The 110,350-nt window shown below is 44.5% G+C and overlaps 1 protein-coding gene across 5 annotated transcripts; it reads right to left on the reverse strand.

The window, feature by feature from the left end:
* Nucleotides 1–8,544: 8,544 nt before the first annotated feature.
* usp19 (ubiquitin specific peptidase 19) lies at nucleotides 8,545–107,240 on the reverse strand. 5 transcript variants are annotated; one of them, XM_055647912.1, is made up of 26 exons: nucleotides 106,328–106,451; nucleotides 99,437–99,733; nucleotides 90,014–90,142; nucleotides 87,369–87,505; nucleotides 81,866–82,369; nucleotides 79,062–79,422; nucleotides 76,121–76,277; nucleotides 73,299–73,370; nucleotides 69,245–69,360; nucleotides 66,724–66,938; nucleotides 64,271–64,469; nucleotides 62,853–62,986; nucleotides 57,503–57,661; nucleotides 56,820–56,930; nucleotides 51,275–51,385; nucleotides 49,871–49,972; nucleotides 46,968–47,108; nucleotides 45,201–45,316; nucleotides 39,278–39,415; nucleotides 37,200–37,564; nucleotides 33,981–34,091; nucleotides 29,262–29,478; nucleotides 26,692–26,844; nucleotides 25,949–26,112; nucleotides 17,557–17,735; nucleotides 8,545–10,292 (listed from the first exon to the last, which is right to left on the reverse strand). In XM_055647912.1, exons 2-26 carry the CDS (start codon nucleotides 99,570–99,572, stop codon nucleotides 10,149–10,151), a joined length of 4,371 nt encoding a protein of 1,456 aa, XP_055503887.1. In that variant the 5' UTR covers nucleotides 99,573–99,733; nucleotides 106,328–106,451; the 3' UTR covers nucleotides 8,545–10,148. The 5 variants fall into 5 exon arrangements, with proteins under 5 accessions (XP_055503887.1, XP_055503885.1, XP_055503886.1 ...); XM_055647910.1 differs by lacking the exons at nucleotides 8,545–10,292; nucleotides 106,328–106,451 and adding exons at nucleotides 10,313–11,938; nucleotides 107,118–107,240; XM_055647911.1 differs by lacking the exon at nucleotides 8,545–10,292 and adding an exon at nucleotides 10,313–11,938 and having other exon boundaries at nucleotides 66,724–66,932.
* Nucleotides 107,241–110,350: the final 3,110 nt, after the last annotated feature.

Consider the following 110,350-nt stretch of genomic DNA (forward strand, 5'->3'; position numbering starts at 1 on the left):
GAGGAGATTGGTTCTAGCATCCAGTTCGATACATTGGGGGGGGGGGGGGAGTGGCTCTAACCACCCTTCAACTCAAATTGGTCGATGCTCCCCCCCACTGGACAGCCTTGGAGCTGCAAATCAAAAGCAGACCAAGTGCTGGAATAACTCAGCGGATCAGGCAATATCTCTGGACAACATGGATGGGTGACATTTCGGATCAAGACCCTTAGAAACATAGAAAATAGGTGCAGGAGGAGGCCATTCGGCCCTTCGAGCCAGCACCGCCATTCATTGTGACCATGGCTGATCGTCTCAAATCAATAACCCGTGTCTGCCTTCTCCCCATATCCTTTGATTCCACTAGCCCCTAGAGTTCTATCTAACTCTCTCTTAAATCCATCCATCAAGTTACAAACCCCAGATAACCTTTGCAGGCAATCGGGGCGATAATCAAATACTGCAGATGCTGGAAACCCGAAATAAAGAGTGCCGGAGAGAGGCACCACAGGCCAGCAAGCATATGTGGAGAGGTTCAAGTAGACACAATATGCTGGAGTAACTCAGCAGATCAGGCAGCGTCTCTGGAGAAAATGAATGGGTGACGTTTCAGGTCAGGACTCTTCTTCAGACCACCTCGACCCAAATAAAAACGTCGCCCATCCTTTTCGTCTAGAGATTCTGCCCGACTCGTTGAGTTACTCCAGCACTGTGTCTATCGTTGGTACAGACGTCTGAAGAAGGGTTTCGGCCCGATACGTTGCCTATTTCCTTCGCTCCATAGATGCTGCCTGACTCGCTGAGTTTCTCCAGCATTTTTATCTACCTTCGATTTTCCAGCATCTGCAGTTCCTTCTTAAACATGTATAGTTCTTTGTTTCTACGGTCAACAGTTGTGCTGAAAGGCTCATGGATGTAAAGCGCCGACTCTGCATTTACCTCCACAGATGCTGCCCATCTTTGGATGAACTGTTGAACTCGTTCTGATCCCCACGACCCACCCCCCCCCCCCCCCCCCATCTCCCCTTCATTTCGCAACCCATGGTACCACTCGCTAGCTCAGAAACTCCGGAGGCTGGGCTGTTCACACCGGGTTAGATATCTTCCCAGAGATTAAACGGAGCTCAAGAGTTCACATTCCTGATCTATCTGGGGACGTGTGGGAGCGAAGCGTGGAACAATGCTCGGTTGCATTGTAAAGAGTCAGGACAGTACAACCTTTCATGGTTATCTATGCCTGATAGTTTTTAGACACTTCTATCAACTCTCGACTGAAACTCCAATGCTCCAGAGAAAACAACCCAAGTTTGTCCAAACTCTCCTTGTAGCTAATACCCTCTAACCCAGGCAGCATCCTGGTAATCCACCTCTGCACCCTCTCCAGAGACTCCACATCCTCCTTGTAATGGGGGCGACCAGAACTGCACACCATCTACAAATGCAACCTGACAAGTCCTATAAAACTGCATCATGACTTCCTGGCTCTTATACTCAACGCCCTGACCAATGAAGCAAGCATACCATACCATGCGCCTTCTTTACCACTGTTTTGTCACTTTCAGGGAGTTATGGAATTCGACCCCAAGATCCCTGTGTACAAGGGTCTTGCATTAACTATATACTTTCACCTTACATTCAACCTCACAAAGTGCAACACCTCACACTTGCTCGATTGTCAAAATTACTAACCAAAGATGTTATAAATACGTAAGGGGGGAAAAGAGTAACTAGAGTAGAGGGAGAGTGAGAACTCTCAGGAATCAAAGCGGTCACCTCTGTATGGAGCCACAGGAGATGGGCAAGGTACTAAATGAGTATTTCTCCTCTGTATTTACAGAGGAGAAAGACAGTAGGACGGAGGAAATTGGAGCAGTCACTGGAAGTGTCATGAGAGCACAGGGTTACTGTCGAAGAAGTACTGAAGGTACTGTCGTGTTTGAAGGTAGACAAATCTCCAGGGCTTGAACAGATATATCCGAGGACATTTGGCAAAACTAGATTGGAAATTGGGGGAGCCCTGGTTGAAATTTACAAAGTCGTCCTTACATACAGGAGAGGTGCCGGAGGACTGGAGGGTTGCAAATGTTGTTCCTCCTCTCAAGAAGGGCTGCAGGAAATATGCTGCAAACTATTAGCTGGTGAGCTTAACATCTGTAGTTGGTTAGTTACTGGAGAGTATTCTGAGGGATAGCTTATACAGGCACTTGGATGGACAAGGGCTGATTAGGGATATTCAACATGGTTTTGTACGTGGAAGGTCGTGTCTCACAAATCTGATTGATTTTTTTGAAAACATGACCAAAAAAATTGATGAGGGCAGAGCTGTAGATGTTGTGTACATGGATTTCAGAAAGGCATTCAACAAGGCTCCGCATGGTAGATTGCTCTGGAAGGTTAGATTACATGGGATCCAAGGAGAGATAGCTGAATGGATAGCAAATTGGCTCCATGGAAGAAAGCAGAGGGTGATTGTGGAAAGTTGCTTCTCAGACTGGAGGCCTGTGATTAGTGGTGTGCCTCAGGGTTCGGTGTTGGGCCCGTTACTGTTTTTCAGCTACATCAATGATTTGGATGAGAACATACAGGGCAAGATTGGCAAGTTTGCTGATGATACAAAAGTTAGTGGTTTTGCAGATAGTGAAGGTTGTGAACGATTGCAGCAGGATCTGGATCGATTGGCCAGGTGGGTGGAGGAATGGTTGATGGAATTTAATACAGAAAGGTGTGAGGTGTTGCATTTTGGGACGTCGAACAAGGGCAGGATCTACACAGTAAATGGTAGGCCTCTGGGTAGTGTTGTAGAGCAGAGGGATCTAGGAGTACAGGTGCATGGTTCCTTGAAGGTCGAGTCACAGGTAGATAAGGTGGTCAAAAAGACTTTTGGCACTTTGGCCTTCATCAGTCAGAGTATTGAGTATAGAAGTTGGGAAGTCATGTTGCAGTTGAATAAGACGTTGGTGAGACCGCATTTAGAATATTGTGTTCAGTTTTGGGCACCATGTTATAGGAAAGATATTGTCAAGCTTGAAAGGGTTCAGAAAAGATTTACAAGGATGTTGCCAGGACTAGAGTGTGTGAGCTATAGGGAGAGGTTGAGTAGGCTGGGTCTCTATTCCATGGAGCGCAGGAGGATGAGGGGAGATCTTATAGAGGTGTCCAAAATCATGAGAGGAATATATCAAGGTAGATGGAGTCTTTTGCCCAGAGTTGGGGAATCGAGGACCAGAGGATATAGGTTCAAAATGAAGGGGAAAAGATTTAATTGGAATCCAAGGGGTATCTTTTCCACACAGTGGGTGCATGGAACAAGCTGCCAGAGGAGGTAGTTGAGGCTGGGACTATCTCATCGTTTAAGAAATAGTTAGACAGGTACATGGATAGGACAGGTTAGGAGGGATGTGAACCAAGCGCAGGTAAGTAGGACTAGTGTAGCTGGGACATTGTTGGCAATGGGGGTGAGTTGGACTGAAGGGCCTGTTTCCACACTGTATCACTATGACTCTAACCCATTTACATTTATAACCAAGTTACTTTTATATATCACAACTGGCACAGATCACCGCTGGTCACAGAACTCCAGCCAGAACAACACCCTTCCACCACAACCCTGTCTTCTATCAGAAAATCACCACTGTGGATCCCATGCATCTTCTCCCTCCCACCCTCCTGCCTTAGAGGGGCAAATTTTGGGCACAATTTGTTGAATATCCCCAAAACCTTACATGGGCGGCTGCTGCAGAGCCCCGCACTGATGGGAGCTGCAACACCAGATGGATCTCAACGGGAGCAATGTCTGTTCCTCATGAAGGACGGACACCGAGACCTGTGCCGTGCATCAGACTGGGCAGTAGTGAAGCCACAGGAGGTCTCGAGCTGGGAAAACATGGGCAGTGCCTGTCTATCCATGTTGATCAATGCTGCACCCTCTCTGTGGGGGAAAACAAACCCTCAATCCCCCCCAACACACTCCAGCCAATCAAATATTAATTACAGTAACAAGGAACTGCAGATGCGGGTTTTCAAAGGCAAGACAAATGGTGAAGTAACTCAGCAGGTCAGGCAGTGGAGAAGTGATGAAGATGAATATCCATGTGCTCCAGCGATATTGCCTGACCTGCTGAGTTACACCAGCACTTTGTGTCCTTTTTGAAAAATATTCATATGGCAACTGAGGAAAGTGACTGTCCTGGACAGACCACAGAGCCATACAGCATGGGAACAGGCCCTTCATCCCACTTGTCCATGCCAACCAAGAGCACCCATCCAAGCTAGTCCCACCTGCCCATGTTTGGCCCATACCCCTCTAACCCTTTCCTATCCATGTACCCGTCCAAGTGCCTTTTAAATGCAGTTATAGTCCCTGCCAGAATTACCTCCTCTGACAGATGACGGTCATTGTGGGCCAGCTGGGAGCAGTTTCACTGAGTTGTGGGGTTTCACACAGCATTCCAGACAGCCGAGGATGTTATCCAGACCCAGACTACAGTGCAATGCAGCGGGTCACATAGCAGAAAGTTTAATTCTTTTTCTTCACAGACGATGCATCCTAGAGTGTTTAAACAGGCCCTTTGGCCCACCTTGTCCATGCTGACATACTGCATTGTGTCCAAATGCATTTCGTTGTCTCTGTACAATGCATTTCGTTGTCTCTGTACTGTACACTGACAATGACAATAAATTGAATCATTTCATTTCAAATATCTCTAGATTCATCCTATCCTTATATCTGTCCAAATGTCCTTTGAATGTTGTAATTGTATCTGTTTCTACAGCTTCCCCTGGCAGTTCATTCCAGATACTGACTTGCCCTCTGTCACCCCGAGAACTCTCTTAATCCATGCTTTAGCCTGTGGCCCCTAGTTTTAGAATCCTCTACACTAGGAAAAATACTGCGAGCTTTCACTTTATCTGTGCCCCTCGTGGTCTTGTAAACCTCAATAAGGCCACCCCTTAGCCTCCTACACTCCAAGGAAAAAGTGCCAGTTTATCTCACCTCTTCCTATCTCAAGCCCGCAAGCCCAGGCAACAACCTGGTGAATCTCTTCTGCACCCTCAATGACATCCTTCCTGTAGCTGGGTGACCAGAACTACAGACAGTTTCACCAAGTGTCAAGTGTGGTCTCACCAGCGACTTGTACAGGTGCATCACTGTTGTACAAGTCTGACCAAACTGTAGAATAGACCAGTATTGCCTTGTTCTATAAAATTATATAAAGGTCATAACCAGTAGCCAACCACTTACTTTTGTAGTGTCTTGTGATGAAGATCCATGTATTTTTGTTGATCTTTGGCACCTTCAATGAGACTCCAGAATCAGACAGATCTGTTGTCTTCACTGGCCATTCCATCGCAACTCCCTGCTCTGCTGTCTCCATCACCAATTCTCCCAATGATGCACCTGACACGTACTCTTATCTTCTCAAACTACCGGACAATTCTTTAATTTACGGCTTATCCCCATGGCAACCCTAACGTTTGAATGATATTCCCTTTGTTTTATACATTCCTCTCACCACCTTCTCCGCGACAAAACGTACCTGTTTCCCCCCAGTTCCAATAAAGTCTTAAATTTACTCTTTCTCATTCCACAGATAGTGCCTGGCTTGCTGAGTGTTTCCAAGCATTTACTGTTTTATCTCTTTTAGCTCTCTGGAGACTTCACTAGGATATTACCAGGACTGGTGAGCTGGAAGGGACAGGCTGGATAGGCTAAGACGTTTCAGTTTGGATTGTAGGAGTCTATGAGGTGAAGAAACTGTAAGAAAGAGCAGAGAACATAAGAGCACAGGAACTGGCCCTTCAGACCACGTCATGGTCAAACATGTGGACAAATTGAACTTGTCTCTCCTGTCTCCATGACCCATAGCCCTCCATTTCTACGTGCTTATCTAAGAGCCTCTTGGAGGAGATGCTGGAATCTTAAGCAAAACACAAAGTGCTGGAGGAACTCAGAGGGTCAGGCAGCATCTGTGGAGGGAAATGGACAGACAATGTTTTGGGTTGGGACCTTTCTTCAGACTGCAGTAGAGGGGAGAGAAAGCTGGAAAAGATAGGATAGGATTTGCACCGGATTTCAAGAGGTCTATGTCATGGAGAGTACTTCTACAAAAGTGTACAGCTCCTAAAGTGCGCTGTTAAGGAATTACAGAGAAATTTGCTTATTCTTATCTGTTCTATGGCAAAAAGCAAGTGAAAACCTTGAGAAATGGGAAACTAATGCAGGGGTTCTTTAAATTGATCCCAGCATGGGATACACTCATGCCGAGGAAGCAACGGATACTCTAGTGGTTGTATGAAGGTGTGTGGGTGGGCAAGACATAAGGAGGGGGTAAACAGCAGCTGGAACACACTGAGGCTTGTGCAACATCATTAAAGGTAGGGGTTATAAGATGGACAGGAATTGCAGCAAGTAACAATGTTTTTAAAAAAAAGGGTTAAATTAAATGGAAGGAATATATATCAAAGTAAACCAATCCAGAGATTAACAATGCGATATAAAGAACGACAGATTCTGGTTTACAAAAGACACAGAGTGTTGGAATAACTCAGCGGGTCAGGCAGGAACATGGATTGGCGATACTTCAAGTTGGGAGCCTCCTTGACTCAAGGAGGGTCTCAGCCTGAAATGTCACTTAACCATATTCTCCAGAGATGCTACCTGACCCGCTGAGTTACGCCAGCACTTTTGTCTACTTTTGTAAACCAGCATCTGTAATTCCTTGTTTCTCTCAGAATTTTTAATTCCTTACTCCAACAGTCCTTTTTCCAAAGATTAACAATGTAAAGTATTTAATCAAGGGTAAGAAAAGAATTCAACTACATTACAGTAAATAGCAAAGAATACTTATCAAAAGATTCAAGGATTCATGCTTTGGATCAAATTTGATATGATTGTAAAAACATTAGGATTTCAGATAACTAGAAATACCTTTGGTCCATCTATGCATGAAATAGGGGCATTTTTTGAATAAATATATGAAAGAAACCACAGGTAGACATAAAATGTTGAAGTAAATCCACAGGACGGGCAGAATCTCTGGAGAGAAGGAATGGGTGAAGTTTTGGGTCGAGACCCTTCTTCAGTCAAATAAACCACTCCAGTTTACCCATGTGGCATCCCTCTGTGAGCCCCCCTTCTCCCCCCCCCTCTAACAGCTCATGAGGCGGGGCATCAACCAGGGTCAAACACCCAGGTGGGAACATGCGATTGAATCTGTGCCCTCAGATAGGCAAAACAGATTTTTATTAAAATCCTTGCAAAGTGCAGCATGAAATGAACAGAAGTCAATAAGACAAGGGCAAAACTATTTGTTTAATCAAGGAGAAATTAACAAACTGAAGTGCAAACAATTAATTTACACAACATTTTGTAAGACAGTGACTGCGACCACATACCTACAAAGTCAGGGCTGCAAGGAGAGGATAAAGAGCAACTCAAAATCAACCAACGGGTCCGGGGGGGGAAATCGGAGGGGGAGGGAAAGCTCCTGAAGGGACAAGAGCAGGAGGAGGGGGGGGGAGCAGGAGACAGGGGGGAAGGAACAGGAGGAAGGGGAAGTGGGGCAAGAATGAGGGGAGTCATGCAGGAGGGAGGGGGAGTGGAGCAGGAGGCAAAGGGGAAGAGAGAAAACAAGAGGAGGTGGAGGAAGTGACCATGAAGGGTGGGGGGGGCAAGAGAGAAAATGGAAGTAGCAGTGATGGGAGAGATCAAGAAAGTAGGGGGAAGGGGAAGATGGAGGAAGTGGATGGGAGAGAGTGAAGGGTGTTGATGAAGAGTTTGTGAGAGAACATACAAAAAAGACAAACTAAAATCACACTTTTCATTGTTAAAACAGCCGCAGAAAGTTACCAATGCTCTTATTCAAAAGAACTTTAGAATCATTTCCCCAGTTGTACTATTTTTCATAGTCTCTGGTACACATCAGGAAGCTGGTGGCAGTGCCCAGGAATTCTGTGCCAGCGTGCCAATCCCCATGGAGCGTGGGTGTCCCTGGCCTCCAGCGTGTGTCCCTCCACCTCGAGTCTGTGCCTCGCAACATTTGACACCACAGACGAAAGCCACCGGAAGGAACGGAAATTTGCATTGAGCCCTTTTGCTCACTTCCCCAACACGTCGCCTTGTGGCTTTGTCAGCCATCTTTCCACAGAGATCTCAGATGCTCCCCAGCTGATTATTCCAGAAGGCTCTCAATCACCAAGAGTGGGGCCGTCACACCAGAATCCCCTCCAGTCCTCATTGGCCACATGACCTGTAGATATTAGGAACACAATCTCAACCGTCCATCCCAAGCTGGAGATGGCGGTCTAGATCCTGAAGTTCCCAACCCACAGTGGAGAACCTTCACCAAACGGGCCGAGTGATCTGGGAAGAAGCCGTGCCCCATAAGAGCCATGCGGCTCCCACATCTCCAGAGCAGGGCTGGGGCCGGATAGACGTTCCACACACACCCTTTCTCTGTGCACATACCCACAGGGACAAGCAAAGAGTCTCAGATCCACAGGCCAGGGACACCAGGAGGGAATGCATGCAGCTTCAGAGACAAATAATGAGACAGGAGCCAAGCCTGCTGGAGTTTAGTTTTTAGTAAATTATAGCAAATACATTTTGATAATAAAATAGGAAAACAATTCAGTAAAAGGTAAATGGTCTTCGGAAAATTATATCGGAAAGGAAAACAAAATAGAATCAGCTTGTGATTCAGCAACCACTTCAGAAACACAAATTCTCCCGCCCCGCCAACCCAAGCCTGGAGGTGCAAATGGAGATACAGCAACGCAGGAATTGGGCAGCTACCTGTGATTGAGACTCCCCTCTGTCTTCCTTCTGAAGGCAGCTTGCAACTGCATCAAGACACGACATAGGGCTCGACACCATGTTGCGATGGCAGCTTTCACTCAGGTACAGATAACCTGAAGCAACTGAGAGGCAGCTAGGTAAAAGGACCAGGCAGAAATCCTTCAAATGTTGCTCATTATAGTTGCATTCTACTTTTGTGTGGGCAAACAAACTTCAAGGAAAGCCTAAAGGATCCAATTAGTCTGATTTTCTGAGCTCCACTGCCCACCCAGCAAGATGTGCAGAAGTTGTAGGGATAGACCCCAGCCTGTTGCAAGGACATTCCGTTTCCCTTCCAGTTGTATAAATCGACACATCACGACTGCAAAAGGAACACACATTCATGCACGCACACACAAATACAGACATCCCAACATCACTGACAGATGCCAAATTAGATAGGTGAGTGGAGACCATTTTCATCAGTTTTGGACACCAATTCCCCAGGGGCCCCATGTGAGGGAGGGGGGTGGTGGGAGTATAGCTTCCATGCAAAGATAACACCAGTTATAAGAGCACGCAGAGGTCAGGAAATCACTCCAATCCACACTCATCCAGCAGACAGTCTGATTAATACAACCCCTCCTTGTCCCATTGCCTTCTGCGTCAGGGTTACACCTCCTCTCAGCCCAGCTCTCTCTCTCTACCTCTCGCTCTCGCGGTGCCCCCAACCGCTCCGTCCAATGTGAGCCACATCCCAATGAGCAGTGGGGAACTGGCAAAAGGCTCAGCCCCCCAATGTTGGCCCGTTTAACTTGCAAACTTACAAACAAAAACAATTTTATTTTGCTTTTCGTTCCTCCAATGATTCAGGAAACATTATACAAATCAAAAAAGACCCTTTTTTGTTTATTTTATATAAAGCAGATGTAAAGAGAGATTTTTTAAAAAAGTAGCTGAAACAACGAATGCAAACAGGTGATCCCAGATAGATGCTGCTGGCAGAACAAACAGCACACCAGGCTGCAGAATGTCTCCATTAATATGCACGTTGGTGACAGAATCGTTGTCTAAATACATTCCATTGCATCACCCTAAAAACACAATGCAGCAGCATCCTCGCACCACAATGGCATCAATGATACGAAGACACCACCACAAATTCTTCCCAACCGTCTCATACCTAGTGCCTCCGAGTCAGGCCCAGAAAAAGGGGTGGGAGTGGAGGCTGGGATGGAGGGGGAGGGAAGGTGGGGGTAAAGAAGGTGAGGAGGGGAGGGGATGGAGGGAAATAAATTAGTTTTATGAATTGAGGGGTTGTATTTTTTTGTCCAAAGTGCCAGGTCTCTTGCTGTGACATGCAGTTTATACAGAGTGCCCGTGAGCGGGACATTCAGTCTACCTCCTCCACGTTTCCATAGGCTGGGGCGCAGTGCTCCGTGGCGGGACGCGAGAACAGACCAGACACCGAGTCTGGCGTCAGCTGGGGAGCATCTTCGGGGTCCACACCTGCCCCCCGTGCTGCCTGACTAGAAGCCTGCAAATATATCAATCCCAAGATTTAGGACAAAAAGAGAGTACAACAGTGCTGTGCAACTCAAAATCGGCTGAAAAAGTCCAATGTATTACTTTTGATTTTTGCATTTGACTGCACCAGTATATTTTATGAATCATATTTAAACCTCAAGTGCCAATTAGTTATGTTCACTGACACTTGAGTGCAAGTACTGAAAATTGCAAATGAGATTTAAACTCTGCAGTTTTACAAGTTTAAAACACATTAACATTACAATATGGAAAAAAAATAATTAAATATACATTTAGCGGTGAGGCACCAATGTAACATCTAATGTTACACAATCCAAAGACAAAAAACACCACACACATTTGCGCACACATACACATGTCTACACTCGTACACACACGTTCGCTCACACACACACACGTTCGCTCACACATACATATGTCCACACACACTCGTGTACACACACACACACACACACACAGTAAGCCGCCTTTGCATGCAACATTTGAGATACAATGTTAGAAAAATCTTAAAAAGCAACAGGCCATGAATGTACAACAGTTTATAATCCTAATCAAGCATTAGATTTGCAACATCCTGCAAAGATACAATCAACATATTTCATTGTTGGGGGATAACGTTGCTTGATAAAAGTTAGGCAGCCTCAGGCTGCACAACTGTGCATTTTTAATTAGTTCATTGATGCTTGGGTCATCAGAGATGGGTACTTCACTCTCATACCCCCACCCTGCCCCACTGCTCATTGCCTTGGCCTGGGAGGGGGGGGGAGGGAAGGGAGATGGCCCTGATCTGCTGCAGCAGTGGCCCACAAGCAGCAGACCGAGTCAGATTCACCCGCACCATTCTCTCCCCCCCCCCATCCTATGTACATCGGTGTCTTCAGCTGTGTCGATACAGTTCGGGTTGTGAGGGAGTTTTGTGTCCTGATGCAGTGGTAGTAAAACCATAACAATTCACTGCTCAAAAATCAGTGTGCTTCAGAGAGAAAAATCACGTTGCTTTCAAGGGTTTATTAACTAATTCTTAAAATGTAAACTATCCATAATTAAAGCAATAAGATCAAACAATAGGCAGAGGTCAAAGACTACCAGTATTAAATTTTTATTTGTATTTTAAGAACCACAATAAAACTAGTTGTAATGAGTAGTAAAGATGCCATCACTATGTCTCATCGTCCGACATTGACTGGCTCAAGACGGAACATGTAGTCTGAAGCAATGCCCTTTTAAAAAAAATAACAACTTGTGGGAAAATCAGGCAGCAGAGATAAAGCAAGCCCGTGACGCAGGGCAAGACCATCACGGGTATGGGAAGGGGAATGGCTTGACCAAGGGTGTAAGAGAGACAGAGTGAGGGGCTGGTGTGCAGTTGTGACCAACTACTGCCGCCCCCTGCTGCAGGTCCTAAACGAGCAATGGGTACAGGACATTTACAAAGAGAGCTAGTATTGCAGCGAAAGTGCTGAGGACAAAATATCGGATGCAGTCTTGGTCTGAGTAGTCTGTGAGCAGAGTTCCTGAGAGGTCCTCGTTCTTGCGAGACTGCAGGGGCCTAAGTCCCTGATAATGCCTGTTTGCTGTGCGTGGTGCCTCTTCCCCAGTATCTTCTGCCTCCAACTCCTGCCATATGAGAGACGCCTGCGATTTGTGGAAACTCCCGTCAGCCTCTCAAAAGAACATCGTAATACAGGCCTTCTCTAACTCAAGTCCCCCAAAACAACAACATAGCCACCTTTGGGCACAGTAAACCAGGAATGTGCAAGAGTTCTGTGGCAAGCCTGATGGGAAAGCACGGGGTACAAAGGCAGGCCCTGCACTTGGCTGGGGAGAATTAACGTTAGAGATAAACAGAGAGAAAAAAAGACTTAGAAAGGAACAGTTTTTCCTTTACGAGGGAGAAACAAACACCTAATGTAATAGGGCAACAGATAAATGGGTCCAAGGTTTCAGACCCAGTTAGAGAACAGCTCTAAGCCAGAGTGGGTCATCGATCAGGAGCAGAAAAGTAGATTTATGCACCATTTCGTTGTAATTCAGCACACCACAGGAGGGAGTGGATAGCAGTGAAGTATGTGTGCTGTTCCACAGGTTAAAAATCACCCGCCATTTCTGTTCCCAACCACTGTCCGCGTGCTGGTGAATGGTTACTCCAGTGTTGGCCGAGTCCTGGACTGGTCAGAGTTTATGGGTCCGTTATAACCAGTGAGGGGGTGTGGGTCAGAGCAAGGGATGAAATTTCCCATAAAGGCACTAGTTTCCAACATGTTATATTGACTACAATCAAATGGGGTGGGGGTGGGGGCACTCTTTTTTTAAAGACCCGTCAGTTGCAATAGAACGTTTTGCACATTCCAAGAGGCCAGTGATAACCCAGGTTAATATCGTAGTACAGGCTCGCCTGAGGGTAAGTGGAGTTAAAGCACCCATTAGTTTGGACATCCTGCACTCTGGCCATGCAGGATGGCATTTGCAACAATTCAATTTGATATTTTAACCCTCAACCCACCTACAACTTTAAACCAGCACAACTCTCAGGTTAGCCTGCCTTATGTTATCAGACTGCAACAAATAAGGGTGTAAACATAACTAGAATGTTATTAAATATACACAATCTCGTTTCAATAAAACTAACACAAACCATGTAAAGCATTCAGCCTGTGTTTAAAACATTGTTGCGGGATGTTCTGTTTATCTTCTAATCTCAGAGATACATTGGAAAAGGCAACAAGGGTGGTCAGATTATCACAGGGTGGTAACATGTAGAAGGGGGAAAATTGTGCCCCATTAATGTTCTCCATGGGGAAACTGTGCAGGAGAACTCTTGGTGAGGAGGGAATGGACACTGAATGTGATGCTGCCTTGTTCAATAACTATCCAACGTTGGAGAAAAGTACAAAGCTGGATACGGTGCTGGAAATCACCCTTGGGATTTCCCCGAACTTCTCGCCACCTCCATGGAGAGAGGAAAAGAGGAGGAAAAATATCCCACACAGGGAATAGGCAGGATGGAGAGCAGCAAGAGCAGACAGATGGAGCAGTGCTACAGGGAGATTTGAGAAACAAACCCACTGAAAGCAACCGACAGCAGGAGGCCTGCAGGGACCGAGGCTAAATTAAGAAAGGTCACCTTTGAGCTCTTAATCTTACTAAGGCCATGAACATGAAGGTCTCCAGGAGACTGTTACACAAAACAATTGTTTAAATATTTTGCTTTAAAAGGAACAGGCTTACAGATGCAGATATTCACGGGATAAAACTAAAGGCTTCAGTGAACTGATTAGTAAAACCCATGAGTTTCCCCCAATATGCAGAGACTAGAACAAGCAGAGGTCTCTGGCCCACCACAACAGCAGGCACTAAGTGAGAGAAAGGGCTCCAAACACCAAGTGCAAAGCAATGGGATCCGTTTGCTTTTGGCCCACTGATCACTGGGAGACAAAGTGATTCCTTCGGCTTTACTAATCTGACCAAGAGCAGAGCAATCTCCGAAATGCTCCCAGTTCACTGGAAAACAGTGACAGCGTGGGCCCACTTCAGCCAAGTGCCACTCCTTCACAAGCAGCCTGCCTGCCCGCCCTGAATCACAGCTCAGGAACCACAGTACCATCATTGGCATCAGGGAGGGCAGCACCATTTGCAATACTTGTTCTACCCAATTTCCGTCACCCCATATCCAAAAAGCCCCTTGGCACTACTCCCTGTTTTTTTAGCCAAATGATTAGACATGTGTCTGTAGCTGTTTTATTCCATGGATTTCTCTCTATGTGGCACATCACCAAATAGCCTTTGGAACTTCATCAATCCTCTTCAAACTCCATCAATCTACTTCAAACAAACTCATTCATTTGACAGACTCGCCTTTAACAACATGCTGGATGCCTCCACAGTTGACCAAGTGACTGCTTTCTCTGCTTCTCGGACCTTCTACACCAGAGGTTTGAGAGTCAAGAGTGTTTTATTGTCATATGTCCCAAACAGAACAAAGACATTATTACTTGCAGCAGCACAACAGAATATGTAAACTGACAGGTCTGAAGGTCATGAGATTATTCCAACCCTGATGCTTGAACAGCTTGCAACATTTGCAGGTTTCTAATTCTTATTTGTGGGTCATTCCCCTGAACTCAAACCCTGTTTGGAAAATTATGGCCAGGGCCTCTGCAATTTCTTTCTACATCTCCCTTAGCAATCGAGGCTCATTCCATCCAGCTCCTGGACAAAGGACCAGGAGCTTTATCCATTTGAAGTACAACCAGGTTTTCCACTTCCAACTCTACACATCCCTTTGTGAAGACTACATTCAATGCCTCAACGGCAACTTCCCTCTTGCTCTTGCTCCCCCACTTCTCCTACAACCTACTTCACCATTTTGTACCCGTGGAATATTTTTGGATTCTCTTTTACGTTTTACTGCGACTATCTCTCTCTCGTCCTTTTCCACATCTCCTCTGACCATTCTACAATAATGAGACAAGGTCTTCCTCAGCTACCAAGGATAATGAGTCAACAAGGAAATACCATTGCCTGCTGCTTGTGGCCACCACGCCAATGGCCTCTTTCAGCCTCTGCAAATTCATCGTAGCTGTGCGTGAAAATCAAAATTCCCAAGAAACCTTTAAGCCCTGCTAAGGATCTGTACCATGGGTCCTAATCCAGTCATGGCCTGTGTGTATTCAGGTAGTGTTGCTGCCTCACTGCACCAACAAACTGGGTGCTGTGTGTATGAAGTACACACGCTCTCTTGCGTCTGTGCGTTTCCCCCGGATACTCTAGTTTCCACACACATTCCAAAGATGTGCGAGTTATTAGGTTAATTGCTGCCGTAAACTATCCCTTGTGTAGAAAAATTAAGGGGGAGCCAGAAGAGAGAATAAGTCACAGGGAAATGGGAGAGTTGAGGCCAACACAAGTCATCCATGATTATACCGAATAGCAAAGCGGGATCAAGGTCCTGGCGTTCCACTCCTGCTCCTATATTTTGTGTACAAATGGGGGAAAGGAATTCAAGGGATTGCTCCAAGAGCCAGCATAGACCCGATGGGCAGAGTGGCCCTTCCGTGCCATGAAACAATGGGTGATGAGATAAAGCTAGAATTTGCACAGAGCTGGTGCTAGGAGTAGACACAATGTCCACGGTTGAGGCGGGACATCAAGATGTGATGCAGCTAGAACTTCAGAACAGGAGATAGCTGCTCAGCTGGGAGGCTGGCCAAGTTTCCGTACAAAATCTTTAAGTTTGATTTTTGTTTGTAACGACTCAAGGACAAGGTCATATAGGGGGTTTTATTCAGGGATATTCAAAGTAACAAGTGTTGAATCTAAGGAGGCAAAAAGTAAAGAAAATCACGAAAATGAAACAATTTCTGCGCACGTGATACCCAAGTTCAAGTTTCAATCTGTTACATTTTCTGATCTGCAACACATTTGGAAATATGACTTTTTAATCAGCTCTGCTAAACTGGCAAAATTGACTTGTGATCTGAGAATAATGTTGCTTATTTACACATTCCTCTCCTAAATAAACTGTACAATCAATAGGCTGTATTGTTCAACAATACTCCTGCTTGGCACAGCTAGTTGGTGAATTAAAATAGCAATTGCAACCACAGAATCCTGTTCAATTTACTTTTAAAAACCCTCAAACAATCATGGAAAATGATTCAAATAGTGAAAATTTACTTCAATGCACTAAAAAGGGTAACTATTTCACACTCATACACCACAGAAACAGGCCTTAAATGACAACGTCCGTGCCAAACAAGATGCCCCATCTAAGCCCATTACATATCCCTCAAAACTGTTGCAATCCATGCACCCGTCCAAACTTATTTTAAATGTTGTTATAGTTCCTGCATCAACTACTTCTGACAGCTCGTCCCATAGACCCACCACCCTGAGTGGAAAAAGTAGCCTCTCAGTATCCTATTAAATCTTTCCCCTTTCCCCTCTCGCCTTAAACCTATGTCCACTGGTTCTTGATTCATTTACTCGTGGTTAAAGACTCTGTGCATTCACCCACTCTATTCCCCTCATCATCCTAAACCTCCAAGATCATCCCTCAGCGCTCCAGGGAGTAAAGCCCTAGCCTGCCCAACCTCTCCATATAGTTCAGGCCCTTGAGTTCTAGCAACATGTTTTTAAGTCTTCTCATCACTCTTTCCAGTTTAATTGCACCTTTCCTATATCTGGGTGACCAAAACTGAGCACAGTACTCCAAGTGCGGCCTCACCAACATCTTGTATAACATTTCCGGACCCATCAGAAATGTAATGGCTAAATAGTGTCTCCACCAGACAATCCTAGCTCATTGCGAAGTTTATCACGTGGCTAAACCAAGCGCGAGAGAGAAAAGCAAAGCAGCCACAGTGGTTAGGCTAGCTGAAGTGCTGGTGAAAGTCGGTCTAGCCCACCCCCCCATGTGCTCAGGAAACAAAATAGCTTTATCCACCAATCTACCAAAATAGCTGACCATCAATCACCCGTTCATACTAGTTCAATGTTATCTCATTTTCACATACAGGAGAACATTTTACAGCACCCGATTAACCTACAAACCCACAAGTCTTTGGGATGTGGGAGGGAACCCTCGCAGTCTCAGGGAGAACGTGCAAACTCCACGCCGAAGGTTACGATTGAACCCGGATCGGTGGCTCTGCAAGGCACAAGCTCTACCAGCTGAACCACTGCACCTTGATCTAGGAATTTGTGCTCAGTATGCATGTGTGGGCACGGAATGAGAAAGACCAGGGTGGCAGCATCTGCCATCTTGTTACATCTGTGAACAGCCATGCCATCTGAGGATACCACAGGAGGATGAGGGATAAGTACATTGAGATTGCAACTCTCAAGCAAGGTGACACCAGCAAGAAATACAGTACGTTTCTTCAGAACAATGTGTTCATGGTGACAAATCTAGCTGACTTGGCAGCTTCAGAAGCAGAGCAAGTAACCTTGAACAAAGAGACGTGACAGAGCAACACATCCCAATCAACTTTTACTGCACAGAGTGGCCAAGGAGGAAAGTTTATTGCAGCACGCGGTTTAAGGAGATTTATTGTTCAGTGGCCTGTGTAGTACATAACATTAACTAGTAAGTCTATGGAAAGGGCAAATCAGAGGGCTGCACTTTCCTGTATATGCCAGAGAGAGGGTGGTAAGATTTGTCAGCCTCGGGTTAGGCAACAAAAGCAATACATAGCATCAGTCACAACAGACTGCAGAGCAGGGGAGAGGGACATCCCGGCCCTTCTACAAACCTGCGAGGCCGCTCCATCCGCTTCGGCCGTGCACTCCGCTCCACGTGCTGCACCTCTTGTCCGCGACGGTCTCACCACAGGAGAGTTTCGGCGGCGGTAAAAAAGCACGTATGCGTGCCGTGCAACCACATGGCTCTCATCGACCGTTGTAACGGTGCTGTCGTCAAAGAGACGCCAACCTGCGTGGGAAGAGCGGAAAAGCAAAGCACAAACTTAGCTCACAGCTTGGAAGCTACATGGACCAAGATACAGTGAACAACTTTCTTTTGAATGCTCTCCTAACAAATCAGATGTACAATACATAGATACAACCAGGTCAAATTCAAGTACAACAGGGAGAGCAATGATCAGAGTGCAGTTTATTGTCCTCGGCAATATCATTTTCCCAATCCACATAGCTAGAGCCAAAACACGGAGGAAATAGAGGGAGATGCTGTGCATGTGGTGGAGATTCTTCTGCCATTACTCAATACAGTTTTGGAAATGAGATTAAGCAATAGCTGACTCAGCATACTGAAATGAACTACTCCAAATGAGATTCCCATTTCACTCAGAGTAGCAAGCTGAGGAAAGTTGCAACTCACACACACAGAGAGGTGAATTCTTACCCAGGGACATTTTGCACAAGGGAATAAATGTACTAGAAAACAGCATCACACTAGTGCATCTGTTGTTACTAAATTAATACTCAGAAGTCTGGACAATTGATCCACAAGTTAAGTTCCACTCTAATAGCAAAATCTGGGTAGTTAAATGAAACTGCAATGTATACTGTATATACAGTGCCCTCCATAAGGTTTGGGACAAACAGATAGCACAATGGGCTAAGAGTTCGGCTGGCGACCGGAAGGTAGCCGGTTCAAATCCCGCTTAGTGCATACTGTGTTATGTCCACTTCAATTTGAGATTTGCAACCGCGACGCCCTGTGTCTCCCTTTCAAGGGAGATGCTAAAAATGCATTTCGTTGTCTCTGTACTGTACACTGACAATGACAATTAATTGAATCATTTCATTTTTTTTTTTTATTTCAAAGGGCATTTATTTATTAACTGTATTTTTGGATTTTCTCCATGTAGTTAAAGTGCATACAGCAGGGTACATTTTGGTTTCTCCATGTAGAAATTACAGCAGTGTTTGCACAGTCTCCCCATTTCAGGGCACCATAATGTTTGGGACACAGCAATGTCATGTAAATGAAAGTAGTCATGTTTAGTATTTTGTTGCATATCCTTTGCATGCAATGACTGCTTGAAGTCTGCGATTCATGGACATCACCAGTTGCCGGGTATCTTCTCTGGTGATGCTTTGCAGGCCTGTATTGCAGCCATCAGTAACTTATGTTTAAGAATTAACTGCCGATGCTGGAAAATCAAAGGTAGATAAAAGTGCTGGAGAAACTCAGCGGGCGTGGCAGCATCTATGGAGCGAAGGAAATAGGCAACGTTTCGGGCCGAAACCCTTCTTCATACCATCTTCTTCAGCATCTTTAGCTTATGCTTGTTTTGGGGGCTAGTCCTCTTCAGTTTTCTCTTCAGCATATAGAAGGCATGCTCAATTGGGTTCGGATCGGGTGATTTACTTGGCCACTCAAGAATTGGCCATTTTTTAGCTTTGAAAAATGCCTTTTTTTCTTTAGCAGTATGTTTGGGATCAATGTCTTATAGAATTATAGAATGAACTGCTGGCCAATGAGTTTTGAGGCATTTGTTTGAACTTGAGCAGATAGAATGTGGCTATACACTTCAGAATTCATTATGCTACTATTATTAGCAGTTGTATCACCATTGAAGATAAGTGAGCCAGTACCTTCAGCAGCCATACATGCCCAGGCCATAACACCCCCACCACTGTGTTTCACAGATGAGGTGCTATGCTTTGGATCTTGGGCAGTTCCTTCTCTCCTCCATACTTTGCTCTTGTCATCACTCTGATATGTTAATCTACGTCTCATCTGTCCACAAGAATTTTTTCCAGAACTGTGGTTGCTCTTTTAAGTACTTCTTGGCAAACTGTAACCTGGCCATCATATTTTTGCGGCTAACCAGTGGTTTGCATCTTGCAGTGTAGCCTCTATTTCTGTTCATGAAGTCTTCTACGGACAGTGCTCATTGACAAATCCACACCCGACTCCTGAAGAGTGTTTTTGATCTGTCAGACAGGTGTTTGGGGATTTTTCTTTATTATAGAGAAAATTCTTCTGTCATCAGCTGTGGAGGTCTTCCTTGGACTGCCAGTCCCTTTGCGATTACTAAGCTCACCAGTGCTCTCTTTCATCTTAATGATGTTCCAAACAGTTGATTTTGGTAAGCCTAAGGTTTGGCTGATGTCTCTAACAGTTTTATTCTTATTTCTCAGTCTCATAATGGCATTGTTGACTTTCATTGGCACAACTTTGGTCTTCATGTTGATAAACAGCAATAAAAGTTTCCAAAGGTGATAGAAAGACTGGTGGAAAGACTAGATGCTGAGAGCTCTCTGATCCCTGCATTGAGGCAATTAAATCCACCTGAAAAATGACAAATGCCTGTGAAGTCACGTGTCCCAAACATTATGGTGCCTTAAAATGGGGGGGGGGGGGGTCTATGTATAATCACTGCTGTAATTTCTACATGGTGAAACCAAAATGTATAAAAATACCCTTTAATAAAATCTGACAATCTGCACTTTAACCACATGTGATTTTTTTCTATTACAAATCTCAAATTGTGGAGTACAGAGGCAAATAAATAAATGATGGGTCTTTGTCCCAAAGTATTGCACTGTATACACATTCTATAAAACAATATTATTGGCAACTAGACACCGTAGATTGCTGCAACATCCATCTGGTTTGTTACTCATCCTTAAGTGATGGAAAACCATTGCTCCATGCATCCAAGCCAACATGGGACTCGATGTATGGTTAACTCTTGACTGCCTCTGACACTGCCGAGTGAGCATCGTAATTCACGGGACAATTAGGGACAAACAACTAGTGATGGCTTTCCCAGCGACAGCCAGATCCACCAATGAATGAAACAAATGTGCTCTAGGTTTAAAAAAACTCATGGGAAATGAAGAGAAACCGGCTCCTTTCATTTTCAACCACTGTTTCTCTGGACCTTGTTGGGTAAAGCTCAGAGACAAGGGGTATCCAGTTCTGTGATTGCACTAGAATTTCCAGTGATTCTGTCCCAGGAAGTGTGGGGACAATTACTGAGACCACTAGTCCCACCAACATACACACAATAACAAAATTAATAAGCTGCTGGGACAACTCTGCAGGTGTGCGAAATGAAACGCACAATATTTTGTCCATTTGCTCCACAGACCCGCTGAGTTCCTCCATCAATTTGCTCTGTACTTAAGATTCCTGCATCTGCAGCCTTTTGTCGACATAACACCAAAGACTTGGAATAACCGTGTGCCTCAGTGGGTAATGGAGGCCAGTACTTCCACAACATGGAGCACTAGCAAGGTGTAGGCGGTTACAGACCAAGAGTTGGTAAATGGAGTTATTATAGCGAGACATAGGCCGCCTGTTCTCAGAGTCTCACAGCGTGGAAACAGGCCCTTCACCCCAACTTGCCCATGACGACCAAGATGCCCCATCTATACTAGTCCTAACTGCCATATCCCTCTAAACCGTTCATATCCATGCACCTGTCCAAATGCCTCAGCTATCTCCTCTGGCAGCACGTTCCAAATACCCACCACCCTCTATGTCAGAAAGTTGCCCCTCAGGTTCCTATTAAATCTTTCCCCTCTCACCTTAAACCTTTGTCATTTGGTTCCTGATTCCCGTACTGTGGGTAAAAGACTGTGCATTTACCCAATCTATTCCCCTCATGATCTTATACATGATCACCTCTCGGCCTCCTGCGCTCCGAGAAATAAAGCCCTAGCCTGCCCAACCCTTTCCCATAGCTCAGGCCCGAGAGTCTTGGCAACATCCTCACAGATGTCTGTCTGTGTTGATTTTATCCATTTGCTGGAAAATACATAAAATCACTGTTCACGTTTACCATGCCTCCACTATTGTTCTGAACAACATTAACATGAACATCTATTGGCCTCCCCTGCCTAGTTACAATGCTACAGAATCAGGATGTCACTCGCCCAACGCTGGTTGGGGTAGGTATGAAGTGTCACCTAGACGTTGCATTGTTAAATGGAGGATGGTTGTACAAGTGTCCATATAATCAGTGGCTTGTCAATTTGCAAAGCAACTCTGAGTGATCTCCTGTGGTGATACCAACAGCCCATGTTCTTAGAAACAGTGGTGTCCGATTACAGCAGAGAGGAAACATGGAAACAGGTTTTTAATCCACGACTGGTTCTTATTTGAATTGAACAATATTTATGGGAGCCGGATTGTATTTATGGAGTGTTCAAAAGTTTGTAACCCGGGAGAGGGCCTGTACCAAAAAAACAAAAAGAAAAATGCTAGAAGGCAAATCCATTTCTGCATTGACCGAGGCTGTTCCGGGCATGCCGGCATGTACAGCACCAGGAGAGAGAGAGCAATTCAACTTCTCGCTACAAGTCTCTCTTTAATTACTGGAGCCTAATCTTCAAACATTTGCATGAACCAAGTGAGTCATCCTTAGGTTTGTCACAAGCCCATTTGTAAATCTGCAGATACTGGAAATGGAATATAAATAAAATTAAAACCAGGAAAAGTTGGAGATAAAATACATTTCATGCAAAACCTAGATCTGTTTCGTCTTCAACATTCAGTCCTGAAGAAAGGCGATTGGCATGAAACGATAGCTCTACCTCTGTCGCCAGGTTAGTTCCCTCAGGGAGTTTCACCGTAGAGGGGGCAACTGCGAGGAGCAGTAGGAGATTTAAAAAGCGGCCGTCAGTGTCTGGGAGTGACTGCTCATGGTGGCAGGTAGGCAGCAGCATGGTGGGAGAGGATCTTCTCCGAGGTCCAAGTGGTCCAAATGCTGTGGCTTTGGTGAGGAGTCCGAGCACAGGGTGTTGTGAAAAGGCCCTACTACTCTAAATCTGCTGTTCCTTACCCTGAACCCGTGTCCTTTGATTATGGACACTCTTGGAGCAACGTGGCTGCCCTTTGCACCAGAGTCCTCTCATTAAATGTCTATAATTAAAGGAGTTTCGTGCAGACTGCAGTCACGTTGCTCCAAGAGTGAGACACCAGGCGTCCTAACCAATAGGTTATAACATCGTACCATAACATCCCTGTGCCTGTGCTCTGGCCTGCATGCTGTATGCTTCCTGTAAGCCTTCTTCCTCAACTCAAGTTGCCACCTACAGGGATCGTCGGGTGTGGACCAAGGGCCAGGTGTTCCCCAATGCTCTCTTTGGCCATTCATTGAGGATGTTCCAGCAGTACTAGTCAATAGACAATAGGTACAGGAGTAGGCCATTCGGCCCTTCGAGCCAGCACCTCCATTCAATGTGATCATGGTTGATCATCCCTAATCAGTACCCCGTTCCTGCCTTCTCCCCATATCTCCTGACTCCACTATCTTTAAGAGCCCTCTTGAAAGTATCCAGAGAACCGGCCTCCACCCTCTGAGGCAGATAATTCCACAGACTCACAACTCTCTGTGTGAAGAAGTGTTTCCTCGTCTCCGTTCTAAATAGCTTACCCATTATTCTTAAACTGTGGCCCCTGGTTCTGGTCTCCCCCAACATCGGGAAAATGTCTCCTGCCTCTAGAGTATCCAAACACCTTAATAATCTTATATGTTTCAATAAGATTCCCTCTCATCCTTCTAAACTCCAGAGTATACAAGCCCAGCCTCTCCATTATCTCAGCATATGACAGTCCTGCCATCCCGGGAATTAACCTGTAAACCTACGCTGCACTCCCTCAATAGCGAGAATGTCCTTCCTCAAATTAGGGGACTGAAACTGTACACAATACATAGAAACATAGAAATTAGGTGCAGGAGTAGGCCATTCGGCCCTTCGAGCCTGCACCGCCATTCAATATGATCATGGCTGATCATCCAACTCAGTATCCCGTACCTGCCTTCTCTCCATACCCCCTGATCCCCTTAGCCACAAGGGCCACATCTAACTCCCTCTTAAATATAGCCAATGAACTGGCCTCAACTACCCTCTGTGGCAGAGAGTTCCAGAGATTCACCACTCTCTGTGTGAAAAAAGTTCTTCTCATCTCGGTTTTAAAGGATTTCCCCCTTATCCTTAAGCTGTGACCCCTTGTCCTGGACTTCCCTAACATCGGGAACAATCTTCCTGCATCTAGCCTGTCCAACCCCTTAAGAATTTTGTAAGTTTCTATAAGATCCCCTCTCAATCTTCTAAATTCTAGAGAGTATAAACCAAGTCTATCCAGTCTTTCTTCATAAGACAGTCCTGACATCCCAGGAATCAGTCTGGTGAACCGTCTCTGCACTCCCTCTATGGCAATAATGTCCTTCCTCAGATTTGGAGACCAAAACTGTACGCAATACTCCAGGTGTGGTCTCACCAAGACCCTGTACAACTGCAGTAGAACCTCCCTGCTCCTATACTCAAATCCTTTTGCAATGAAAGCTAACATACCATTTGCTTTCTTTACTGCCTGCTGCACCTGCATGCCTACCTTCAATGACTGGTGTACCATGACACCTAGGTCTCGCTGCATCTCCCCCTTTCCCAATCGGCCACCATTTAGATAATAGTCTGCTTTCCTGTTTTTGCCACCAAAATGGATAACCTCACATTTATAATACTCCAGGTAAGGTCTCACTAGGGCCCTATACAACTGCAGAAGGACTTCTTTGTTCCTATACTAAACTCCTCTTGTAATGAAGGCCAACATGCCATTCGCTTTCTTCACTGCCTGCTGTACCTGCATGCTTACTTTCATTGACTGATGAACAAGGACCCCCAGATCCCAATGTACTTCTGCTTTTCCCAACTTGACACCATTTAGATAATAATCTGCCTTCCTGTTTTTGCTGCCAAAGTGGATAATCAAAGTCACATTAAACTGCATCGGCCCACTCACCCAACCTGTCCAAGTCACCCTGCATCGTCATAACATCTTCCTCACAGTTCACACTGCCACCCAGCTTTGTGTCATCTGCAAATTTGCTAATGTTACTTTGAATCGCTTCATCTCAATCATTGATATATATTGTAAATAACTGCGGTCCCAGCACCGAGCCTTGCGGTACCCCACCAGTCACTGCCTGCCATTCTGAAAGGGACCGGTTAATCCCTACTCTTTATTTCCTGTCTGCCAACCAATTTTCTATCCATGTCAGTACTCTACCCCCAATACCATGTGCCCTAATATTGCCCACTAATCTCCTATGTAGGACCTTATCAAATGCTTTCTGAAAGTCCAGGTACACCACGTCCACTCGCTCTCCCTTGTCCATTTTCCTAGTTACACCCTCAAAAGATTCCAGAAGATTAGTCAAGCATGATTTCCCCTTCGTAAATCCATGCTGATTCAGACCGATCCTGTTACTGCTATCCAAATATGCTGTTATTTCATCTTTTATAATTGACTCCAGCATCTTCCCCACCACCGATGTCAGGCTAACTGGTCTATAATTCCCTGTTTTCTCTCTCCCTCCTTTCTTAAAAAGTGGGATAACATTAGCTACCCTCCAATCCACAGGAACTGATCCTGAATCTATAGAACATTGGAAAATTATCACCAATACATCCACGGTTTCTAGAGACACTTCTTTAAGTACCTGGGATAGAGACCATTGGGCCCTGGGGATTTGTCAGCATTCAGTCCCAACAGTCTATCCAACACCATGTCCTGCCTAATGTGAAGTACCTGTTCTAACTAGTCCTCCCTAGTTAATGCATCAACTAGCAGAATTAAATTCCATCTGCCGTTGCTCTGCCCATTCTACCTTTGAACCAATATGATCCTATGGCTGTCATTATCCTCACCATTAACACCACCACCGATTTTCCTGCCATCTGGAAACTTATGAACCATTCCTCCTAGGTTCATATAGAAACATAGAAAATAGGTACACAAGGAGGCCATTTAGCCCTTCGAGCCTGCACTGCCATTCAATGTGATCAGGGCTGATCATCCACAATCAGTAACCCGTGCCTGCCTTCTCCCCATATCCCTTGATTCTGCTATCCCGTAGAGCTCTATCTAACTCTCTTTTAAATTTATCAAGTGATTTGGCCTCCACTGCCCTCTGTGACAGGGAATCCCACAAACTCACAACTCTCCGAGCGAAAAAGTACCTTCAATTGACAATAAAGTATTCGTTCATTCATTCAAAATGTGGTTGAGTCTAGCATCAAAACCACTTGCAATATAATCACCTCAGTGATTCTCATGCAGAAGTCGGTGACAGTTGTGACGATTCAGCCAGGGAACATCAATGATAACAAACAGGAAGATATCTGTGGCTTGAACAGAACATGTGCTGAATACTGACTCACCCACATCGCTCCGCTGACTGTTCTTATCGTTCGGCAGGCGAGCGTAGGCAGTGTAGTGACCTCCGATCATCCCGCCATAGTGATTGATTACTGCGTACAGATCGTAGACAGGCGGCTGTCGGTCATCCTTCTGACCAATGCAGAACTTACTCAGGTCCAAATTCCTTCAAGGCAAGAGGACTGATAGTAACAAATTATCATTTCTAGTAGTTCTGGTGCACTGTACGATAAATGATCAGACTGGGCACCCAACATCGCACACCCCCAAGAAGCTACAACACCAGTTAGACACAGTATAGATCCCACTACACTCACCCCTCAAATCATCCTGGGTTAGGCATAGTGAAGCTCCTTCTACACCGTCCCATCACACATTGTCAGGCCAGGCAGAGTAAAGCTTTTGGAACATTACAACATTGTGTGTGTGTGTGTGTGTGTGTGTGTGTGTTGTGTGTGTGTGTGTGTGTGTGTGTGTGTGTGTGTGTGTGTGTGTGTGTGTGTGTGTGTGTGTGTGTGTGTGTGTGTGTGTGTGTGTGTGTGTGTTGTGTTCCTGTTCCGGAAGTACCCCCCCCCCCCCCCCCACCCTTAATGAGTTATGAGACGGTTAATCCACCAACCTTACCCACAATAGCAAATTGCGAGATCCCTCAGAGCTGAAAGTGACTTCATTATAACTAGAGCCAGCAGGCCCACTGTGCTTTCTGACTACAGTGAAACACCATTTCTTCACCTGCGATACATACCTGATGGGAAACTCAACCATATCATTGATCTTATCTCTCCAGATAAAATTGCGAAAGGAAAAGCGTTTCAGTTGAATGATGAGTACATTGGGGAGCCACCATAACATCAGCTGCTTGGATGCCTCCCTGTGCTGTTTACATTTAGGGCAGTACCTGTCACAGATCAGAGATAGCGTCAGACCAGGTGTTCCACAAGCCATACCAAGTCTCACTCCACCTTGCGCCCAAAACATCAAATTGTGTCGTTGGGGCAGGCAATGGCAGAGTGCTATTATCACCGGATTAATAATCTAGATACCGAGGGCAAAGTCCCACCACAGCAGATAATGATCAATTCCAACAAATTCTGCAATTTTAAAACTTCTTATGCCGATTGTTTTAAGGCAGTACAGTGGCACAGTTGGTAAAGCTGCTGCCTCACAGCACACAAGACCATGGTTTGATTCTGACCTCGGGTGCTGTCTTTGTGTGGAGTTTGCACGTTCTCCCTGTGACCATGTGGGTGCCCCGGTTTCCTCCCACATCCCAAAGACCTGCAAGTTAATTGATCTCGGTAGTTTGCCGTGTGTAGAGAGTGGATGAGAAAGTGGGATAACATAGAACGTGTGATCGATGAGTCGAAGGACTTTTCCCCCGCTACATCTTTCAATCTTCAATTGACCAGACACCCAACACAAAGTGCTGTTCTTTACGCATGAGCCTTGATAGATAAAGGTCTACCCTGACGTCTTGTCCATCATCGCCCAACTCGACGTATTAATAATAGTGCATTGATTCTAGGAGATTACAGTTAAAAAGTTTTCTAAAAATAAATTCTTAACCTAGACATAAATGTAGATGGGTTGATGATTAAGTTTGCTGATGACCAAAATTGGAGGAGTTGCAGACAGTCAGGGAAGCTGTCAGAAGATACAGTGGGATATAGATCAGTTGCAAAAATGGGTAGAGAAATGGCAGATGGAGTTGTAACGCGAGGAAGTGTGAGGCGTTGCACCTAGGGAGGCTGAATGCAAGGAGGGAGTACACTGTTCATGGCAAACTGTTATGAGCATTGATATGCAGAGGGATGTTGGCAACACAAGTTTATAGGGTGGTAAAGAAAGCAGATGACAGAGGGTTTCAGCTGCAGGGGCAGGTTAGTTAGACTTGGGATGATTTCTCTGGAAGGGAGATCGAGAGGCGACTTGATAGAAGTATATAAAATGAGAGGCATAGATAGGGTAGACAGTCAGAACCTTTCCCCCCTGTACTGTTCTAGGTTAACATTGGTGACATGGCCAAGGCTGATGTTCAGCCAGCTGAGGCTGCATGTTTGGCTGTCGTTACTAACAACACTGCAATATACCCGGGAGGATTGAGTTGATTTTGAAGTGAGTAACGGAGCATTGATCAAGTTGCCCGTTTACCCCAGGCACTGTTCTTACTTTGCACTTATTCTGGACACTGCCAGGTATCCCATCCCTGGGCTGTGTAAAAGGGAAAGATTCAAACCAGAATTCATGATCTCTATCCAGGGACATTTGTAATAAGCTTCAGATTTAGTGCAGAAGGAAGAAAAGAGGAAATTATCCAGGTTATTTAAGTCTTCAGGAGTACATCAAATACTTTATTTTAAAATTACTCCTGGCTAAGGTTGCTGTATTAGGAAATGCAGACTACAAGCCACACATGTGAAGCTCCCACAAACAACACAGATAATTATCAAATAGTCAGCTTAAAGAGTTAATGAACAAGGGACAAATCCTAGCCAAGGTATTGGGTAAATCTCTCCAATGTATTGATGAAATGTGAAAGAAGAGGTAGGGAACAAGTCACATCTCACTCAAAGTCAGCATTAACAATAGAGCAGTGTTTCTTCAGCACTTCTTTACAGAATTAGTTTGAGTTAAGTGGACTCAAAACATTATTTTGTTTGGCTCAATGAAGAGGGACATTTACTCTTTTTAGCAGGCTAACAATGGCAATCAAGGCTCAGACGTAAAGAGTAGCATTTAGTGTTGAGTGATGTCGTTTATAGCTATGGATCACAAAACAGTACAGCACAAGAATAGGCACTTTGGCTCACAGCATCTGTGTCGAATATAATGCCAAGACCATCACTTACCTACCTGCATTTAACAAATATCCTCCATTTCCTGTACACCCGTGTGCCTATTTAAAAGCCTTTTCAATGGCACTAACGGATCTGCTTCAATCGCCACCCCTGGCAGCACGTTCCAGGCACTCATCACACTCTTGTGCCCACACATCTCCTTTAAACTTTGACCCTCTCCCTTTAAATCTCCCTTTAAACCTCTAGCATTTGATTGTCCCATCCCGGGAAAAAGATTGTAACTGGCTACCCCATCTATGCCTTTCGTAATGTTATGTACTTTTAATCAGTTCTCCCCACAACCTCTGGCGTTCCAGATAAAACAATCCAAGTCTGTTCAACCTGTCCCTGTAGCTGTGCTACCCACTAATCTAGGCATCATCTTGGTGAACCTCCTCTGTACAATCAAGGGAAACAGGAAGAAAAAAAAACTAGAATGGGGTGACATACAACCTATTTGACCTGGATGATGTCTTACCAAGCTTCCTCAGGTGCCAGCACCTCAGGTTTAGTGAAGAGGTTCAGACATTGCTCCAGTGTGAAATAGCCAGCTTTGGCTGCCTCGTTGGCTGAACTAGGATCTTCAACATACTCCAGCTCCTTCGACTCCACTAACACATACTCCTTCTGTCGCTCATTGTTCTTCCACACCATCGCTAAAGAGGCATTATCTGGAAGCTCCAACGGAGCATCACCTGTGCAGAGGGGAAATCAGAGTCATTCGTGGGTCATTGCCTGCCCACCAGTAAGTATTAAATGTTAAAGATTACACTGTACACAATAGACAGTAGTCACAAAATGCTGGAGTAACTCAGCCGGTCTGGCAGCATCTCTGGAGAAAAAGAATAGGTGATGTTTCAGATCGTGACACTTCTGCCTGACCTGCTGAGTTACTCCAGCATTTTGAGTCTATCTTTGGAGTAAACCAGCATTCCTTCTTACACACTGTACATAATGCTGTGTTCATACACTGAAGGAGACTTTTCTCATTATAGCCTACTGTTCTCGCCAAAGATGGTCGAGGGAACACTGGGTAAAATCTCCCTGCACAGGGCTCCACTAGTTGAGCACTCCCACCAGCACCGGCACCCACCACTTCCTGCCCCAGTGGTGTAATAATAATTATGAGAATAATTCGGGTTTAGATTTATTATTGTCCCGTGCACAGAGTTACAGTGAAAAGCTGTGCTGTCCAAACAGATCAGATAATACTAGACATAAATACAATCATGTCAAACTCAAGTACAATAGATAAAGCAACGGGGAAGAATGCAAAACAATGTTCTGGGGTTTGACAGGGCATATGTAGAGAGGATGCCCCCCTGCCCCCTCGTGGAGCGATATAGAACGAGCGGGACATAGAAGATAGATACTACATGCTGGAGTAACTCAGTGGATCAGGCAGCATCGCTGGAGAAAAGGAATAGGTGACATTCTGGTTGAGACGCTTCTTCAGACCCAGACTTCTTCAGAGTGGGACAGTTTCAGAATGAAAACTTCCATTATTGTGGAAATGAGGAGGAATTTGTTTGTTCCTACTGTTTGGCTCTGAGCTTTCAGCATTTTAGGTTTAGAGGGATATAGGTCAAACATGTACAAATGGGACTAGCTTAGATGGGGCATCTTGGTTGGCATGGACGTGTTGTATGACTTTATGACACAGTTTTCTGTTATAATTTCAGAGTTCCAGCACTTGCAGTTTTTGATTTTCTTCTGCAACAAAGGCTCTTTGACTTCAGGTTTTACACACCCCCTGTTCACCCCTTCCCTCCCACTCCTTGCCATTCGTCACGCATCTTGAATTGCTAATGCACAATATTGTCCAATAGTCACAGGCAAAGCTTTAAGGTGGGAGGGACAAAGTATTACAGAGATATGTGGAGTAATTTTTTTTTTTTAAACCACAGTGGTGATTGCCTGGAGCGTGTTGCCAGGGATGGTGGTGGAGTCAGATACGAAAGTGGCGTTTTAGAGACTTTTAGATAAACAAGTGAACATGCAGGGAATGAAGGGAAATGGATCATATGCAGGCAGAGAAGACGTGTTTAACTCAGCATCATGATCGGCACAGACATGATGGGCCAAAGGTCCTGTTGTTATACTGTGCTGTTCTATGTCAATAGAGTCAGAGTCATGCAGCATGAAAACAGCCTCTTCAACCCAACTTGCCCACGCCAACCAAGATGCTTTTTCTATGCTATTCAAACCTGCCCTTTTTTTTGGCCCATATCCCTCTAAATCATTCCTATCTATGTACTTATCCAAATGTCCTTTAATTGTGGTTATTGTACCTGCTTCAACTACCTCCTCTGGCAGCTCATTCGATATACACACCACCTTCTGTGTGAAAATTTTGCCTGCTCAGGTTCCTTTTAAATCTTTCTCCTCTCACCATAAATCTATGTCCTCTAGTTCGTGATTCCCTGACGCTACTCAGCAGGGACAATACTTCAAACAAGTACAAAACAACAAACAAAATAGGAAAGTTTCAGTTGACATCTAGAGCAGCGGATGCAATAGATGAAGTTGGAGGAGACGCAGGTGAACCTCTGATGCACCAGGAATGACTGCTTGAGTCCCTGAATGCTTGGGTCCTTGAATGGAGTCGAGGGGGGAGTTTGTTGTACAAATGCAAGCATCTTCAAGAGTTTCGGAAATAGGGGTAGAAGCTAGTTAATTTAAAAGACAACCAATCTTTAAAATAAGAACTGTTCACATATAACCTCCCCTCAGTAATCAAACAGACACCACTATGATGGATGCTGCTGCTATTCCACAGTGGGGCAATCGCCACGTATAGCCCTCTGGCTTTACATTTCACTCCTCTTACACCTTACACCCACCTGTCAATCACCCTCTCCAACCCCTCAACTGTATCTATCACTTGCCAGGCTTTGTCTCACGCTTACCTTTTTTCCGGCTTCCTCTCCCCCCCCCCCCCACACCCACTACAAGCAGTCTGAAGAGGTGACCCGACCCGAAAGATCATCTGTTCATTCCCTCCACATATGTGGCCTGACCTGCGTAGTCACTCCAGCACTTTGTGTTTTGCTCAAGCCTCCTGCATCTGCAATTCCATGTTTAGTTTGGGACACATTCAATAACTACATTTAAAGGACATATGGACAGGTATATGGTCAAATAGGTCTAGCTTAGATAGTGCATCGTGATTGGCATTGATGAGTTGGGCCGAAGGGCCTGTTTCTGTGCTGTAGAACTATTTTGTATACAGTATTGTAAATTCTTACACAGAAGTTTGAGAGGGTGAGGTGGGAGGACAGAATGTAAAAGTTCGTCATTTCTTTTCTACCAAATCTTCACATCACATTTAATAAAGCAAATAGCTGACTTGAAACGTTTTGTTTAAATTGAATGAAACAGGGTGTTAGAAACAGAGCACTTGGGTTGATGGCTGACATGTCCTCAGTGTGTAACAGGAGGCCAGCTTTGTGGAAAGCCATACAAAACCCATCTACCGTGTCTGGCAGAGGAGCTGCTAACAGCTGCCACTGACAGTCCACATGCCTTCCGTAGTCTAACTGGTGACCGCTCTCAGTGGCAAACCCCCCCATGCATCAGTGTTATAAGCTGCTAGACAACGAGGATTCATGGAGGCAACCTCTTCGGGATCTATGGAAAACAAAAGGGAAATTAATTTTCACAGCAGGTACTAGGACGAGGGAGCAGAGGAAAGTTAGAGAACTGAAGAGGTAAGTGCATTTGGAAGGAGACAATATATGGTTGGTGTGTATTGTGTTTGCGGGCCTGTTACGCTGCAGCCAGTAAGATTTTCATTGTTCTCCTGTCGGCACAATTAAACTCACGACTCTGGCAGGGTGCGCTTTCAGGCAATGTATCTGGAAGGATTATGAAGGGACTGGATTAAACTAGACTGCTCAGAATGACAAGGTTCCCAAAATAGCTACAGTTGCTCTATATTTCAACCTAGCTTTGTACAGCAGCTGGCCAGAGAGATAAAATTCCACACACACATTAACAAACAGCCACATCTGGAAGTTACACAAATAGGCTGTGGGCCGAGGAGCTTTTTCGTTCAGGTTCGTGACCCAACTCACGGAACTACCTGAATTTTTTAACATATTGTGTAAAAATATTATATAAATCACACCTGAAACTCGTCAAGAACAAAACCTGCGCATATTGTTTAAATATGACAAATACTTCCAATTTTCCGAGTAGTAATTGTCCAATCGATGCACGTTTGACATGGACGCAAATTGACCACTCCCGCGCTTTGCTTTATGGTCGCTAGGCAGCGAGGACACTGGGATCATGGCTGCCTCCTCATTACATCAATAGCAATAGCGAGGTTTCCAAGGATAATGGTAATGCTAACCTTGTTGATCATTTTGTTTTTCAATTGAATTATCTTTATAAAGTTATGATGTGAACTTAAATAAAAATGATAAATAACAAAGGTGCAGCTAGGGTTAGGATTAGGGTCAGTTGGGGTTGTCGGTAGGCCGATGGATGCTGTGGCCGATCGGTCGGGCAGTCGGTCCGCCGGTGGATGGTGAGAGTGGTCGGACGGCAGGTGAGTGCTGCGAGGGGTCGGTCGGGCTGTCGGTAGGCCGGTGTTGCAGCGAGCGGGCGGACTGATGGAGCCGGCACTATGGGGGTGCTGAAGGCGGCCCGGGCGGAGTGCAGGTCAGTGCCACCATCATCACCACCACGATCCAGAAGGGCACGCTGGCCGAGGTGGACTCGCTGAGCGGCCACACGTACGGAGCCCGCTGCAGGTCCCAAAGCGGCGCCAGCTCCAGCCGTGGGTTAGGGTTAGTAAAGGGTGAAGCATTTTCCTCTCAGTGGAAGATGCTTTAGCCTTCCCCCAGCCTGGTATTGCCCCAGTCCCACAATGGCTGTGACCCCCCACTCTGCACACTGGCAGTCAGTGGGGTTCAGTAAACGGGGGAACCCAGAAGAACTGCCCTCACCCATTAATTAGGCTGGTTCAGGAGCCGGTCCTCTGTGGCAGTCTTATTCAAAAAACACACACACTTATATTGCGGCTTTTGGCACTGGCGAGTTACGACTTCCTTCTCAATTATTTTTTATCTTAATCTATGCAAAATTTCATGCAGTTCCGAGACACGGGTCACAAAAGTTCATTTCTAGACACATTTTTGATGCTCGGCCCACAGCCTAAAAAGGGGCGTATCCCCACTTTTCACCTCACCTTTATCTTCCATTTTCTGCTCTTTGTTTGATGGGTCAATGAGTTTGATGTAAAATTGGGGAGTGTGGAAACGCACAGATGCAGGTGGCTGCTGGTAACCAGGGACTGCCGCTGTGGAGAGAGGACACGGGGAATCACAAGGTGCAAAAACAAGGACAAAGGTTACAGAAAGTAGTCGGCTGAGCCCGGTCCATCACAGATACTACCTCCCCACCATCAAATGGATCCACAGGAGGCACTGTCCCAGAAAGGCAGCCAGCATCAAAGACCCACAACACCCTGGCCACACTCTCACCTCGCTGCAACCATCGGGAACAAGGCCTGAAAACCGGGACCTCCAGGTTCTAGAACAGGTTCTACACACGACACAACACTGTGATCTTCTGTGGACAATGTCTTTGGTTGCACTACAGACTTTAGTTATGGTTAACTAGTAATACCATTATTAATTTATTGTATTATTGATTACTATATATTTATCTGTGTGTTATTGTGCTAACAGGCCTGTTATACTACAGCAAGTAAGAATTTCATTGTCCCATTGCCGATACAGATGACAATTAAACACTCTCGACTCTTGCCTCTCCTCCTCACTCACCCCGTGATCACGTATCCCAGCTCCAACCCACAGCACAGGAAGGAGAGCTTCCAAGCCCCTGCCAACACCAATTAAAATTCACTGTGCCACAAAAATAAATCCAAATATCTTCTCCACTCCACCTGTACATTCCCAGTAACTCCCGGAAGTGTAGAGGGAGTGTCACTCTGTGCCTGACCTCTGTTCTGAGAGTGTGACAAGGGATAGTCAGAGCATGGAACAGGTTCTTTGGTGCACCTTGACCAAGTTGGCATACAAGGCAAGTTCTATTTGCCTGCAACTATCGGGCTCTTGAATGGCCTATTGTACTTGAACGTCGCTGCTAAGCACAGAGGCATTTCGGCTTCAGCACCACTCTGTTTGCTCTAGGTACTTTGGCTTTGACACTACCATGGTCTAGCTTACTTAGAATAACCAATAATATATCGTATATGTATTGTTGCTGCGCTTCATGGAAGTGACAACGCAAGTAGATAAGAGTGGTAAAGAAGGCATATGGTACACTTGCCTTCATTGGTTGGGGCACTCGGTATAAGAGTCAGGAAGTCATGTTGCAGCTTTATAAGACTTTGGTTTAGCTGCATTTGGAGTATTGAGTGCAGTTTTGCTTATCCTATTACGGAAGAATGTTGAGACTCTGTAGAGAGTACAGAAGAGGTTTACCAGAGTGCTGCCTGGATTGGAGGCTATTAGCTATAAAGAATTATGAGAGACAGATGGAGTAAATCCTTTTCCTAGAATGGACAGGTCAAGGATTAGAGGACACAACCTTTAGATGAGAGGGGCAAAGTTTAAAGGTGATGCGCAGACTGTTTTTCCCCCCATACAGAGTGGTCGATGTTTGATGTGGTGGATGTAGCTATGAAAATGACATTGAAGAGACTTTTAGGTAGTCACATGGATATGCAGTGAATGGAGGAATATGGATCACATGTGGGCAGAGGAGATTAGTGTTACTCTTCATCATGTTTGGTGCAGTCATTGTGGGCCAAAGGATCAGCTACTGTGCTGTACTGTTCAATGGTCTATGTACCTGTAAAGCTGCAACAAATAAGAATGTCATTGTTTCGGCCCATATGACACATGTTAATTTTACTTCTGTTTAATAACAGCCTTGAGGAGTGGTGGGGGGGGATCCCTCACCTATAAGAAAAGCTGCTCAGTCTCAAGCATCAAATAAGGTTGACAAGAAAATAACTGGAAAATGGCCTTTAAGTTTACAGAGAACATTTAGTAAATGCTCTAGGGAAGACTTCCAGGAGTTTAGAGATACAGCACAACCTACCGAGCCCACTTGACCATTTACACTAGTTCGACACAATCCCACTTTCTCATCCACTCCCTACACACTAGGGGCTGCTTTACAGCAGTCAATTAACCTACAAATCCGCAGAGCTTTGGGATATGGAGGGAAACCGGAGCACCCACAGAAAATCCACGTGATCACAGGGAGAACGTGCAAGCTCCACACAGATAGCACCAGAGGTCAACATTGAACCAGGTCCCACTGAACTCTTGGAGGTTCCTGGGAATTTTCCGGGTGGAGTGGGTAAAGCATTTGGATTTATTTTTGTGGCACAGAGGATTGGTGAGGCAGCTGGGTCTACCAGCAGCTCAACCTATACTTTGGTCAAAGGATTTTAGGATTATTACAGTGTATTCTGGGGAATGTCTGGGCAAGGGAGAGTAAGGATGCAAGGTCCTACAAGAGTAAGAAAACTTGCCCTCTGATCTCCAATCTAGTATCATTTAAGCACATATAGAATTTTAATTATAATGTAGCGAAATGCTCAAATCTTGAGAATGAGATAATATAAAATTGAAAAATAGCACATGATTTGCAAGGAAAGGTAGGAGTGAAGTTTTCATTTACGATAGTACAGTAGGTTAAAAAAAACACTGCAATCTATTTATATTGGTGTGGTGATAAAAATGAAGGCAAACCTGTCACCTGCAACATTCCAGATTTATAGTGACAATAGAACACTGGAATCTAGACACTAGTTGATACAAATCCACACCAAGACATTGACAAGCCACCTAAATATGTACTGATATGGGTGCACGCAACATCAAGTATGAATGAGGCGAGCGTTGAAGGAATGATGTTTACACCTTTCTATTCTGTCCAGCAATTAGTTGATGATCTTCATCCTCCCAAAGTCACCATCCCAACACAGAGCCCCAAAGCTAGGAGCAAATTACTCAGCAAAGAACACAAAGTTAAACTGGAACATAAAATGTGGCCGTCGGTGCATTAGTGATGGAATAAAATGAACAGATAATTCCCTGTACGTACAATAATACCAGGTATCTCTGGTGGGAAAATGTGGTGCGGTAAACATTCACTGTCTCAGAGGCAGCCTGAGCTGTCAAGTATTTTTAGTTTTTATTACAATGACGAAGGCACTGCTTGTGTTCAAAATCAAGCAACAACATTGAAGCTTGAACAATGTTGTGGGTCTTCTCTGCTCCTTGAAGGAGTCCATGACAATTACACTGCCCTCTCTGGTTTCTCAGGCTGGCCTTCCATCTCAGGTGGAGTCTAAAGGGCTAGGAATGACTGTGATATATTTATCACCCTCCTTATCAAAATAATTCATAGAGGGCACAAAGCCTACCTTCAGGCTTTGGCGCCTTCTCATAAGAGGTTTCTTTCTCGCATCCCAAGTGCTCCTGCGATTCTGGCCGCAATTCCGAGAATCCAGAGTCGTAGCTGTGAATGGACTCCCTCTCTCTGCCTGGCAAGTTCGTTCCCTTTGAGAAAGCGGATGTCAGGAGGGGCTCGGAAACAGAGCTGGTTATGTGAGGACGGGGGACAGGCCTGAAGTCTCTCTCCTGAACTTCTGAGGGCAGCTTTCCGTCTCCAGTCTCAGAGCTGGGATTGCTTCCAGCAGAGGGCTGCGTGCTGTCCATTTTGGAGGGTGGTGGCTCTGGGGAGATTCGACCTGGCTGGAAGGGTGGCTGGAAGACGTTCACTGAATACCTACGGCAAAATATAATGCAAGAATGTTAAGCATGTCCTTTTCCAGACAATACAGTCATCACATCATATGGCACTGGAAGAGACCACTATTACATTATGGCAGCTCCATCTCTGCAGTTAGCCTCACACCACCACAATATTTTACAACATTCAACCCAATGTGGTTTTGAAATACCCAACTGAATCCCTTTCCACTGCCGTTGCGCTTGCCCTATCATAACCCGAGAAGTAAAATGCAATTTTCATCTCCCCTGCAGTGTTTTTGCCAGCTCCTGGATCGTCTAATGATCTACAATACAGATGTACCGTAGAAAGCAAACTGTCAGCATGCATCACAGCTCGGTTTGATAACAGCTCTGCCCAAAATTGCAAGAAATTGCAGAGAGTTGCAGATGTACCCCAGTCCATCACTCAGACCAGACTCCCCACCATTCAATCCGTCAACCCCTCACTCAGTCTCAGAAAAACTAGTCCCACCCTGGCATTTCCTTCTTTTCCCTGCTTATGTCTGGCAAAAGGTACAGAAACTTGAAAATAGGCTCCACCAGACTTGGGAACAGCCTCATCCCCTCTGATATCAGGCTTCTGAATGGTCCTTCCATTAGCTAGGGTACTGTCAGATTCACCTCTACCCTATTGTGGACATTGTCGCTACAATGCCAAGAGCTACTTTTTGCAATCTGTATCTTCCCCTTTGCTCTATCTATCGAGTTGAGCTTGAATTGATTGCATCTATGTGTGTAGGGGACATGATCTGTTTGGACAGCGTGCAAAACAAAGTTTTGTGACAATAATAAACCAAAAACATCTTAATATAACAATCTCTTCTGATTTTATCTGGTAAAATTTCTCATAAATTGGGACAGCACAACCAATTAGATGTTGGGGAGTAGACAATGATCAAGCAGTCTGAGCCTATCTGTGAGGTGGTGCCCAATAAAATAACAGCAGATTGATCATTGTTAGTGGAGGTTGAAGCGAGCGTGGATCGTAGGTAAGCGCGACTCTCATGGTACATCTCTTGACACGCATGGGGAGTCACCATAACGTGAAGATGTACGTGTTGCGTGAAACTGAAGATAACCTCCCCCGCAGCTGGCTACCTGGACAGGTTCCAAGAGAGATTTTAATACAGCAATTAAGGCAAAACTGTTTCCGCTGACAGACTCAGTAACTAGAAGACCATATTGGTTCAGATAATTAGGGAAAGAACCACTGGCTCAAGGGTGCTTTATTGTGTACAATGGTATGAGTGGCAAGTGGACAAGGTGGTAAAGTGCAGCAGAATACCAACTCCCTCTGCCGATAACTCCCTCTGGCCGATGGCAGCAGCAACCAGCATCACACTCCAACCCACTGAATCATTAGTAACAGGCAGCTAGCTCAGCAGACCACACAACCCAAGGGGGAATTAATATTCACACCGCATAAAGTCCACGCATTGTGGAACAATGGAGTCAGGAGGCCTGCCACATAACTCAAACGTCAGAGAAGTCATATCCCTGTGACTAAAGCCTTCTTGTATATCACATATTTGAATGATTCATAAAACCCTTCTACAATGTTGAAATAAAGTGAAAGGCATGCATGCATGTGTTACAGCCATTGTTTCTCTGCCCAGTGGGAGAAAGGGACAGCTGTTACTCTAAACCACTGCTGTACTAACCCGCACAGCCAGCTATGCATTTCTATATGAATTTATTTCCATTGTACCTTGAATATCCCTCCAGCAGCTGGGTGAGTCTGGAATACGTGAGCCGTGATTCTGGGACACTGATAATGAAGGGGAAGCCAATGTTTTCTGCTCTACATTGGTTTTTGTGATCTGACCAATGATTCAATTGACAGGTCCTGTGGGAGGGGAAAGACAGAGAGAGAATTATTCCAATAAGGTTAGTGTATTTTCAACATCATGAAACAGCAATTTTCACTTGGAGAGCCTCATCACTGTTCCAGTTTACATGGCCCTTGCTTTATTCACAAACCTGTCTATATAGACGGGACGATGGTGGAGAGAGACAAAAGCTTCAAATTCCTGGACGTGCATATTTCTGAAGATCTTTCCTGGACCCAGCACACTGATGCAATTATAAAGAAACCCTGTCAATGCCTCTACTTCTTGAGAAGATTACGGAGCTTCGGTATGACAGAGGATTCTCTTGAATCTTCTACAGGTGTACAGTAGAGAGCATATTGACTGGTTGCATCATGGCTTGGTTCGGCAACTTGAATGCCCAGGAGCAAAGAAGACTGCAAAAAGTTGTGAACACTGTCTAGTCCATCACGCGTTCTGACCTCCCCAACATTAAAACCAGAGTTGCTGCCTCAAAAGGGCAGCCAGCATCATCAGTGACCCACACCAACCTGGCCATATACTCATTTTACCTCTGCCATCGGGAACTACAGGAGCCTGAAAACTAACATCCAGGTTCAGGAACAGCTTCTTCCCTCCAGCCATTAAGCTATTAAACACAACGACCTCCAAATAAACTCTTATTATTGCACTATTACTGTTTGTTTTTTATGTGTATGTATTTATACACCCACACACATACATATGTATATATGTATCATTGTTCTATCTGGGACATATGATAATATGACAATAAAACACTCTTGACTATGACTCAGTGGTGCTCGCTTCCACCCAGAAGATATCAGTCGGACAAATGTAACACGACTGAACTTTTTCAACTTGTTGAGCGAACGTGTTCAAATCTATCCTAGTCGTCCAAGAAACTGAATTCAGTTCCAAACAATAAATCTTGAAATTACTTTCATAAGAAAAATTGGAAAAATACTTGAAATTTTGCAGATGAACAAGCTTTTGCATTTCCGTACAACGTGGAAGCCCATTTAGTCTATGTCAACTAACATAGAAAATAGGTGCAGGAGTAGGCCATTCGGCCCTTCGAGCCTGCACCGCCATTCAATGTGATCATGGCTGATCATCCAACTCAGTATGCTTTCTCTCCATACCCCCTGATCCCTTTAGCCACAAGTACCACATCTACCTCACTCTTAAATATAGCCAATGAACTGGCCTCAACTACATTCTGTGGCAGAGAATTCCAGAGATTCACCACTCTCTGTGTAAAAAAAGTTTTTTTCTCATCTCAGTCCTAAAAGATTTCCACTTTATCCTTAAACTGGGGAAATCTTTTAGGACTGAGATGAGAAAAACATTTTTTTACACAGAGAGTGGTGAATCTCTGGAATTCTCTGCCACAGAATGTAGTTGAGGCCAGTTCATTGGCTATATTTAAGAGGAAGTTAGATGTGGCCCTTGTGGCTAAAGGGATCAGGGGGTATGGAGGGAAAGCAGGTACAGGATACCGAGTTGGATGATCAGCCATGATCATATTGAATGCAGTGCAGGCTCGAAGGGCCGAATGGCCTACTCCTGCACCTATTTTCTATGTTTCTATGTTAGTTGACAGACTAAATGGGCTTCCACGTTGTACAGAAATGCAAAAGGAGAGCACAGCCATCTCACCACTAATTTTCTCTGTAACCTATTCCTCCCACATTCCCATCAACTTCCCGATTCTACCTTTCTCCTGCACACTGGGGTTAAATTGATTGCAAAAAACCCAACTACCAGCACATTTTGGGGAAGTGGGAGGAAACCAGAGCACCAGGGGAAACCCAGGCTGTGACGGCTGAATGTGCAGCCCTTTGAAAGAGTTAATACATGTATGACTTCCCTTACTGTATAATTTGTGAGTAGCAATTTAGTGAATTCAAAAATAAACATGCTTCTTGTCCAGCAACAGTGAACCTTTGACTCAGTGGGAACCACTTGCATTTGCAAGTCAGAGGGTGCAATGCTCAAACCCTGCGAGTACATCCAAGCCCCAGCTAAGAAATGAGGCGATAGAATCTTCTTTCCCCATGGGTGAGGCTGGTCTTCAATACCACATGGAAGGCAAGAGCTCATAAAACACCTACCACTTTCCCTGAGAGCACTTGGCTCTTTCTCAATTAACTGGGATAAGAGGGTCACAACCATAAGAGGGACAGCCTTATTAGGTTCTGAATCCAACCTGCATAATTCTAATCTTACCTCAGCAATGGAACACCACGGACCACCTCTTGCACTACCGCGACTTACATTCAAATTGTTTTTTGCACAAATGTCTTCTTTTGTACTTTGTTTTTCACAGCCTTCTATGATTTATGCATAATTATGTATAACGAGTTTCTGTGTGTCTGAGCCCATGTGCCTGTGATGCTATCGCTAGTAAGATTTTCTGCAAGTAAGGGCAAAGTTTCAACCTTGGAACTGGGAGCTTTCAAGGAAGATTGGAATAAGTTTGTGCACAGGTGATGGTAGAAATTCAGAATTCTTAATCAGAAATGGTAACTGTTAATTGTTAACATTGGATGGGGAAAAATGTAATACCTGCAAGGCTTTGAGGGAAATGGGGAAAGGTAGGTTCCTCCCCACCACTGACCCCATTCTGACTTTAAACTGTCACAAGAAAGCAGCCAACATAATCAAGGACCACTTTCACCCTGGTTATTTCCTCTTCTCCCCTCTCCCGTCGGGCAGAAGTCACAAACATTAAAAAAACACGTGCCACCAGACTCAAGAAAAGTTTCTTCTCCGCCGTTATTAAACTACGGAACATTAGACTACTGAACTCCCATAAGCAAGGGTGTGGTCCTGATCTCACAACCCAGCTCATTGTGGACCTTGGACATTTTTTCTGGCTCTAACGCTGTAACTCTGTAACACTATATTGTGCACTCTGGTATTTTTCTCTTTGCACTACCTGTTGTACTTGTGTATGGCTTGATTGTATTCATGGACGGTATTATTTGACTGAAATGGCATGCAAACAAAAGCTTTTCACTTCGTATCGGTACATGTGACAATAACAAACAAATACTAATAGCTACTAAATTACATCACAGCTCAGCCATGATCTCAGTGCAACAAGCAAGAGGGTTTAAAGAGCCTTTTGCTGTTCCACTGCAGACTGTTAGCAATTCAGCCCACAGATCTATCACTTCACACCATTCCCGAATGGAGCAGCCAGAAAACATGAAACAAGGTTCAGGCAGCGACGGTTTCCCTATAGAATGGTATAAAATATTTCGGAATGAGCTGAACCCACTTATTCTGAGAACCTTTAACTGGATTATCGAAGAAGGCAAAGACACCCTCGTCGTGAAAAGAGGCAATTAGAATATTAATTCCCAAAGAGAACAAAGACGAGGAAAATTGTACCAACTACAGGCCAATATCAATTCTAAATGTCAACTATAAATTATATTCTTCAATTATCTCCAAACGATTTGAAAAGTTCATGCCAGATTTAATTGATGAAGACCAGACTGGTTTTATAATAGGCAGACAAACACAGGACAGTATTAGAAGAACCGTACATATAATACACAAGATTCAAAAGGAAAGTATGCGCGCTGTTCTGATAAGCCTAGATGCGGAAAAGGCTTTTGATAGGGTTAATTGGGAATTCTTATATCAAACACTAGAAAGAATTGGCTTTACCGAAGGTTCAATTCAAGTTATTAAAGCAATTTACCAGCCACCTACTGCAAGAGTAAAGGTGAATGGGTCCTTAACTGAGAGATTTGTGTTAGGAAGAGGAACGAGACAGGATGTTGTCTTAGCCCTACCCTGTTTGCTATATATATATATACATATAGAACGATTGGCTCAAGTGATTCGTCAAGATAGGGAACTGAGGGGAGTAACTATAAGAGACAGAGAACATTAAATTGGCCTTTTTGCAGATGACGTAATGATGTATCACAGAAGTAAACACCTCCTTTCCAAGGATGATGGGGATCATAGAGAAATGTAATTTTTATGCAGGATATAAAGTGAATATTTCAAAAACTCAAACCCTCCTATTTAATTGTGCTCCTCCAGAAGAAATCAAGCAAAAGTATAATATTAAATGGGATTCAAAATCAATCAAATACATATAACAAAATATATCAATGTTGTATGGGGCCAATTATAATCACATCAACCAAAACGTAAGAAAGGATATAGAAAGATGGTCCACCTACCCAATGGATTTTAGTACTAAGATAAACATGAATGTTTTGCCAAGGCTATTGTACTCATTTCAATCTCTGCCAATAGAGGTACCATTAAAACAATGCACGGAATGGGATAAATTAATATCTAGATTTATTTGGGGAGGAAAGAAGGCCAGAGTTCGATACACTACACTCTAGTTGCCAAAGGACAAAGGTGGAATGGCACTTCCAAATTTTAGGATATTTCTATGCAGCCCAACTTCGACCACTAATTAATTGGTGTGAGGACAACTACATAGTTAGGTGGAAAGAGATTGAGACATATATCCCCGACTTCCACATCCAAACACTCTTGGGAGAAAACGCGCTTCCTGGACATATCAGGAGTATAATCGATCCAATAACGATATTTACTTTAGAAACCTGGTTCACTCTTACCAGACAATTTAAACTGAATAAAGGACAAAAAGTTTGAAGATGTATAGCTTTGGATAGTGAATTTAAACCAGGGATGTATGACTCAACATTTAGAGAGTGGATGAAAAAAGGAATGACTGCATTTTGTGCTGTTACTAAAAATGGAGACCGAAGAAGTTTTCAAGATTTGATGGATAGATTTGCACTTCGGAAATAAGACTTGTTTAGATATCTCCAACTGAGAGATTATTACAATAAAAAAGTAAAAAGGGAGGCATTAGAAGAAAAGAATCCAGTGGTAGAAGTGACAGTTAATGCGTATCATCAAAAAACATCAAGGATTATTTCTAAACTTTACCATAGTTTAATGGAATGTCATGTTAAAACTATATTTTGTGTAAAATTTAAGTGGGAAAAGGAATTGAACATCACAATATCAGACGAAGAATGGCATCATATGTGTGTAACGCTACAGACATCCACTAATTCACAAAAATGAAGAGAATTTACTTGGAAATTTTTGATTTGTTTCTTTATTACGCCTAACATAAAAAGCAAGCAAATTCTAAGGCAGCAAACATGCTGGGGCAATGTGGCCAAACAGACGCAAATCATGCACATATCTTCTGGAGTTGCCCAAAAATAGAAACATTTTGGGACAGAGTGAATTCAGAATTAAAGGAGGTATTAGGATATATAGTTTCCAAGATGTGTTCCATTTTACACCTGGGTAATATAACCACAGTGGCGCTGAAGGAAGATCATTACTTGGTTAAAATCCTACTCACAGCTGGCAGAAAGGCCATTACAGAAACTGGCTTGCAGCGGACACACCCAGACTTAGACAATGGTTAGACATAGTACAGGAAATATGTGTCACGGAGAAAATGACATATTCTCCAAGAGTGAAAGAAGACGAGTTTAACAGAAAATGGGAAAAATGGATTAGGTGTAGAAATAAAGACATCAACACTGTATAATTTTATTGACAATAATGTAAGTTATTGGAAAATGTTTTAAGAAAATAGTTCTGTATACTGCATCATTAATTGTAAACAGCTGCACTGTTGTATGTTTCACTGCATTGTTGTATGTGTCGTTGTAATATTTGTGTTTTATTTGTGTATGCATAAAAACAATAAAGACTAAAGTAAAAAAGGAAAAAAAAAACAAGGTGCATGGAAAGGAAGGGCTGACTCACTGGTTGCAGTAGGCGACTCGGTAACAACTGGTGCAACGTCGCAGCTTCTCGTCGGGCTGCTGGGGCTTCTGGCAGGCAGCGCACTTATTGATCGAGATGTTGGGGATCACCAACCGCTGCAAGACAAAGAAGCAGCAAATTACTTGTGATGCAGCTGGAAAAGCCAGATAGAAACATAGAAAACAGGCGCAGGAGTAGGCCATTCGGCCCTTCGAGCCTGCACCGCCATTCAATATGATCATGGCTGATCATCCAACTCAGTATCCTGTTCCTACCCCCTGATCCCTTTAGCCACAAGGACCACATCTAACTCTCTCTTAAATATAGCCAATGAACTGGCCTCAACTACCTTCTGCGGCAGAGAATTCTAGAGATTCACCACTCTCTGTGTGAAAAAAGTTTTCTTCATCTCGGTCCTAAAAGATTTCCCCCTTATCCTTAAACTATGACCCCTTGTTCTGGACTTCCCCAACATCTGGAACAATCTTCCTGCATCTAGCCTGTCCAACCCCTTAAGAATTTTGTAAGTTTCTATAAGATCCCCCCTCAATCTTCTAAATTCTAGCAAGTACAAACCGAGTCTACCTAGTCTTTCTTCATATGAAAGTCCTGACATCCCAGGAATCAGTCTGGTGAACCTTCTCTGTACTCCCTCTATGGCAAGAATGTCTTTCCTCAGATTAGGAGACCAAAACTGTACGCAATACTCCAGGTGTGGTCTCACCAAGACCCTGTACAATTGCAGTAGAACCTCCCTGCTCCTATACTCAAATCCTTTTGCTATGATACACTCGAGGTGCAGGTAGCATCGTTAGCAACCTCCAACTCAGCCAGTGCGTTTGATTCCTTTCCAAACAAGATTCAGAAATGTATTTCTTTCTGCAATCACCAAACATGGCCTCACCCCAGTGGCACCTGGTTAACTGTAACATAACTCACGATGGTGCTCGGGCAGGAACAGAAAGCACACACACAAGTGGATGAGCTTATTCCACAGAAACTGCAGTGCACCTCAAAAACACGATTCAGACTCAAACTTGAATTCTCCAACGTCAGACAATTTGCTCAATCTTTATTTGTATCAGGGATGTCACATTTGTGTTGCCATTCCTCACTTCGTCAGAGTTATAAAGCTATCTGGCACGGAAACAGGTCCTTTGGCCCACCCTCTCCATGCCAACCGAGTTGGTATACTCAGCTGGTCACATTTGCCAGCATTCGGCCATAGTAAGAATTTAATTGTTCCACTTATAGTATATGTGTCAGTTAAACATTCTTGACCCAGCCCTCCAAACTCTAATCATGTCCTCCAGAGATGCTGACTAATCTGTTGAGTTACTCCAGCGCTTCGTGTTCTACGCAAGATTCTAGCATCTGCAAATCATAGAAACATAGAAAATAGGTGCAGAAGGCCATTCGGCCCTTCAAGGCAGCACTGCCATTCAATAGGATCATGGCTGATCATCCAAAATCAGTATCCCGTTCCTGCTTTTTCCCCCAGATCCTTATGTCTTGTTCTCTAAACCTAATCAATATATCCGTTCAAATGTCCTTTTAAAAGTCATAATTGTATCTTACATATATGCTATCTGACCTGCTGAGTTACTCTGGCACTTTGTCTTTTTTTGTAAGCCAGCATCTGCAGTTCTTTGTTTCTCATTGTAAATGACCTCTCCCTGCCTCAAGGCTACAGCAACCCCTATTGCCACCCCATCAGAAAGCAGGCAACCAAAGACAGTTCAGAAGAAACAATAATTGGTGACGTACCTGTTGTACTTGCAATTCGACCACTCTCTCTTTTGTGAGGTCTTGAGAATGGACCTCAAAGCAGAAGAGTGTATCGCTAGGGGAAACGGTATCCAGGGACTGCGACGCCAAAAATAGCCGATGGAATCTGTTTCTCACAACCTACAGGAGAAACAAAGTCGAACAAACATGAGAGAGCCTGTCATCAGCAGAGAAACATACACCTTCTCCAAATGCAGCTGAGAATCTTCTTATATCAGTGGATCAGCAATGGACAAAACATTAAGTTGTTAAACCACTTAAATACATTGAAGTTAGTTCATGAAATTATTGATTTGGTCTGCAGGAATTGGACAGGTAATGGAAGAGATGGTCCCGTGGACATAGTCAGATTCAACACATTTTAGCTGCGGCAGAATTCATTATTTATTATTTAACTGTAATTAAAAGTGTAGAGCGTCCACAGGTCCATCCAGCTCCGGTCAATGCTGCATGGTGGTGCAGCGGTAGAGTTGCTGCCTTGCAGCGCCAGGGACCCGGGTTCAATCCCGACCGTGGGTTAATGTCTGTACGGAGTTTGTACGTTCTCCCTGTGACTGCGTGAGTTTTCTTCGGATGCTCCGTTTTCCTCCCACACTCCAAAGACAGGTTTGTAGGTTAATTGGCTTTGGTAGAATTGTAAATTGTCCCCAGTGTGTAGGATCGTGTTAGTGTACGGGACGATTGCTGGTAGGCATAGTCTCAGTGGGCAGAAGAGTCTGTTTCCGTATTGTATTTCTAAAGTAAAGTGAAGATGGTTATAAAGATATTTCTTTACTAGCCAAAGCACAAACTGCAAGGGCAGAGAGGTTAGGCTGAAACAGGATACATCAGTTGTTGGGCCTCAGCTCAAGTGTATAGGCTGCTTACTAACAGGAAAGATGCAATTGCATGGACAGTTGTCGACCCGAATGGAAAATTTGAGTCAGAGTCTGGATAAGTTGCAGTTTCTCTTTCAGGAACATAGGAAACAAAGGAGATGTCATTGGGCACATAAAATTGCAAGTGATCTACAGACAGGACTCGTTTTTCTTAACAAGAATTAAAAATCTAAAGTATTTGGGTTTCATCTAGAAGGTGGAGGGGAATGGTAGGAAGTGGCAGACCCACTCATATCATTTAAAATGTAGTTCACTGTGTATTTAAAGAGCTGTGATCTACAAAGTTGTAGTCCCAATGCAGAAAAGCTGCCATCATGTTGTTAAGTTTCTCTGCATTAATGCAGCTGGAGATAGGTCAGAGAACATCAATGATCTGACTGAACTCCAGGGCAGGCTGAAGGGCAATAGGGCCCACAGTTACTATATTAAGACAGACTGTTGGCAGGTTAATCAATCCCGGAGGTTTCATTCCCAGAACCAACTACCGTCTCAGTGTCAATCGGAAGTGCACGTTTTGCAAGCTGAAATTATTCATCAATATTCAAGATCAGAAACACCAGTTAAATGTGGAATGGAATGGAATGTGCCCTCGATATGCTCAGGAAAGCACATAGCGAGTCTGGGAATCCTGTTGTAAACAAAGGACTATCTTGTTTGGGGACTTTCAACTAATTTCTCTTGGAAATTCAGCCCAATTCACAGAATGGATTTGTTTTAAATTGGGGGAACATTTCCCTGGAGTTCTGTCCCCACCTCCGGTCTCGTATCCAATTCAAACCAAAGGTATTTTACCTTATCAGCAAAGGGTTTATGAAGAAGAGTATTTTAATAAAATGAGAGAAACAATTCTTAAACATTTTTCGATATTTGTTTTTGCTCCCATCAATGCCATCAGAGTTTAACACTGACTTGCAGACTCCAGAACAATTCTGACAGAACAAGTATTGCATGGTATTGTTCGGCTTGATCAATTCGACTTGTAGGGCCGAGATGGCCTGTTTCCGTGCTGTAATTGTTATATGGTTATATGGTTAAGTATAAGGATCAAGACCCAAAACTTTGCCTTTCAATTCCCTCCACCGATGTTCCCTGACCCACCAAATTACTCCAGCACTGTGTTCTGCATGCTATAGACAAAGGTGGATTTCCAAGATAGAAATGTCAGTGCTGAGTTTAACCCACTTCCCCAGGGCCTGCTCCAGTTTAATGCCATCACACCAAATGGTATTATCTAAATGGTGGCCGATTGGGAAAGGAGGAGATGCAGCGAGACCTGGGTGTCATGGTACACCAGTCATTGAAGGTAGGCATGCAGGTGCAGCAGGCAGTAAAGAAAGCGAATGGTATGTTAGCTTTCATTGCAAAAGGATTTGAGTATAGGAGCAGAGAGGTTCTACTGCAGTTGTACAGGGTCTTGGTGAGACCACACCTGGAGTATTGCGTACAGTTTTGGTCTCCAAATCTGAGGAAGGACATTATTGCCATAGAGGGAGTGCAAACGGTTCACCAGACTGATTCCTCTGTCTTATGAAGAAAGAAGACTTGGTTTATACTCTCTAGAATTTAGAAGATTGAGAGGGGATCTTATAGAAACTTACAAAATTCTTAAGGGGTTGGACAGGCTAGATGCAGGAAGATTGTTCCCGATGTTAGGGAAGTCCAGGACAAGGGGTCACAGCTTAAGGATAAAGGGGAAATCCTTTAAAACGAGATGATGAGAAGAACTTTTTTCACGCAGAGAGTGGTGAATCTCTGGAACTCTCTGCCACAGAGGGTAGTTGAGGCCACTTCATTGGCTATATTTAAGAGGGAGTTAGATGTGGCCCTTGTGGCTAAGGGGATCAGGGGGTATGGAAAGAAGGCAGGTACGGGATACTGAGTTGGATGATCAGCCATGATCATATTGAATGGCGGTGCAGGCTCGAAGGGCCGAATGGCCTACTCCTGCACCTAATTTCTATGTTTCTATGTTTCTATGTTTCAAAGCAGCGTTTCGAGACTTACCTCAGCTAGTCGAAGTATGCCTGCTTTTACCTTCATGTTCCGGGAAACGGCCTCAAATATGTCAGTGGCGCTGGCATTCTCCTTGCTCACACTCACCAAGATCTGTTGGTATAAAAGGAGCAATCACTTTAACAGAATTTATTTAGAGCACCTTTAACGGCAAAACATTGCAAGGGTCATCACAAGACCATAAGCAACCTCTGATATCAAGCAATTTAGACGGTTAACCAAGAGCCTGGGCAATGAGAGCAAGTTTGGAGGAGCATCTTAAAAGAGAAAAGAGAGATCGAGGCAGAGAGGTTTAGGAAGGAAATCACAGATTTTTTTCACAGATGTATAGTTTTGTCACTGAAGAGGCTGCAATTGTTATCCTTGTAGCAGAAGAAGCCAAGGGTGGGGGCAAGGGATTCAGAGATACAAAGTCATGAGGGCATGGATGGGGGAACAGCGCAAATAGTTTCCTCATAGCAGAGGAGAACCAGAGAGCACAGATTTAAGGCAAGGGGAAGGAAAGTTAAGAGAGGATCGGAGGAAGAATGCCCTAAGGAGTGGTCGGTGCAGAGTCACACACATTAAAGTTGTCTCTGGCTGGCCACTTGAATTGCAAAGGAAGGGGAGAACTGTAGAGACTGCTGGAAAATGAAACTCACATAGATGGCTACTCAATGGTCGGCACGGATACAGTGGCCAAAGGGCCTGTTTCTGTGCCGTATGACGTATAAACTGAGTTTCAGAACATCAGTCATGTCTTTGCAAGTCTCCTCTGAGGGATAGACCCAGCATCTCCAGAGAATTGCCAACAAGTGAGACTGATCAATTTGAAATTATAGCCTCAAACATCAACAGTGCAAAGATGGACTATTCACTGTCCTGTGGCCGCCCGCGGGAGACAGTGCATTAACCGCTGCTCTGCCATCACACTTTACAAACAACAATAAAATAAACAACGCTTTTCACTCTCCCAGTATATATGACAATAATATTAAAAAACCTATAATCACCTTTACATCTCTAGCTTTCGGCACTATCTCCACCCATCTGCCAATCACCCCCTCGCCTGTATCCACCTATCACTTACCAGACCTTGTCTCACCTCCACCTCTCTTTCCCAGCTTTCTCCCCCTACTCCATCAGTCTGAAGAACAATCCCGACCCAAAATGTCGTCTGTCCGTTCCCTCCACAGGTGATGCCTGACCTGCTCAGTTACTCCAGCACTTTGTGTTTTACTATCCACTTATAATGTTTGGTATTTGATTAGTGGCCTTTCTAATGTAACTGTCCCTCTGTTCAATCTTGTATTGCCCATGTCAAAGCAAGTCTCCTCACTTCCACGACTGTGTGACGGGAATTGTATACACCATGTAGCTGTGTTGACCAGTTCTACACAGCAACACTGCTCTTACCTTGATTGGTTTTATGTGAGGCTCTTTAGCAAAAAAGAAAACAGTCAGCAGCTTCTGTTTCTGTGGCAATGGGACCGATAAGTAGAGGAAAGGATCAAACGTGATCGATACCTGGAAAACAAAACTTACAGATGAGTCAGACACAGGGACATACAGACAGATACTGACACTGTGTCCTCTCTCACTCAGGCACCTTCACCACATCTTCATCACCCCATAAAGGACATAAATGACCCCGACTTCTTCCTTCAGACTGAAGCTCTCAGAAGCTTCCCACGAGTCGCTCACGGCCAAAGAAGATGATTTGCAGAGCCTGTGATTAATCATATTCCCAGCCTCGTGGGATAATAAAGCAGTATCCTGTTTATACCTCTGCCCTTATTCTCAGTACTTTGCTTCCAAATTGGTTTAAACATTGTAGTTTGTGAGCTTGACCAACAATCTGACCACTCATGGGGGGCTGCACTATTGGAGTTGTAGCCTTTTTGATGAGGCATGAAATGGATGCCATGTCTATTCTCCCTGCCTGGGGTCATCAATTATTGTCAAACTACCTGGATGTTTCCATCAATGTTGCTCACTGGATCGTGCTATGTGTAGAACATTATAGAACATAGAACAGTGTAGCACAAGAACAGTCCCACAATGTCTGGGCCAAACATAATGCCACAACCATACCTTATCTACCTGCACATAATCTCTCTATTCCCAACATATCCATGTGCCTATCCAAAAGTCTTCTAAATATCACTATAGTATCTGTTTTCACACCACCCGTGGCAGTGTTCCAGGCATCCATCACCTTCTGTGTAAAACAAACTTGCCCAGCACATCTCCTTCAAATTTTTGCCCTCTAACCGTAAAGCTATGCACTATAGTATTTGACTTGTTTTCATCCTGGGGGAAAGGATTCTAAATGTGTATCCTATCTGTGCCACTCACAATTGTATATACTTCTATCGGGTCTCTCCTCAACCTCTGGTGTTCCAATCTCTCCCTGCAGCTAATATCCCCTAATCCAGGCATCATTGTTGCCATGTTTCCCAACTACCACACATACCACTCTGAAAGGCGACTTATTTGGTTTGGGAAATTGATTGCTGCAACAGCACGAGATACATTTTGAGCTTTTTTAAAATTCATTTACACCTCATATGAAAAGCAGAGTATGTGACGGTGTCTCAACAACCATACACCCACGCTCCTATTAGGCATTTGGGGAAAGGATTGCTTGAACTTGATTAGGGTAGCACTGACTGATAAATGTAGAAAGGTACAGCACAGGAGCAGGCCATTCAGCCCACAATGTCTGTGCTGAACATGACACGATCAATAATGTGAAACTCACATGCCTTTAATTTCCAGGATTATTCCCATTTGAAACAAGGGAACAACTTTGGCTATCCTCCAGCCCTTTGCCTGAGGCTAGAGGGAATATAAAAAATCTCCAGCTGCTAATTCCAGAGAGTGATTGAACATTTTATTTTTTAGCTCTACTCATATTGCATCAGAGGGCGACTCCTCCAATGTGACCTCGGAGTGATGTTGTGACATTCTCCCCGATTAGTAATGTAACCCACCCACCTCCCTTGCTAGCACGTCTGAAACATCAGAAACCTGGATGTTGAGCGGTCAGTCCTGTCCCTCTCGCAACCAATAATAACTACAACCTCAGTTCCAAACACTGCTCCACCACACTCTACGTTCAATCCATTAATATCAATAAAGTGTGCACATCACCAGTCACAGGCCACCAGTGTGAAAAACAACCCGTTACCACACTGATCAATTGGCAACCTCACCCTAGGTCCAATGTGATCCAACCTTGCAGACCTGCCTTTTTCCCCAGGCTAAGAGAGTCTAAAACTAAAGAGCCTAGGCTTAAGGTGAGAGGAGCAAGATTTAACGGGGATCCAAGGAACAGGTTTTCCCACAGAGAGGGTGCAGGTTATGTGGAATGAGCTGCCAGAGGAAGTGGTAGGGGCAGGTACAACTGCAACATTAAAATAACATTAGAATTGGCACACGGACAGCAAAGGTTTAGAGGGATATGGATTAAATCCAAGTCAATGGAACTAGCCCAGCTCGGCATCTTGGTTGGTGCAGACGAGTTGAAGGGTCTGTTTCTGCTTGTACGACTGAAATTATAACAGACATAACATAGGGCAGGTAGAATATTTTGTTCACAGTAGAAGTATCAGAAACTAGGGCAAGTTTGGGGTGAGAGGAAGGAGTTTTATAGTGAATTTGGGGGAAGATCTTTTAAGCACGCACAGTGGTTGATATCAGGAGCTCGCTGCCAGAGGTGTAATCTGATATCACTGTATTTAACAGACATTTAGACAGGCTTAAATGGGCAAGGCACAGAAGGATATGGTCCTAATGTGGGCAAGTGATTTCGGCATGGACATGGTCGGCCAAGGGACCCATGTCTGTGCTATACAACCCTCCGCATCTTTCAAATGCAGTAAACCTCTCCAGCCTTCACTGGGTCCTATTTCAGAAGCACTAGACACTAGAAGCCATTGCTTACGTGCAAGTTTTCTTGTATGAGATCTACATCCTTATTTGGCTTTCACGCTGTAACTTCAGCTGAACATCACCACCTAGTGTTATGTTAGGAATATACAAGTCTGTGTGGATGCAGTTCAGAAGATGACATCATCCACAACATAAGCAACATTTGTTCAGTTACATTAAATTACCTCTTTCCACAAAAGCAGATCAATTAAATTCAAATATAACTTTATTCAATGCTCGAAAAGTTGTGAAGCCCTTGTACATATTCAGCAATTATTCATCTTGATGGGGGCACTTAGGGTAGGTGGGTAGGTAGTTAAAGATGTCCCGAGTGCATTCTGCTGGTCATGGTCATTGCTTTCACCATAACACTCAATGAGTTCAGTATTTTGCATTTGCTTATTCACCATTTTGAGCAGGAACAGGCCAGCTGCGGTGATCGGGTGGACTTTATTCCTTGGAGCGCAGGAAGCCAAGGGTGATTTTACAGTCAGACAGACTGCCCAGATTACATTGGATCTGTTTGTTTTGTTGTAACCCTCTCCCAGCTAACAATAATCTATTCTACATTTACCTTGATCTCCACCCCCTTTGATGTCTTGTACTCACACCTTTCACTTCCTTATCACTGTATCTCCCCCTCCGCTGACTCAATCTGAAGGGTCTCGACCCGAAACGTCACCCATCCCGTCTATCCTGAAATGCAGCCTGTCCCGCTGAGTTACTCCAGCATTTTGTGTCTATCTTCGGTAATCTTACATAGCTATATAAAATTACATATACATACACAATAGGTGCAGGAGTAGACCATTCAGCCCTTCGATTTGATCATGGCTGATCATCCACAATCAGTAACACTTCTACAAATATCTCTTGATTCTGCTAGCCCTAGGAGCTCTATCTAACTCTCTTTTGAATGCAGCCAGTGAATCGGCCTCCACTGCCTTCTGAGGCAGAGAATTCTACAAATTCACAATTCTCCTTGTGAAAACGTTTTTCCTCATCCCAGTTCTAAATGGCCTACCCCTTATTCTTAAACTGTGGCCCCTGGTTCTGGACCTCCCAACATCAGGAACATGTTTCCTGCATCTAGCATGTCCAATTCCTTAATAATTTGATATGTTTCTATCAGATCCTTCTAAACTCCAGTGAATACAAGCCAAGTCGTCCCATTCTTTCATCATATGACAGTCCCGCCATCCCGGGAATTAACCTTATGAACCTATGCTGCACTCCCTCAATAGCAAGAATGTGCACACAATACTCCAGGTGCGGTCTCACTAGGGCCCTGTACAACTGCAGAAGGACCTCTTTGTTCCTATACTCAACTCCTCTTGTTATGAAGGCCAACATGCCATTAGCTTTCTTCACTGCCTGTTGTACCTGCAAGCTTCCTTTCAGTGATTGATGCACAAGGACACCCAGGTCTCATTGTACTTCCCCTTTTCCTAACCTGACACCATTCAGATAATAATCTGCCTTTTTGTTCTTGCCACCAAAGTGGATAACCTCACATTTATCCATATTATTCTGCATCAGCCATGCATCTGCCCACTCACCCAACCTGTCTAAGTCACCCTGCACCCTCACAGCATTCTCTTCACAGTTCATACTGGACAGATACATGGATAGGGAAGGTTTAGAAGGTAGTTGAGGCCAGTTCATTGGTTATATTTAAGAGGGAGTTAGATGTGGCCCTTGTGGCTAAAGGGATCAGGGGGTATGGAGAGAAGACAGGTACAGGATACCGAGTTGGATGATCAGCCATGATCATATTGAATGGCGGTGCAGGCTCGAAGGGCCGAATGGCCTATTGCTGCACCTATTTTCTATGTTTCTATATGGGCCAAACACAGGCAAGTGGGCCCAGTGTGGATATGCATCTTAGTCAGCATGGGCAAGTTGGGCCCAAGGACTTGTTTGAGTTGTATGACCTTGACTTTGAAGCATTTTCCAAGGATTGCTGCCAGGTATGGTGTCTTGTTCGAACTGATTCAGCTGACAGGTAATGATCTATCATTTCTTTGGTCCCATCGTTGATATTGTTTTGTGGGCTGGGGAGTTTCCTGCCGCAGACGTATAGTGGTCATGGACTTTTGTCTTTGTTGGTGTAAACAATGACTTCGATTTATCTCCAATCTTTCTCAGCAGTAAAACGTTCCAGTGTTCATTAACCTCTTCGCCATCCCCCCCTAGTACACTTCCATTATTCCTGTAACATGGCGACCAAAACTGCACACAGTTCATCAGCTGCAGTTTAACAAGCGTACTCAATTCAAGCATAACTTTCCTGCTTATATTTTATATCATATTCCACATTTTATACCACATTCATGGAGAGTATCCTGCCTTTGTAACCACTTTATCCACCTGCCATCTTTCAGGATTGGTGAACATTCATTTCATGATCCCTCTTATTTCTGATGAACAGCGGGATCCAGGGTTACCAGAAACAGTTCTCCAAAAGCAGCAGTACCAGTGGATGGGGCGGTGAAGTAGGCACAGGTCATGTTCTCTTCATTAGCCACAGCACAGAATGTAAACGGTTGGATATTATGTTCCAACTTTATAAAATATTGGTTTGACCGCGCGTTTGCAGCAATTCTGGTCAACACACTTTAGTGCAGTAGCACTGGAGAGAGTGCAGAGGAGATTCACCAGGATGTTGCCCGAATTGTAAGACTTTATTTATGGGGAGAGATTGGATATACTCGACTTGTAATCCCCAGAGTAATGGAATCGAGGGACAATCTGAGAGTGCTATGTAAAATTATAAAAGGCAGACATAGACAGAATCTTTTTCCCATGGTATGGGTATCAAAAAGGGGGTATGGGTTTATGACAAGCGAAAGGAGATGGGAGAAATATATATATATTTTTAAAGCAGAGTGGTTGCCCAATGAACAGGTGGTCAGACACAATTGCTGTGTTTTAGATATATTTAGACAGGCACTTGAATAGGCAAGGCATTGATTAATACAGTCCATAATGCAGGCAACTGCATCACACTCGTTTAACCACTCACCTTGAAACACATGGGACACACCAGCTTGGACTTGTACTGGCCCTGGAACAGATCCACGATAAAGGAATCATTTCTCATCTTGTGACGCTCCCAGGCCTCCTCTGCCACTACCTACGTTCCACATATAGAAGGAACAGGAAACACTGCAGATCAAAGAAGCTATAGAATTCCTTATTTCAACCAGAGTAATCAATAGCAATATGAGATCATTGGTACTTAATCTTCTCTCTAAGGTTATTTGTATGACAAGCAGTACAGGGAAAGCATGAGCAGTACAAAATAAACTGCTGAGGGACAGTTTCTTCCTAATAGAAAGTGAAAGGCCTTGCCAAATAACAAGGGCTACAGGCCAAACGCAGGCAAATAGGGCCAGCCCAATATGCCAACTTGTTTGGCATGGACAGTGTGGACCAAAGGACCTGTTCCCATGCCGCATAGCTCTAGGACTCTGTCTCTATGGTTAGCTGAACACTCCCTTTGTTAAAAGAGTGGCCAAAATTACACCGCAACTTGACCAGTACTGAACTGAACAAGGAACAACAAAGCATTTAACGAATGGACAAGGCACTAATACACAGACGGCACTGTTCATGGGGATGTACGCAAAGGCCAACATGTAACGTTGGGAACAGATGCAATGAAAGTCCCCGGCAACAGTGTCAGGTCTGGGGTAACAAGCTTACCTCGTCGGGGCGCCCGTCGGAATCCACGGTCTCAGTGTACGGTTTATTCTGTATCCTATTTAGGTCCTCATGGAGGCCATCAAGCAGAAACGCCATAAACTCCTGCGCGTCGTGCTGTGCGTAGCCGGTGAACTGGCTGGCTTTGCTTGCCACAATAGCCTGGAAGGAAAGATTGACGACAAGTAGCCAAAACAACAAATGGCAGAGTTATTTGCGTCACACAGATTTAGGCATTGGATATTCCTGCTCTACTCTTGGGTGGCCTTTGCCCTGGTCTAGTGTCAGTAGGTGCCAAAAATGGCCCATGAGAATCAAGATGAAACATTGCTTCTGCACAGACACTGCCTGGACTGCTGAGCTTTTTACAGCAGTTCTCACTGGGAGTGTCTGTGCAGTGACATTTGCTGGTCGAGCAGTGGAAACTGCCCAGCAACACCTTTTCCAAGCCTGCATTACATCCTGTTAATTTTAACACATACTTTCTGACATTTATTTGGCACATATTGCCAAATTTTCTATCATACTTTTGCAAGTGTACAGTAGAGTGCTTATTGGCTGGTTGCATCGTGGCCTGTTTCAGCAACTCGAACATCCAGGAACAAAGAGAGTGGTGGACACTGCCCGGTTCATCACAGGGACTGACCTTCCCACCATCCAAGAACGGAACTCACTATCAAATCATGGAGGGGACGGGGGACACAATTTTTTGGCGGCCACGCGCGCATGCGCACACTCACACATACGCGCGAGGCTTCGGAGGCTCAATCCAGCGCTAAAAGCGGCGATTTTAACATCGGGATCACAAAAACTGGGGGGGGGGGGGGGGGGGGGGATATGTCCCCCACCTCTCAAAACATGGGGGGGACGTGTCCCCTCTGCCCCCCCGGGTTTTCCGCCCCTGCCACCATCCATGGGATCTACGGGAGGTGCGGCCTCAAGAAGGAAGCTAATATGAAAGACCCACACCATCCTGGCCTTGCTTTCATCTCACTGCTAATAACAGAAGAAAGAGGTACAGGAGCCTCAAAACCGTGACCTCCAGGTTCAAGAACAGCTTCTTCTCAGCAACCATCAGGCTCTTGAATACTGCACAACACTAACCTCAGCAACTATGATCTTCTATGGACTGTTTCTTTCGTTACACTACGGACCTTGGTTTTGCACCATATGGTTACCTAGTATTATTTATTAACCGATTGTATTTTTATTTCGTGCATTACTGTCTTTATAGGCCTGTTGAGCTGCAGCAAGAATGTCATTGCTCCAATATCCGAGAAACAGTCGCAACAGTTGGACAGTTTGTGTCATTCAACACGGCCTCTCACACTTCTAAACCCCAATAGGTTTTGGCCCAATCTTTCTCACTACAAAAATCTCTTTATCCTAGGAATCAAACTGGTAATCTTTCTCCGCACTCCATACCTTACTGATAAAAGCAACCCTAGTGCAGCACTAACTCACTGCTCCATCACCACTGTCGTTTAACAAGCCGTCAGGCACAGCTCTGTAAAGCTGATTTTTGAGAAATGTGTTTTGGCAGTTTAACGGCACAATGCCAGAGGAGGGAAGGAGGCTATTCGGAAGATGGCATCTGTTGTCATTTGCAGAGCAGGGACCTGGGGAGATAATCATGGCTGCACAATACCTCCAGATATTCATAATCTATATCAGTTCAAAGTATGCCATATCGACCAAGGAATCGTGCAGCTAAAAGGAGGTCACACAGTCCCTGCAGCTAGAGCAGCATAGGTTCATTAGATTGGTCCCTTGGATGTTTGTCTCACGAGAGAGCAAAAGCAAATGGTCTACACTGTCTTGAAGTAATAGGAATGAGAAAGGACATTGAGGATGCCGAGTAAAACGGCCAGGATAGATTTGAGGCTGCTTCCTCAGGCCAGAATCTCGGAATTAGGGGCATGGTCTTGAGGAGTTACCCACTTGGAGAAAAGTTCACATTTAAAGGCTCAGATTCTTTGGAGGCCTCTGTTCCTGAAAACTATGGTTGAATGGCTGTCGCCGATATTATTGGCTCATAGAAACATAGAAAAATAGTTGCAGGAGTAGGCCATTCGGCCCTTTGAGCCAGCACTGTCAATCAATATGATCATGGCTGATCATCCACAATCAGTACCCCATTCCTACTTTTCCCCCTTATCCCTTGTTTCCCTTAGCCCTGAGAGCTAAATCTAACTCTCTATTGAAAACATCCAGTGAATTGGCCTTCACTACCTTCTGTGGCAGAAAATTCCACAGATTCATAATTCTCTGGGTGAAAAGTTTTTTCCTCATCTAAGTCCTGAATGGCCTAACCCTTATTCTTAAACTGTGACCCCTGGTTCTGGACTTCCCCAACATTGGGAACATTTTTCCTGCATCTAGCCAGTCCACATTTTATATGTTTCTAGAAGATCCCTTCCCATCCTTCTAAATTCCAGTGAACACAAATGTCAGTCCCGCCATCCCAGGAATTAACCTGGTGAACCTACGCTGCACTCCCTCAATAATGCCTTCCTCAAATTAGGAGACCAAAATTGCACACAATACTCTAGGTGCGGTCTCACCAGGGCCCTGTACAACTGCAGAAAGATCTCCTTACTACACATTGAAAAAGTTTGTGCTCAGTAATAATTCTCTCAATTACTTATTGGACACAGGCAGATTCTCATGATTATGGAATTATAAGCAGAAAGACCATTCAGAAAAATTCGATATTCCACTCCCTACTAAAACTACAGAGCTTTCACAATTATTATATTGCAGCGGAGTTTATTCCCAGTAGCGATCATTGCAGATGAGAAAGTCCACTGACAGAGCTCTCCCGTTCACTTTGCCACGTTTGTCCACTACTTCTTCTATATAATTTACCATTTGTAAATGGAAAACAAGCAGCAGAATCATTCGCCCTCTTGTGCTTGCTCTTCCTTTCAATAAGACCATGAACAAACTCTAACCTCAGTGCTATTTTCTTGCACAAACCAGTTATCTCTATTGATGACAATCTATTGATAACTGCCTTGAATATACTCAGTGACCGAGACTCCACAATCCTTGCAGGTAGAGAATTCCAATAGACTCACCACCTGTGTGTGAAGGCGTTACTTGCCTTCTGTCCTGAATGCCTGATTTAGAGACTGACCTAGTTTGCAGGCTCTTTGACCAGGGGAAGCATCAATCCCCACAATGAATAGATTTTCAGATTTTATTTGGGAATGAGGCACAGAAACACTCATCATCCTACTGATGTAGATCAACACTGAATCTTGCACTGCCATTTCTAATAAAACAGGCGAGAACCATTTACCCGTTTGAACCTTTTAGACCGAAACAGGATAATGCCAATCAACCTTCCAACCCGTCACGTTTCACGTACAAACAAAAAACCAAACTACACACAGTCTGGGGCAAGTGTTTTTGGAAAATTCTTCAATGACCGCCCCCACACACCCAAGCATCTCCTCAACATAAGTCAACTGTTTAACAGGGGAAATATGTGCAACATGGATACGAGAAGACTACTAGAATCATTTGCCCAGGTGGCTGCTTGGAACCCGCTGCCAGGGGTGGTGGGGCATTTAAGCGGCTTTTGAATAGGCACATGGAAATGCAGGAAATGGAAGGATATGGATCACATGCAGGTAGAAGGGATTAGATCAATTTGACACAATTGTTTGGCACAGACATTATGGGCAAAAGAACTTGGTCCTTCAATGTATTGTGTAAGAAAGAACTGGGTTAAACTGTAGACGCAAAAAGCTGGAGTAACTCATCGGGACAGGCAGCATCTCTGGAGAGAAGGAATGGGTGACGTTTCGGGTCGAGACGATTCTTCAGCCTGGTTAGGGATAAGGGAAACGAGAGATAGACTGTGATGTGGAGAGATAAAGAACAATGAATGAAAGATATGCAAAAACGTAACGACGATAAAGGAACCAGGCCATTGTAAGCTGCTTGTTGGGTGAAAATGTGAAGCTAGGGGAGGGATAGAGAGAGAAGGAATGCCGGGGCTACCTGAAGTGAGAGAAATCAATATTCATACCACTGGGCTGTAAGCTGCCCAAGCAAAATATGAGATGCTGTTCCTCCAATTTACGTTTAGCTTTACTCTGACCGACTGAGGACAGAAAGGTCTGTGTATGAATGGGAAGGAGAATTAAAGTGTCCACAACCAGGAGATCAGGTTGGTTCACGTGGGCCGAGCGAAGAAGTGCCGCGTAACGATCGCCCAGTCTGCGTTTGGTCTCGCCGATGTGGAAGAGTCCACATCTTGAACAACGGATACAGTAGATGAGGTTGGAGGGGGTGCAAGTCGAGGGAGGAGAAATAACGACAGGTGTTGCATCTTCTGCAGTTGCAGGGGAAGGTATCTGGGGAGGGAGTGGTTTGGGAAGGGATGGGTTAACCAGGGAGTTGCGGAGGGAACGGTCTCTGCGGAAGGCGGAAAGGGGTGGAGATCGGAAAATGTGGCTAGTGATGGGATCTGTTGGAGGTGGCGGAAATTTTGGAGGGTTATGTGGTGTATGCGATGGCTGATGGGGTGGAAGGTAAGGACTAGGGGAACTATGGCTGTGTTCCAAATAGGGGGAGGGAGAGCAAGGGCAGAGCTGCGGGGTACCGAGGAGATACGAGTGAGGGCCTCATCTTTGATGGGAGAGGGGAACTCCTGTTCCCTAAAGAATGAGGACATCTTGGATGTTCTAGTATGGAACACCTCAACTTGGGCGTAGATGCGGCGTAGACAGAGGAATTGGGAGTAGGGGATGGAGTCTTTGCAGGAAGCAGGGTGGGAAGAAGTGTAGTCGAACTAGTTGTGAGAGTCAGTGGGTTTATAATAGACGTCAGTCAATAGTCTATTTCCTGTGATGGAGACCGTGAGATCAAGAAAGGCGAGGGAGGTGTCGCAGAGGGTACAAGTAAATTTGTGCGCAGGATGAAAATTGGTGGTAAAGCTGATGAAGTCCATGAGTTCTGCAAGGGTGCAGGAGGTAGCACCGATGCAGTCATCAATGTAATGGAGGTAGAGTTCAGGGATAGGGCCTGGAACAGGTACGTGTAATGTAATCTCTGCCCCACTCAAATTTCTCGCAAAGCAAATTCCCACTCACTGTATAACCTGTAATTATTATTCTTTAGTAGAATGGTGCCTGCCCACACATTTTTTTCCGTTAAGCAAGCTCCACACATATTTAATCCTCCCACTTTAAATATCTAATTCCTCCTTCAGCCGACCGTGCCCAAGGGACTAAACCGCCTCATTCTCTTCCTCCTGTTCCCATAAGGCTCCAACGATGCTCAGCTTAACAGGTTGTGCTGACACCAGGGTGCGCGGTTCTGCCAAGGAGGGATCACTCACCTTTAACTTAGACGGTTGGTAGGCATGGTGCGTTCCTTTCCACAGAGCCCTCAGCAGCACTGCAAAACCAATGGCCAGGCGCCCGCCTGTCCCCAGAGGGTTGTTGTAATTTATTTCTGACTCAAAGGATTGATCTGGTCAAACACAGAAGCACACCCAGTCACAACTCTATCTTAATTTTTTCTTCAAACGCTGGCATTAAATAAATCAAAACTTAAACTCGACAATTTGCAAAAACCTGGCAAAGTATTTCCCAATGAGCCAATTGTAGATTACTTTCGGTTACTTTCAAGATTAAAGTATCCAATTGTAGGATACTTTCAAGAGAGAGCTAGATAGGGCTCTTAAAGATAGCAGATTCAGGGGATATGGGGAGAAGGCAGGAACGGGGTACTGATTGTGGACGATCAGCCATGATCACATTGAATGAAGGTGCTGTCTCGAAGGGCCGAATGGCCTACTCCTGCACCTATTGTCTAAAAGCAGGCGCTATCCAGACATCAATTTCCCCTAAATGGCATCGATAATTGTCCAGTTAAATATTGTGCTCGGGTTGATTGAGAGAAGAATTTTAGCATTTATATAGTGCCCATCATATCTCTGAACATACAAAGCACTCTGTACGCTATAAAGTTCTGAAGCATGGTCACTACTAACAGCAATCAGAGAGTCAAAGAGCAATCCAGCATGGAAACAGTCCCTCTGGCCCAATTTGCCTAACCCAGTCCCGCTTGCCTGTGCCTGGCCCTTCAAACATTCCTTATCCATCCATGTACATCATTTTCTAAACGTCTGCTTCTATTACTTCTATTGTACCTGCTTCTACTACTTCCTCTGGCAGCTTGTTCCATACATTCATCACCTTGTGAGGGGAAAAACACCACCCCCTGGGTCCCTTGCACAACGTTCCCCTCTCACCTTCAACCCATGCTCTCAAATTTTACACTTCCCACCCCGAGGAAAAGACAGTGGCCATTCACTTGGTCTTTGCCCCTCATGATTTCATGAACGGCAATAAGGTCACGCCTTCATCCCCGATGTCCCCGGAATAAAAGGCACAGCAACTTGGAAGGTCATTGCATTCAGGAGTCGCCCACAAACTAATATTACAATGATCACATAACCTGGTTGATGTTGGTTCAGGGATAACTCCACAGCCCTCGTATTAGTTAGTAGCTGTGAGATATTTAGATCTATGTGCACAGGCTTGGATTAATGTTTGATGAGTTAGCATCTGATAGTTTGGTCCACTGCGACACTGCTGATCACCATTCACCCTCCTTGTAGCACCAGGATGGCTCTCTCTTGCTCGGGTTCGGGTTCAAGGTTCTGGTTTGGAGAGAGTGCCATCCTCAGCAGCAATTTGACTGCTGAGGTTTCTCACCGAAGCAGCTTTGGGCCTTTCACACTGCACTCACCATGGAAGTAGTCTCGGAGCTCCCGCGTGTTGGACAGCGACTGGATGACACTGTTCATGAAGCAAGTGTTGCCCAAGTTGACCAATCCAGTGAAGCCGGGCAGACAGACTTTCTTCTCTTCCTCTTCCTCCTCCTCCACTGTATGATCAGCAGCAGCAACACTATGTGTCATTGGAGGCACCATGCAGGTAGGCTTGGGCTTCAAAAACACACATGTTAAACTTCAAGGTGCACCTCCAAACATTCTTGTGTGGCAGAAGCAGGCCACTCAACCCACATGGTCCATACTAGCATTTATGTTCCTTCATGTGAATTTCATTCCATCCTACCAAGATATATATATATATCTCTCTAAAAATACACCAAATGCTGGAGTAACTCAGTAGGTCAGGCAGCATCGCTAGAGAACTTGGATAGGGACTTTTTGGTAGGGACCTTTCTTCTGAGGGTCACGACCGGAAACGTTGCCTATCCATGATCTCTAGAGATGCCGCCTGGCCTGCTGTTACTCCAGCACTTTGTGTCTTTTTATGTAAATCAGCACCTGCAGTTCCTTGCGTCTATGATATAGATCTACCTTTTCCCTTGTAATCCATTTATCTAGCTTATCCGTAAATGTGTTATTCCTGTCAACTGCACACCACAGTTCCACATTGGCTCTGCACTCGTGCTTAAATTCACACAGAGCCCCATTTATTAGTGACCCTCTTGTCTTTATTGGATCATTTTTACTCATAAAATTGTTCCCCTCCCTCCCAATTGTCAATATTTTTTTACACAGTACAATCTGGAATTTGGTATGCATGGGAGTTATTAACAGAATTGTGCTGTTGTAAAATTTATGTTTACATTTAGTGTTTAAGTCAATTTCAATTGGTAGTGAATTCTAACATGCAGTTTCTTTTGTGCTATTCAATAATAAGCAACTACATACCAGTAGCGACTACATGAGTGGCTGTTAACTATAATTGGCCATGAATACAGGAATCATTACTGTCAACAGAAGCTATGTCATTACTTGGTGGATTTGGACATTCCTTACAGAGATAGATAACTGAAAGGATGTTGCTCATATAGTGTGGTTGTACAGAGAGCAACTTGAACTAGCACCAAGGCAGAAAATGGAATAAAGTTTAATACTGGCTGAAGAGGGCGTGCATGATGGTTAGCATTCTTTGTAGTTCACTTTATGAGACCTGGACATCGTTGTAAAATATTACACTGCGTAGGGCAACAAAAAAGGTTCTGACAAATAGCGGGTCAACATCACAGAAAGCCCAAATACAATAGAAACTCCAGAGGAGGAATATAAATGGAAATTAGTATACAAAAAAAGTTAATGAATAAAACACTGGCAGGCAAAATGAAAACAAAACAATAGGTATTTTTCACAAGAATAAAGAGGAAGCCGTATGGAGAGAGCCTCTGGAGAGAGAGTGAACCAGTATCATGGAGAAACAATATGCTGCACTAGAAATAGAAAGAGGAAAAGGACATAGCAAGAGTTTAGCATCTAGCACAGCTCAGTGGTGCAGTAGTAGAATTGCTGCCTTACAGCGCCAGAGACCTGGGTTCAATTCTGACTACGGGTGCTGTCTGTACAGTTTGCACATTCTCTCCGTGACCTGCATGGGTTTTCTCCGGTTGCTCCAGTTTCCTCCCACACTCCAAAGACGTGCAGGTTTGGAGGTTACTTGACTTTGTTAAAAATGTAAATTGTCCCTGCTGTGAGATAGAGTTAGTGTGCAGAGATCGCTGGTCGGCACAGACTCGCTGGGCCAAAGGGCCTGCTGCCACATCATCTCCAAACTAAGCTTAAAAGTAGATAAATCTACAGGCATTCATACAATGTATCTCCGTCTCTTGAAATAAGGTAAGCTATAATGTAGGCTCCAAATATTATTTCCCAATCCTCTTTGGCTATTGAAATTGTGCTGGTGAACTTGACAGTTGCTAAAGTAGTGCACTTGTTTAAAAAGAAAAGAGATGGACAAAGTATCTACAGGTCAACTAATGTCAGTAGCATCTTCCTCTGCATGAGAACCCTGTCTCCTGGCTCTACACACAGCACTTACACACAGGAAGGGACCATATATACTTGCGCAACCCTCAGCCAGTCTGATCAATCACCATGCATCAACATACTCGTATCCTCCAAATAGCATAGATCCTCAAACAGGTCGCTTTGTTAACAGCGTGATCAGATATTCCTTGGTAATCCCTGAACCAAGTAACCATTTTCCAGGATGGAAACAGTTGGGCTGGGGTTGGAACACAAGTCCGGATCACTCGGTTGCACTGTCCGCCGTTCAAGCCGAGAGCAACTCACCGCAAAGCAACCAGGCGGTGGGCAATTAGCACGGGCGTTGTCTGCGAAGTTCACGTCCCAGGAGACGTTAAACATTTATAACTAAGGGAAGGAGAAACAAGCTTACCACAGGTGCACGACTTACCGCGGTGACCAGCGGGTCCTGCTTAATCTGGACGTTCTCGTGCATGGGCCCGATTGCCACCGACTCGAGGCTGACCTCCTCAGAGCACACCTTCTCTTTCTCGTTTGAGCGTGGCTCTTCCTTGGGAGGAAGAGCATGTTGACTGCTCCCAGGCTGGGATTTATCTAGTGATGGCGGGCCTGCGGGCACAGCTACTTTGGCACCACCCACTGCACCTTAAACAGGGGAGCACATGGCTTGTGTTTAGAAGGTCAAGCAAAGACACAAACAGACTGAAGCATATTTTAAAAACAACAAATAAAGCTGTAACTCCTCTCATTTCCCACAAGAGTTGGATCAGGATCAGTAAAACTCCCTCTATAAAGTCCAATCAAACATTCCCTGGACAAGACTGATTTGGCTTTGGGTTCAAAATAATACTCCATCTGCATTGTTTTAACAAATGCTAAATGGCACAGGCTTGAAACGAGAGATTTAACAGGAACGTCAGGAGCATTTTTTTCACTGAAGGCAGTCCATAGCTGACAGAGAAATTTATAAAAGAGGATACAATTACAACTTTCAGAAGACATTTGGACAGATATGGATATGTAGGATTCAGAGGGTCGTGGGATAAATACAGGCAAATGAGACTAGCCCAATGTGCCAACTTGGACAGCATGGACAAGTTGGGCTGAAGGTCTTGTTTCCATGATGTACAGCTCTATGACAGATAACCAGGAATAAGTAAGGTAAAGGGTACAGCCACTGGCGAACAAGTCAGGAGAGGCCAGCATCGTAGACACAAAATGTTACTCCCGGCATGTGGGAGACTGGATGTGAAAAGGCCCACTGACATTTATTTACACTCTGATATTGTGCTTTGGAGACTTAAGTAGCAGCTATCTGACCTCGGTTATAAAAGTCTTCCCCCCACACGGAGTCTGCTGTTTCATCAGCACAAGGAGCGGATTCAAATGGAGATACTAAATTTGGAAGTTCTATTTAAGTACAGTGCACATTCCAGCCCTTGTTCCAAAGCAGAGTCACGTCAACTGAAGTACTATTAACTGAGCAATGGGTATTCTTTGAGCTGTAGAACTGGGACTGGACCCATCCGAGTAATGCTTGCCCCCAGCAATGCTGAACAGCAGTGACTGAAATAAAAATACAACCTGCTATTAAGGGCCTAATATACCCTATCTATATATGATCGTTCTATCATATAACACGAGAACTGCATCCTGATAATAGCCCAGTGTTATACAGAAACAGACTTCCTAAACACAATACCCGACAAACCCACGTTAGGTTTTGAGACGCAGATTTGAGAGAATCTTCACCATGCCCCAGTGTACCCCATAGTAGAGCAGACCCAGACCTGTACCCAATAGTAGTGCACTTCAATGTTACACTGTTAGACTGGACACAACTGTGTACTTCTATACTATAGCCACTTCATTAACTTGCCGATCTGTGTTATATCGAGGGAAACATGCCCTGCACCTGTCCTGTATCAAATTCTGTGATCAAGTGCTGTACAATCAGTCATAGACTCTTCTATGGGGCAACACAGTGGTGCAGTGGTAGAGTTGCTGCATTTCAGCAACAGAGACCCGGGTTCAATCCTGACTACAGGTGCTGTCTGTAGAGTTTGTACGTTCTCCCTGTGACCTTGTGGGTTTTCTCCGGGAGTTCCGGTTTCCTCTCACATTCTAAAGACACGCAGGATTAATTGGCTTCTGTAAATTTCCCCTAGTGTGTAGGATAGAACTAGTGTACGATTGATCGCTGGTCAGCTCGTATTCAGTGGACTGAAGGGCCTGCTTCCACTCTGTATCACTAAAACTAAAACTTCTTCAAACAACATTCTGATGATTTAAATTCAGCAACCAAGTGAACCAGGGGAATCGAGGACCAGAGGACATTGGTTCAAGGTGAAGGGGGAAAGATTTAATAGGAATCCGAGAGGTAACTTTTTCACACAAAAAGTTAAAAAGGTGGGTGTATGGAACAAGCTGCCAGAGGAGGTAGCGGAGGCTGGGACTATCCCTTTGTTTAACAGACAGTTAGACAGGTACATGGATAGGGTAGGTTTGGAGTGATATGGACCAAACGCTGGCAAGTGGGACTAGTGTAGCTGGGACACTGTTGGCCGATGTGGACGTTGAGCCGAAGTGCCTATTTCAACACTATATCACTCTATGACTGCTTCCCCAGTTGCAAGTAGCTTTCTATGAAAGCCTTGTGCAATCAGATTAACACTTCACTGAAGCAACAGCCTTGCACGGTCCCTATCTTTACAAAGCAAAAATGCACAGGGAGCACTTACTGAACTGCATTAATAATAATTGGCATGTCATAGCAGCCGTGTGTAACACTGGGATAAAATCAGAGTAAAACACACAGCAGTTCAGTCAGCATCTGGAGAGGTGGTGGGTTGTATTCCCTTCATCACAACACGCCCCTTCTCTTGCTAGCTACTGCCTAGCCCAGCTTCCACTGCCAGTATTTAGAAGCGGTCAGATATCACTCTTCAGACCTTGTGCTGCCAGGGCTTCCAGCCCTCCCCATCGTTGATTCTGTCTCTTCTTCAAACAGATGTCAATGCGTAAGGCCGTGAAGGTATAGTGACATTGTTCTGGGTTAATAAGATTCCTAGAGGGAGAGAGATTAAAAGTAAATCATTAGATGACCTTTTATCGTATGAATGAATGCATGAATAAGTTTATTGTCATTGCACAATACTGTGCAACGAAATTCCATTACATCTCCTCCGGTTAAAAAATAAATAAATAAAAACCAACACGACAACCATTGACACATATGTACACCTACTAGTATAATAATAAATAAGTATTTAAAAAGAATTTAAATGAATTTGGCGGCATTTCTTGGAATTACATTTTGCTTCCCCCGTGTTCTCTGTTGGAATTAAGCTCTTTTATCGCACATGGGTAGAAACTATTTCTTAGTCTACCGGTGCGAGCCTTCAGAGACCTGAATCGCCTCCCAGAGGGTAGCAGAGTGAAAAGGTGGTTGGCAGGGTGGGATGTGTCCTGCTTGATATTTGTGGCCTGGCGCAAGCATCGGGCCCTGTATATATCATCCAAGGAGGGCAGTTGAGCGTTTGTCATGCTCTGTGCAGTTTTTATAATTCCCTGCAGTGCCCTCCTCTCAGCCACAGTGCAGCTAGCAAACCACACCAGGATTCCATAGGATACTTTCCACGGCGCATCGGTAGAAGGACAGCAGCAGCAGCTGTGAGACGTTTGCTCTCCGCAGAGACCTCAGGAAATACAGCCGCTGATGTGACTTCTTCACGAGAGTGACGGTGTTCATTGCCGTTTGAGGTCCTGGGAGATGTTCATTCCCAGGAACTTAAAGCCAGTGACTCTCTCCACCATGTCTCCTTTGATGTATAAGGGAGCAGGTTCCTCTCTCCTCTTCCTCCTGAAGTCAACGACCAGTTCTTTTGTCTTTGATGGGTTGAGTACCAGGTTGTTTTTGGTACACCAGACAGTCAGTTTTTGGACTTCATCCCTGTAGGCAGACTTGTCGTTGTTGTTTATCAGTCCCACCACAGTCATGTCGTCCGCAAACTTGATTATCCTGTTTGTACTGTGTGTTGGTATACAGTCATAAGTGTATATTTTATACAAGATGGGACTCGGCACACAACCTTGTTGAGCTGAGTTGAGCGTCCGGACTGGGGAGTAATTGGACCCCATCCTGACAGTCTGTGGGCGGTCTGTTAAAAAGTCCTTAATCCATTCGCATGTGTTTGCATTAACACCCAGATCAGACAGTTTGTCCACCATTCTGCTGGGGATGATGGTATTAAATGCAGAACTAAAATCTACAAATAACATCCTCACATATGAGCCAGGACGCTCCAGATGTGTCAGTGCAGAATGTAGAGCTATGTTGATGGCATCTTCCGTTGACCTATTAGCTCTATATGCAAACTGATGCTCATCCAGGGTAGATGGGAGTGAGGACTTAATGTGGGCCAGAACCAGCCGTTCAAAACACTTCATCACCGTTGAAGTGAGAGCAACAGGTCTATAGTCATTAAAGCTGGTAATGGATGTTTTTTTGGGTACAGGCACGATGGTAGCAGTCTTAAAGCATTTAGGGACAGTGCACGCTGACAGAGAGAGGTTAAAGATGTCGCTAAAAACCTCCGCTAACTGGTCTGCACAGTCCCGCAATACTCTCCCTGGGATGCCATCTGGGCCAGCAGCCTTCCTGGGGTTGACCCTGCGGAGTGTTCTTCTGACGTCCTCCGTACTCACAGTGAGTGGCACAGTGAGTGCCAGGTCGGCAGTGCTGGGTGCGGCTGCAGGTGCAGGCTCCGCCTCATTCAGCTCAAAACGGGCGAAAAAGTGGTTGAGCTCCTCAGCTAGCGAGTTGTTACTGCTGCTGATGATCGGCCCCCCCCTTGCACTTGTAGTTTGTGAGTTGCTGAATGCCCTGCCAGACACTCCGAGGGTCCCTCTCGTTAAAATAAACCTCTAACCTTCTTCCATAGGCTGTCTTTGCCTCTTTAATGGCTCTCTTTAGTTTAGATCTGGCAGTGCTGTACAATTCATCACTGCCAGATCTAAAGGCTGAGTTGCGTTCCCTCAGCAGTTTCCTGACATCCCTGGTCATCCATGGTTTGTTGTTTGGATAGCACCTGACCTCCCTGTCGACAGTGACGTTGTTGATGCAGTTCTGTATATGGAACATGACTGTGGATGTGTATTCTTGTATGTCCTGGATTGCAAACAGGTCCCACTCGGTGCGCTCAAAACAATCCTGAAGTTGGGCGGCAGCGCCCTCGGGCCAAGTCTTTATGTTTCTCACACTGGGCTTGGTTCTCATAATGAGAGGTCTGTATGCCGGGGTGAGAAAGAGTGATAGATGGTCAGACTGGCCGAGGTGAGGGAGAGAGGAGGCTTTGTACCCATCCCTAATGTTGCTGTACACGTGATCCCGTGTATTTTGACCTCTCGTCGGACACGTGACATGCTGGTGGAATTTAGGGAGGACAGTTTTTAGATTAGCTTGGTTGAAGTCTCCAGCCACGATGAAAATCCCATCAGGGTGCGCAGTCTGTAGTTTGTTGATTGATGCTAGCAGGGCGTTCAGTGCTAGCTTGACGTTGGCACTTGGTGGAATATAAACAGCCAGAATAACGACAGCTGTGAACTCCCGCGGCAGATAGAATGGTCGACATTTCAATGCAATAAACTCCATGTCTGGTGAACAATGTCTCTCGACAACATTCACATCCCCTCCCCTCAGTCTCTATCCTCTCTCCTTCAGTTCAGTTGCTGCTCCTATATCGTTATCTTATATAACGAGTCTGAAGAAGGGTCTCAACCCAAAAACACCGCCTATCCACAAATAACACCCCACAAATGCTGCCTGACCCGTTAAGTTACTGCAGCACTTTGTATTTTTTTGTAAGATGGCATCTGCAGTTCCTCAAGTCTCTTATATACTGGGTTTTTCCACCTTGGAGAGGTAGCCGAAGATAATCTGATTTCCAAGTTTAGAAGAAACCTTGTATTGCATACGAGACAGATATTCCATGAAAGAATCTTCACTATAACGGTTTCCAATGCAAGTGTTTCCTTCTGTAAACTGTACAACACCAGGTATGATCTCGCCATAGCATTATATATTTGTCACAAGCCTTTCCTATTTTTGTATTCTACCCTCCCTAACAATCAACATATGGTAACACTACATTGGTTGCAGAATATGTCCAAATCTTTCCATTTAACTTTATTCAAGAAACTAATATTCCAATTTTGTTTTTTTTCTGCCGAAATGGATAACCCTACAATTCCCCCACATTATGGTTTTGCTTTGTCTAACAACCTCTTTATTCCATCAAAGATACTGTGTCGTCTTCAGTGCACTGCTGTTTCACCTACCTTGCATTGGGAACCAATACAAACACTTGGTGCCTGCGCCCATGTAGTTAAAATAGGCAGCAAAAAGCTTGATCTGACATTGATTTCTGGTTTCCTCTAATCACTGGTTAACAAGCCTGAAAACTGCCTGTTTATTCCTATTATCATCTAACCAATCTGCTAATTATGGTATTATCCTCAATGACAAACCCACTCAGTAAAGTGCAAACAGGTCACTGTTGGACCCATCAGCTCATCATTACACACATGTTACACACAAGAAGCTCCTCATACCCAAGACTCGTGAGAGCTGATCTTGGAGACTATGATGCGTAATTCAACTGAAATAAACCAAGACCGCTCCCCAAACGATCAAGTGATCAAATATCACTTGGCATGCTCAAGAACATTTTACATTTTTTAAACAAACAACCATATTAAGTTTGAAGAATGGTTTCGACCCGAAACGTTGCCCATTTCCATAGATGCTGTGTCACCCGCTGAGTTTCTCCAGCATTTTTGTCTGCCTTTGATTTTCCAGCATCTGTAATTCCTTCTTAAACCATATTAAGTTTTTTTTTTTTAAACAGGAGCTCTGCTATGACCCGCCAAATAACATATACCCCTCGAAGCTCTCGTGACCAATATGAAGTTCATGCCAAATATCTATAACACTACTGGTCTTACCGGACTTTAACCTGCCATTTGAAGATGGTGTTTGGTCCACAATCAGGGTGCATGCGCAGAAAGGGCTCGTGGCTTTAAAATATAATCAGAACATTCATGTAGAAAATAGTCTGTTTATTATGCAGTCACTGCACTGCACTATACACTGCAGCAATACTAGCTCAAATGAAGAGGCTAGACATTCTACTGAACGAAGCGTTAATGTACAGTACTCCTCCAAGGTATAAATAAGAATTCAGTATATATAAGCAGGTACATTTTGGTAGGACAAACTAGGTTAGGATTTGCACAGTAAATGACAAGGCCCTGGGTGTGCTGTTGAATAGAGAAATCAAGGAGTGCATTGTTGCATGAAGGTGACAACACAGGTGAACAGGGCGATGAATGCAGTGTTCGCACACTTGCCTTTATCAGTCAGGGTATAGTTTGGGAGTTGGGAAGTCACATTACAGCTGTGAGACCTTGGTAAATCCACATGTGGAGTTCTGGTTACCCCGTCATAGGAATGTCATCATTAAACTAGAAAGGATGCAACAACAACAAATAATTGGGCAATGTAACCAGCCCTGGAAGGCTTTGAGTTGTAAGGAGATGCTGCATCGGCTGGGTGGTTTTTTTCAACACTGATGCTGAGGGGTGACCTTGGCATATAAAATCATGTGGTGAAAGGATTAAGAAATAGCCACAGTCTCTCCTTCCCCCCCCCCCCCCCACCCCCTTATACAACAAGCTTCCCGAGGATGTAGTTGGGTAGGTACTATAACAAAAACAAAAAACATGTTTTAATTTTTTTTATTAGAAGTAAACATATTATCTATATATTACAAAAAGTCTGTTCCTGACCGGCTTTGGCCATCTGTGCTGCGATTTCGGAGAGAACGCCGCCACCTACGGCCGTCATTTTTGGCCACCTCGCTCAGAGCCCCCCTCCGCCGTATGTGTGCCGAGGATTTTTCCCGTCGATGAAATATGACAGAGATATTAAAGATTTTACAAAATTCCCCATTCTCTTTGCTGCCCCTGCTGGCGGCAGAGGGGAGGGACTATAAAACCAGGAAGAGGTGTGCCTCAATCAGTGTCTGCTAGCTGGAGGAAGGCAGAGGGTCATGTTTCTCTGAGCTGTGAATAACACTGAATACGTCTACTCAAATGTAAGTGTCCTTAGTGGTTCTAAAACGCTTGCAGAATGCGTCTATTGGTTCTAAAATGTTTGCAAAAAGTGTTAGAAGTTAGAACCATTTTATTGGTTCTAAAATGTTTGCAAAAAGTGTATTTTTTGGTTCTAAAATGTTTTTTAGGTTCTCCCCCCCTTTCCTCCCCCCCCCCCCCCCCCCCCATTTCCTCTCTCCTCTTCCCCCCCCCCTCTCCTCCTCACCCCCCTCTCCTCTCCCCCCCCCCCTCTCCTCACCCCCCCCCCCCCCCTCTCCTCACCTCTCCCTCCCCTCCTCCTCTCCCCCCTCCTCTCCCCCTTTCTCCCCCCCTCCTCTCCCCTTTCTCCCCCCCCCCTCCCCCACCCTCCATCCCCTAACCCCCTCCCCTCCACACCCCCTACCCTCTTCCCTCCACCCCCTCTCTCCCTCCCTGCTCCCCACCTCACCCCCCTCTCAGCACCCCTCTCTCTCCCCCTCCTCCCCTCCTCCCCCACCTTTCCCCCCTCACCCACCCTCCCTCTTATCCTCCTCTCCACCCCCCTATCCCTCTTGCCCCTCTCTCTGTGTCTCTGTCTCTCCCACTTCTCTCTCTGCCCTCACCCTCTACCCCCGCCCACCCCCCCGCCCCTCTCTAGATGTGACTGCAAGTTGGGGGCAATGCATGAGTAGATAGGGTGGTTATGGGGTAAAAGGAGCAAATTAATAATGTTAATATAGTATCAAGGGGGTAATTAGCATTAGTGCGGGGGGGAGATGGTTAGTGTGTGTGACGCTGCGTGCCTCCCCCCCCCACACAACTGCACGTTGGGGGAACAGACCCAACGGGTCTGCACTTGGTCTAGTAAAGTATAGTTACATATTATAGTAAAAAAAAACTTTTCATATACATCAGTCATACATTATCAACATTTTCAATTGTCGATTAATTCTGCTTCTATTTTTTTTTAATATATAGATAGAAAAAGAGAGAAAGAGAGAAAAAAGAGTTACAAATATCAAAAAAACAAAAAGGTGGAATGGATTACTTATAATATGTCATTGAAGGTAGATTCGTAGATTATAAAGTATAACTTTTCATCTACTCCCGAGTTCAAGTTTCAGTTGGATTTTCATGCTGGGCCAGTCTATCCCTTCAGATAATTAATGAATGGAGCCCATATTTTAATAAAAAGTTCTTGTTTGTCCATTAAGACAAGTCTAATTCTTTCTAGATGTAGGATCTCCGACATTTCCACAATCCACATTTTAATTGTGGGGGTTATAGGGCCTTTCCAAAATTTTAATATTCATTTTTTCCCGGTTATTATACTGTAGTCGAGGAAATTTCTTTGGCTTGTTGTGAGTGTTAAATTTAAAAGACTTTAAAAGGTTTAGAGAGATGTGGGTCAGGCGCAGGCAGGCGAGACTAGCTTGGTTAAGCAAAATGGTCGGCATGGAGAAGTTTGGCCAAAGGACCCGTTTCAATTCTGCATAGCTCAGTGACTACATAACTAGATTAAACTCAATTCCACTGTAGTGGGTCGGAGAATGCAATGAAAAAGTGACATTTTTTAAGTATATACCCCACAGAAATTGTATGTACCTTGTAAACCAAATTGAACTGAGTAAGCAGATAAAGTGAAATAGTGTTTCCTCTCTGCGAAATCTACAGATGACTAGACTGGACCTCACCTGGTCTGGAAAATGAGAGTAAAGTCTTGCTCCCGAAACAGCACCTTGGATGTGGATTTGCAGATCTCCTTCACATACACGTGTACCACCATGGTATCTGTGCCTTTCTCATACGAGTCATACTTTACTAATTTCAGATTCATGTAACCATCTGGTACTGCGGGATAAAACAAAGCATTCTTACAATTTTGGACCTTGTGCACAAATGTGTACAGTACGTACTACACATCGTAGAGGTTTGTGCTCAGTAACACATCTCTCAATTACATATTGGACACATACAGATTCTCATGATGACTATGGAATTCTAAGCAGAAAGACCATTCAGAAAAACTTGATTTTCAACTCCCTACTGAAATATCCACTGTTCCATTAATAACGACAGAGCTTCCACCTTTATTGGATTGCAGCAGAGTTTATTCCCAGTAGTGATCACTGCAGATGAGAAAGTCTACTGACATAGCTCTCCTGTTCACCTTTTACCACGACTGCTTCTTCTATACAATGTACTTGCGATTTACCATTTGTAAGCAGAAAACAAGCAGCAGAATCATTCGCCCTCTTGTGCTTGCGTTTTCTTTCAATAAGACCATGAACAAACTCTAGCAGCTCTATTTTCTTGCACAAACCCGTTATCTCTATTGATAACAATCTATTGATCTCTGCCTTGAAAATACTCAGTAACTGAAATTCCACATTTCTCGTTGGTGGAGAATTCCAAGATTCGTACAAAATCATGAGAGGAATAGTTCGGGGAGATGCATCGAGTCTCTTGCCCACAGTAGGGGAATCGATGACCAGAGGACATAGGTTCAAGGTGAAGGGGAAAAGATTTAATAGGAATCCGAGGGGTCACTTTTTCACACAAAGGGTGGGAGGTGTATGGAACAAGCTGCCAGAGGAGGTAGTTGAGGCTGTGATTATCCCATCATTTAAGAAACAGTTAAGACAAGTACATGGATAGGACAGGTTTGGAGGGATGTGGACCAAGCGCAGGCAAGTGGGACCAGTTTAGCTGTGACATTGTTGGCCGGTTTGGGCAATTTGGGCCGAAGTGCCTGTTTCCACACTGTATCACTCTATGACCTCTGGGTGAAAGTGTTACTTTTCATCTGTCCTGAATGCCTGATTTTGAGGCTGACCATTATTTCTTTGACCAGTGGAAGCATCAATCCCCACAAAGCACAAAGAAATGTGTACTTTTCAGTGAGATCAGGCTCATTCTTTTAAACTCTAGAATACTGACCCAGTAATCTCTCCATGTTTGACAACAACTCCTAAGTTGTCAAACATGTCTCAGTCTGAAGAAAAGGGTTTGATCCAAAATGTCACCCATTCCTATTCCTACTCTGAGATGCTGCCTGTCCCGCTGAATTACTCCAGCATTTAGAGTCTACCTTTGATTTAAACCAGCATCTGCAGTTCTTTCCTAAGTTGTAAAGATGGTTATGAATAAGGACAAGTTTGGACCATTGGGGAAAGGAAATTCTCAATTGGAGGGGGGAAATTATAACATTATCAAGCTTGGGAGAATAAACTGGGAGCAGCTGTACTTAGCCAAGTGCACATCTGATATGTGGGAATCATTTAAGGCTCAGCTGCATGGAGCTCAATAGGAGAATGTACAAATATGGCAAGGTAAGACAACCCTGGATGATGTAGAACATAGGAACAGGCCTTTTGGTCCACAATGTCTGTGCCAAATACGATACAAAATGACACTGCTTCCATCAGCATCCTTGGCAGCATGTTCCAGACCTCAGCACTGTGCAACAGAAAACCTGATTTGCACATCTTCTTTTAACCGCCCCTCTCAACTTAAAGCCTTGCCTTCTGGGGAAAAAGTTCTGACCGTCTACCCTATCTACGTCTCGCATTATTTTATATACTTCTATCAGGCCTTCTGAAGTCCCAGAGAAAATAATCCAAGTTTTCTCAACCTCACTTATAGCTAATACCCTCTAATCCAGACAGTTTACTGGAAAACATCTTCTGTACCTTCTCCAAATCCTTCCCATCCTTCCTGTAATAGGACAAGAAATGCATGCAATACTCCATATGCAACCTGACCAAAATTTTATAAGGTTGCAACATGTCTTCCTGACTGTTATACTCAATGCCCAGACCGATAAAGGCAAGCATACGTACGGTTTTCTCTGGTTTCCTCGCGCACTCCGAAGATGTACAGGTTTGTAGGTTAATTTGCTTGGTAAAATTGTAAATTGTGCCGAGTATGTGTAGGATAGTGTTTTAGTGTACAGGGATTGTTGATGGGCCGAAGACTTGGTAGGCCGAAGGGCCTGTTTCCGTGCTGTATTTCTAAACTAAACCTTGCATGTGCCCGGTTTAAACTCCATCTGCCATTTTGATGTCCATATCAGTGGACAACATTTGTCCATATCAGATGGACAACATTTAAGATCATAAGTGATAGGAATAGAATTAGGCCATTTCGGCCCATCAAGTCTACTCTGCCATTCAATCATGGCTGATCTACCTCTCCCTCCCAACCCCATTATCCTGCCTTCTCCCCATAACCCCTGACACTCATAAATTTGAATCTGAGAGACGAGATTTCTTCATTTAGAGGGACGGAAAGCAGTGAAACTCACATTAGTCTAGCTCATTTCTCCTTGTTTGAGAATCGTGCCCTCTCTAGGATCAAATTGGTGTGCCTTTGCTGCACTTCCCCCAGCAGAAAGTATGCTTTCTTAGACAAGGAGACCAAAATGGGACATTATCCTGCAGGGTATTATGAAGGCCTAATATAACTGTAGCCGACACCTTGTCTCAATACTTAAAGGTTCTTGCTATGAAGGCCAGTCCTAGCAGAAATGCAAAGCAGTGCAGGAAGCCAGCAGATGGAAGCTTTTTATTTGTAGCTTCTTTACCTCACACCTCCAAATAGTATTTAATTTTAAAAGGTACATTAGTTACTTACCTTCAACCTTTTCCTCAGCATGGTTTTCCTTCACCTGGCTGGTCTCTTCCACAGATGCTGGAGAGGGCACCGTGGTGTCCTCATCAGAGCTTCCTGATGGGAGCTGCTCTCCAGTCAGTTGTTTAGTGGGCCCCATTTGGTTCCCGGCAGATGTGTCAGAGTTCTCAGTTACAAAACAACTTTGAGTAACAGTTTCTTCCACGGTTACATCTGCAACCTCAAGCCAGCCTCCAATAGATTCCGGAGCGTTCGGTTCAGTCTCACTCACTATCTGATCCATAGGAACATTGACATCTGAAGACTGTGCAGCATTCATATCTTGGTTCTCAGGAAGCAGTTTCTCCTTCTCAGTTACTTCCAGCTGTTGGAAAGAGAATACAAGCATTAGTATCATGGAGAATCCACGGGATCCCCATTCACTAACATAACAGGCCTGACACAGGAGACGAACACAGCCAAAGTGTAGGATTGAATTTTTTGAAGAAGTAAATCAAGAAGGTTGAGGAGGGCAAGGCCATTGACATTGTTTATATGGACCAGAAAGGCCTTTGATAAGTTCTGCATGGTCAGCTGCTCTAGAAGGTTACAGCGCATGGGATCTAGGAAGAGGTAGCTAACAAGATATAGAATTGGCTTTAAGGTAAGAAGCAGTCTGGTGGAGGAAGGCCATTGGTCAAACTGGAGGCATGTGGGACAATCTGATAGATGCGGATAAAAGCATGAAGGGAACAGAAAGTGCTAATACATCATCTTTTTGCCAGGGTAGGGAAATCATGATCTAGCCTAGCGGACACAAGTTCAAGGTGAGATGAGAAAGAGTTGGCAGGAGCCAAAGGGGCAATTTTGTTTCCACACAAACAGTGGTGGACATATGGAATGTGCTGCCAGAGGAAATAGTTAAGGCAGGTCCAATAACAACATATAAAAGACATTCAGACAGATACATGGATAGATTAAGGTTTAGAGGGATATGGGCCAAATGCAGGTAGATGGGACAAACTTACAATGCCCTCAATAATGTTTGGGACAAAGACCCATCATTCATTTATTTGCCTCTGTACAGAGAAAAAAATCACATGTGGTTACAGTGCACATTGTCAGATTTTAATAAAGGCCATTTTTGTACATTTTGGTTTCACCATGTAGAAATTACAGCTGTGTTTATACATATCCCCCCCCCCCCCCGCCCATTTCAGGGCACCATAATGTTTGGGACACATGGATTCACAGGTGTTTATAATTGCTCAGGCGTGTTTAATTGCCTCCTTAATGCAGGTATAAGAGAGCTCTCAGCACCTAGTCTTTCCATTACCTTTGGAAACTTTTATTGCTGTTTATCAGCCATGATCACAATGAATGGCGGTGCTGACTCGAAGGGCTGAATGGCCTCCTCCTGCACCTATTTTCTATCAACATGAGGACCAAAGTTGTGCCAATGAAAGTCAAAGAAGCCATTATGGGACTGAGAAACACAAATTAAACTTTTAGAGACATCAGCCAAACCTTCGGCTTACCAATATCAACTATTTGGAACATCATTAAGAAGAAAGAGAGCACTAGTGAGCTTACTAATCGCAAAGGGACTGGCAAGCCAAGGTAGCAGGCCTGGCTGATGACAGAAGAATTCTCTCTATAATAAAGAAAAATCCTCAAACACCTGTCCAACAGATCAGAAACACTCTTCGGGAGTCAGGTGTGGATTTCTCAATGACCTCTGTCTGCAGAAGACCTCATGAACAGAAATAGAGGCTACACTGCAAGATGCAAACCACTGGTTAGCCGTAAAAATAGGATGGCCCAGTTACAGTTTGCCAAGAAGTGCTTAAAAGAGCAACCATAGTTCTGGAAAAAGGTCTTGTGGACAGATGAGACGAAGATTAACTTATATCAGAGTGATGGCAAGAGCCAAGTATGGAGGAGGGAAATAAGAACAGCCCAAGATCCAAAGCATACCATCTTATCTGTGAAATACAGTGGTGGTGGTGATGTTATGGACTGGGCGTGTATGTTTGCTGAAAGTACTGACTCACTTATCTTCATTGATGATAGAATTGCTGATGGTAGTAGCATAATTAATTATGAAAAGTATAGACACACCCTATCTGCTCAAGTTCAAACAAATGCCTCAAAACTCATTGGCCGGCGATTCATTCTACAGCAAGACAATGATCCCAAACATACTGCAAAAGCAACAAAGGAGTTTTTCCAAAGCTAATAAAATGGTCAATTCTTGAGTGGCCAAGTCACTCACCCGATCTGAACCCAATTGAACATGCCGTTTACATGCTGAAGAGAAAACTGAAGAGGACTAGCCCCCAAAACAAGCATAAACTAAAGATGGCTGCAATACAGGTCTGGCAGAGCATCACCAGAGAAGACGCCCAGCAACTGGTGATGTCCATGAATCACAGACTTCAAGCAGTCATTGCATGCAAAGGATATGCAACAAAATACTAAACATGACTACTTTCATTGACATGACATTGCTGTGCCCTGAACATTCTGGTGCCCTGAAATTGGGGGGGGGGGGGGCTTACGTATAAACACTGCTGTAATTTCTACATGGTGAAACAAAAATGTATAAAATTGCCTTTATTAAAATCTGACAATGTGCACTTTAACCACATGCGATTGTTCCTATTACAAATCTCAAATTGTGGAGTACAGAGGCAAATAAATAAATGGTGGGTCTTTGTCCCAAACATCATGGAGGGCACTATAGATGCGGCATTTTGGTTGGCATGGACTGAGATTGGCTGAAGGGCCTGTTTCGTGCTGTATGACTATGATTTAGAAAAATGTACCTCGGCTTTCTCAGTCGATGCTTGCCTCACATTCATTTCACTTTTGTCTTCCATGTGCCAATCTCCCTGGGGACCACGGCCGTTCTTCTTCACCTTAGCCTCAACCGTGGCATCCAATAATCCTCCATCAGAATCACTTACAATGAGTTCATCCTCCGGGCTTTTTGGACCCTCTGCAGGTTTTTGAAAACAAGCGGGATCAGTTTCTTCGCTGGACTTGACACAGACAGGTTGTGACACAATGGGCTCCTGGATATCTCGAGTGTTATTCAGAGTCTTGCACTGACTGGTCCGTTTCATCCCAGGTTCAGGCGGGGACTCTGTCTTTCCTGGAGCTTTCACCTTGATGGGGCGCTTAATTCCGCGCTCTGCTTTCGCTTTCCTTTCTGCGATGTCAGATAATTTTCCTGATTTTTCCACTTCGATATTTTCGCTGGGCAAAACCTTTTCCTTCCCAACATCTTTTGGTGGAATAACTATGGGCTGCCCTTTATTTTTCTTCTTCTGCAACAGCAATGAAATCAACGTCAGTCAGTTGAAAAGCTGCACCTTTGAAGCGCATTTTACAGAATTGCAGAATCGAACAGTGCAGGCAACTCGATCCGCTGTCTCTGCGTGGATTCTGAATGGCCTCTCTGATTGGTCTTACTCTCTGCATTATCCCCAATAGACCTACAATGCTTTGTTCAAATACATATCCAATTCCCTTTTCAAAATTGCTATTGAACTTGCCGCGCACCCCCCTGCTATACAATACAGAAAAAATCCATAATTAACCATTTGAAAAAACTAATTTATTTTATACATTATTCAAATATTTCAACAGGTCCATTGCTCTTGGAAATATCTGCATGCAATCATGGAAGCAATGGCTTGGTCTCGTCAGGCCGCAGTGGATGACACTCGATCAGAGCTGTGAGATCGGAGATAAGCGATCTACCAGATAAGTAAGAGATGAGTAAACAAAAACACTCTAGCGTTGGCAGACAATCCTACCTTCTGCGAATCTTCTAACTGATTGGCCCTCACTTCCTCCTGCACAAGGCACTCGGCACATCATGTCATAATTAATATAACAACCAAGCTCGCCATTAAATAAACTGTAGGGAACCCACAGGCTGAAGTATTGGAGAGAAGAACACTATAGATACCCCAAAAACACAGGTAATCTAAGAATAGTGCAAATCACATTAATATGCAAGGAACAAAAGTTGCAAATAGCTTATTGTTAAAATAGTCACATTTACTTTTGAGCATTGCTGTCCTAACTTCTCAAATACAAGTCTGACAATGGGTCTAGATCCCAAATGTCACCTATTGATTTTCTTCGTAGGTGCTGCCTGATCCGCCGAGTTACTTCAGGATTTTGTGTTTAACTTTAGAGTAAACCAGCATCTGCAATTCATTTTTTATTACAAGTCTCTCTTCACTAGTCAAAGCCACACTTTCCTTTGCAGGTGTCTGAATACACGTACTCTCTGGTTCTCAGATACAATGCTGCTTGCTGTGTGAATAAACTTCAATGCACTTACCTTTTAACTGGACCACTGTGTCTGAAGATATGCCCTTACCATAATTAATGAATTCATGTCTACACTTGGGAGTATTCTCTAGAGATGCCTTCTTACTTTGACACAGAAGCCTTTGAAACATCACATGACCAACCAGCTATACAGTAAATCAGTTGCTGGTTAATCAAGAAGCCCACTTGTAAATGTTTCACTGTGGTGGCAAATGAAGCAGAATAAAAATAGCACAGTAATCCCATCTAGTCAGCAAAGCAAGTAAAGGCAATGCTCAGAATAGAACTCAGGTAAACAGAGCAGGAGGAAAACAGTCTGACTCCAAGACACTAGACCACAACTCGTAAAGAGTTGTGGATGTAGCCCAGCCCACCGTGCAATCACAACCCCCATCTATACTTCACGCTGCCTCACAAACAGCCAACATAATCAAGGACCACTCACACCACAGGCATTTCTTGCTCTCCCACTGCACAGAAGATACAAAATCTGAAAGCAAGCCCCACCAGATTCTGGAACAGCTTCTTCCCCGCTGTTATCAGATTACTAAACAGTCCTCCCATGAACTAGTGTAGTCCTAATCTCCCAAAGTACTTCATTGCGGCCCATGGACCTTTCCTCGGGATCTGTAAATCTGCAATGCTGTGCAACCATATTCTGCACTCTTGCACATTTCTCTTTGCTCTACCGTCTGGACACGTGTGTGGCTTGATGCGACTCGTGTACAGCATGATCTGACTTAGTTGGATAGCACGCAAACAAAAGCTTATCTCAGTACTCAAAAGGCGCTTCACCATCTCAGTACGAATGACAATAATAAATCAATAAGGCCGTCGCTGTGAGGACGCAGCAGGGAAAGACAACGTGTGCAGAGAACATACAGGGTTCATGGGTGCCTCCGTTAATCTGGCATATTGCAAACAATGTGGTAAGAGAAAACATGGATGGATATCCAGAGGGTTGTTTATCCTTCTTGATCACTAACCAGTGGTTCTTGTGATCACATGCACAGGTGGGCATTGCATGCCAATGTCACCCGAGGTTGGCTGTGAAAAAGGGCAGCTGGCTGCAATAGGCAAGCAACCAGTGACTGCATCGCAGATGTGAGTCTTTAAAAGAGCCACCCAATTAAACTCACTCCCTTCTTTCTTCAAAGACCTGCAGTTTGTTTTATTCCTTTTTAAGAATTGCAGAATATTTTGTCAAATCACGACTCATTTTGCTTGGTTTTACAAATGACTGAATTTGTGCCCTTTGGTAATAGACCCTCCTTCCAACAAGAACATTTCATTCCATTAGATGAAGGTTGTGAAGACTGTCATGGTTAACTAGTTATTCCAAACTCAATGTACGCCAACAAGCAGCCCAGGTTGCTTTCCCATTAGTGGGAACCAAAAATATGTTGACAATGAATGGACCCAGGAGACCTGTCAAGAATCAGTATAACATGAGGGCAACACAGTGGTGCACCTGGAAATGCTGCTGCCTCACAGCACCAGAGACCAGGTTCAATCCTGACCTCGGGTGCTGTCTGTGTGTAGTTTCCACGTTCTCCCCGTGACCGCATGCGTTTTCTTCGTGTGCTCTCACATCCCAAAGACGTGTGGGTTTGGAGGCTGTTGGCCTCTATAAAATGAACCTGGTGTAGAGAGTGGATGTAAAAGTGGGGAACATAGAACTAGTATAAATAGGTGATCAAAAATAGAACGAAGGGCCTGTTTTCATGCTGCATCTTTCAATTAATCAAACTCGAGGAACATCTGACAAACCACCCAAGGTTGCTTTCCTGGAGTGTTCATTTTAAAATATTACTGGGAACAGAGACTAACGATAATGAATGGATGCAAAAAACCTGACAAGAATCAGTAGAATATATGTTTATGAGAAGCAGACCAGGACTGTTCCTCATTCTGTACTTGGCACTGACCAAATATGCCTTTAAAGAGTAATTTGAATATTGGTCACAATATACTGAACATGAGGGGAGAGTCTGATGAAAGGTCCCGACCTAAAGCATCGTCTGTCCGTTACCTCCACAGATACTGTCTGACCAGCCGAGTTCTTCTAGCACCTTGAGTTTTCCTCAGGATTCCAACATCTGTAGTTGCTTGTGTCTACACTGAACACCTGATTCATACAAATCAGTGGAGACATCGAACACCCACAATGTTTGCTGGTAGACACAAATTGCTGGAGTAACTCAGCGGGACAGGCAGCATCTCTGGAGAGAAGGAATGGGTGATGTTTCGGGTCAAGACCCTTCTTCAGACACACAATATCTCCGACACACAATGTTTGCCGATTGTGTTTCCATTCCGAAACCTAGTGTTTTTTTAAATAGCATTTTCAGGAGGTACATGGCATCATTAATCCATCACTAATTAGCTGGAGGGTGGTGTGGAACAAATACAGGCCAAGAACAATAAAGATTGGTCATAATGGGCTGATTCCAATGCACAGCAGGAACCTGTGGAAGAGCTGTCGTGACCTGCTAATACTTTGCACAAGAAATCAATCTGATTGCTGTCACAGGACTAAAATCTTTTTAAAGCCAATACGGTCAGTTAATGTTTGAAATTCTCTGTGGCAGCTCCATTTCGCAAATGCATAACTTTACCATTTCAAGCCAGGAAATCTTGTAGTTCTAATATTAGATGAGTATTGAAGTAAAGTCACCAGTCATAGTTTGGGATGAAAATGCAACCTCTCCTTCAAGAAAAGCAAAAGCTTGGATCGTCTGAAGATGGGCCACTGACCCGAAACATCGCCTTTTATTTCCCTCCACACGTGTTCCTCCTGCTGAGTTTCTCCAGCACATTTGCTCAAGATTCCAGCATCTGCAGTCTTGTGTCTCCAAAGCAGGAACAAAACTAAAAGCAGAAAAAAAAACTACTGTGCCTTTCTTTCACAATCTCAAGATACTCTGGGAAACCTTGCAGTCATTGGGCAGTGTGTTGTAATCATGATGGCAAGGATAGAGATATGACAGATCGGCTATGCAAAACAAGCTCCCACAAACAAACACAAACATAACAAATCAACCCGTTTTCTTGAAAGGCAAAACATATGAGACAAGTGGATATTTTTCAGGATGCAATGAGTAGTGTTGCCCAGTTCAGGTCTTGGCCTCAGTAACTTGTTATTAATGATTTGGAGAGGGGGGGGGGGGGGAAGAAGAAGAGAATATAAGGTGTTCAGATTTGCTGATGGTGTGAAATGGTTGGAAGGGGAAACGACAATCAAGATACTGAGATTCTGCAAAAGGGCATTGAGTGAGCGAGGACAAAAACTTGTCAAATGGATTTACCGCGCACAAAACACAAGTTAGCAGGCAGATGCAGCAATAGTTAAGACGACACAGGGTTGGGGTTGAGAAATAGGGAAGCTTTACTATAATTGACAGTCGGCATAGACTTGGTGGGCCGAAGGGGCAATTTCCATGCTGTAACTCGAAACAAATATGAACAATTGTACAGTGCTTACAGTGTCACATCTGGAGCACTGTAGGCAGTTTTGGTCCCCTTTCCCTAGAAAGGATAGATCAGCATTCACAGTACAAAGGATATCCACTAGGCTATTTTCTGGAATGTGAGCATTGTCCTAAATAGGTTGGATCTGTTTAAATGGAGTTTAGGAAAATGAGGCACACTCTTATTGATATCTACAGACAGTTAGGGAACTTGTTAGGTGGATGTCAAAATGATGCGAGATGCAAAACTTTGGTACTTAGAAATTCTTTTTTGCAGAAGGCGACACATCTCTGGAATTCTCTGCCACAGAGTGCTCTGGAGGTTACTTCATGGAAGAACACCATCTTCAAATACATCTTGGACAGCCAATAAAAAATGGTCTTTCTAGCCATGCTTCCGTGCAAGGGAAGAACACCAAAGGCCATTTGGCCCAGTCACGTGCGAAGGCCTCGAAGAACAATTCAGAGAGAAATAACAACAGCTGTAACACATGTTGGTAATTTACTATACCATGAGAGATGACCACGTGTGCAGCGGAATCTTCTTTGGCATTACAAGCTGGAGGATGTTTCCCTTCTCTTTGTACTGCAGCTTACTGCACGAGCTCTCAATCTCTTCATGGAATTGACAACTCCACTGGCGTCCATCTATGTTAAAGTGCCACAAGAAAAAATACAAGATTAAATGAAAAATTGGAAGCGTTTTGTTTTAGAAAGAATACGTATAATCAAGAGTAGTCTGTGAATTTCTCTGCCCTGGCAACCTACTCCTTTCCTCATTTCCGTTCAGGGAACTATGGTTTTATATTAATGTTAAATTATTTAAAAGTCAATAGACATTATGTGCAGGAGTAGGCCATTCGGTCCTTCGAGCCAGCACCGCGATTCAGTGATCATCCACATTCAGTACCCCTTTCCTGCCTTCTCACGATATCCCCTCACACCGCTATCTTTAAGAGCTCTATCTAACTCTCTCTTGAACGCATCCAGAGGATTGGCCTCCACTGCCTTCCGAGGCAGAGAATTCCACAGATTCACAACTCTCTGGGTAAAAATGTTTTTCCTCATCTCCGTTCTAAATGGCCTACCCTTTATTTTTAGACTGTGTCCCCTGGTTCTGGACTCCCCCAACATCGGGAACATTTTTCCTGCCTCTAGCGTGTCCCATCCCTTAATAATCTTATATGTTTCAATAAGATCACTTCTCATCCTTCTAAATACCACAGTATACAAGCCCAGCTGCTCCATTCTATAAACATAGGACAGTCCCGCCATCCCGGGAATTAACCTAGTGAACCTACGCTGCACTCGCTCAATAGCAAGAATGTCCTTCCTCAAATTAGGAGACCAAAACTGCACACAATACTCCAGGTGTGGTCTCACTAGGGCCCTGTACAACTGCAGAATTACCTCTTTGCTCCTCTTGTTATGAAGGCCAACAAGCCATTAGCTTTCTTCACTGCCTGCTGTACCTGCATGCTTACTTTCAGTGAGTGATGAACAAGGACCCTGAGATCTCTTTGCACTTCCCCCTTTCCCAACTTGATACCATTCAGTTAATAATCTGCCTTCCTGTTTTTGCCATAAAAGTGGATAACATCACATTTATCCACATTAAACTGCATCCGCCCACTCACCCAACCTGTTCCAGCACCGAGTCTTGCTGGACCCCACTACTCACTGCCTGACATTCTGAAAGGGACTCATTAATCCTTACTCTTAAATTTCCTGTCTGCCAACCAGTTTTCTATCCATGTCAGTACCCTATCCCCAATACCATGTGCTCTAATTTTGCCCACTAATCTCCTATGTGAGACAGAATGTACAATTTATAATTATTTTAAGCCTCCTTCAACACCACACAGTCTGATGGCTACAATCAAGGTAAGCACAAAGGTAATCCAGCAAAAAGACAAAGCACCTGATTGCAAAAGCTCCAATAGATATACAAACAAAAGTCTGACGAGTTAATGTGGGTGCCTTTCAGACTGAAGCAAGAACAATTACAATGAGCAATGAGGAAATGGCAGAGAAATTAAGCAAATATTCTGTTGTCTTCACAGTTAAAAACAAAAAAATGTCACAGCAACAGGTCTAGTGAGTAAACTGAAATAAATTTGCATTAGTTAAAAACATACAGAAAAGTAATCATTTTGAAAGGCAATAATCTGAACTCCAAGGTTTTTCTCTGAAACAAGTAGCCGACATGTGGAACCTTGTCACTTCTACCTCATGTGCAGTTAATAAAATCTGTCCTAACCCAGAAACCTCCTCCATTGCTTCCATTTGCTTACGGTATGATAGGTCCCATCCTGTTCTCGGGATTTATTCCCCCTAATGTGCTCCAAGATTTCTAACACATCCTCTTCCCCGTTACAGATGAGCGTCTCCCTTAACTTTCTGGTCACCGCGTCCTTCTCCCTGGTGAATAGTATTCATTTAGGATCTTTCTCCTGGCTCCACGCACACTTTAATTCGTTGAACCCAGAGGGGATTTAGTCCTTCATTAGTCACACTCTGGCCTCTAATAAACACACACAATATTTGGACTAGCCTTAATTTGATTTGCCATTCCAAGTCATTCCATGGCCCCTTTTGGCCTCTTGATTTCTTTAACTTCTTTCCTATACCTTCTATAAAGCACCTGGCTTAGATACCAATCTCCCTTAACTACGACGATCAGAAAGGGACTATAAGAGAGAGGTTTACCAATTAGCCAACCATTGTGAAATAGTACTGTGCACCTGAATGATCTGAGAGCTTACCCAGAGTCCAGGAATTAGTGGCTTGGTTAGTGTTGGTAGTAGGGTGTTGATATGGAAATAAACCATGGACCTCCAGATACTATATGTCATACAACAGCACCTTGACAGTGGCTTGATGACAATATTGGATCGGATGAAACAGCACGCTGAAGTAACGGGAGTGGAGTTAATGACTGGCTGCCCCAGAGGCTGGGGTCTGGAAGTGCAGTGAAGACTCGGGATATGATTTGAAGAAAAAAAAATTAGATGCAGAGGAATTTTAAAAGGCATTCTGGAGAGAATGCAATGAGGAGTCTGTTACTACACACGCTGCAACCATGTCCCAAGGGTGCTCCTTGCTGTGAAACTTAAATTAGTAACAGCAATAATGTTCCCATGATGTCTCACTCACCTGGCAGTGTAATTACACAGTCAGAGTCTGTGAAAGCTGCATCAATCTCATCAACCTTTAGGCCCCCCTCTCCTGGCTTCAACTTCACAATAACCTCATCAGCATTCTGTTTCCAGTCGACAAACAGATCTGCAAGACAAATCAGAACCACTGTAAACGTAGGGCCTGTGAGGAGTTAATCACATTTCAGTCACGTTAGTTTGAAGTTGCCACTTTCAATTGCAACAAACCCATTAAACATAGTGGTACATCATCCCAACATTATCAAATATCAAAATTGAATAATACAATAATCACAATAATTATCAGTCTAGTGTTCCCTTTTCAGCTGATCGACTTACTGGTGAGATCATTCAAAAGCAAAACTTCCTGCATTAGTATACAAACCCGACACCAATAATCAATTTGTCCTGAGCAGTGCAAGTGGGCAAGTCAGAAGCAAACTGAAGTAAAGGAGGGGATTAACAATGAGCACAAGCCCAAACCCACTTCTCCACCATCACCGTGCAACAACCAAAATAGTAAATGGAAACTGGTGTTTGATGACAAACACAAAGTTGGTATTTGAGAACAACCCTGTATATATTCAGGCCATATCTTTGATCATGGTGATGGAGCATGATGCCAGATGCTTATCCAATTGTTCACTATCCAAAGGAAGAATGGTCTTTGATATTTAAACTAAAACTTCAGAGTTCACTTCCCACAAGGCTATGGAGGCTTGGCCATAGAACAGAACAAGGCAACACAGGAACAGGCCTTTTGGCCCATCATGATTTCCAGCAGATTTGTCAAATATAACTTCTTTAAATCTATGTTACTCTGCTCAATCTATTATTTCATTTATGGTGTTCTGTTACTATATCATTCATCATCATTTGCAGGATCTTTCCTATCACTGACATTAGACTGATAGGTGCAGTAGTTCTCCATTTTCTGTTTTCCTCTGTTCTTTTTAAACATCAGGGTCACATTTGATACCCTCCAAACCACAGAAACATTTCCAGAATCTATAGACCACGACCAATTTCTCATCCTGAAGCAGGGTCTGGACCAAAACATCAACAATCCCTTTTTGTTTCCACAGATGCTGCTTGACTGCTGACATCTTCTTCATGTGGTAACTCAAATTTCACTGTACCTTAGTTGGTTAAATGACAATAAACGCGAACTTGAACTTGAAGTGCCACAAACATTGAATGATATTCTTGATATATAATGAATATAACGATATATAATAAAGCTGTGTATTTCAGATAACAGGTTCTGTAATTTATAGAACAATTGCAGGTTCACTGCTACTCAATGTAATGGGATTAGGAGGGGATAAAATGAATACATTCAGCATTGAACATGTGGAGAATGTCTAAATCTTGGGTACCAGACTGCTTCCTACAGTTCTGGGCAGTGTACCTTAGAGAACATTGAGCTTGCAAGGAGCACACCACATATTCCCAGAATGTTATCAGCACTCACAGGATCTATTACTTAACTTCAGAAATTATGTACATTAGGATAAAAACAGAAAATGTTGGAAACACTCAGGAGATCAGGCAGCCTGTGGAAAGAGACACAAAGTGTCAGAGTAACTCAGTGGGTCAGGCAGCATCTCTGGAGAAAGTGGATTGGTGGTGTTTCAGGTCAAGGCCCCTCTTAAGAAAGATAAATAGATAAAGTTTCAGTTTCATGACCCTTCATCAGAACTGTTTCCCCCCCCCATTTCGGCAGTTCTTTGATTTTCTTATTAAGCTTTTATTCCCTGCACAAGAAATGGTCAAAGGGTAATTTAATGAAGGATTTTAGAATTTTGAAAGGAGTTTACAAGTCAAAGGTTTCTGATGAGGGGCAGTTTACAGGGAAAACCCAATCTGATGGACTTTATTAAATGTTGTCACCAATTTTAACAAAGAATATAAACTCCGGGAACAGGCGGAAATGTTTATGCTGTAGTTATATTCCACTCAAATCTGCTCAAGTTATTGCACAGCATACTTTTCTACATTTCCTTTGTTCCCTTGCACCTGTTGATCCAGTTTTACCTCGTGTTACCGCAGCAAGTGCCTCAACCAAATCCCTTACTATATTTAGAAACAAGGAAATACAGATGCTTGTTTACAAGACACTGGAGTAACTCAGCATCTCAGGAGAACATACGTGATGTTTGGGGTCAGGACCCTTGTTCAGTTGATCAGAGTCTGAGGAAAATGTGACCTATCCATGTTCTCCAGAGATGCTGCCTGACTCGCTGAGTAACTCCAGCACTGTGCATCTTCCCTTCCTATAATTACTATTATCTTCAACAAGGCTTAGTTTTCGTCTTCTTCCAGATAACTCTACTAAAATGAAAAGAAAATGCCATCGCTAAGTAACCACTATGTTTTGATCTCCTACTTGGAAACCAGAAGTCAACATGAACTGGTAATGCTGCATATTCTGATTTCAGGCATGGGGCAGTCACCAACACTACATACAGGAAGCGTATTGGAAGCCAGCCGGCTCAACATTAAACATCAACCAAGTCATATCTAGACTTAGAACCAACAGAAAAATACAGAGTTCAGTTTTTAAGATGTATCTCATTCTTCAAATTTTCAAAGCTGGGATGCAGATCTCTACAGGCAGGCCAAGTACAAGCTGAGAAGAGGAATCAGAGCTGCCAAGGAAAGGTACTCTGAGAGGATGAGGTGCAAGTTCTCAGCTAATGACTCATCTTCAGTGTGGAAGGGCTTGCAAGAAATCACCAACTACAAGAGGAAAACCCCTCGCTCCTTGGACAATCGTTAGCTGACCAACGACCTGAACGGGTTCTAATGCAGGTTCGATAGACAGAAACATAACCCCGGTATCCCCTCCTTCCCTCCCCCACCCACTCCTCCCCAATCACCACTTACAGCCTGATTCCAATCTGCAAATATTGACTCGTCCACTATCCTTGCTGCCCAACATCAGTCTGGCCACTTCTCCATCACTAACAATAGCAATTGAGGAGGTGGAAAAGTTATTCAGTACAGAACAAAAGGAAATCTCTAGGATCGGGCAATGTTTCCCCCTCTACCCTCAAGGTCTGTGCCGAACAACTGGCACCAGCCTACACAGACATTTTCAACCAGTCCCTGTAAACCTGCACTGTCCCGGCCTGCTTCAAAGTCTCCACTATTGTTCCCGTACCCAAAAGCCAAGGATTACTGGTCTTAATGTCGCACTGACCTCTGTAACCATGAAGACCCTTGAAAGACATGCTGGCCCACCTGAAAAATATCATGAACCCCTGCTGGACCCCATGCAGTTTGCATACCAGGCCAATAGATCAGTGGATGACGCAGTCAACCTGGGCCTGCACTAGACCGCCAGGAGACCTATGCAAGGATTTTGTTTGTGGTTTTAGCTCTGCATTCAACACCATTATGCCAGAGCTACTACACTCTAAACTCCCAGTTGAAGTGGATCACCAATTTTCTGATAGAGAGGAAGTGGCACATGAGGCTGGGAAAGTACATCTTGGACCTGCTGTCCCTCAGCATAGGAGCACCGCAAGGCTGCGTACTCCCCCCTCTACACCAATGACTGCACCTCCACTGACTCCTCTGTGAAGCTTCTCAAGTTTGCAGACGACACAACACCGATTGGATTGATCCAGGATGGGGAGGAATATGCCTACAGACAGGAAGTGACACAGCTGGCGTCCTGGTGCCATCGCAACAACCTGGAGCTCAATGCTCTTAAGACAGTGGAATTGATGGCAGACTTTAGGAGAGCTCCCCCTCCCCTCCCCCCACTCACCATCAACTACATCACAGTCACATCTGTGGAGTTATTTAAGTTACTTGGAACCATCTTCTCCAGGGACCTTAAATGGGAAGCCACCATCTTTTCCACAGTCTAAAAGGCCCAACAGAGGATGTACTTCCTGCGGCAGCTGAGAAAACACAATCTGCCACAGGCAATGATGGTCCAGTTTTATACTGTCATCACAGAGTCTGTCCCCACCTTCTCTATCATGGTTTGGTTTGGCTCAGCCACCAAGCATGACATCCAGAGGCTGCAGCGCATCATTCGATCAGCCGAGATGGTTGTTGGCTGCCCCCCATCGACGAACTGTACACTGCAAGGGCCAGGAGGCGAGCGAGTAAGATCATCTCTGACCCCTCTCACCCTGGTCGCAAACTCTTTGAAGCACTTCCCTCTGGAAGGTGACTCCGGACTGTCAAAGCAGACATAAAAACAGCTTTTTTTCCCACGAGCAGTATCTCTACTCAACAGTCAAAAGTCTGTAGCCTCCTTTTGCTCTGGTATTTAATTTAATTCTTCACATGTTTAAATTATGTTTAATTTTAATTGTCTACAGTATATCGTGTTGTTGCTTGCAAGCAAATAACCAAGGCAAATTCCTTGTATGTATACATACTTGGCTAATAAAATTTATTCAAGTCAATTCAATTTTCTAATTCACCAAGAAATCAATTTTCTACATGACTGCCCTAAAAATGATCAAATTCCCCACTCTACACAGTCAGAGACATAGAGCATTCCCTGGCATTCCAGACTTCATCAACTTCACCACCAATTTTCATCCTGCACTCAAGTTTACTTGGACCATCTATGACATCTCCCTCCCCTTTCTTGTTCACAGTCTCCTTCACAAGAAATAGACTATAGACTGACGTCCATTACAAACCCACTGACTCCCACAACTATACACTTCTTCCCACCCTGCTTCCTGCAAAGACTCTATCCTCCTACTCCCAATTCCTCCGTCTACGCCGCAAGTGCGCCCAAGTGGAGGTGCTCCACTCTAGAGCACCCGAGATGTCGTCATTCTTATGGGAACAGGAGCTCCCCTCTCCCATCATAGATGAGGCCCTCACTAGTGTCTCCTCGGTACCCCACAACTCTGCCCTTGCTTCCCCTCCCCCTAGTCTCAACAGAGTCCCCTAGTCCTTACATTCCACCCCATCAGCCGTCGAATACAACACCTAATTCTCCGTCACCTCCAATGGGATCCCACCACTAGCCACATTTTCCCCATCTCCACCCCTTTCCGCCTTCCGCAGAGACCGTTCCCTCTGCAACTCCTTGGTTAACTCATCCCTTCCCACTAAAACCACCCCCTCCCCCAGGTACCATTACCTGCAACCACAGATGATGTAACACCCAACACAATACCGCCTCAATACTTGACTCTGTCCAGGGACCCCGACAATCCTTCAAGGTTAGGCAGAGGTTCACTTGCGCCTCCTCCAACCTCATCTACTGTATCCATTGTTCAAGATGTGGACTTTTATACATTGGCGAGACCAAATGCAGACTGGGCAATCGTTTCGCGGAACACCTTTGCTCAGCCCGAGTGAACCAACCCGATCTCCCGGTTGCAGACACTTTAATTCTGCTTCCCATTCCTACACAGATCTTTCCGTCCTCGGTTTCCTCCATTATCAGAGTGAGGCTAAACACAAATTGGAGGAACACCATCTCATATTTTGCTTGGGCATGGCAGGTGAAGAATTCAGTGCACCACCTATTGAAGAGTCACTGGGAGAGATAGGAAAGGCGACTTTCTTCATTAACCATTTGTCCCCACTGTAGGGCTAACGGAATCAATGGATATGGGGAGAAAGCAGGAACGGGGTACTGATTTTGAATGATCAGCCGTGATCATATTGAATGGCGGTGCTAGCTCGAAGGGCCGAATGGCCTACTCCCGAACCTATTTTCTATGTTTCCATGTCCAATTAACATGATGGAAGTAGAGGTGCTCCGCTGCCTGAGAGGCTCCGGGATGAGGAGACTACATTCACCCAAATATTGCAAGAGGTTTAAGCAACACTAGCACAGTAGACTACAAGACTTGGCCTCACAAAGTAGGCAGCTTAGAGCCAGCTGGGAATATTCCCTCCACCTCCCCTCACCAAAATATTGCAAGAGGTTTTATAAATGAGGAACCATTATCTCAATTGTATAGGGTACTTGCAAAGCCGCAGCTGAAGCCCTGTGCAGTTTGGGTCTCCTTATTTAAGAAAGGTCATATGTAAATGACGTGGACATAAATGTAGATGCATTGGTTAGTAAGTTAGTACATAACACAAACATTGATAGAGTTGCGGACAGTGCAGAAGATTGTCAAAAGATACAGCAGGACATAGATCAGTAACAGATGCAGACAGGGAGATGTGGACAACGTTTAATCTGAGCAAGTATAAGGTGTTGTCCTTAGGGAGGTCGTATGCACAGGGAAAGCATAGCTCATTACAAGACCCTGAACAGCAATGATGTACAGAGGTATTTTGTGGTCCAAGTCTGTAGCTCCCTGATTGTGGTATAGTGATAAAGAAGGCTTGTGGTATGCTTGCTGGTTGGGCTGAAGGGCCTGCATCCATGAGGTGTGACTATGACCCTGGCTCAAAACCAGTTTCTGGTCACGACTTCCTTACGTGTTGTCCTATTACACAGTAGAGGATTAATTAGTATGGCTCTATCAGTGCCAGTTAGAGACAGAGTTGAAGATCATGAGACAAAAGGGGCAATCAGAACAATATTGCCCACAGATGTATTGATTACAAGATAGTGACAACTCGCGTTACATGTATTTGCCTCATGCCCAGCCTACATTTCATCCCAACATCTGCTGCTGTCTTTGTGGAGTCTGCGCACACTCTGTGACTGCTTGTGTTGTTTGTTTCCCATCATCAATAACAAGATGAGCTGGTTATTTGGTTAATTGGCATCTGTAAATCGCCCTGGTGCGGTCAATTGGCACAAGAGAGTTTTGGCACAAGGAGACGAGTGGGGGAATGGGATTACTCTGCGTGGTTTCCTTCCACTGTCACAAGGAGGCACGGAGTAAGAGACCTGGGCTGGAGTTAAAGAGCATCAATCCAGATCCTGTTCACACGCATGGTCCAAGTCATGAGAAACTAACCATTCAATGAAATTCAATGAAAGTCTTCAGGAAGTCAGATAGATCGGCAGGTTCAGTGAATTAAACTCCAAGCAGGAAAATAAGTAGTAGCATAATCACAGAACAGTGATTATCCAATGAGGGAGGCCACTCATCCCATCGGGTCTAACAACAGATGTACACAATATACACCCAACTGCTCCCACACCCCTCACCTTTGCTCCATAGCACTGCTTTCTTGTCAAATATGTAACAGGACCTTTTTAAATGCAATGATTGTCTGTCTTTATTACTATCCAAGGCAGTACATTCCAGACTCTAACCACTTCCTACACAAAACCATTTTTCTGAATATATTTTCTGCTTTGGTTTCAAGGACACCTTCCTGTGACTACAGCAGCAGATCATCCCCAGCTAAGGCCAACGTCAAGTCAAATTTGTTTAAAATAAAACTGATGAGGGAAGCAAGTATACACCAATCCCTATTTTTTTTTTAAACAAGGTGTAAAGATTTAGGTGTGCATGTACACGGCAACATGAAGATGAAAGTAGATTAGTTCATGGAGTCATACAACACTGGAACAAGCTCTCCAGACCAACTCGTCCATGCTGACCAAGGTAACTTCCCGATCTAGTATTTGCCTGCATTTAGCCCATATTCCTCCAAACCATAATCTATTCAAATGTATTTTTAACTTGGTAATTGTTCCCACCTCTATCACTTTCTCTGGCTGCTCCTTCAATACACCCACCACCTTTTGAGTGGGAAAAATGTGCTCCTCAGATCCCCTTCTGCTTGCTCCCTGCACCTTGGGTGTGACCACCTCACTCTAAATTCCAGAGGTTAAGAAGCTAACTTAAACCACGAAAAAATGAATTCTTTGTTTTTAGAAGCATAGATAAGTGAACTCTACATAATCTTAATTATTAGATTCAATAATTATTCAACAGAAAAACTGTAACTAATCCAAAGTGTGTAATTGCACAGTTCGCCACCTCAAACGGCTTCAGTGAAACAACTGGCTTATAATAGTCAGAACTGTATCAGTTTTAGAGATCTCTGAATGATCTCAACATTCCACCCAAGTGGAAGGTCAGATTGTGAAAATGCTATGCCACGCAAGGCAAATTTACTCCATTTTATCAGAACCCCAGGACAATTTCCTGGCCTCATGAATCAGTCTACTGCCGACTTATATTTAGTACAAGACACAAAGTGCTGGAGTAACTCAGCGGGTCAGGCAACATCTGTGGAAAATATGGATAGGTGACGTTTTGGGTCAGGACTGAAGAGGGGACTGACCTCAAACATTACCTATCAATCTATTTCAGAAGTGCTGTCTGGCAAGCCAAGTTACTCCAGCATTTTGTGTCTTGTTTTGTAAATCAGCATCTTCAGTTCAATGATATTCAGTAAATCAGAAATACAACCTGAAGCCATTTACCAATTGTATTTTAGAAATTAAAAAGCAGCAAATCCTGCAGGGTCCCAACATTGCCATTGAATATTTATTTTCAAACGACTGAACAGTTAATACCTTACAATGCATCCTGATTGCTTGGTAAACCCGACAGTCAAAACAAACAGAAAGAGATTCAGAGGATCACATGGACTTAAAAAGTAGCATGTTCTCCTTCTCCCTCCATCAACTGAAAGTTCCTAAAGGGCCTGCATTTTCCAAGATGTCTTAGCGTCTGCCTTCACCTCACTTGCACTCGTGGTGTTGCACTGAACATACGATTTGCTTGTGTTTATATCACCCTAGAGATAGCCACTTCTCTTGTGAAGGCAGGGTAAGAACAATCAGTGTCTGTGACAAGTAAACACGAGGGGTGAGCGAGAATGTAAGCCTTTGATGGATGGGGAGGAAATAAAATAAATCATTTTAGAATCACCACCAATCAAGCTCACAAAGGATTCTTATCCACAAGCCACATTCAACATTTAGTTCAAATACATCAACTGATTAGCGTGAGGAGGCTTTCAGCTTCAAGATTAAACTGAAGACGTTAACCTTCTACTGGAGACGGCTGAGAGAATTTGATAAATGTGCACAAAACCATTATCAATTTGATGCAGCACACCAGTGCAATGTGTAAACAACCTTCTTCACCTTGCTGCAACCGCTAAATATCCATGCTCCTCCAGTTCTGGCCTCTTGCACAATTCTGGTCTATAGCGTCTGATCTTCCCTTGACCAAACCTTAAAAGTAGTTCAAAATGCACCTGTTTCACCAACTGCTGCTGAACCTATTGTTGTAACCGGACTTCATAATTCCACTGTGGCTTTGTGTTAACTTGCATGTGATTAGCAGTTCTGTGCAACACCTTGTAATGTTCTGCTCCAATAAAGGGCAGCATTTATAAGCATGAACTGTAGCTGCACTTTGATCATCCATGTGCAGCAGGGAGGATTGGTGCTGAGAATTGAAGGTCTGCACCCCCATGCCATACTTCCTACACTAGAGCGACAGCACGCCACGCTGGAGAATGGTCTGTACATCACCATTGGCTACAAATCCCTTACCTCTCTTTGGCTCACTCTCAGCAGTTTTCCCATCCTTGTTCTCTTGGTTGACTTTGTCCTTCAGCTTTTTCTTGTTGGTGGCCTCCTCCCGGTTCCGTCCCAACCTCCTCCTGCCGTTCTCAGCCGTGCTGGCCATTTTCAGCCACTTGGCCGACAGATGAGCTTTGCTTGCGTCACTGATGGGATCTGGCTCAGGGTTTCGTCGTTTCTTTCCTGGCCCGGCTATCTTGGCGGCTCTGGATGTTGGAGCTCTCACACAATGAAAGGCTGTCCGGCACGTCCAGAGTCAGGCTGCAACTGGAGCCAAGAGGCACAGGATAGGTCATTTAGAGAAACAAACAACCGCAGGTGCTACTTTACAAAGAAGGGCACAAAGTTCTGGAGAAACGCAGTGGGTTAGGCAGCTGCACATTTGTACCCGGAGAACATAGGTAGGTGACATTTCTTCAGACGGATTGTGGAGGCATGTGCGGGGAAAGAGAGTAAGCTGGAAGAGAGGAAGAGCAGGAGAAAGCAACACAAGTGATAGGTGGTTGCAAGTGAGGGGGGTTTTGATAGGCAGAGGGTTGGACAAAGTGTGCGAGTGGTCTCACTCTGGCAAAGGAGGTGGCTTAAGACAGAAAGGTCAGTATGGGAATGGGACAGGGCGCTAAAATGGTGAGCAACTGGGAAATCCGGTGGTCCAGGCACAAGTGTTCAGTGAAAGGGCCGTTGAGTCTGTGTCTGGTATCGCTGATGTATGGGAGCCTACATCGGGAACGCCAGATGCAGCCAGCATACAGCCCAACCGTATGCACACCAAAGTCCCCTAATTCTTCTAATCTATTCTATCTCCCCCCCCCCCCCCCCCCCCCTTTTAGTTCCGGCCCAGTTCCTCCCAGTGCCCCACCTGGACTCGCAATTCTCAACTGTTCTATCCGTACCTCACCTCTGGCCTTTGTCCAACCATCCCGCTATCAAAAAACGCCTCTTTTGTATCCACCTATCACTTGCCAGGTTGTGCCCTGACCCCCCCCCCCTCCCCCGCTTCGTTCTCTTCTCCACCACAATCAGTCAGGTCCCGACCCAAAACGTCCTCTATCCATATTCTCCAGAGATGCTGCCTGACCCGCTGAGTCACTCCAGCACTTTGTGTCTTTTTATTGGAAACTGGTTTCCATTCAGCACTGGACCTCATAAAATATTAATACCGCAACAATTTGTAGTACGAAGTATTTGTCAGCCTAATGACCATGTGCTAAAGGAATCAGTATTGCTAAAATATTTTGTACCAGCCAAGCCCAGCTGGTGGCACCTGTCAGCCGTGGAGTAGTCATCCACAAATCTTCACAGGCCCTCCCAGGACAGCGCTGAGGGAACTCGTCAGCTGGGGTGTTAAACCAAGACTATCTCAGCATTCAGGTGTGTATATGCAATCCTATATCGATACTTCAAAGAGCAGTGGAGTTCTTTCTTGTGCCCTGTTCCAATATTTATCCCCCAGCTAATGTCACGGAAAAACAGACGATCTTTCATTATTGTGCCGCTGTTTGTGACCAAAAGTTCTCAGTTGTTTCTAAAGTGCTTTGGAAAGTCCCCTGGTTGTTGAAGTCCAACTTTGTTTGATGCAAGAAATAAAGATCACATTAGTAGGGAGGTACAAAGTGATAACCTGTCGCTTTCCGGAAAGATCCATACGGACATTCCCAATTCCGCATTGAAAATTTCCACCTCCCAGCAAGCACATGTCCAAAAATGAGCACAAAATTTAAACAAACCGTTTAATGTCAACTCTGCCAAGTGTATCTGCCAAGTACTGAAATTAAAAAGATAAACCAAGCTGGTTTGCAAATACAATCATACAAGCTTACAATTGGACCAATAAAACCCTGGAACCAAGAGACACCACTATCTCAAAAGGAGTTCCCACATCTAGGAAACAGGTTGATAAATGTAGTAATTATCTAATGTTTAAACTATGCACTCAACTGATAACAGACTGACTGGTGCTAGAATAATCACTGGATTTATTTACAAACGGATTGCACACACACCAACTCACGGACACAGGATCCATACAAAACAAAACACACAAAACAAGAAATGGATCAGGGGGGGGGGGGGGGGGGGGGGGGGGGGGCATCAGGTCCAGCCATTTAATATAATGTAGTCTGTCCCTTGCTGGCCTCAATATCCATCTCTGAAGTACTGAGAGTGGTTTAAGTGGCATTTACAAGTGTGGACCGACATTCCCAAGCTTACAGCTCCTGAAGCGTGGGAATTATTTCTTCTCAACATCTTTTTAATCCAGACTTTCAACCTGATGTGAACACCATTCCTCTAGTCCACTTAAATAACCTGTCACGAACAAAGTGTATTTTATTTCCAAGTGGAGCGGACACGGAAGGCGGCAGAAGGAGATGATCTCTGTTTTCACTTCCTGGTACTTCCGCACAAGCCTCATCATTCATCCCGAACTACGCAGCATAAGTTTAGACTGCTATTTCATTGTGCATTTATGCTCGACGACAACAGGATTGAGAAATAATCACAAGCAAGCAGATTTTGTCACAAGCAGCTGGGGCAAAGAGTACCATGCAATAGTGAGGCAGTGGTGGAAAAATCTATCAAATAAGGTAGCTCAAAAACAAAACGCGTCAACAACATCCAATTTAACACAAACAACACATCCCTCGGGCTAATGCGCTTGATACTCCAGAGTCTTTAGCATGTGCAGCACTGTTCTAAAATAACTATGCCACACTATGTGGCCTAGACCACTGTGCTTAGGCTACACAGTGCACAACGTCCCCCAAATATACACAGTGAATGAAAAAAGAGGAATAAGTTTGCACATGTATAAATACTATCTAAGTTTCACATTGTAATCCATTGGTCTGCATCTGTCTCCAAAGGATATGCAGGCTACTGGGGAAAAGGTTGCTAGAAGCTGGTGTTATGATGCTTTTGAAATTAGATTGTGCCATCAAAACAAGATGATTTTATTACATATGCTTTGCACATATGGTTATTAAAACATTTTGATATTGAACATGTTAAAAATTCCTTAACATCCTACGATCATTTCAAAAGCAAATTTATTCTGAGCTGTAAAGTTAAAAATTGTTCACAGTTTATCCACAGTATCTGTGAATCACTGCACTTTCACAAATAGACCCAATGACAACATGGAAACAAAAAGCTAGTTAAAATACCCATCAATAAACACTGAAAGAATGGTAGCACCAAAACTTAATTTACAGAAAAGGCACAGAACATTTATTTTTTGGAAATGGAAAGAATATTATTTTAGTACATTGATCAATCAATGCTCTGGCTCTTCACCAACAATCTCTTCCTCCAAGTTTGATTATGCTCTCACTGACATAGTTTCAAATCATTTAAATTTTACGGTATCATTTGAACAGTTAATTAGACAGCAATTTGCCGCACATTAATGCTGTCAATTTTGTCTTGTACGGGACGGCACAGTGGTAGTGCCAGAGAGATCATGGTGCTATCTGTATGGAGTTTGCATGTTCTCCCCCGAGTAACTTTTCTCTGTGCACTCTGGTTTCCTCCCACACTCCTAAGACGTACAGGTCTGTAGGTTAATTGGCTTGGTAAAATTGTAAATTGTCCCCGATATGTAGGATAGTGTTAGTGTGCGGGGATGACTGGTCAGCACGGACTCGTTGGGCAGAAAGGCCTGTTTCTGCACGGTATGTATAAGCTAAACTACTTGCCCATCATGCAATACAGACCAATCAATGCTGCAAATAAAGTAAACTACAAAACCCTCCACCCACCACAACACACCCCACTCCCCTGTGACCCACCCATTTCTACCACCCCCCTTCTCGTCCCCTTCCACCTACATTTCTTCATCTAGCTTCACAATCCACAACTCAATTGTTTCATGCCTTCCATTTTAACATCTCTGGCCTTTGCCCACCATCTGCCTATCAAAATCCCTCCTCTCCTGTATCAACCTATCACCTGCCAGGCTTTGTCCTGTCCCTCCTCTCTTCCAGCTTTCACCCCTCCCCACCAACAATCAGTCTGAAGAAGGGTCCCAAACAAAACTCAATCGATCCATGTTCTCCAGAGATGCTGCCTGACCCGTTGAGTTACTCCAGCACTGTCTTTTCTACAAACCAGCATTGCAGTTCATGCTTTCTTAAACAAGAAAAAAAATCTGCCATTTGCGCACCATTAAACAGAACCTTGTATCATACCACAGCGGGGCCAGGGTGCTTTCCGCTCTCTGTCTTTCTCCTGTAACTGTGACATTTCCCACTGCCTGGTCATGTTTTGAAGTTATCAGACAGGCATGGTTGCAGCTCCCAAATAATGCATTGGAACAGTATGAACTGGTTCTAGAATGCACTGCACAATGCCGTCAGTTAATGAGACTAATCACATCACTCTTGAAGGCACAGAACATGCACCAGCCTTTAATGTGAGGATATTCGCAGCTGCATTTAGATGGCATCTAAACAAGAAATCAACGGCACTTCTCAGCAGCACTACCTGATGCAATCACATTAAAAGACTGACAAGAGGTAGGTTGACAGAATCTGTATAGATGGCTGCAGGTACAACCAATGATGGATTGATCAAAGAGTTAGAGTGTTAAACAACATGGAAACAGGCCTTCCAGTCCAACTCATCCATGCCATCCAAGATGCCCCATCTAAGCAAGTCCCATTTGCCTGCATTTTCCCCCCATCCCTCTGAAACATTCTTAACTATATACCTGTCCAAATGTTTTCTTTAAATGTTATAGTACTATGTCAACCACTTCCATGGCAGCACGTACCATGTACCCACTACCGTCTGAGCAAAAAAATGTCCCCCCAACTTCCTATTATATCTTTCCCTTTTCATCATAAACCTATGGCCTCGGGTTCTTGATTCCCCTACTCTGGGTAAAATACTTTATAATATCCAGTCTCATGATTTTATACATCTCTGGAAGGTCACCCCTCGACCTCCTGCACTCCTAAGAGGGAGACAATTGGAATGTCAGAACAATAGGGGCAGAGGTTTGGAGCCCAAACTGGTTAGAGAGATGTGGTCAGGGAGGGAATCATGGTGGATACAAATTAAGAACTAAAAAGCAATGGCAGAACACGGGCAAATGGGCATAGCTAAATGGGACTGTGTGTGAGCAGAAGGTTTGAATGAAGTAGAAGTGAAATTGTGCAGGAGAGCACTGAGCAGAGACGATACAACGAGGTAACAAGCATTTCAGCTGCAACAATGTTGGGAACATGGGTGGAGTAGAAGGACTAATATTCTAAATGCCAGTCAATCACTGTTCTATTAATGATTTACAGCTAAATGCTTGGGTGTAACACAACTGCCGACTTCAATGGCGGGTCAGACATCAACCGCTACAGAGGAAAAGAATAGTCGTCGATTGTGATGTTGCAACTGCTAAGGGCAGCAAGAGTGGGCAGGGCTTCCTGCAAGGTCTGCTCAAAGCCATCATCTCATCAACAGCTTGCAACACCGAGCACTGAAGAAAGTTGCAGCATAATAATAAACAGTTTGCCAGCCAAACACACCTCTTGAAGTTTAAAGACTTGCTGCTTTACAAAAATGTGACTATGTCCATAATTTGGGTACAGTTGCACAAATAGCAAGATTCTGTACAGCCAACTCCAAAATTGTGAATTTAAATTTGCGGCAGCACTGTGGTGCAGCATTAGAGTCGCTGCCTCGCAGCACCAGTGACCTGCGTTCAATCCTGACTACAAGGGCTGGTTGTATGTTGTTTGTAGGCTTTTCCCGTGGCCATGTGGATTTTCGCCGGGTGCTCCGGTTTCCTCTCACACACCAGGTTTGAGGGTTAATTGGCTTTGGTAAAAAAAATTGTCGTTAGTGCATAGGATAGTGCTAGTGTAAGGGGATTGCTGCTCGGCATGGACTCAGTGGGCTGAAGGGCCTGTTTCCGAGCTGTATCTCTAAAGTCAAAAGTAACCTGAATCTTCTCTGATAGTCATCAAGTTGTTGGAGAAAACTGCATAGATATCACACTCAAAGAGCAAAACAAAGAGTTAATTACCAGAAAGATTTTTTTTAGATCAAGGAAGATGTTATCAGTTTCAGGCAACAGAGAATACTGAAAACATGGGATAGTCCAACAACATCCACCATGGAATTCAAACTTGAAAACCGAGGCTAACCCATTCCTTCCTCTCCTTGAGTTTTTGAATCAGCCCCATACAAGACTGCAAGAAATTGCAGAGAGTTGTGGACGTAGAATACTCAATTACATTAAACAATCTCCCTTCCATGGACGCCATCTGCACTCCTTGCTGCCTTAGCAAAGACATCAGCATAATCAAGGATCAGTCTCACCCCGGTCACTCCCTCTTTCCCCTCTCCCATCAGGCAAGAGGTACAAAAATGTGAAAACACACATCTCCAGATTCAGGGACCATTTCTTCCCAGCTGTTATCAGCCAACTGAACCATCCTATCAACAACTAGAGCGTGGTCCTGATCTCCCATCAACCCCAATGAAGACCTTTGAGCTATCTTTAATTGGACTTTATCTTGCACTAAATGATGTACCCTTTATTCTGTATCTGTGGACGGCTCTTTTGTAATCATGTATATTGTTTTCGTTGACTGGATAGCATGCAACAAAAAACTTTTCCACTGTACCTTGGCACACGTGACAATAATAAATCAGATGGCACTTGTTGCACATTCAAAATATTAGAAATCACCAGAGAGTGACAATATTTTGCATGAAGCTCCGATCAAAAAACTCTTCCAGAATCCTCGTACTGATAAGAGCTGGGCTGAAGATCCCGTATTCATGCTGTATAACTGTTTGACAATCTCTATACTTCAACTCACTCCAGGCTACATGGATTAAAGCAGTAAGAATACTCACCACAGATAACATTTGAACAGACCCCGATGTGCAAACTTCTGTCATTTACAAGGCAGGAAGAGAGCAAGGCAACATTTAGCAAGTGCGAACATTTGGACGAGGCTGAATCAAATACTTCCACAACCTGACAAAACAAGATGACAGAGGAATTAGAAAGGGTTTTTGTCTTCTGGGAAGGGCGTGGGGTACAGGAATAAAGGGAAAGACACAGGACACAAAGCCTCCCGGGAAACATAGACCCATTATACCGGCACCCAACCAAACCCATCCTGTGTCACGGTGTACCTGGGCAAACATGTCCACCCCGTGACCTGGGCAAACAAATCCATGACCCAAGGTGCCTGTCTAACCTGTTGCCGCCATGACACACTGCTGGTCCACATAAATACACCCCTTGAGAGCACATGTAAACACATGCCCCAGGAACTGACCAACTGTGCCTGTGTAAACGCAATACTCCACCCCCACCCCACCACAAGCACAGTGACCCAGATGTAACCCTATACACCCCTGGACACCGAGATCAGGTATCTCCTAAACCCAAACCCAGGCAATGACCAAGTGTTTAAGAAGGAACTGCAGATGCTGGAAAATCGAAGGTAGACAAAAGTGCTGGAGAAACTCAGCGGGTGCAGCAGCATCCATGGAGGGAAGGAAATAGGCAACGTTTCGAGCCGAAACCCTTCTTCAGACCCAGTGCTTCCCTGACCCCGTTCCCCAGACACAGTGTACCCCTAAACCCACCCCGCGATCACAGTGACCCAGTGTACTCCCTGAACCCGTCCCCTACCTCCTCCGCGAGCTCCGCCGGCTCCCGGCCGCTCGGATCGCTCACATAACGGGCGTCGGGCGCCTGTGCCGCTGGCAGTGCTGGGGGCCTGGGTGCGCTGGGCTGGGCTGGGCTGGGTTGGGCTGGGCCTCGGGGCTCGGCTCTGGCCGCCGCGGATCCCAGTGCCGGTGCCTCAGGTGGGCGCGGAGCGACGAACGAACCTAAACTTCCGCCGACGGGAAGTACGTCACGGGCCGCGCGCCTCACGTGACCCCGCGGCCGGCGTCGGGTGCGCGCGCAGCTCGAGGGTGACATCGTTCCCGCTCGAATGTGAGCTGGAGCGCGGGGGAGGGGCCTGGGGACCGGGGTCACAGGCACGTGGGAAGGGGGGGCAACGGGGGGGGGGGGGGGCAACGTGGGGGGGGGGCAACGTGGGGGGGGGGGCAACGTGGGGACATTGACAACAGGTGCAGGAGGAGGCCATTCCGCCCTTCGAGCCAGCACCACTATTCAATGCGATCATGGCTGATCATCCACAACCAGTTCCCCGTTCCTGCCTTCTCCCCATATCCCTTGATTCCTTTAACCCGAAGAGCTAAATCTAACTCTCTCTCGAAAACATCCAGTGAATTAGCCTCCACTGCCTTCCATGGCAGTGAATTCCACAGATTCACAACTCTCTGGGTGAAAATGTTTTTCCTCATCTCAGTTCTACATGGCCTACCTCTTATTCTTAAACTGTGACCCCGGGATTCGGACTCCCCCCAACATCAGGAACATTTATCCTGCATCTACCCTGTCCAATTTTATGTTTCTATAAGATCCCCTCTCCTCCTTCTAAATTCCAGCGAATACAAGCCCAGTCGACCCATTCTTTCATCATATGTCAGTCCCAACTAATTAACCTGGTGAACCTACCTTGCACGCGCTCAATAGTAATAATCTCCTTCCTCAAATTAAGAGACCAAAATTGCACACAATACTCCAGGCGCAGTTTCACTGCAGGACCTCCTTGCTCCTAAACTAAAATCCTCTTGCAATGAAGGCTAACATGCTATTAGCTTTCTTTTCCGCCTGCTGTACCAGCATGCTTACTTTCAGTGACAGATGTACAAGTACACCCAGGTCTCGATGCACCACCCCTTTTCCTAATCTGACACCATTCAGATAATAATCTGCCTTCCCATTCTTGCCACCAAAGTGGATTTATCCACATTATACTGCATCTGCCATGTATCTGCCCACTCACCCAACCTATCCAACTCACCCTGCAGCCTCATAGCCAGGGCCGGCCTTAAGCCGATTGGAACAATTGCTCCCAATTGGGTCCCGCGCCTAAGAGGGCCCCACGCCAGAGTAATCTACTCTTGTTTCGGGTTGATCTACCCCGGGTGGAGTGGGGAGAGTGGGGTGGAGGGGGAGAGACAGTAGAGGGGGTGGAGGGGGAGGGGGGAAGAAATGGACACACACAGCCCCGGATGGGGAGGGGGTGTGTGAGGGCCGGGGGGAATGAGAGTCAAGAGGGGAGGTGGGTTTCTCTGCAGCCATACATTACACACAAATAGACCCAGACACAACATAATTCTCTCATGGTCCAGGGCCAAAAAAAAACTTATCTCTCCAGCGCTCCTGCCCCTCCAGTCTCCGTGCTGCACACACACAGCCCCGGCTCCACCCCTCTCTCCCCGGGGATGTGCGGTGAACAATACAGGGAGGGCTGGGCCGGCGGTTGTAGCAACGTTTACAAACCTTGGCCTCAGCTCACACACGTTTGCCCGGACCCCGGCATCCGCTCCCCGCCGCCGTTGCGAGGCCCCTCCCCTCTCTCCTTCGGAAACCCTCGACGAAAAAGGTCCCTCCCAGGGAGAGATTTAAAAAGTTTCCCCCCCCTCTCCTTCCCACCCCAACCCTTTAAAACCACCAGAAATAATAAAAAACGCCCTCAGTTCCCTCCCCTCCCTACCCTTCAACTTCTTCCCTCCCTCCCTTCTCTTCTCTCTCCTCCCTCCCCTTGTTTCTCTACTCCCCTCCCACCCTTCCTTTCTCCCTTCTCTCTTCCCTCCCTCCCTTATTTCTCTACTTCCTCTCCTTCCTCCCTTCTCTCCCTCCTTCCCTCCCACACACACAGACAACTAACACACCCACATCACGCACAGACAACTAACATACACACAACTAAGACACACACATGCAACTAAGTTAGGATGGGGTAGAAGCCCAAAGGGTAGGATGGGACATTTCACAGTCACTAAAACAAGTGCTATTGGAACTATGTACTTTTCAGAGGTGATCTACACATTTTGTTTGTTGCTTGTAGGCCTACATGTATGCAATTTTATATTAAAATGTAGCTTAGATCTGTTTGGTCCATTAACTCCAAGGCACTTTTTAAGAGCACATTTTGATTACTTTCCATTCTACCATTGAGATGTAAAGTTTATAATAGACTTTATTTCTATTTCTATGATTCTACAGACCTTGGCTGGGAACCTGGGGCTCACCAAAATTGTTCCCAATTGGACCCCGCACCTCCTAAGGCCAGCCGAGCTCATAACATCCTCATCGCAGCTCACACTGCCACCTACTTTGTGTCACCCGCAAACTTGGAGATTGTCGAGTGAATCACAAATACTTACAGATGTGGTACAACGGTATTTGTTGAATAACACATATAACACACTACAGCATGTTGCTTCTACTGTACAGCAGCATAGACTGCCCGTACATGTCGGGTTGCGATAATATGAACAGTGTGGTGGTAGGCGGAGCTTCTAAATGACTTGCCCACTGGAGAGAGGTTTAAGTGGGCATTTCTGGACATCGCGTTTCAGCTGGAGTTGTTTCTGTACAGCAGGTGGTGAACGAACCTGTGGCTGCAGCAGCTGCTGGGGCACAGGCAGGGCAGTACGGGTCTGTCGAGACATCAGGCGTTGGGCAGGAGACCCCAGTATTGGGACACGGGCGATGTTCCTTAAGTTGAGCAGGTCGAAGTAGACATCGGATTTGCCAAGCGCTCCATTAATTGTTTGGCGCTCCGGACAGCCTGTTCTGCAAGTCCGTTTGACTGTGGAAATTCAGGACTGCTGGTGACATATCGAAAATCCCATCGTTGAGCAAAGTTTTTGAAGCACTGGCTGGTGAACTGACTGCCGTTATCTGACAGGAGGCGTGCAAGGGTGCCGTGCCGGAGAAATGGTGCGACAGCTTTTGGATGACTACATCGGATAGGATGCTTTGGAGCAGGTCGATTTCGA

Source organism: Leucoraja erinacea, chromosome 16 (genome assembly GCF_028641065.1).
Source record: "Leucoraja erinacea ecotype New England chromosome 16, Leri_hhj_1, whole genome shotgun sequence".
Lineage (NCBI taxonomy): Eukaryota > Metazoa > Chordata > Chondrichthyes > Rajiformes > Rajidae > Leucoraja > Leucoraja erinaceus.

What these genes read in the sequence shown, in the direction of transcription:
- usp19 (XM_055647910.1), bottom strand. Translation starts at nt 99,572, where the DNA reads ATGGCCAGCACGGCTGAGAACGGCAGGAGGAGGTTGGGACGGAACCGG. An exon ending in CGAGTCGCCTACTGCAACCA is followed by an intron (nt 39,416 to 45,200) that starts GTGAGTCAGCCC and finishes CCCCTCCCACAG; the next exon opens with GACCTGTCAATTGAATCATT. An exon ending in ATGGTTGAGTTTCCCATCAG is followed by an intron (nt 26,113 to 26,691) that starts GTATGTATCGCA and finishes CTTGCCTTGAAG; the next exon opens with GAATTTGGACCTGAGTAAGT.